At 39.1% G+C, this 144,179-nt stretch overlaps 8 protein-coding genes and 1 pseudogene across 12 annotated transcripts; 2 read left to right on the plus strand and 7 right to left on the minus strand.

Moving 5' to 3' along the window:
• The first annotated feature begins 10,201 nt into the window (after positions 1–10,201).
• On the plus strand, positions 10,202–16,376 carry LOC143886518 (CO(2)-response secreted protease-like). The gene is made up of 9 exons (XM_077390521.1): positions 10,202–10,475; positions 11,260–11,528; positions 11,633–11,744; positions 12,851–13,379; positions 14,235–14,335; positions 14,440–14,682; positions 14,854–14,968; positions 15,063–15,276; positions 15,669–16,376. The coding sequence occupies exons 1-9, from the start codon at positions 10,300–10,302 to the stop codon at positions 16,229–16,231; spliced, it is 2,322 nt and encodes a 773-aa protein (XP_077246636.1). The 5' UTR covers positions 10,202–10,299; the 3' UTR covers positions 16,232–16,376.
• Positions 16,377–27,462: 11,086 nt separating this feature from the next.
• LOC143885948 (CO(2)-response secreted protease-like) lies at positions 27,463–31,328 on the plus strand (annotated as a pseudogene). Its single transcript, XR_013253663.1, has 7 exons — positions 27,463–27,977; positions 28,464–28,950; positions 29,214–29,317; positions 29,422–29,663; positions 30,312–30,419; positions 30,514–30,722; positions 30,813–31,328. The product of XR_013253663.1 is annotated as a CO(2)-response secreted protease-like (transcript).
• A 10,830-nt stretch (positions 31,329–42,158) lies between these two features.
• LOC143885949 (uncharacterized) lies at positions 42,159–42,937 on the minus strand. The gene is made up of 2 exons (XM_077389978.1): positions 42,277–42,937; positions 42,159–42,175 (listed from the first exon to the last, which is right to left on the minus strand). Exons 1-2 carry the CDS (start codon positions 42,935–42,937, stop codon positions 42,159–42,161), a joined length of 678 nt encoding a protein of 225 aa, XP_077246093.1.
• Positions 42,938–47,538: 4,601 nt separating this feature from the next.
• On the minus strand, positions 47,539–51,652 carry LOC143886519 (SKP1-like protein 1B). The gene is made up of 2 exons (XM_077390522.1): positions 51,161–51,652; positions 47,539–47,993 (listed from the first exon to the last, which is right to left on the minus strand). Exons 1-2 carry the CDS (start codon positions 51,449–51,451, stop codon positions 47,820–47,822), a joined length of 465 nt encoding a protein of 154 aa, XP_077246637.1. The 5' UTR covers positions 51,452–51,652; the 3' UTR covers positions 47,539–47,819.
• Positions 51,653–62,806: 11,154 nt separating this feature from the next.
• LOC143886521 (SKP1-like protein 1) lies at positions 62,807–66,007 on the minus strand. Of its 2 annotated transcripts, none has more exons than XM_077390525.1 (3): positions 65,864–66,007; positions 65,503–65,715; positions 62,807–63,293 (listed from the first exon to the last, which is right to left on the minus strand). In XM_077390525.1, exons 1-3 carry the CDS (start codon positions 65,864–65,866, stop codon positions 63,060–63,062), a joined length of 450 nt encoding a protein of 149 aa, XP_077246640.1. In that variant the 5' UTR covers positions 65,867–66,007; the 3' UTR covers positions 62,807–63,059. The 2 variants fall into 2 exon arrangements, with proteins under 2 accessions (XP_077246640.1, XP_077246641.1); XM_077390526.1 differs by lacking the exon at positions 65,864–66,007 and adding an exon at positions 65,839–65,856.
• An 8,072-nt stretch (positions 66,008–74,079) lies between these two features.
• HPR (hydroxypyruvate reductase) lies at positions 74,080–78,695 on the minus strand. The gene is made up of 13 exons (XM_077390524.1): positions 78,490–78,695; positions 78,317–78,400; positions 77,548–77,688; positions 76,516–76,637; positions 76,327–76,408; positions 75,790–75,862; positions 75,595–75,686; positions 75,209–75,283; positions 74,985–75,092; positions 74,817–74,894; positions 74,606–74,650; positions 74,387–74,501; positions 74,080–74,311 (listed from the first exon to the last, which is right to left on the minus strand). The coding sequence occupies exons 1-13, from the start codon at positions 78,610–78,612 to the stop codon at positions 74,289–74,291; spliced, it is 1,161 nt and encodes a 386-aa protein (XP_077246639.1). The 5' UTR covers positions 78,613–78,695; the 3' UTR covers positions 74,080–74,288.
• Positions 78,696–80,272: 1,577 nt separating this feature from the next.
• LOC143886522 (cell number regulator 13-like) lies at positions 80,273–102,159 on the minus strand. 3 transcript variants are annotated; one of them, XM_077390528.1, is made up of 8 exons: positions 101,972–102,159; positions 100,040–101,155; positions 96,868–97,283; positions 93,039–93,148; positions 89,241–89,312; positions 85,039–85,145; positions 80,769–80,862; positions 80,273–80,598 (listed from the first exon to the last, which is right to left on the minus strand). In XM_077390528.1, exons 2-8 carry the CDS (start codon positions 100,445–100,447, stop codon positions 80,546–80,548), a joined length of 1,260 nt encoding a protein of 419 aa, XP_077246643.1. In that variant the 5' UTR covers positions 100,448–101,155; positions 101,972–102,159; the 3' UTR covers positions 80,273–80,545. The 3 variants fall into 3 exon arrangements, with proteins under 3 accessions (XP_077246643.1, XP_077246642.1, XP_077246644.1); XM_077390527.1 differs by having other exon boundaries at positions 101,906–102,159; XM_077390529.1 differs by lacking the exon at positions 101,972–102,159 and adding an exon at positions 101,336–101,835.
• On the minus strand, positions 100,468–108,883 carry LOC143885950 (uncharacterized). The gene is made up of 10 exons (XM_077389979.1): positions 108,623–108,883; positions 108,082–108,487; positions 107,488–107,994; positions 106,331–106,780; positions 105,711–105,865; positions 105,498–105,590; positions 105,206–105,392; positions 101,099–101,155; positions 100,846–100,949; positions 100,468–100,542 (listed from the first exon to the last, which is right to left on the minus strand). The coding sequence occupies exons 1-10, from the start codon at positions 108,881–108,883 to the stop codon at positions 100,468–100,470; spliced, it is 2,295 nt and encodes a 764-aa protein (XP_077246094.1).
• Positions 108,884–143,229: 34,346 nt separating this feature from the next.
• On the minus strand, positions 143,230–144,063 carry LOC143885952 (uncharacterized). Its single transcript, XM_077389980.1, has one exon. It carries the CDS (start codon positions 144,061–144,063, stop codon positions 143,230–143,232), a length of 834 nt encoding a protein of 277 aa, XP_077246095.1.
• Between the last annotated feature and the right edge of the window lie 116 nt (positions 144,064–144,179).

Here is a 144,179-nt window from a genome sequence, read left to right on the forward strand (position 1 = left end):
TGTGAACTTGGGATCACTAAGGCAATCTGAATTCCACACAAAAGAGACTGACAGAGTCGCCACCTAGATGTGGGATCTAGGACCCGTAATTAACCAGAAATCTAGACTCGTTACCTGGTTACAAGAATGGAAGGTATGGGGAGTTATCCACCACATGCACCATTCCTGCCCGATAATTGGTCTTCAATTCTAAAAGTTAACTCTTTTAAATTTATTTTAAATGGCTCATTCAACTCTCTGTTAATGTGCGAACTATGTGACATGCATCCTATGATCTAATTTCAATGTGAATCCTAAATGTGTATCTTGATTTATTAATTTGTCTGGATTCAATTTAAGTGAAAGTTCTCCTAAAATTCTAATTTCATGGAAAGTCCTAAGTGGTTTAATTAAGAATTTACAAGAAAATTAATATACAAAACTCCACAATTTGTTGTGGAGCCGACTCGCGGTTGGTATGCCATCAGACATCCAAGCTGCCTACGTACCCAAGCCTCACTGGGATCAGAGTCGACGTAGTTCGGTGCACTTAAGCTAAGCTACTTATGCCTAACTCGACTAAGACACCGACCTAGACGGGATTGACTTTTTCAACAGTTTTAGGAGAAGTTATTTAATTCAAGTTGAGGATTTTATTATCCTAGAATTTCATCTAAGATGCTATATGATTCTTATCTAAATGCAAGTTATTCCTTAGACTAATGCAGGTTAGCCTACATCCTAGTTTACTACGCTTGTCCTAAGGAAAGATTGGGCGACTAGTGTAACTAGACCTATGGTACGGTTGCTATCCATAGCAAGCGTCCGTGATGAGGCTGGACTCCTAACTCTAGGACTCCCTAAAACCTAAGACACGACCTGACACCAGTGTTCCTAAATTGGGCTCTAATGGTTCTTATATCGGAAACCATAATCCAATGGTTCCGAAAGACTCGAGACAAATCGATTCAAGTTTTTGAAGTTAATGAATTTCAGATTTCAAGGATTTTCAGTTTCTGGACATTTAAGGATTACCAATGGCTCTAGGGTTCACCAATTTCGGCCTAGAATAACATTCAAGGAAGGGAATCGTGCGCTCTTTCCTTGTGCAATTTAATACTTAAGTTATAGCATCTTATTGCCTGGCATATCTCAGGATTTCCGTGGACAATAACCTCGGAGCCAACAACATGCTATAGCTTAACTATTCAAATTGTCAAAGATCGAGTGCAATTAGGATACGATTATGGATGCACTGGCCATTTTTCCAGGGAAATCTAAAGATCCTAAAATTTCTGTTTCAATGAATTAAGGAGTGAACATGCGACAAAAATGTAAGGTTCTTTAGAAATTTTGATAATGATTTTTTATTAATTTCGAATTTTCAATGGAATTTATCAATTTTAAACATGTGAGTGATTTTACAAGTGAAATTAGTGCAAACGAATTCGAAATTAATCAAAATTTCTACAGCAGCAAGATGGGAATGCATGTGGCTTACTGGATGAATTTTGCAGATTTTTAGATTAAGCTCATATTTAATTTTGATTTAACAACAATAAGACCAGATTGCAAAAATAACACGGAACCTACTAGAAATAGAAATGTAAATTCAATGAAATTTCTACAGTAGTAAAATATAAGTAAAAATAGCTTGCTGCGATATTTTCATGAATTTTGGAAACTATTTACTATCAGCTTCGGATTTTTCACTTTTCAGATCAGATTATGAATTAACACTACATCACATATGAAACAAGATCTAAATCACTTGAAAAGTTTACAACAACTAGAGAGATGGAATATAAGACCACTGTAAAAATTTTGGGAATTTTATCTATGATATGATGTCTGTAAAAATTCTCCCAAAATCTAATAATTTTCAAAGAAAGCATAAAATAATATACCAAACCAATTCCAAAAATTCTTACAAATTCATGGTAGAATGTACCCATATCACATTATTTGTCCACGAAATTTCATTAATTTTCGAATCCGTTTGGTATATAATTTATTTTTCTTCGTCGAAAAGATATTTTTAAAGAGTTTTCTATTTTTAAAACACGATTTTCGAGAAAATTACGACTCCGGAAAACGTCCTCCAACCTTGTTCTGATGTGATGAACACAAGAAAAATTTTAAATTCCAAAAAATAGATAATCCTGAGATGGCTATTTTTTCGAATTTCGTAATTTCTCAGCCATTATTTTAAATAAAATTCTACTCTTCACTCAAATTCTAAAAACCGTTGATCCAATGTCCGATCCGATCCGGTAGTTATAATACTCTATTTAGATAGATTATTGTATTAAATTTCAGGACGAATCGGAATTGAAACACTCATGTAGATCATGATTTTGAGCACACACATATAATATTGAATTAAATTCAATTAAATGCTAAAAATCGTGCAAAAATACATAAAAAAATATCAAATAATCCTGGAAAAATCTGAGAATAGTGCACATACCTGTGATGGAGATTTTGGGTATCCTTTGAATATGACAAGATTTAAAGGCTTATGGAGGATTTCTCTAGTAGTTTTCTTTGAGTCTTCTTCCTCTTTTTTTCTCCTTCTTTGAAAGAAGAGAGCATGGGTATTTATAAGTGAGGGATGAGCCAGGTTGCCATCTTTAGAGCCTAGAGGTGTAGGGTGGAGATTGAGTGATGGAAAAAGGAAGGGGAAAGAATGGCGAAGATCGGATTTTTCTAGAATATTCTCCCTCTTCTTTGGCATCTTCCATTTAAGCCATGGCTATGTTAAAAATGGCAGGCACTTATGCGGCCAGGATCAAGTACTAAAGATTTAGGAACAATTCAAGGTCCAAGATGATGCCATTTGTCCTTGGAATCTTTGTAGATTTTGGAAGCAAATTTCAAGGCAAGGAAAATGTCCAAATTGGTTGCCTTTGTAGAGAATGGCAACGATTTGGATGGTTGCGATTAACTGCAATCTCCATGTGATCGAAATAACGGGCGAGATCGGGTCCCCAAATATCCTGAAATCTTTGCAATGATATGGAATAAGATTGGGTGGTTGAGATCAATTTCGGTCGAAAGAATGGACGAGATGATGCCTCCAAATCTCCTAGAATCTTGTAAAAGATTTTTCAAATATTTTGAATGTAAAAATCGAAAAACGCGGTTTTCAGGAGATTTTGAAGTCCGATTTCGATAATTCTTTCGCCATTAAAATCGTTGATTTTTTCTCTTTCATTTAAGCCCAATGTTGCCATAGAAATATTATTTTCAGAATTTTTGACCAATGCGAGCCGTCGGTTTTTAACAGCGAATCGTTTTTCCAACCGTTGATCAAATTGACGATTCGATTGATCCAACCAACTTAATCAATTTTTGATGAATGATCCTAACCTTTGAAATATAAATTTTGACAACAATTAAAGTACTGAAAGCACTGTTGTTGATAATTTGGTTAAATTATTTCGACGGCTCTCGTTCACCCACATTGATCCGTGATTTTTCACTGAGTTTTTGCTCAATTAAGTGACACAATGTTTAATCTGAATTTGAGATTAACCTTGATCGATCATATTTTGACTAAATGATCACAAATTCTTAGTAAGGAAAGACACCCAGGTTAAGATCTGCCCTTGATCTAACGATTTACGGAAATCGGGTCTCGGAATGGAATTAGGTCCCGGGCTGTGAAGTGACCCTAGCTTATTTTGTCCCGATTGATGATCTGTAAAGTCAGATCGAGATATTAATGACCTAAAACATATAAATCCATGATAGATGGGCTCTCACATGGATTTAACACACTAAATTCACCAATCAGGGTATTTTCAATTTTTCGGATCTAATCATCTCACCAGGTACATCTCTTTATCATTTCGGTTTTCAGAAAATTTGAGGATGCATACTTTACCAATGAAATTCCACGGATCAATATATTAGGTCATTGTTGGTTAAAGTGTAGCAAAATGAGGGTGTCTACAGATCCGAGCTATCAATGTGGAATCTCAAGGCTTAATTTCAGATCCTTGCAAAGCTGATGAAAAGAACAATTTGAAGTACAATCCACGCTGTCACAAAGGAATTCTAGTGGAGCTTGCCGGAGAAAAATATGAGATGAAGCATTTATGCTCTTTGCAATGTCACCGGGCCTGCAGCGATGAAGGTGGATGCATTGGCAATGCTAGAACCTAGGTAAAATTTCATACAACCTTCATTGTTTTGGAATTCTAATTTCTCCAATTAATTAACAGAGTTAGGCAATATCTCGAAAGATTCCCCAGCAGAGTCGCCAGCCTGTGGACCCCGATCCGAGAGAGGCGGGGGACGAGCCCCCAGAAAGTCTCTCTCTGGATTCATCCATGTGAATGGAGAGCTCTACCAATGAACTCTCGAAAGAAGTGCCTCTCACAGCATGAGTGGCGATGTAAGGTGAGATACCTCTCGATTCGGGGACTAGCCCGGATTCGAGACGTACCTTAAACAAAGAAGAGTCGTCATCCAAGGAAGTGGGCCCTGGATCCCATTCTATGCTCTGTTGCAATGGATAACCAAAGATATAAAAGAAGGTCCGTGCCTGGTTACGAATTTGGAAGGTCCAAAGAGCACCTCATCTACCCAAGTGCAAACACCTGGTCTCTTATGCCATTTATTTATTGATTTTGAAGAGTTTTGGGCGAAAGTCATATAAAATGAGAACATATATCTCCAAAAAGACGTCTACCTAATCATGCATGTCTCGGAGATGATTAATAAGCACACACAAAATAAATGAGAGAAGTGTCACCTAGGAATAACTAGGTTATGAGTGTCATACCTAATTGGTGTCTAAATTCTGGTGTGCAAACACATGCATGCTACAGCTAAAAGTATAAGATCTGTACATGAAAGTAAGAAAACACAACAAAACACACACACGACTCGACACGACAAATCCTAAAACCCTAATGCAATACTTGACTCGGACCAGGATGGCCATCCATCCCGGCTACTCTACGTATCCCGGCCTCGGGAAGAATCAGAATCAACGTAGTTCGATGACCTATTCTAAACTACGATGCCTAACCATCTAGAACCACTATCCTATACTCGATCAACTAGACTCGACTGGTTTTTAAAGTTTTTTGTACGATTACTTAAGTTCAAGTGAATTGTAATAGGCTAGGGTTTTAAAGGAAAAAAAAAACTAAAAAAAAACTAGGGTTCGAACAAAGCATAGGAAGAAGAAAAAGATGATTTTATTAAAGAAGATGATGAAGAGGATGGAGACATAACCGGAGCCTTGCCGGAGGTAAGCCAAAATTGGCCGGAGAAGAAGGAAGTTTGATAGGAAAAGAGAGAAAAGGAGGTTAGGGTTCTTAGAGTGAGAACATAAAGGAATCAGCAAATCCAAAGGAGAATAAGAAGAAAAATGAATGAAATATCTGGATCGGAACTTGGCCGGAACTAGACCAAAGAATAATCGGAGAGGGTTTTGAAAGAGATCTGTTTTCTCTCTCTAGAAAATCGCAGAGTTTCTCTCTCTTCTCTCTCTGATTTGTAAAAATATATCCTTGATTAATGAAAAAGAATGCTTAAGGTTGGTATTTATAGTAAAATAAGGAAACTGATATTGGCACAACCAATTGATAAGCGCGCGGTTGCGCGAAAATTTGATGGGCGCGCGAACGGATCGTGTCCTATTCGGACCACGATCTGCACCGCTCATGATAAATTCACCCCCCTGTTCTGCATTTGCACTACGACACCTACCTTGGCTCGTTCTCTAGGCAAACGTGCTCGGATTTTGACGAAATTTTATGGGGACCTAGCTGGGACCCTAACCTATCTTGGGGTGAAATTTAGGGCTATAAAACTCTGATTTGGATGCGTTTTACACAAACATGGAAGGCTTAGGGCACGATCAAAATGGAGTGTCTACAACTTGCAGCTGAAAGCCTGCAACCCCTAGAGTCCAACCGGCCAAGAGATATTAGATTCTTTCGTATCTTTGGGACATACGCCACACCACCCAAGTACGAACCACTCCATCGAACATCTTGATCTTCACCGTCCCAACTCCCGTGACGTCACAAGTAGACCCGTCACCCAAGGACACTACACTCGCCCTTGTCTCCTGGAACGTATCAAAATATTCCCTCCTGGAGCATACATGAACAGAGCACCCTGAATCTAAAATTCATTCATCATGAGGAGAAGTGTGATTACCTATGGAGACAGTGAGAACGTTTCCAAACTCTTCGCCCGACATATCCGTTACCGCCACCACGACATTCATAGTACCATTGCCCACCTGGTCAGCTCGCTTCGGACAATCCCGCTTGATGTGGCCATATTCCTTGCAACGGTAATATTGTACGCCCTTTCCGCCTACCATGGATCTTGACCTACCTTTACTAGATCCCCTGTCAGACGACCTTCCTCTTTGATTCCCCCCATGAACAACCAACTCATGCTCTTCATTTCCACCAAGAACAGGTTTCTTTCGCATCTCATTCGATAAGAGCGATGCCGTGACTTTCTCCAACTTTATCGTATCATCGCCATACACTAAAGTCGTCACCAGGTTGTCATACGAATCAGGAAGTGAAGTAAGAAGTAGTAGGGCCTTGTCTTCTTCCTTCAACTTTTCGTCAACCTTGTGGAGTTGATCCACAAGCCCGTTGAACACCGTAATGTGTTCCAGAAGATCTCTGCTGACCGCCTTCGACTCGGTGTCTTCCCTCTCGGCACCCGTCAACCTCTCCGCCTTCCCATCCTTTCCCTTCAACGCCTTAGCCAAGCCCTGTTGAACTAGGATGTCCTTCACCCTCATCTGTCATAAGGTAAAACTCCCATTTTCGTCAAATCTGTCGATGTTGAACTGAGTAGAACTTTGATTTTACCGCCATCTCAGATTACTCCGCACTTCACGGTGTAGTGCTCCACCTCGAACGGGAATCTTTCCTGGACAATCTTTCTACTCCCAAAGATCACTCAAACTGCGATCCAACCACAACTCCCACGATCACTCCACTCGGCCTCGACGATCGCTCCACCTGAGCTTTGATACCACTTGTGGAGAAAATCCGCCGGGCATTCGATCTTATCGTGCACAAATTAAACGGAAAAGATAAAATAAACAAGCCACAAGATGAACACCAAGATTTTACGTGGTTCGGCAAAGCCTACTCGACGGGCGAGAAACACGATCTTCCACTATGAGAAAACAATATACAAGGATTACAATGGATTAAACCCAAAACCCAAAATCCTTTTCTCGCTTCTCAAACCCAAGCTCGTACCCAAGAGGTAACCCGAGAAAAACCCAAGAGAAAGCACAAGAGAAAGTCCCCAAGAGAAAACACTTTCTTCTTCCTCTCTTTCTCTCTCTTCCCTTCTCTCTCTTTTTCTTCTCACTCTAGGGCAGCCTACACACCCTTTTGCTCTCTTGTTTTGCCGCACCCTCTTTTGCAATCCAAAACGAGGTTTAATACCTCTAGGTTTTCCCCAAAACCTAACGAGGCAATTTCTATTTCTGTCTCATGCCTTCCCACCGAAGCAATAGAAGGTGGTGGGAATAAGGCAACTTTCCAACAATATATATATATATATATATATATATATATATATATATATATATATACACACACACACACACACACACACACACACACACACACACACTAGTGGGACATCCCGTGCGTTGCACGGGGAGTGGGAAAACATTATATTTAGCTTCTCATGATAGACAATAGAGAAACTGCAAATTACGGAAACCTTATAGATCGGAGGGTTGCGATCATCCCATCGAAATGATTTTGGGGGCACAACCTATTTGCGTCGTGGCCCATCAAATGGACGGCTTGGATCATCCTATGGCGTTGACCACAAACTTAATTTGAAAAATCTGGCTGGGGCCTACAATTTGGCCTTAATGTTAATGCACGACCCCCACCATAGGATGATCGAAACCATTCATTTGATGGGCCACAATGTAAATAGGTTGTGCCCCAAAAATCATTTCCATTGGATGATCACAACTCTCCAATCTATAGAGGTTTCCGTAATATGCAGTTTTTCTTTAGATCGGAGGGCTATGATTATCAAATGGAGGGTTTGGATCCTGGGGTGGTGTGTACAATTCATTTTGAAAAATACAGGTGGGGCCTACCTTGTTAAAAAATTCGAAGAAAATAATTTTGGGCCCACCAACTGTGGAGGATAGACCAGTGCAAAGATTAGAAGAAATTAATTTTTGGACCCGTGCACCCGTAAGGGTCCGGGTGACACGGGCCAGGTCAAAATGACCCGGGAAAATTTACGGGTCACGAATCTTGGACATGTACCCGGCCCAAGAACTGTACAACATCAACAGGTTGTGCCCCAAAAATTATTTCCATAGGCTGATCCTAGCCGTCCAATCGATAGAGGTTTCCATAATATGTTGTTCCTCTTACATCGGACGGTTAAGATCACCCTATGGATTTTTTATTACAAATGCATAAAGGAGGGGGGTAAGATTGAAATTATGTGGCTTTCATGGGTGCCTTTGTTAAAAAGCATAAAAGAGGGGGTAGGATTGAAATTATGTGGCTTTAACAGGTGCCTTTGTTAGAAAGCATAAAGGAGGGGTATGATTGTAAATATGTGGGTTGAATGGGTGCCTTTGTTAAAAAGAGCCAAAAAAAGTGATGTGTAATTCTCACAGATTTTTGGGAGAAATTTAAATAATTCCCTTAGTTTATTCCTCTATATATATAGATATATATATATGAGAAAATGGTTTCTACACACATGTGTAGAGAAGTTATCTACACACTAGTTTAAAATACAGTGGAGGCCCACATTGTTTGGGTGATCCAAACCATTCATTTGATTGGCCCTCACATAGATAGGGTGTCCATCAAAATCAGCTTCATAGGATCATCCTAACCCTTCGAACCGTGGAGGCAAAAAATGGACAGATTTGTCAAGGTTTATACACGTCCATTTTACCTCCTCAAATCGTAGAGTTGGGATGATCCTATGGAGCTGATTTTTTATGGACACCCTATCTATGTGAGGGCCAATCAAATGAATGGTTTAGATCACCCAAACAATATGCCCTCCACTGTATTTTAAGCTAGTGTGTAGATAACTTATCTACACATGTGTGTAGAAACCGTTCTCTCTCTCTCTCTCTCTCTCTCTCTATATATATATATATATATATATATATATATATATATATATATATATATATATATATATAGAGAGAGAGAGAGAGAGAGATGAATGATGATAACATACATATTTGTCTCTCTCTCTAGAATGATGATAACATAAGAGTGGGATTGGAATCATAGGATATAATTATCAATGAAATCTAATGTCAGATTCCACTAGAATGATGATAACATAAGAGTGGGATTGATTTTATAACACTTACGATCTCTCATAGTATTCAATGAAAATATTTTGCGAAAATACCGATTGAGTGTATACGTTACATAATACTACAGATTTTTGTGAACATATTACATAATATTACGACTTCAGGACACCTTTACAAATATTGATGAATTGCGGGCACCTTCAGAGGAACAACAATTATGGAAACCTCTATAGATTGGAGGGCTAGGATCAGCCTATGGAAATAATTTTACGGGCACAAACTATTTCTGTTGTGTTCCATCACATGGACGGTTTGGATCAACCTATGATGTGGTCCGTACAGTTCTTTGTCGGCCCGTGCATATATACACAGAGAGAGAGAGAGAGAGATGACTGATGATAACATATATATATATATATATATATATATATATATATAAGTCTCTCTCTCTAGAATGATGATAACATAAGAGTGGGATTGGAATCATAGGATATAATTATCAATGAAATCTAATGTCAGATTCCACTATCTTCTCAAAGTGCACATATATTTGATTTTATAACACTTATGATCTCTCATAGTATTCAATGAATATATTATATCATTCCTCTTTCATGAGAACCCCCAAGGCCCCAACCATCCGTCTCTCCATTTTTTTTTTTTTTTTTAATATCCCTCTTTGAAACTAACCCGTATCTCTCTCTTCTTTTCTTACATACCAGATAAACAGACTTACTCTTTTATTAAACCATTTCTCTCAAGACTCATCCACTTCTCATGCTCTTCTGTTACGAGAGCTGTTCCTTTATTTATGGAGGGTGGCAATAAAAAATATACATGAAGATAATGAAAATTTTACAATATCTCTCTATAAATAGCGATTGGGTGACGGTTTTGCCACTGAGCCCAAGGCTAACCCTTAAAAAATTCTAGAAAGGGTCTCTATCTTCTGCAAGTTGAAAGGGTGTTTTTATCAACTATTGAAGGAGATGAAGGGCTTTTTTTCAATCTCTTACATTATTTTTTCTATCTTTTTCCTCCTTTTTCTGCTTCAGATTGAAGGAGGGAATGAGGGGGAGAGAAATGTTTATGTTGTGTACATGGGTGCAGCTTCTTCTACTAGGAGGGTAGACCATGTTCAACTACTAGCTTCAGTGTTACAAAGGTTGGAAAGCTATTTTTTTCTCTAATAGCAGAATTTCAGTTAAGGCTAATCTTGATAGTGGGTCCCACTTATTGTTTTAGAAAGTGGGTCCCACTTCTTGTCACCGAGAGATCATGATCGTTTATCGGATGGTGAATGATTCACCTATATCAAAATTGCAATACAAGTGAACATGATCTTTGTTTTAGGAAGTGGCTCCCACTTCTGGTCACTATTTGATCGTTGATCGGACAGTGATATGATTTGCCTATAGCAAAATTTTACTAGCAAATAAATTTCGCTATAATAGTTTTCATGCTGGTTCAATCATCTTGTGGACAGTAATATGAAATATAGTTAAAAATATTTGTCTCAGGAACTTCTATTTATCAAAAATAGAAACTCTTGAGACAAATATTTTGACTTTTCCCATTTTATCAAAAATTCAGAAAACAAATTGCTATTTATAGAAAAATTTAAGAGAGATTTATGATGAGAAATTATATATTGAATGAGCGGACATGCTCGTATTCAGCGTATGACGGAAGTATCATCCCTGACATTTGATCCAACCGCAATATCTTAAAAAGTGCGCTGCCGTTGGATCAAATATCAAGGGTGGGATGATGAATACGAGCATATCCGCTTGTTCAGCATATAATTTCCCTTTAGATTAAGGCTTGAAACACAATTTTTCTACTCAAAAGTTTTGTTTTTGTATCCTTAAGAAAATTGCAATATTTTCGTATATAATATGAGAAGCACCAAGGCCCCAAGACTTGATTTGCTCTTTGAACTGAGTCAGGGAAGAAGAGCATGCAAAGAAGACTCTGATTCACAGCTACACTCATGGGTTCTCTGGATTTGCAGCGCAATTAACAGACAAAGAGGCGCTCACCATGTCACAGAAACCCGGAGTCGTGTCAGTGTTCATAGACCCTGTCTTACAGCTCCACACGACCCGGTCATGGGACTTCCTACAGTATCAAACTGAGTTAGAGACCAACTCAGAACCAGGTTCCAATTCTGACTCAATGTCTCAAGTGGACCCCATAATTGGACTTTTGGATACAGGTGAGCTTGAAGTGACTGAGACTCTAACCATGGGAATTGATGCTTGTTAATCTTGTTCTTGATTGATGATTTTGTTTCTTTCTTTCATGTGATGATGAATTCAGGCGTGTGGCCAGAATCTGAGAGCTTTAATGATCAGGGAATGGGTGATATTCCAGCTCGGTGGAAGGGTGTGTGCATGGAAGGACAAGATTTTAATGCTTCCAACTGTAATAGGTGAGGAAAATGTGAACCCGACTGATACTTCTTAGTTATTATTTTGGACTAACATCTAGTTTTACAAGGGTGACTGATATTTTACCTATGATTTGTGGACACAAACACCGAGTGTCAGGTCTCGACATGAGTGTCGGGTCTTGACACGAAAACCGAGTGTCAACACGGCAGACCCCAAAAATTTAGGTACAGGGACACGATTAAAATAGAAAGTTTATATAATCATGATTTGTGGATACATATTTGTGTGTCGAGTTTCAACACGGACATGGGTTGTCAGACATGGCGACATCAAAAAATCTAGAAATGGTGATACGTACATACATATAAAACAATCAAAATTTGTATAATATAAATATGTTTCATTTAAGAAACCAATAAATCTTAGAATTAATCAAATATAATCTAAAACAAACATGAGAGAATCAAATAACAGTGCATTCATCAATTTAATCGTGTCCTCTTCAATCTCCAATATACAATGAGAAAGAGAGATCAATATGATACAATGAATATAGTATTGGAATTAAAGTTTGTTAAGGGTTTTAGATTCAAGGGAGCGGGTATACTAACAAATATTAGTTAAAGAAGAGTTTGACATGGCAGGATGCGTGTAAGCAATAAATTCAAAGTGTCAACTATATCATAGATATTTACCCTAGAAGAATCATTTCTCTAGATAGTTGACTGAATTTTCCTGTTTATTTTCTCATTACTTCAAACTTCAACGTCAGATGAAATCATCACTCACTGAGCCAATCAAGTTGAGTACTCACCTGTCCAATTCCCTGAGTTTCTGTGGGTCGCACAAACAAGTTACACTGAGTCTTAATTACCCAACCAGCCAGCTACTGTTTTTACAAACAGAAAGACTTATTAGTTATTACTGTATTGTGTACATTGCAATTAGATTAATCTAAATTGCTGATGAATTCAAAGAACACATCGATGGCAAAATCAATTTTGCACCATATCTCAACCATGAATGATCATAATCAAAACTAGCAAGATTTAATAAGGATTCAAAAATAAAATAAGAATTCAACTATACCCACAAACAACCAACACTACTTCCTCATTAAATTCTGTCTATCTTCTCTTAACAGGAAGCTAATCGGCGCGAGATACTACAATTCCTCGACCAGAGCACCTATAGCGAAGCCTCGAGATCAGACAGCTCGGGACTCCAATGGACACGGCACTCACACTGCCTCCACAGCCGCAGGCAGTTCCGTGCCCGATGTGTCTTACTATGGCCTTGCTGGAGGGACAGCCAAGGGAGGGTCTCCCACATCAAGGCTCGCAATCTACAGAGTTTGTACATCAGAGGGGTGCAGTGGTTCGGCAATTCTGGCCGCATTTGATGATGCAATGGCCGATGGTGTTGACGTGCTTTCACTGTCCCTTGGTGCTTCCGCATACAGGAGACTAGATTATCAGAGTGACCCAATTGCCATTGGAGCATTCCACGCTGTTGAGAAAGGGATCATAGTGGTCTGCTCGGCAGGAAATGACGGGCCGGATACGGAAACGGTTGTGAATGCTGCTCCATGGATTATGACAGTCGGCGCAACAACCATTGATCGAGGTTTTGAATCTGATGTTGTGTTGGGCGAGAACAATACGATGGTCAAGGTAATTTCAATTCTGTTTGTTTTCCATAGATGTGGATATTTCAAATTGTCTCAATTCAAAAGTGTTGGATGTATAAATGATTAAATAACACCAACTCTAAAGGATTAAGGTTTTGGAGTAATTGGTTGCTTCACAGTGGTTAACAATATCCATGGATCCTGTCATGATACATGCAAAAATTCTATTTTTTTTTCATAGATGTTAATATTTTAAGTTGTTTCAATTTAAAGTGTTGAAGTACAAATGATTAAATAACATCAACTCTAATAGCTTAAGCTTTTGGCGTAATTGGTTGTTTCACATGGTATCAAAGCTATTGTCTCATGGCAAGTCTTGGGTTCTAGGGGTTGAGCCTCTAGCTAAGTTGGTAAAGTCTACGTTCTTTCACTTGGAAGAAAGGGGGGGATGGGGGGAAAGCGGGGGTGTCGATCCCAACTTACCTATAAAATAAAAATAAAAAAATACCTGGGTTCTAAACCCAACAACCCCTTGTTATTAAAAATCCACATGTACGACCAACCCAAAAGATGGGCCACATCTGCCACGTGTACGCCCAACCCAAAAAGAGGGGCCACACATGAGGGGGAGTGTTGAAATATAAATGATTAAATAAAACCAACTCTAACAGCTTAAGCTTTTAGAGTAACTGGTTTTTTGTTTCCCCAGAAAAAAGACATGTTTTAAGCTATTAAAAATAAAAAATAAAAATAAAAATAAAGTAGAAGAAAAAAGACATGTTCTAGGTTGGTACAAGATAAAGTCTAGTTGATGCTTTTTTATGATTCTACAGATCTTCGTCACCTTGGTTTTGATAGATCGGAATTTACTCATTTGGGTTTTCTTTTTGAAGTACAGGGTGAAGCTATAAATTTCTCTAATCTGGGAAAATCTCCTGTTTATCCATTGATATACTCTGGATCAGCTAAATCTAATTCAAGTTCCGACGACGATTCCCGGTAACTGGTCATGTAATTTTTCCTCCACAGGGCTTTACTTTACATCCTCTTTGTCTGACATTTCTCATGGTGACATCCTCATTTGTTTCACTTGAATTGCATAGGAACTGCTTCCCTGATACATTGGATGGAGATAAGATCAAGGGGAACATTGTTCTTTGCGAACATTCGGACACTACCTATTCACAGAGGGATAAGATGGAAGAAGTGAAGAGTTTAGGAGGAATTGGGATGGTTTTGGTGGACGATTTAGAACGATTTGTTGCTTTTTCTTATGGTGTTTTTCCCATGACTGTAATCTCTTCAGAGGGAGCCACCAAGATCCGTTCCTACATCAACTCCACCAGGTAAGAAACCAGTACCATTTTTAATGATGGGTCTCTAGCCTATTGGATTAATCTCAAACTAAACTGAAGAAAGGATTCATTTTAGATTAGTTGAATAAGCTGTCTCAGATTTACACAAATTTTAGCTATCCCAACTGATTTCATGCTTATGAACTATGAATGTGTCCAAAGAAATCCAGTTGCAACCGTTTTACCAACAATTTCGGTGACGAAATACAAACCTGCACCGGCGGTGGCCTATTTCTCATCCAGAGGTCCTTCCTTTCAGACAAGAAACATTCTCAAGGCAAATTTCTAATTACTTGTTTGGATTGTAAATACTCCATGTCTATGCAACTTAACATGATGGTTAAAAATGGTTTCAAATTCAAATTTCTCAGCCAGATATTGCTGCACCTGGTGTTAACATTCTAGCAGCATTCATACCAAGAAATGACTCATCAGCAGTCCCTCCAGGCCAAAAGCCCTCTCAGTTCAATTTACTTTCTGGAACTTCGATGGCGTGTCCCCATGTTTCGGGCATTGCTGCCTCTGTCAAATCTACGAACCCTACATTTAGCCCTTCCGCTATCAGATCAGCGATTATGACAACAGGTCAGCATCCATTTGAATGGAAAAATATGTATCAAACAACCAATTGGGTGTCAAGTTTTTCAACAAATTACTCTATAAGTTGGCACGTTTGGCTGCCAGGAATGTTTTTTCATGATAAATCGGGCATCTCCAAGTTGAGATGAGGGTGAAGAGAAGTTGCTAAAGTTCCTGATTTTTGGCGAATTCTCTTCACCCTCATCTCCACTTGGAGACGCCCGATTTATTATGAAAAAAAATTCCTGGAAGCCAAACGTTCCCTTAGTGTGTTAGAAACTCAGAATAAAATTAATCATACTAACACAACTTTGTTACTAAGATTAGTAAATAAATTCTTGCATTATTCAAAATGACTTGGGATTCTTTTAAGTGCTTATAACCCCATCATCAAACAGCAACTCAAACAAACAATGAACGGGGCCCGCTCACAGAAGATTCAGGCTCCACTGCCACACCCTATGATTATGGAGCAGGGGAAGTAAGTCCGTCAGGAGCATTGCAACCAGGTCTAGTCTATGAAACAGAAACAGACGACTACTTACTCTTTCTCTGCAATTATGGCTACACAGTGGAGACTATCAAACTAATCTCATCTGTTCCAAATGCGTTTGATTGTCCCAAGGAATCTAGTACGGATTTGATCTCGGATCTCAATTACCCATCGATTTCCATCTCCAAATTCGATGGAAAGAACAGCAAGGGAGTGAATAGAACAGTTACCAATGTTGGTGCAGAAGATGAAACCACATACATTGCAACGGTAAAATCTCCGCCGGAGTTGGATGTGAAGGTGATACCTGACCAGCTCCAATTCACGAAGAACAGTAAAAAATTGAGCTATCAAGTGATCTTTTCATTGGCTTCATCCTCTTCTGTGAAGGCTGATCTTTTTGGGTCCATCACCTGGGCTAATGGAAAGCATAGAGTTAGGACTCCATTTGTTGTTAGTAGTGACTGATCACAGATTTCACTCTCTAGTATTGTGACGCTCTTCTTCTACTTAAGTACATACACTAATAACTAATAAGACATTAAGGGAGCATTTGGTGAGAATTTCAGGCTATAGATTACAGAAGGAATAGTCCTTCGATTGGTTTTTCTTAGTTGATTAGCATGTTGCACAAATTGTTTATGCCACTTCTCTTATTATGCACTCCACTTCATGTGATATGTGTCAACTGGTTTATTCACAAAACAAGATTTCTTCGAGGTAAGTCAAGCAAATACATGGCGTAGCCGGAAGAGAGAAGAACAAGTCGAGGTTGATCAATGACAACAATGATCGGAATAAACCTTTGAATCCACGAAAAGCTATTCTTCGAATCCACAAAGAATAAGATAAACAACTTTCTTTACCAAGAAAGAAGAAAATTTCTTTATTTCATAAAACAAACATGAACTGTGCATCAACCCTTGCACATAGGTTTTTATAAAAACACTAACTTCTTCTCCAAGTAAATCTTTACTTTCTAAAATTATTTGAAGCCAATTCCTAAATTATACTTAACTTCTATTCCTAAATGACTAAATTTCTAAATCTACATAGACTCAAATTATAAGAAAAGGCAACAAGCCATATTCGTCTAAAACTACCTAATAGCTAGAAGGAAACAAATAAATAAAAGAAATAAACTCATTTATACCCACTTCATGTACTTATTGGATTCTTTGGACACTTTCTAATTTTTAACTTTTTAGCCAAAAGTAGTGGCCACGTCATTCTCCTCCACTTGAAGAGAACTCGACCTTGAGTTCATTGGTGATGTCGTTATAGAATCTCCAACTTCAAAGACTTTACTAAATTGACGCTTGGCCCTTTCGGCATTGTACTTAGATTTGGACTGTCGAGCTTCTTTTTCTTCTTTTTGACACCTTTGTAGATTCGCTTCTTCTTCTTCTCCTTCTTTGATTTGACAAGAGATTCTTTTAGTGTTGAACATAATTGCCGCTCCACTTGAAAGGGTTTGCCTCTCCACTCGGAAGCACAAATGGTAGGAATGAGGTCCTCTTTCTTATTTTGCACCTCTTTTTGCTCCTCTATATCACACTGCTTCTGATCATCGTCTTCAAGCTCGTCACCAATGGCTAGGGGACACTGATCGGATTTGTGACCCAATTGGCCGCACTTGTAGCACATGATCTGTTGCTCGAATGGTGACTCATGCGGATCATACCGTGGAACTTGTGTTGTTGCCAAAGTAGAAGAAACATCTTCACGTCCTCTTCCTTGTGTTGGAAATGCCTGTGGCAGCTTTTTTTGTTCCAACAGGAAGATCCAAAGTCACCTTCACTTTCACAGTTTGTGGTGTCTCTACCACGGTTCGACCCATGCAAAAAGTCATCTGATCATAATCATAATCATAATCAAGGGGTAGAAACCTCTCACAAAGGACTTGATGTATCAGTGCCCATGTCCGGATTGGTCGCTTACCCATCCTTGTACGAGAAAGTTGAAGTTGTTCCCACCATGCTGAAGCACCACCCTTAAGCTTTATAGCCACGAGTTTTGTCTTTATCTCCTCTGGAACCTCCATGTAGTCGAAAATCTCTCGACCGCCACGAGCCAATCAAGAAATTCTTCGATATGGAGTTGGCCATTAAAATTGGGCAAATCCACCTTAATACAATAATCGCGATCACGAATCGCAGATTTCGAAGTGCGGTCACAAATATACTTCGGATGGATGATGTCTTCGAATTCCTCCTCGCTAGAGTAATAATCGTTAGGAAAATATGTAACTCTAAAGCCTGAGCATGGAACTCGACGTAGATCTTGAGCGTACCGCCGCCGATCACCGTCGTCGATTTGGGGGTTGCTCGCACTCAATAGGATTTAACCGTGCCAACTGCTTCGCTATTTGATTAACGGTAACATGGAGAGTGTTAAACATCTCCACCGTCACGGTTTCTTGATTTTCCCGTTCTCTGTGGGAAGCCATGCGTAGAACGTAGCAGGACTCTGATACCACCTGGCATAGGCGGAAGCGCGACGAACGAGTCGAGGTTGATCAATGTCAACACCGATCGGAATAAACCTTTGAATCCACGATGGGTGCTCGTCGAATCCACGAAGAGCTATTCTTTGAATCCATGAAGAATGAGATAAACAACTTTCTTTACCAAGAAAGAAGAAAATTTATTTATTTCATAAAACAAAGATGAATTGTGCAACCCTTGCACATAGGTTTTTATAAAAACACTAACTTCTCCAAGTAAATCCTTACTTTCTAAAATTATTTGAAGCCAATTACTAAATTAGACTTAACTTCTATTCCTAAATGACTAAATTTCTAAATCTACATAGACTCAAATTATAAGAAAGGCAACAAGCCATATTTGTCTAAAACTACCTAATAGCTAGAAGGAAACAAATAAATTAAATAAATAAACTCTATTTATACCCACTGCATGTACTTATTGGATTCTTGGGACACTTTCTAATTTGAGGAAACTGTTGGTGAGCTAGCTTGCCCAATCACATGGGTCCCACATTTTGGGGAGTGATCCAAACCATTCATTTGCAAGGCCTTATCATAGATAGGGGGTGTACCAAAAATCAGCTCCATAGGATCATCCTAACCCCTCCATTTGTGGAGGACAAAAATGGGGCCCATCTATGTAAGGTACTTTCAAATGAATGGTTTGGATCATCCTAACAAAGTGGGCCCCCATGTGATTGGGCAAGCTAGCTCACCATAAGTTTGGTTTCCTCTTCTAATTTTTAACTTTATAGCCAAAAGTAGTCGCCACATCAATACAGGTTGGGCTGACTAATTCTCCAAGGACACTTATTGATTCAATTGGGAAACTTTTCCTTAAGCTTGTGAAATCATTCCAAAGTCGTGTCTTCACGATCAGCTCCCTTCCATTGCACTAACAGCTCTGATCCTGCCTTGTTGACTCTTCCGACAATCCGTTGATCTATGATTGTTGTAGGTTCCGGCTGAACCCATACTTCTTGAGTGGTGGAAGGTGTGATTGAAAGAGAATATGCTGACCCAACTTCTTTTTAAGGCAAGAGACATGGAACATGGGATGTATGTTAGCCTCTTTCGGGAGTTCTTATTTATAAGCAACATTTCCTATTTTCTATAGCATCTCGTAGGGGTCCATAATACCTTGGGGAAACTTTGAGAACCCATCACTATGCAGCTGAATACTGGCGATATGGCTAGACTCGCAGGTAAATGCAGTCTCCTGGAGTAATCTCTCTCTCTCTCTCTCTCTCTCTCTCTCTCTCTCTCTCTCTCTCTCTCTCTCTCTCTCTCTGTTTGTGCGTCTGTGTGTTCGACGTTAACTGCCAACATCATCATTCTATCTGGGCCGCCTACAAAGTTTCTCTTGAGAGCTTTGCAATCTGTTCTCTACACCTCGAGACTTCCTCCACAAATAGCACCTTAGTAGTTCTTTTAACGTAAGTAGGCAACCATGGTGGCGGTGAGCCATAAATGGCTTTATACGGGGTCATGCCTGCAGAGGAATGTGAATTGGTGTTGTAACACTTCTCAGCCAAAGGTAGTTTGCCCAGTCACGAGGTACTCTTTCTCCTACAAAACATCAAAGTTCATTTTCTCCTATTATTTGGATTGAAATGGTTCCAATCATACAATCTCGGTCCTTTGATTGCGGAAGGGGACTCCTCAAATGCCATTGCTTGGGCCGCTAACAAATGCGCTGGGCCTTGGCGTCTCTCTCATATTTTTTATGAGATTACGGACTTAATCCGCTGGCTAAAGCCGCAATTGGAGCATCGAAGGAGATCGGCTAATACAAAAGCGGACGAACTGGCGAAAGAGGGGGCGACTAGTAACGAAATGTCAATTGTTTTTAACGAGGTTGTAAACATACGTACCCACCACTGATTAAAGGTGGTATGGATTTTATTTTGGTCCATGGGGGACATCTTGTTCCCGGCATCTTCGGTTGTATTTGAACTGATTCATTAATAAAATTGTTAACTGTAAAAAAAAAGGCGGAGTACGGTGAGCTAAGCAGATAAAATGAGCATATTTGGAGAGCTACCCAGTACTACCACGAGCACATTATTACCTTGAGAGGTTGGCAACCTGATGCATGTGCATCTGGCACGATCATCAAATCAACGGTCCACGTTGATCACAGAATTTCAAGAATTTTAGATTTTATTAGATTTCATTTATTTAGTTTCCTAGAGTTAGCCGTCCAAGGCTAGGAGAAATTTTAGGAATTTCTTTTAGTTGGATTATGATAGAAGTTTTACTTTTGGTAGGATTTTTTTTGAGAAATTATAGGGAAAGTAGAGTTATCTTTTACGATTTGTTTTAGAGAAGTTTTTGGAAGTGGTACGATTGAATTTTATTGAGTTTTATTGTGGACAAAATTCCCATCTTGGTTGGACGTCCATGTGTAGGAGGAATATTAGGAATTTGAGATTTGGTAGGAGATCCTTTCAAAAGCCTATAAATAGGCATCAATGCAAACGTTTTAATTATCTTTATTGGAATAAAATTTAGTTGCCTATTGTTGCTTATTGGAGAACGTACACTAGAGCCATCTGGTGCTCTTTTGACCCTCTATGAGAGAGCCATCTGCTATTATCTCTACAACAAGCCATCTGCTGCTTGTTTTTGCCGCCTCAATTCAACCACCTGCTGTTGAATATTTCAAATACAAGCTTCCCTTTGCGTTACAACCCTTCAATCAAGTCCATTGAAAATTCTAACCAGATTCATAAAGATATTGGTAGTGGCTGCAGAAGTCTGGCAACAACCACATTTTCCGTTTTACTTGGCAAACATTACATTCCTGGATGGAGGTTCTAAAAAAACATCTCATTCTGTTCCACTTGAAGTCGTTTTGAACTCGATTCTCATGCAAATGTTTAAGAATCTTATATCAAAAGGGAGAGTGAGCTCCAATGCAAAGACATCCTTTGTAGAAAAGAACCCCATCATGATTAGTATACTTGATTAGATCAAGTTGACCATACTAAAACTTCTTCGTCTTGGATTGGAGGTCGGAGTCACTTGCAAACTACCATACTTAAAACTTTTTCATCTTGGATTGGAGGTCGGCGTCATGTGCATACTTAGCCTTTACATCGTTAAGCCAAGTTGACATTGGATGTGAAATGGCCTTTATGGAGTTGAATTCCTCTTGCCGAGAAAAAGTATCTGCAGCTCAGTTCTCATTTCTAGCTCGGTACTTGAATTGAAATCATAACCCAACACCTTAGTAAGCCATTTTTGTTGGGCCAAATTAAAGCTCCAAGTTTCTATTCTAAGAGAAATTTTAGCAGTTGTTGATTAGTCTTGACTGTGAACTTTCTTCCAAAGATATTGGGGCGTCATTTCTATACATACAGCAAGTGCAAGTACCAGATAGCAACTCCTCATACGTTGATTAATGCAGGCTTTTACCTTTAAGAGCTTAGCTGAAATAAGCCAATGGGATCCCTACTTGTGCTAACGCAGCATCTACGTCTCCTCCGGATTCATCACACTCGATGAGAAAGGTGGTAATTCTAAGACAAGTGGAGTTGCCATCACTTTCTTTAACTATTGGAAAGGGGACATGGCTTCTTCCAACCAAGGAAATGAGTCTTTCTGAAGTGTGTTTGTGAGGGGGCCAACTATTTTTTTTGTTATCTTTGATAAATTTCTGATAATAGCCGGCGAGGCCAAGAAATCCACATAACCCCTTAATGGTCGCCGACTCACCGGATTTGGCCATTTGAGCATACACTCAAATTTTAAAGGGTCAGTGGCTACTGAAAATCAGTTGTCTCAAATACACAAATATCCTCCTACCCAAAATGACATTTTTTTTCGTTTGCAAAAAAAATTGTGAGATTGCAAAGGATTGAATAGAACTCATAAATGTTTCAAATGCTCATCCCAGCCCTTACAATAAATTAAAATATTGTCAAAAAATGCCAGAACAAACTTACGAAGATATGATAGAAAGAAATTAGATATACCTAGTTCATAATGCCTTGAAAGGTTGATGTAGCATTAGTGACAATGAAAGGCATCACTAGAGAAATTCAAAATGGCCGTCATGAGTCCTGAAGGCCGTTTTGCTTACATCCTCCGGGTGTATTATGATTTGGTAATAGCTAGATCATAGATTAAGCTTTGAGAAGAGGTTCTCTCTATGAAGTTCATTCAGGAGTTCGTTAATTACAGGTATAGGATAGTTGTCCTTTACTATCACGACATTTAAAGCTCGATAGTTGACACACAATTACTGCCTTATGGTTATAGGATACTTGTCCTTGACTGTCACGACATTTAAAGCTCGATAGTTGACATACAATCGCCAACTTCTGTCATGTTCCTTCACCAGGATACTAATCCCACGTAATTAGGCCAAGGGTGTGAAGCCATTGCGCATCAAGAAATACATTACACCCATTGAGAGGAAGAAGGTAAAAGTTGACTGTAACAGGGAGACCATGTATAGTAAAGGTAACTCCTGCACAACGACCCACACTATATAATTTGCCCTCATTATCTATTGTAGGTCCTTATGCTTAGATCAATGGAATCTCTAGCGTTTCCTTGGTAGATCAAGGACCACCCACCAGAGAACCCTAAGGGGGGTTTAGTCGTAAAGAATTTTGAATGTCATGTGGACTCTTGTAAAATGTCAATGGCTGTTTCGGATATAAATCCTATGGTTACTGTTACTTCTAGATATGACTCTTACACTCTTCATGCTAGGGCTGCACATTTAACCGCCTAAACCGATAAACCGAACCGAACCGGACCGGGCCTTTCGGTTTGGTTCGGTTCGGTTTTTAGTGGCATTGGTTCGGTCACGGTTTCGGTTTTCCATAAACCATTTGGATCGGTTCGGTCACGGTCTAGGAAAAATTTCAACCGGAAAAACCGAACCGAATCGATGGACCAATGATATTTTTGCCATTTTTTTATTTTTTTGTTGTAAATCATATATATATATATCAATTTTCTTTACTTGGCACACCCAAATCTAATGTATTTAACTGGAAAGAGAAGAGACCGACCAAAATGGGTGGTTCCAAGTAAATAAATGGGCGGAAATATAACACCAAAGACCAAAAGAATAACTTATTACACGTTGAAAACTGAAAAGGGATAACCTCATAACCCTAGCTGACGGATTTTTCTCTCAAATCTCTACTCTGTCTCCACTCTCTCTCGACCAAAATAGAAAAACTCTAGCCTAAGAAGGATTTTGTGCTTTTGATTCGCGAAAGAAGGATTTTGTGCATTTGATTCAGTAGCTGCACATTCGATCTGCGAAACGGCATAACACTAGCATTTGATTTCGATTTTTCTCTCAAATCTCTACTCTTTGAGGTATGCTTGAATATGCATCCCTTTTTCTTTGAGGTATGCTTGAATATGCATCCCTTTTTCTGCATTCGATATGCTTGAATATATCATTACCCCCTAAATCGTGTAAACTGAAGTAAAATTTCGTCAAAAATGTTTTTTCTTGTAATCCAAACAGGGCATAAAAGTAGCAGCAATCCAACTCAAGGAAATCGGATAAACCGTGAACCGAACCGAACCGATCCGGTCAAGATCGGTTTGGTTTGGTTCGGTTCGGTTTGACCCCCAAACGGTTAGGTTACGGTTTGGAAATTTTCCAAACCGATGGCATCGGTTCGGTTCAAGAAATCCCCCAAAACCGAACCGGACCGAACCATGTGCAGCCCTACTTCCTGTTTTCAAAAGTATTTCCACCCAAAAATCCATGTTTACTATTACCAGTTAGCGACCAAACTTTGACGCTATATCACTCATATCAAATCCTATATTTACTTAATAGTGTAAAAGTCACAAAATTAAAGAAGGAAATGCAGCTGATTAGTTAAATTGGAGTAACATCTGTTTATACAATTTTCTTTTCATCCACAGTTTAAAATATTTTCATCTCGCCATGAGTATTGCTATTTCTGAAACCAACAACATAAGTTCAATTCTAATTCTGAACTGCAATTCACATTCGAATCAAAAGTAATATCACTTAAATAAACCTGAGTTCTGTTAAAAAGCTGATTCAAATCAGCTTCTGAAGCATATGTGATTACATAGAGAGAGAGAGAGATGTCAGTGATTAATCTAATAAATGAACTATATGTAGAATGGTAGCACAAAAGTAGACAAATAGCAGGGCATGTGCAACTATATGTAGAATGACATAAGGCAAGTTTGATACTGTTAGTATAAAAGATTAAATAACACCTTCTCCAACAGCTTAAGCTTTTGGAGTAACTGGTTGTTTCACATGGTATCAAAGCAAAAGTCCTGGGTTCAAAACTCCTTGATATTATAAATCAACATGTAATGGCCAACACCCAAAGAGGGGGCCGCCCACATGTGCCACATATAGGCTAACCCTAAAAAGAGGGGCCACACTTGAAGGGAATTGAAGTATACTTAAAAGTATAAAAGATTAAAATAACTGGTTGTTTCAAAGACACTGTGTCATGAGAGATGTAAGAAAGTTGACAAATCTTAGAAAAAGAAGATGAGTGGAGTCTCTTCAAAACATCCTAGATGAACATAAGTTTAAAATGAAACTCAAACCATTTCAAGCCAAAATTCTAATTTTACTAGAGGCAACCCTATAGACACATCAAGAAGAGACTTGTAAATGAAAAAAAAAACTAGTGTGTAGATAACTTATCTACACTTGTGTGTAGAAACCGTTTTCTCTTTTATATATATAAGGAAAAGTGAGCGTACTTGGTCTAGTAGATAAGCTTATCTACTCGGTTGGCTAAAAATAGTGGGGCCCACATTTTTTGAGTGATCGAAACCATTCATTTGAAAGGTCCTTACCTAGATAGGGTGTCCACCAAAAATCAGCCCCATAGGATCATCCTAACCCATCCAACAATGGAGGGAAAATGGGCAGATTTGCGGACAAACTGTGTCTGTCCATTTTTCCCTCCACATTTGGATGGGTTAGGATGATCCTATGGATCTGATTTTTTGTGGACACCCTATGTAGGTAAGGGCCTCTCAAATGAATGGTTTGGATCGCCCAAAAATGTGGGCCCCCACTGTTTTTAGCTCGACCGAGTAGGGTCACTTTTCCGATATATATGGGAAATGATATCCCCCCCTCCTCCCTCACCCCCTCTCTTAACGTTATTCGTTAGATTTTAAAGCAAAGAAAAACGTTAAAGGGGGTGAATTTATCCCCAAGCAGTGAACCACTCTCACAGAAATCGTTAAAGGGGGGATTTTATCCGTTTAGGGGGGGGATAACAGCGCCCATGGGCAATGATATTTTCACTCCCCCTACAGTACACATTCGCTCCACTTTTAACGTGATTTGACGTCAAAAAATGTTGATGAGGGGAGCGAATGTGTACTGCAGGGGAGTGAAAATATCATCGCCCTATATATATTATATCTATATACTATATAGCAGAAGAGAAAATGAGAGAATTATTTGAATTTCTCCCAAAATTCTAATAGAATTACACATCACTTTTTTTGATTTTTTTTTACAAAGGCACCCATTCAACCCACATATTTTCAATCCTACGCCTCCTTTATGCTTTTTAACAAAGGCACCCATTAAAGCCACATAATTTCAATCGTAACCCCTTCCTTTATGCTTTTGTAATAACAAAAAGTGGACAAAGTCAACATAGAGACGTTTTTTCTTTGCAAAATTACAGATTGGGTACATATCTTACATAATACTACAGATTTTTGTGAACATATTACATAATACTAAGGATTCAGGATGTCTTTCAAAATATTGACGAATTCCGGGCACCTTAAGAGGTACAACATATTATAGAAACCTCTATAGATTGGAGGGCTAGGATCAGCCTATGGAAATGATTTTACAGGCACATCCTATTTCTGTTGTGTTCCATCACATGAACGATTTGGATCAACCTATGATTTAGTCCGTACAGTTCTTTGTCGGCTCGCACTGGGTTTTTTACTAGTATATATTATTATATTCTATATAGCAGAAGAGAAAATGAGAGAATTATTTGAATTTCTCCCAAAATTCTATAAGAATTACACATCACTTTTTTGACTTTTTTTAACAAAGGCACCCATTCAACCCACATATTTTCCATCCTACCCCCCTATTTATGCTTTTTAACAAAGGCACCCATTAAAGCCACATAATTTCAATCCTACCCCCCTCCTTTATGCTTTTGTAATAAAAAAAATGTACAAAGCCACGTTTTTTCTTTGCAAAAATACCAATTGGGTGTATATGTTACATAATACTACAAATTTTTGTGAACAGATTACATAACATTACGACTTCCGAACACCTTTACAAATATTGATGAATTGTGGGCACCTTCAGAGGAACAACAATTATGGAAACCTCTATAGATTGGAGGGCTAGGATCAGCCTATGGAAATAATTTTACGGGCACAACCTATTTCTGTTGTGTTCCATGACATGGACGGTTTGGATCAACCTATGATGTGGTCCGTACAGTTCTTTGTCGGCCCGTGCATCGCACGGGGTTTTTTACTAGTGTGTGTGTGTGTGTATATATATATATATATATATATATATATATATATATGTCTCTCTCTCTAGAATGATGATAACATAAGAGTGGGATTGGAATCATAGGATATAATTATCAATGAAATCTAATGTCAGTTTCCACTAGCTTCTCAAAGTGCACATATATTTGATTTTATAACACTTGTGATCTCTCATAGTATTCAATGAAAATATTATATCATTCCTCTTTCATGAGAACCCTCAAGGCCCCAACCATCCGTCTCTCCATTTTTTTTTAAAAAAAAAATATCCCTCTTTGAAACTAACCCGTATCTCTCTCTTCTTTTCTTACATACCAGATAAACAGACTTAGTCTTTTATTAAACCATTTCTCTCAAGACTCTTCCACTTCTCATGCTCTTCTGTTACGAGAGCTGTTCCTTTATTTATGGAGGGTGGCAATAAAAAATATACATGAAGATAATTGAAATTTTACAATATCTCTCTATAAATAGCGATTGGGTGACGGTTTAGCCACTGAGCCCAAGGCTAACCCTTAAACAATTCTAGAAAAGGTCTCTATCTTCTGCAAGTTGAAAGGGTGTTTTTATCAACTATTGAAGAAGATGAAGGGCTTTTTTCAATCTCTTACACTCTTTTTTCTATCTTTTTTCTCCTTTTTCTGCTTCAAATTGAAGGAGGGAATGAGGGGGAGAGAAATGTTTGTGTACATGGGTGCAGCTTCTTCTACTAGGAGTGAAGATCATGTTCAACTACTAGCTTCAGTGTTACAAAGGTTGGAAAGCTATTTTTTCCTCTAATAGCAGAATTTCAGTTAAGGCTATTCTTGATAGTGGGTCCCACTTATTGTTTTAGAAAGTGGGTCCCACTTCTTGTCACCGAGAGATCATGATCGTTTATCGGATGGTGAATGATTCACATATATCAAAATTGCAATACAAGTGAACATGATCTTTGTTTTAGGAAGTGGCTCCCACTTCTGGTCACTATTTGACCGTTGATCGGACAGTGATATGATTTGCCTATAGGAAGTTACTCTTTCTTGTTCTTGATTGATGATATTGTTCTGTCATTCTTTATGTAATGATGGATTCACGCGTGTGGCCTGAATCTGAGAGCTTTAATGATTGTGGAATGGGTCCTATTCCAGCTAGGTGGAAGGGTGTGTGCATGGAAGGACAAGATTTCAGTGCTTCCAACTGTAACAGGTGAGGAAAATAGGAACCCATCTAATAGTGTTTTTTTTCTTCTTGAAATAGTAAAAATTTGAATTAATAGAAACCCAACTAATAGTTCTTAGTTCTTATTTTGCACTAACATGTATTTTTGAAAGGGTAACTGATATTTACACTCAGAAGAATCATGTCTCTAGAGAGTTGACTAAATTTTCAAATTTCTTTTCTCATTGCTTAAAACATCAAGTTCAGAGAAAATCATGACTCACTAAGCCAATCAAGATGAGTTCTCACCTGCGGGTCCCATGAGCGAGGTACACTGAGTCTTACCACTATAATGTGAACGTTGAAATTAGATTAATCTAAAATGCGGATGAATTCGAAGAACATATCGATGACAAAATCTGCTAGATTTCAGATGAGAAAATGATCATAGAATCAGCAAAAGATTAACTGATTCAACATTACCCACAAAAATCCAACACTACTCCCTCATAGAATTCTATCTTCTCTCAACAGGAAGCTGATCGGCGTAAGATACTACGATTCCTCAACTTCTGCTCGGGATGCCACACACACTGCCTCCACTGCCGCAGGCAGCTTCATGCCCGGTGCATCTTACTATGGCCTTGCTGGGGGGACAGCCAAGGGTGGGTCTCCAACATCAAGGCTCGCAATCTACAGAGTTTGCACATTATATGGGTGTCATGGTTCTACAGTTCTGGCCGCGTTTGATGATGCAATAGCTGATGGTGTTGATGTGCTTTCGGTGTCTCTTGGTAGTTCCTCATACATGAACCAAGATTATGTCAGTGACCCAATTGCTATTGGAGCATTCCATGCTGTTGAGAGGGGGATCACAGTGGTCTGTTTGGCGGGAAATGAAGGGCCGGAGTTGGCAACGGTTGTGAATACAGCTCCTTGGATTTTAACAGTTGGCGCAACAACCATTGATCGAGATTTTGAATCTGATATTGTGTTGGGCGGGAACAATATCTTGGTCAAGGTAATTTCAATTCTGTTTTCTTTCCACAGATGTGGATATTTCAAGTTGTTTCAACTCAAAAGCGTTGAAATATAAATGATTAAATAGCACCAACTCAAGAGCTTAAGATTTTAGAGTAATTAGTTGTTTTAACAAAAAGACATGTTTTAAGTTGGTTTAAGATATAGAGTCTAGTTGTTGTTTTTTATGACACTACAGACCTTTATCACCTTGTTTTTGATAGATCTGCTTGTTCTCATTTGGGTTTTCCTTTTGATGTACAGGGTGAAGCTATAAATTTCTCTAATCTTGGACAGTACCCCGTTTATCCATTGATAAACTCTGGATCAGCAAAATATAATTCGAGTACCTACGACGGCGAAGCACGGTAATTGGTCATGCAATGTTTCCTCTACTGGGTTTTACTTTACATCTTCTTTATCTGACCTTTCTCATGGTGGTTTCCTCATTTGTTTCACTTGAATTGAACAGAAACTGCTTCCCTGATACATTGGATGGAGATGAGATCAAGGGGAAGATTGTTCTTTGCGAACATTCGGACGACACCCATTCCAAGAAGGAGAAGATGGAAGAAGTGAAGAGCTCATGAGGAATTGGATGGTTTTGGTCGACGATTTACAAAGATTTGTTGCTTCTAATTATGTTGATTTTCCAATGACTGTAATCTCTTCAGAGGCAGCAGATGAGATCCATTCATACATCAACTCCACCAGGCAAGTAACCAGTTTCATTTGTATTGATGGGTCTCCACCTTATTGCATTAATTGTTGGGATAAAATGGTATGGTGGATGAACGAAACTGTATATAGATCAAAGAAAGAGAACATGAGAGAAAGAGAAGTAGGCAAGGCGAGCCAAAGCTTTCTCTTAAAGACTTTAATTTCCCCACTTATGTATGTGGCTACCATGGAAATATGTCCCAAGGATACAATGCCTACACTAAGAACAAGGGTTTCACCCCAAGTTCAAAGCAACCAGTATGCCCTTGAAAAAACAAGAAATAGAGAAGAGTAAAAGAGAAAGACTGTTTAAAATGAGACCCCAACCCTTCGTTTTATAGAAGATGGAAGGATAGGAAGGCACCCCTTCAGATGAAAGTACCCTTTCATTTTAAAAACAGCAACATTTGACTACATGTGTCTTTTGATTGGAAATACCATTTCACATAAAAGAAGCTTCTCTTTGAAAAACCACATATTCTATTTTAAAAATAAAATATTTTAAAAATATCCAACATTAATCTCATAACTAAAATGAAGAAAGGATACATTATAGATTAGTTGTATAAGTAATCTCAGACTTATACAAATTTTAGTTCTCCCAACCGACTTCATGCTTATGAACTATGAACATGTCCAAAGAAATCCAGTTGCAACAGTTCTGCCAACAATCACGGTGACGAAATACGACCCTCACCGGCGGTGGCCTACTTCTCATCCAGAGGTCCCACCTACACAAACCTTCTCAAGGCAAATTTCTAATTACTTTTTTGGGTTGTAAATACTCCATGTCTATGCAAATTAACATGATGGTAATCAATGGTTTCAAATTCAAATTTCTCAGCCAGATGTTGTTGCACCTGGCATCAACATTCTAGCAGAATTTATACTAGAAAAAGATTCATCAAAAGTTCCTTCAGGCCATAAGCCCTCTCAGTTCAATTTACTTTCTGGAACTTCTATGGCGTGTTCCCATGTTTCGGCCGTTGCTGCCTTAGTCAAATCTAGGCACCCTACATGGAGCCCTTCCGCTATCAGTTCAGCGATTATGACAACTCCATTTGAAAAAATTAATCAGAGTAACACAACACAACGTCACAACTTTGTTACTAATATTAGTAAGTGTTTGTTACCCCATGATCAAACAGCAACTCGAACAAACAATGAACGAGACCGGCTTACAGAAGATTCAGGCTCCATGGGCTAGTCTATGAAACAGAACCATTCGACTACTTACTCTTTCTCTGCTATTATGGATTACCAGCGGACGAGATCAGACAAATCTCAGCTATTGTTCGATACTTTGATTGCCCCAAGAACTATGAATCTAGTTTGGATTTGATCTCGGATCTCAATTACCCATCGATTACCATCTCATACTATGATGGAATGAACAGCCAGGTAGTGAATAGGACAGTTACCAATGTTGGTGCAGATGATGAGACAACTTACATTACAACTGTAAAATCTCCACCGGGGTTTGGTGTGAAGGTGATACCTGAGCAGCTTCAATTCACAAAGAACAGTAAGAAGTTGAGCTATTAGGTGATCTTTTCGTTCAATTCTTCATTTTCTTTTGTGAATCATAGTCAATTTGGGTCCATTACTTGGGCTAATGGCAAGCATAGAGTTAGGACTCCATTTCTTGTTGATGTTTAACAAGTGCTGTAATTAAAGTATACGGTTAGGGGCATTCTTGTTATATCACATGTAACTCTAGTTTTTTAAGTATATAATATATTGTGCGTGTGTGTGTGTGTGTGTGTGTGTGTGTGTGTGTGAGAGAGAGAGAGAGAGAGAGAGAGAGAGAGAGAGAGAGAAACTCTCAACTTCTCTATTTCTTCTCCACCTCTTTTCTTGTTCCTCTCTCTCTCTCTCTCTCTCTCTCTCTCTCTCTCTCTGATGCAGTCCAAAAATCTGGACGCTCTTCGTGGAGCAGCAACAGATGCAAGATCGATAAAATAAATGAAAAAAAGGTCACTTCGAACACCGTCGTAGGGAATATATTACTTCGATCACCGTCGAAGGGGATGTGATTTACTTCAATCCCGTCGAAGTCGAGTTTCTCAGAGCGAAACTAGAAAATACTCCTGCAGGTGCTAATCCAAGCAACCAAAAGTTCTCAAAAGAACTCAAAAGCCAAAGGCAAATTTCATTTAATACTTAAAGTCCCATTAAATGTCTCATCCATCTCCTTTTATAGATTAGGAGGAATTCTAAAAATGGAATCTCATACAAGCGAAAAGGAACATCTAAAATTGTCACCTTCATATTAAAGGCAACCTAAATATAAAAAGTAAACTCAATCCTAAATGACCTTATTTAGCTATGCATGAAATGGACAAATTCCTTATTTGGTCATGCATGAAAATAGAAACAAATCTATCCTAATTGGCATGAAAGAAAATGGAAATAAATCTAGCCTAAATGATATGCAGGAAAATAGAAACAAATCAGCCCGTAGGATTTGGGTTGCATCAGTCTCCCCGGGTTGGAGAAAATCCGTCCTCGGATTTGAATCTTTCAAACAACAGTGGTCTTCGCCTCCATCATTCTTCCATAGTTTAAAAATACTCGTCATCTAGTTTTGAAGTAACGAAGAAAGATCATTAACTGAAATTTACCCAACCACATTATATAATTCCCAAGATAAAACTATATTCTTTCTTGATCTTCAATGAGCTTGAAGCCATGAGTAACTGTTGTAGGCTTCAATATAAGATCTAATAAAAATGGGTCAAGATAAACTGATAAAGAAATCAATGCACAATCTTTCCATTCACATATCTCTTCAATCTTCATAGGTTCACCAAATGAGATATCCAATCTAATCTTTTTTGTTGCTTCTTTTTGGATACCATAAGACTCATCGATTACCTTTTCCAGTGAATTGTTGGTCACTTTGTCACCATCAAACATCAATAAATCACCATTAGAACTTTTAGGAAAGATTAAATATCCATCCTCTGAATATTCATCATAAATTGGTGGTGACTCCCAATTTATGATTGGTAGTGACTCCCAATTTATGATTTCTTCCTCTAAATAATAATAAAATGATCTCAAATGTGATGTTACCTTTCAATCTTGGCATTCGGCAACTCTTCCTTGAAGTGATCGAAGATAATTAGCCATCACGAATCCACGCAAACTTCGCTACCAAACTTTTTCTTCAACCCAAGGAAGGAGTCAGCTTTGATACCAACTGATGTAGTCCAAAAATCTGGACACTCTTCGTGGCGCAGCAGCGGATGCAAGATTGATAAAATAAATGAAAAAGGTCCCTTCGAACACCGTCATAGGGAATATATTACTTCGATCACCGTCGAAGGGGATGTGATTTACTTCAATCCCGTCGAAGTCGAGTTTCTCAGAGCGAAACTAAAAAATACTCCTGCAGGTGCTAATCCAAGCAACCAAAAGCTCTCAAAAGCCAAAGGCAAATTTCATTCAATAATCAAAGTCCCATTACATGTCTCATCCATCTCCTTCTATAGATTAGGAGGAATTCTAAAAATGGAATCCCATACAAGCAAAAAGGAACATCTAAAATTGCCACCTTCATATTAAAGGCAACCTAAATATAAAAAGTAAACTCAATCCTAAATGACCTTATTTAGCTATGCATGGAATGGACAAATTCCTTATTTGGTCATGCATGGAAATAGAAATAAATCTATCATAATTGGCATGAAAGAAAATGGAAATAAATTTAGCATAAATGATATGCAGGAAAATAGAAACAAATCAGCTCATAGGATTTGGGTTGCATCACTCTCTCTTTTCTCCATTGGACCTCCGAATATGTGAAAATGGCATCAGCTCTCTCTGATTCGTAGCAGCAACAAAACAACAACAAAAGAGAGGGAAACACTAGCCACTGCCCGTTCCGCCTCCTCTATTGCTGCTGTCCACTGCCCCTAACGGTGAGTAGTGTTTAGTTGCATGGCAGTTCTATCGAAGAGTAGTGGAAAAAGTAGGGGTGTCATTACCAAAAAAGAGAGTGAAGAGATAGGGAAGAGAGAGAAGGAGAGAAAAGACAAATCTTTTTCCCATTCTTCAACCAAAAACTTGTCTTTTTGGTAGAATTTGGTTGGGAGATGAGGAGAGGGGACATTAGTGCCACATGATGTCGAGAACCTGTCTAGGAGTCAAATGGAACTTGAATGCAATATTGGCAACCAAACATGAAATGGCGTTTGTCCATTCCACCAATCTCCTATATTTCTTCTACAATTTTGGCAACCAAACCGAAATCGAATTGTTACCGTATCACTAAAGAGGTCCTCCAATTTAAATAAGTCATTATGCTTAGATCAGTGAAATCTCTAGTTTTTCCTTGGTAGATCAAGGACCACCAAGAGAACCCTAAGACTCATAATGTGTGTTGCTCTTATTAAGCAACCGCTTAATATAAGAATAGAAATTAGGGTTTGTTCCCCATGGAGACTTACGGGTGCAACTCGGGTTAGGCTCAACCCGAACCCGACGGGTTCAACCCGATTTTGGCACGGGTTGGGTTGGCATTTCTTCGTATTGAGTTGGGTTAGGATTGGGAAAATCCAACTTGATTTAATTTCGGGTTGGGGTAGGGTTGAGGCCTTGGCAATCCAACCCTACTCTACTCGGACCCGACCTCCATCCTCTAATTTTATCTTGATTTTCTTTGGGTTATGTTTTTTCTTGTATTTTCCTATATGGCCGTAGGTGAACCCAAACCCAACCCAACCCTACCCGATTTTGGCTTATATGGATTGGGTTAGTGTTTATAGATAGAAACGGGTGGGTTAGGGTTGACCATCCTCAACCCGAGGCTTGGGTTGGGCAGGTTAGGGTTGGAGGAATTCTATCTCGGGTTGAGGGTTGGCCTCAACCCGATACAACACGAACCAAATTGCACCACTACGGAGACTAAGACCCTTGTCAATCTTGGACTCTTAATTGAGAGTTATCTTTAGTTAGCCCAAAAGCCCGAAAACGCCCAAGTATCCTGAATCACTCGGGGGGGGGGGGGGGGGGGGAGACAGATATTGAAAACTGCAAACAAAAAAGAGACTTAAAAACTACAAGTAAAAAAAAGGGAAATGATATCAACGCTGCTATGTTTTTATAAGATTTTATAAGATGCGTGACACTTCTTGTCTTGCAGTATTTAAAGAGCTGCCAGAACAATATTACAGTTCTCAAAAAGCTTTTACAAGCCCTCTTAATACTAAACAATAAGATGCTTTGGCGCATCTTATAGAAAGAGTGACGTGCTGAAATCATTTCCCAAAAAAAACTGCAAATAAAAAGAGAGACTTAAAAACTACAAATTAAATTGCCTACATTGCAGGTACCAAACTAGCTAGATGGAGTTTACAGTATAAGACTAAACCTGGGCAGCCTTTATTTTTTATGCAATGAAGAAAGGCATCAATTCCCTCAAGAGGAAGCAATTGCACTGAAAACACTAGCAGGCACACAGTAGCCCTTGCAACATTTCTCTTTGTGCTTCTTACACTTGTTCTTGCACTTCCCACAATTACGAGAGTCCGTCATAACATCCACACAATGCTTCTTGCAACAATATGGCCCTGGGCTTCCTGGTTCAAGGCAAATGCTCGGGTCCTTCTTGCACGAGAAGGAATTTGGGTCCTTTTTAGGTAAGCCAAGGGTATTGGTTAAAGGGGTTATTTCTTCCTCCTCCTCCTCCTCAATAGTTGCATTGGTGCAAACAATCAGTAGAGCCATGGTTAGTGTCATAACAAACAAGGTCTTCCCTATTGGTTTCATGGCAATAACAGAGAGAGAGAGAGAGAGAGAGAGAGAGAGGATGGATGGTGGGTTTGAGGAGAAGGGGGAAGGGGTTCTATAGAGATGGAAATTGGAGAGAGGGGGTGGAAATATTGTTTTGGAGGACCCTAATAAGCGTGGTAGCTAGAGTGAGCTACCAAACCTAGGGCTGGCAACGGGGCGGGTCGGGGCCGGATGTTGGGGTCCCCTACCCCTTCCCCTCTGCGGGGAATTTGCCCCTTCCCCTTCCCCTCCCCTCTGCGGGGATGGTGGGGAATCCCCCTCCCCTCCCCTCCCCGCGGGGAATATCTAATCCCCTTCCCCTCCCCGCATCCTTCGGGGACAAAATCCCCGCCCCGCCCCAACATCACCTCCTCTTTAGTCATTGATACACTAATGCTGGGTATCCCTAATCAACTTGATGCAATTTCAATATATAAAAATGTTATAAACTAACAATCGATAGGCTAGCTGTTAATTAAATTAGCAAGAGATTGGTATAAGGAGTTTGTCTTCTCTTCTTTTTATATTGATTGAAATGCTGGGCAGCAACGAACGTCCAGATTTCACTTGTTTGCAGTGTTTTTTTACTTGAAGATTTAATAAGAGAGGGCAGATCCATATTCGGTATTTGTGTGTGGACGATGGATGGATGGACCCATTGGACCGACAGTAGCTGTTGTTGGATGATGGGATTTCCGCACATTGCTAATTGGATTCGATCCAACTTCAATTTTAGATCAAGTGGTATCATAGCCTGCCACTTAGAGTACCCAACATCCAAACCCCATTTTGGATCATTAATTTTGGGAAATGTTATGAGCACTACTGTATTCTGATGATCGCACTCCTGACTTTATTAAAAGTAAGGTATGGCCCGCACCATAGGATGATCCAAACCGTCCATTAGATGGTGCACACCCTAAATAGGTTGCGCCCAAAAAATCATTTCCTTAGGTTGATCCTAACCCTCCGATCTGTAGAGGTACTGAATGATCCTATTCCTCTATAGATCAGAGGGTTAAGATCAACCTATGGAAATGATTTTGGGGCACAACCTATTTAGGGTGTGCCCCATCTAATGGATGGTTTGGATCATCGTATGGTGCGGGCCATACCATACTTTTAATAATAAAATGCAATTTATTTTGGCTACCGATGTTGGCACTACGATTTTTTGATAATTGCATACACTCACTCACTCAGCTGTCTTTATTATTTCAACATCTGTCAAAAGGTTATTATAGTTCCCAAAATGCTCTCAGAAGCTAATTAAAAGGAAAAGACAAGCTAAGTCTATGTTTGGGGGAATCTGGTAGCCGATCCACAGAGTTTCTAGTAGTTTTCCTAAAAAAAAAACACTTAAAAATATACAAAAAATGGCATTGATTAACGGGGCGAGGCGGGGCGGGGCGGGTCGGGGAGGGGACAACTCCATCCCCTTCCCCTTCCCCTTCCCCTCCCCGCACCGGGAAATTTTTAAAATCCCCTTACCCTTCCCCTCTCAAATCGGGGAATCCCCTCCCCAAACGGGGCGGGGCGGGGCGGATCCCCGCTTTTCGGGTGAAATTGCCAGCCCTAACCAAACCAGCTGGCCTCTTAAAGAATGTAGCTTTGATGTAGTTAGGCTGCGTGGCTTAGTACAAGGACTGTGAGATAGCCCATTTTACTTCAAGAAGAGCCAAGAATAATGTGTTTTAGGAAAATGTTACGAAGCTTCGTGCCCTTGATCGTCTCTTAGCCTCACCAGCTTTGACATGTTCTGAGTACAGGGTACTTGTATCTGGGTCATTAATTTGAGCTGCAAAAGCATATGTTCGTGTAGAATTGCCTTCATGGATGCTAAACATGATTTGTTAACTTTCCAACTTCTCTAAAAGCTTAAGCTGTTGGAGAAGGCGTTATTTATCTTTTATACTTTAACACTCGCCCGAACGTGATGTGGATTTTTGCTATCTGTGAGGTTTGAACTCGAGACCTTTTGCTCTGATACCATGTTAACTACCAGTTTACTCTAAAAGCTTAAGCTGTTGGAGAAGGTTTTATTTAATCTTTTATACTTTAACCCTCCCCCTCACGTGTGGCCCTTCTTCTAGGTTTGGCCATTGCATGAGGATTTTGCTATCAAGGTGGTTTTAACTCACGCATTTGCTCTGATACCATGTGAAACTACCAGTTACTCCGAAAGCTTAAACGATTTGATTAAGAAGAATCACTTTCAGGTGTTTTCCTTCAAAATGTTAAAGACTGTTGTCATTTGGAAGTCATGATCCAATGTTTAGGATCATCTGATTGCTTGCATATCTGAGTCCATATGCACATTTTATGTGCCAGGTGGGGCCCATGAAATTCGAAATACTCAACATTAGAACTGTTGATACTTTTGACTGGAAATGAACCCCGCTCTCCATCACCCAAAAAAATAGACATTGACATATGCTAGATTAGAACTGTTAATGAAGGCTACTTTTGACTGGAAACGAAACCCCCCTCTCCATCGCCCAAAAAAATTGACATATGCTTAGCAAGAGAATTTCAAGCTAAGATAGCTTCTGTAATTTTCAATGGGGAATGATATCAGCTCTCCAATGTTTGGATCTTTCGCTCAAGTTTCTTCTCTTTTAGTATATAAAGGGCTTGTGATAGCTTTTTGGGAACTGTAATAACCCTTTTACAGCCCTTTAAATACTAAAAGACAAGAAATTTGAGCGTAAATATCAAAACATTGGTGTGCTGATATCATTTCCCTTTTCAATTGTTTACCTTTTCATCCTAATATGTTCGTTGTAATGTTGTTTCTTAATCAAAATGGATCTATGGTAATGCTGTTAATCGTTGCATGCGGAAAGATACTTTGTTGTATTGGTGGCATCATAAAACCTAAATCTCATGTGCGGCGGTATTGATATATTAGGTGATATGCCTCATTGTGTTGCTTCCACTAATGACATTATTAATGATAATCCTTCAAGTAATTGGGCGAACTTTTGCTTAAGTATACTTAAAATGCTTTTGAATCACGTAGGTAGTTTGAAGCTGAACAGCTACTATACCCACACTTAAACTCTTTGCTTGGTTATAGATAAAACACATGTGGAGAAATTAATCCAAGGTTGTGATTTGTGAATGATAACGAGGGAAATGATATTGTACCCCCATCTGACTTATAAAATCAACCCCCCCCCCCCCCCCCCCCACCTCTCTTAACGTTATCCTATAAGTTTTAAAGGCAAAGAAAAACATTAAAGGGGGTGAATTTATCCTCAAGCAGTGTGTTTGGTTGGGCCTCAAACCATGTGGAAAATGTAGGGGTGTGATTACCAAAATAAATAGTAGATGAGAGAGAAAGAGAGAAAAATGTAATAATTACACAAGACAAGACATATTCTACTCTTCTCCCTTCTAAAATCCACCAAAATGGAGTTTTTCCATTGGAAGATTAGTAGAGAGGACAAGTCCGCCTCGTAGGCGCCACCTAGGGAAAAAAGCTAATAATGATGTCCCCTCCATGTCTTGGAGTCAAATGGAATTTGAGCTCAAATTTGGCAACCAAACAACATCTCTCATTTCATATTCTGAGACATGCCGAGCCGTCTTCCACTTTTTTGGTAACCAAACAGGGCCCTTGCTATACAATGCGAGGAAGTGGTGCATCGATTTTAGAACCGTTGATTTTTGTAGTCCTTTATTTGTATACATAGGATGTCCGTCCAGGTTAGGGACTCAGACAATGTGGGTCCCCTCATGATGTTCTACAACATCAACCGTCGACTGATCTTACTCACATGGCCCTTTTCGAAAATTGCCTTTTACCATTGATCGCAAAAGAGACTTTCTGCGTATAAGTTTTTCTTTTGATAGGTAAGCTGGGTTGGGCAGGACCCCTATCGGTGTATTAAAAAAGAAAAGGACATTACAATCAAGATATAATGCGGGTGCTTAAGAGGGAAGAAGAAGAAAATTACAACTCAAGAACACAACAAGAGAAGAAGAAGAAAATGGGAGCAAAGCTCAACCTAATTGATATTCCATCAATTACATAAGTTTATCAACATCCAAAATCCCCTCTAAAGATGGTTTCTAACTCTTTAAATAAAAGAAAACCAAAGCAAATTCGTTCAAGATCCTCCACTAGCTAGCTTAGGGACTAACATAACATTAATTGCATTGGAACTCATCAACTTTGACTGTTTTGGGAACCCACCGACACAATCCACCAAAACTGTCATAACTTTCTACCCTCTTATCCAATTTTCAAGCACAAATGCTTGTTGGAAAGATGTCAAAGAGACCTACAACTTTGTAGTTTATCACTTTCCATAATTCTTCCATTTAGAAGCTAAAAAAATCAGGTTCAAAACGGGCCAGCAACATTAATGAGGGACTACACCTTGGAACTCCACCAAAACCACCTAGGCATGACATGGCTGCCATGTTGGCATTGCATCATTATCTCCGGGTGAGAAAGAACTCGCCCACGAGTTCTCATCAAGCTCTCCATGATAAGTTGTCAAGTCTTTGACATTGAAAGTTGGATGAGTATTGATATTTAGAGGGAGCTCAATCTTGTATGCGTTGTCGTTGATTTTCTTGAGAATTTGACATGGACCAATCTTCTTCTCCTTGAACTTGTTATAGGATCTGGCTGGAAATCGTTCCTTCTTCAAATAAACCCACACAAGATCACCTTCATTGAAGATTTTGATTCGGCGATGAGTATTGGCCGCTTGCTTGTACCTCTCGGTATTTTCTTCAAGATTCTTCTTCACTTCTTCATGAATCTTTGTCATGGTAGTAGCAAAATCTTCCGCCTTCTTGTTAGACAATGATGGATCGGGAATGGGTGCAAGATCAAGATAGTGTTTTGGAGTTTTTCCATAAATCACTTCAAATGGGCTCTTACCAGTAGAACGATTCACAACATAATTATACGAAAACTCCGCTTGAGGGAGCACCATATCCCATTGCTTGGGCCTCTCTGCCGCCAAACTCCTAAGCAAGTTTCCCAAAGTTCGATTCACCACCTTGGTTTGTCCATCGGTTTGAGGGTGATAGGCGCTACTATAGAGCAAAAGAGTACCAATTCTTTTCCATAAGCATCTCCAAAAATGACTAAGGAACTTAGTATCCCTATCCGAAACGATTGGACTTCGGAACACCATGATGCTTAACTACCTCATTGAAATAAAGATTAGCAACATAAGAAGCATCCATAGTCTTCTTGCAAGGAATGAAATGGACCATTTTAGAGAAGCGATCAACAACTACGAAGATGGAATCATTACCTTTTTGAGTTCTCGGCAAGCCAACCACAAAATCCATACTAACATCTTCACATGGAGCATTAGGAAGTGAAAGTGGGGTGTAGGTACCGGTGTTTTGAGTTTGTCCCTTGCATGTTTGGCATATTCGGCATCTCTTCACATAACGCATCGCATCTCGGTAAATGGTAGGCCAAAAATACTTTTCTTTCACTAGCAAAATAGTTTTGTCTCTTCCAAAATGTCCTCCCAAACCTCCCGAATGTAGTTCTTTTATAACATACTCTCTAAGGGAGCATTTTGGAATGCATAAGCGATTCCCCTTAAAGAGAAAATCATCTTGAAGAAGATAACTGCATGCTTCCCTTCTTTGCAAAGCTTCTAAATTTGCAAAGCTTCTAAATTTCACCAAAGTCTTCATCATTTGCATACATGTCTCTAATGGTATCAACCCTTTCAAGTTGCACACTCACGGAATTAAGAAGAGCCACTCTTCTACTAAGAGCATCCGCCGCTTGATTGCACTTTCCGCTCTTATGCTTTAACACAAAAGTATATTCTTGTAAGAAAGAAACCCACTTTGCATGTCTTCGATTTAGGCTTCCTTGATTGTTGATGTGCTTGAGAGCTTCATGATAGGAATTCAAAACAAACTCCCTTTGAACAAGATATGATTGCCAATGCCGAAGTGCTTGAACAATGGCATAAAATTCCCAATCATAGGAAGAGTACTTCTTCTTTGCTTCATTGAGTTTTTCACTAAAGAAGGCAATGGGATGACCTTCTTGGCTAAGTACTCCGCCAATGCCCACATGAGAGGCATCACAATCAACCTCGAACATCTTCTCAAAGTCCAGCAAAGCAAGCACAGGAGCACTAGACAACTTGCCCTTTATAAGTTGAAAACTCTTTTTGGCCTCCATAGTCCACCTGAACCCATCTTTCTTCATGCAATCCGTCAAAGGGGCTGATATGGTGCTGAAATTTCTTATGAATCGGCGATAAAATGAGGCCAATCCATGGAAACTCCTCACTTCTTACAAGCTCTTTGGAGTAGACTATTCTTGGACAACTTTGATCTTCTCATCATCCACTCTAATCCCTGTTGAAGTCAAAAACAAAGCTTAGGAAAGCTAGGCTAGTTGTCATGAAAGAACACTTTTTGAGGTTTACATAGAGTTTTTCACCTCTCAAAGTGGTTAGAATAACCTTCAAATGTTCTACATACTCACTTTTATCATGACTATAAATAAGAATGTCATCAAAATAAACAACAACAAATTTTCCAATGAAAGGGCAAAGGACTTGATTCATTACCCGCATGAAGGTACTTGGAGCATTGGAGAGACCAAATGGCATAACAAGCCACTCATACAAGCCTTCACATGTCTTGAAAGCGGTCATCCACTCATCACCCGGCTTGATTCGAATTTGATGGTAGCCGCTTCTAAGATCAATCTTGGAAAATACCTTTACACCGGCAAGCATGTCAAACATATCATCAATTTTTGGAATGGGAAACCGGTATTTGATAGTGATCCGGTTTATGGCACGACTATCCACACACATACGCCATGTTCCATCTTTCTTTGGAGTAAGTAATGCCGGTACCGCACAAAGACTCATGCTTTCTTTGATGTAACCTTTCTTCAACAACTCCATGACTTGCTTATTCAACTCTTCATGCTCTTTAGGACTTATACGGTAGTGAGCCTTGTTGGGAAGATTATAACCGGGAATCAAATCAATTTGATGTTGAATGTCTCTTAAAGGAGGGAGTGCATTGGGCAACTCATCGGGTGTGACATCCTTAAATTCCTCCAAGAGAGGTTCTAACTCCCTAGGCACATTAAAGGATATTCCCAAATCTTTCGCTACTAGCATGTAAATGACACAACTACTCTCACTTTCTCTTGCAAACATTGATGAAGTGAGAAAATTACTACCCTCCTCTTGTAAAGATTTGGGTGTCTTTTCCTCCTTACTAGGCAAAAGAACAATCTCCACTTTTTCCATTCGAAAGGTATATGTATTTTTACAACCATCATGGGTAACATTTTTATCATATTGCCATGGCCTTCCTAAGAGTATGTGAGACACATCCATAGGGACAACATCACGCCAAACTTGATCATGGTAATTCTTACCCATAGAAAATGAAACTAAACATATAGTAACTTTTACCTCATTACCCTTCTTAAACCATGCAATCCGATAGAGCTTGTTCACCATGTCATGAGATACGATGTTCTCACAACTCCCACCATCGATCACAATGGTGCAAACCTTGTCATGAGATTTGCATCGAGTCTTGAAAATATTGGATCGGAGCCAATCATCATCAGATTCAACCTTTGGTGTAGCAAGTGCTCTTTGGATCACCAAGCTTTCTCCTTCTTCGGGTTCGCTTTCTTCATGTTGTATGTCATCTTCCTCATCATATATGGGCTGATTTGAATCATCAACAAAATTATCATCATTTTCTTCATCACCGAAGGCCACTACTTGCCGCTTTGGACAATCTTTGAGACGATGGCCAACTTGACCACACTTGAAGCAAGCATTTGAATTGTTGGGACGATTGGGCTAATTTCCAACTTGATGTGTAAGGGCTGATTTTGTAGAATTTTTGTTGGAATATTCGGACCTTGACTTTGTTCCTCCACCATGTGAAGATTCACCTTTAGAAGAAGGATAGAGACTACGAACATCCACATACTTTTTAGCACCACGACGAGAAAGCTTAGCCTTCACCTTCAAGGCTAGTTGATAAGCATCATTGAAGCTCAATGATCGGTGCATTTCCGCCTCATCACGAATGAAAAACTTCAAACCATCAACATACCTTGCCACAAGTTGATCTTCACCCTCTTGAATATCATTACGAGCCATGAGTTTGTAGAATTCTTCGGTGTAGTCCAACACACTCTTGGATTCTTGGCGTAGGTTGTTGAATTGAGAAAAGATAATTTGGGAAAAATCCAACGGAAGAAATTTCTCCTTAAGCCTTGACTTCATTTTCTCCGAAGAAGAGATCTTACGCTTTCCTTTGCGGATTCTCATCTCTTGAACATTATCCCACCATGTTGAAGCGTAGCCACGAAGCCTTGTAGCCACAAGCTTCACACGTTGGGTTTCAGGTGTCTCCTTGTAATCAAAGAACATCTCAATGGCACTAAGCCATTCAAGAAACTCTTCGGGTTGTAGACGACCATGGAACTCCGGCAAGTCAATCTTTTCGGTGTCGAAATCACGATAGAACCTTCCCAACCTAGCCTCTTCACGAGTATTGGTAAAGGGACTCACATCGGATTCATCACTAGAACCTCCACGGTTTGATCTACCATACTCACTACGAGCCTCTTGGGGTTCAAGTCGCATGGTTAGTTGCTCAACTTGTCTTCGAAGTGTTTGAAGTTCATCATCTCTTTCATCTCTCAAATCTTCCATCATTTGGTTACCACGCCTTCCTCTACCTCTTTGTGCCGCCATGAAAATCAAATCGAAGCTAGCCCAAGAGAGTAACGTTGGCTCTGATACCAGATAATGCGGGTGCTTAAGAGGGAAGAAGAAGAAAATTACAACTCAAGAACACAACAAGAGAAGAAGAAGAAAATGGGAGCAAAGCTCAACCCAATTGATATTCCATCAATTACATAAGTTTATCAACATCCAAAATCCCCTCTAAAGATGGTTTCTAACTCTTTAAATAAAAGAAAACCAAAGCAAATTCGTTCAAGATCCTCCACTAGCTAGCTTAGGGACTAACATAACATTAATTGCATTGGAACTCACTAACTTTGACTGTTTTGGGAACCCACAGACATAGTCCACCAAAACTGTCATAACTTTCTACCCTCTTATCCAATTTTCAAGCACAAATGCTTGTTGGAAAGATGTCAAAGAGACCTACAACTTTTTAGTTTACCACTTTCCATAATTCTTCCATTTAGAAGCTAAAAAATCAGGTTCAAAACAGGCCACCAACATTAATGAGGGACTGCACCTTGGAACTCCACCAAAACCACCTAGGCATGACATGGCTGCCATGTTGGCACTGCATCAAGATAGCTAGGCAAAACCTGAAAACCATATCACTGGATACAATATCTAAGATAGGGCCGGGGAAAAGAAAAGATCTTTGAAGAATTCACATTCTACGCATGAGCCTTTTTTTTTTTTTTGAATGGTGGCAATTAATTTCATTAAAACAGGCTGAGATGGTCCAACAAAAGTACAAAAGACATGTAAAATTGCACTAGTAGTCAAGGGGGGAGGAAATTGAAAAAATCGACCCCAACCCTTCCAACACAGGCCCGTGCCGTGCCAATCTATCTGCAATAGATTAGCCGATCTTCTGACATGATTAAATGTCAAGGAGGATCCACCAATCCGGTCTTGAATTTTAATAAAAAACCTTGTGAAGCGCAGGACGGGACAAACGACTGACAACCACCGTATCACGTTCATAGGATCACCTTTGTTCTATCAAACATATCTAGATCAGGTATTTTACGTTGCATGAGCTATTATTTCTTAGCATGATGCAAGGCATTACACCATATGCTTCATGATTCTTTTTTATTTTATATATAAACGAAATAAGCAACACGTTAGGAAAAAAAAAGTATGGAACAACGAAACACCAACACCAATGCAAACGATCCTGTTGCAGGAGGAACCCGTTCTCATCTTCTCAAGTGCAATGTTGAATAAAACTTCATTAGACAAGGCCGTGACAAATCCGACCTGAGCAGAGCTCAGTAAAAGATGAAACCAGCAATGGCCATAACGGCGGTGAAGCCAGAGATCTCGGTGGCATAGGCGCTGCTCTTGGTGCTATTAAGGCTGGGAGCCTGAGTTGTATCGTCGGCTGATGGAGCCTGGCTGGGTTCCCCAACCAAAGTCCCCATCGAGGGCGTGACATCATCAACGGGAGAAGTAGTGGGTGCACCGGCGGGAGAAGTGGCTTCGGCAGGAACGGCGGCGTAGGGTGTGTCGTTGGTTTCGGCCAAGTCACCGTAGTCGTGGTGATAGTCGTCGTTGCTGACGTCGGAGGCCGGAGGTGTTGCACTGTAATCGGTAACATCGACGGAGGGAGATGGTGCGGTTTGGGAGGAGGCGGCGAGACCGACGGTGAAGATTGAAGCAGAGATGGCAAGGAAGAGGAGAGCAAGGGTGATGAATTGGTGTGCCATTGTTGGGTTCTTTTTTGGAATCCATAGAGAGGGGTAGATATATAAGAGGAAAGGGGAGTGAGGGGAATTTGTGGTTAAAGTGGGGAGAGGGGTTTACGGGGATGAAGAGGAGAAGAGATGTGGGTTTGTTTTTGTTTTCCTTATATTTGCTGGAGATGGATCAATGGAGCTTAAATTAGCTGTTTTTGTTTTCCTTAATGCTGGTGTTGGATTGAGGGAGCTTAAATTAGGTGTTGACTTGATCAATGGAGCTTGGTCAGATTGAATCTTTGGAATGCAAGAAAAAAAAAGAATTTTCTTGGGAAAGTTTTTACTTTCCAAGATTTAGAGGGAAATAATGTGATTATGATTAATTTAGAGGGATGTTATCATAAATTGAAGGTCCCTCGAAGTAATAATTGATTGGGCCTGGCTATAAGTTATCTGTCTTCATGTGTTAAACAAGAATTTCTAGAAATACTTCTCGTTCCCAAACTTTTCCGAAAAATTCACTATCTGTGAACCAATCCAATTTAGGGGTGTTTTTTAATTTGTTTTTCTTTTTCTTTTTTTTCCATGAGAAAAGGGTATTTTTGTCATTTGCCAAGTAATAAGGGCATTTTGTTTCTTTCCCATGATATATGGGTATTTTACGATATTTTTTTTCAATTTTTAGAGGTTTTCTCATTTTCAATGAGATAAGGGAATTTTATTTAATTTCCATGATATGGAGGTAATTTGATAATTTTACATGACAATAATAGTTTAGGACTGCTTCCAGTTTTACGAATTTTTTTTTTCTACTTTTTCCACATTTTATCAATTTTCCATAAGATAACTGTATTTTGGCCATTTTCCATGATTGGTATTTTATGATTTTTTTCCTCTATGGAAAATTTTACATATTTCTGATTTTCTTCAAGATTAGAACTTCGAATCTGCAAGAGTGGAAGCTAAAAGTCTAAACCGATGCCGATGAAAACACCTTAATCCCTATGGATGCTGATTTTAGATCCTTGATCGATGTCTTGCCCAGTTCGTTTTAGATTATGAGAAATGAATTTGAGTACAAAACTAATTATTAGACACAAAATTGAACACAATCTTGATTTTAATAAATCAGTATTGAACTCAAAATCGATTCTCAAAACAATCAGGGCCTATGGCCAGTGTTCAACCAAAAACAAATATCCCTTGATCTGTCTTAAAACATAAAGACTCCCCATGGGGCTAAGACCATGTGGGGTGGTCTCAAGATATTCTACAAGATCAATGGTCTCTACTGCACATATATATGGGTTGCCCTGTCGAACCGAAAAGTACATTATTAGCATAGATCGGATGATCTGTCTTGTCCATTCTCTTCTTATTTTATGCTGAAGAACGAATGCTCTACTGAAATTTTCAATAAGAAAATCAAAATTGGCCTCATATCATATGTAAAAATGAAAAGAACTTCTCTTGCAAACTACAGCAGAGGCAACATCAAGAGAATTTGGAACACAATCTTAACCAAAACTCAATTAATTATTCACAAAAAAGGTTAAGAACATCAAAACTCTTCCTAGGAGGCACACCCCCATATCTACCACGAAGACTAAATATGAAAAGCATCTGTAATTCCATATACATAAAATCAAGTACAGAAAAAACCAATACGATCAAACAAGAACTTAAATAAAGCAAACAAAGTGAACAGCATTACTAACAAGTGTGTTAAAAAAACATAGTAGTTAAATAAAGAAACGAACAGAGTCAACAAAATGCCAAACCCTCCTAATATATATACTTCAGAACTACTTCAATATAAAAAGAGCGAAATATGTTTAGACCATTGTCTGCAGACTACAAACAACTACCAGATCATGTAGCTCCCCCCCTCATTCACAAAAAAATCAGTTATCCCATATTCTGTCGGGGGTTCAAGGACGATCCAATCACTCGAAGGCCCACTGGTTCTCCCTACGAACTTCCTCTTCTTCCTCGGGAGTGAAATCATTCTTGATATTGAACGTCTTCCGGATTTCTTCCGGGGTCTTGCCCTTTATCATATCCGCCACTGTTTGGCAAGTCAGATCCAACAGGCTCCTGATGTTCAGAAAGTTTGCAGCCTGAAAACAACAGAACACCAAAACAATCAAAATGTAAGTCCTCCAACACAACTTTCATTATGGATAAATAAAAACTTATAACGCAAGTCACAATGGAATGAATGTTACAAAAAAATTTGTTACAAAGAGAAATGCATGCCAAGGAATGCCTCAATCAGATTTGTTAAAACTACAATGTTAACTAGATGTGACACGAAAAGTGTACGCGCATGCCCCGATAACCCAAGTTAATGCCATGTGCATTTGGAGGATTGGGGAGAAGGGACTGGGTCACAGCACCTCTCTTTAATTATTGAGAAGAACCTAACTATAATAATAGAAAATATTAGCAAACAAACTACAAACCCAACCCCACACTATAGTGCATATGTCCCAAGGCCAAGAAACACAGCAGGGGTGCAAATTGGAAGAACCATTCTAAAATAATTCAGTGTCGTGGTCCTTTCTAGGCAACACTCAAACAATGAAACTACGAAGCCTGCTCTCATCTCCATGCTCGCAGGCCTAGACGGTTTGCTTCAATTAAATATAAGAACTCGGTGAAACTTCAATTTGCTCACTATATCTCAGTCTCTGGTTGGAACTGTAATTAGCTGTGTGTGTGTGTGTGTGTGTGTGTGCGTGTGTGTCGTGCGTTTTTTTTTTTTTTTGGGTGGGGGGGGGGGGGGGGGGGGTAAGGGTTCAGTAAGCATGTATCTGGAAAAACCAAACATCTAATTTCAAGTAGGTCATGACTAATCAATAAAGGCAAAGCAAGGTGATTGCAATGAACAAAATAACCATTTGAAACAACAACAGTGTATGAATAAGAATAGCATAGGAAACAACAAAATGCCTCTGCTTAATTATGAATCAAATTGCTTATAATTAAATCACTAAAATATTTAAAAAAAAGTAGCAATTAGCATGTTGGGAAGAGGTGGCAAACTAAGTCAAGAAGGGGGGCTTGGATTTTAGAAGTTTAAGAATACGACTCTTCTTACTAAATGTCTGTGGAAATTTGGAGGGGAAAGAGACAGGCTTTGGAGAATGGTGATCGGCGATCGAGTATAAATATGGTTCAAGCTTTGGGAGCTGCATGTCAAAGGACAATTACAGAGGGCCAAGAATTTTCAGATTGGCGTGAAATCAGATACTTCAGAGCTTTGTTCCATGAGGTAATAAGGTTTAGAGCTGTCATTAGCGAGAAAAACTTATTCTGGATGGACGAATGGTTTGGTAGTAGACCCTTGGGGTTAGACGTTCTTCGGATTTTCAGGATGACCACTGAAACGGACATAAGTGTTGATGATTCCTTTTACAGAATTATGAAGTGGTTTTAACCCTCTCGTTCATTTGGGGGGGTTAAAGACATCAAATGGCCTCAAACGACTATAAAACTAACATTAAAAGATGGCAAGTGTTCGATCGGCTACGACAACAATATATTATCAGATCTATATAATCAAGACTTTGTTTAATACCAAACACACAAAATGAACATTAAAAACCCCTTTATCTACTAATAAACATAGGTATGGCTCTGTAATAAAATTCTATAAGCAAACTTTTACAATCCCTTTTCTAAGTAACCAGCCCTACATCAACTACGTTAAGAGATAAAAAAAAACATCAAGATCACTAGATTTATTCATCTATGCACAACCATGACAAAAGAACAGTTGACTTGCGCAAGAAACTAAAATTTGGATCATCATCCAAGGAACAGCACAAAAGAAACAAAAATCATGATTCCAACAAGACCCTGCGGTCAATCAATTCCTAGAAGAGACAGAGTGAAGAAATAGAAGTCAACGAATGGAACCCTAATCAAGAAAACCCTAAAAACTCAATTCAATCAAGATGACGGAAAAACTACAAAGATCATCATCCAAGAAAAAATATTAAACAAGCTTAAATTATGATTCTATCAAGACCCACCAATCAATCAATACCCAGAAGAGGCACAAAGAGAAATAGCGGTGATCGAATCGAACCCTAATCAAGAAAATCCTGAAAACAAAGGAAAAGTAGCCACGAATCAATCAATCTCCAGAAGAGACACAAGGAAAAATAGCAGTCAAAGAATGGTACCCTAATTAAAAAAAAAACCCTAAAAACTCAATTCGAACAAGATAAAAGAGAAACAACAAAGATCATCATCCAAGAAAGGAAAATCATGATTCTAACAAGACCCACCAATCAATTAATAGCAGTCAACGAATAGAACCCTAATCAAGAAAATCCTAAAAACTCAATTCAAAAAAGATAAAAGAGAAACAACAAAGAGAGATCTCATAGTGTATTTTCTTACAATGATGAGATCGAACCCTGAAAACCCTAATCAAGAAAACCCTAAAAACCCTAATCAAGAATACACTAAAACCCCTAATCGAGAAAACCCTAATCAAGAGAACCCTAATCAAGAAAACCCTGAAAACCCTAATCAAGAGAACCCTGAAAACCCTAATCAAGAAAACCCGAATCAAGAGAACCCTAATCAAGAAAACCCTGAAAACCCTAATCAAGAGAACCCTGAAAACCCTAATCAAGAAAACCCTAAAAACCCTAATCAAGAATACACTAAAACCCCTAATCGAGAAAACCCTAATCAAGAGAACCCTAATCAAGAAAACCCTGAAAACCCTAATCAAGAGAACCCTGAAAACCCTAATCAAGAAAACCCGAATCAAGAGAACCCTAATCAAGAAAACCCGAATCAAGAGAACCCTGAAAACCCTAATCAAGAAAACCCTGAAAACCCTAATCAAGAAAACCCGAATCAAGAAAACCCTAATCGAGAAAACCCTGAGAATCCTAATCAAGAGAACCCCGAAAACCCTAATCAAGAAAACCCGAATCAAGAGAACCCGAATCAAGAGAACTCAAGAAAACCCGAAACAAGAGAACCCTAATCAAGAGAACCCTGAAAACCCTAATCAGGAAAATCCTAATCAAGAAAACCCTGAAAACCCTAATCAAGAAAACCCTGAAAACCCTAATCCCTGAAAACCCTAATCAGAAAAACCCGAAAACCCTGAAAACCCTAATCCCTGAAAACCCTAACCAGGAAAACCCTGAAAACCCGAAAACCCTGAAACCCTAATCAAGAAAACCCTAAAAAATCAATTGAAACAAGACAAAAGAGAAAAATAAAACCAAACAGATCTCAAACTATATTTTCTTACCAAGATGAGATCGAACAGCGTAGCCTGATCGACCTTAACAAAATCAGCATCATAAGTCTTGAGCTCATCGCTGAGGGATTTATCCTCGCTATCCTTTTGCACAGGACCATGTTTATTACAGTAAGCAACAACCAAAGACAAGATCTTTCCAGTCACGTTTGGAAGAGGAATCCCATTATCAGCACAATCATCCTCGATCATGTGTTTAATCGTCTGAGATTGTTCTGCAACCGCCACATCAACATCAAAACACTCACCATCGGAGCTCTTCAGAGTCACCTTCTTAGACATAGTTTCAGAACCAAAGAAGAGAATCGAAAAAGAATCGATCTCTGTTGAAACCCTAGGAGATAGAATATAGAATGAAGAGAGAGAATAAAGCTCTAAGCACTATTTATAGGAGTTTTTCCACCTGGGTTTCCTAATCTCATGAGGATTGTATGTGTAGTGATCAACTGATCATCACCGTTTGATCCGATTGATTTTGATTCCAATACGGATTTTATGGAGAATTTTTCGGCCATAGATGGCATTGCCGTATATAAATAGGTTTCTTTTGGCAACCCATCTAACTAAGTAAAGAGTCTAAAGACTACCCCACATGAAAGTCATTTTACATATAGAAGCCTTAAGAAATAGAAAGTTTGATATGTACAGTACACGTTTCTCCGGTCTTGAGGGTAGGGTTTTCCAAAACCTTACCCTACGCAAAACCATACCCTACTAGACAAATTATCTCGGGTCAGGTTAGGTGGGGTCTAATTTTTTTACAGGGAAATCCGAGATTCTTAGACCTGACCTTACCCAAGATAGTTTCTCGAGTCGGGTTTTCATTTTTTAAAGATTGTAGGAAAAAAAAAACAAATCTTTAGAGCAGAAGTCTCTAAAGTTACACGTTTCTCCGGTCGTGAGGGTAGGGTTTTCCAAAACCTTACCCTACGCAAAACCATACCCTACTAGACAAATTATCTCGGGTCAGGTTAGGTGGGGTCTAATTTTTTACAGGGAAACCCGAGATTCTTAGACCTGACCTTACCCAAGATAGTTTCTCGAGTCGGGTTTTCATTTTTTAAAGATTGTAGGAAAAAAAAAAAAAAATCTTTAGAGCAGAAGTCTCTAAAGTTATGTCATCAAGTATATAAATTTAAGAAGGAAACTACATTTTCACATCGCAAACATGATTACCATACTGAAAACAATTATATTAAAATATTCAAGAGATATTTAAACAAGTCAAAGTATGAGTCGGTTCTAGTTTAGGGTTTTTTTCTTTAAACCCGACCGTACCTAAGTTTGAGTCTGGTTTTTCAATCTAAAACCCAACCCTAGCTAAGACACATGGTTTCTAAACCCGACCCATGTTATTTTCAGGTCGGGTCTACATGGGTCGGGTTAAGTTGCAACCTTACTTTCTAGGGACTATGTTATAATATATGGGATATTATGAGATCTGATTTGATTAGGTGGTAGATTAAGTATTAGGGCTAGATTAGGTAACTGTATTAGATTAGGATTAGCTATTTCCTTTCTTATTCAAATCTCCTACCATGTTTATCTTTATGTGCTCTATATAATCTACAATGATTAATGGAAAATCGAAGGTTATTTTAGATTAAAAAAAAAAAAAAAAAAAAACAAGCGGTAGAAACCCTCGTATGCTATTATAAATGCACTTTGATGAAGTTGATCCAATGGGGACCCTTGCCATTGTTATTTTCAAGGGACTTGTTGAAGAAGCATGCATGTAATTAAACAAGTTGCAAGCTGGAGATGAAGTACAGCCAAGACTACATGTCAAAAAGCTAATATTAAAACGATAAACTTTATAATGTGAGAGGAATGGGTAGGGCCCACCATTTCACCCCTCATGTATTGATGGCCTGGAGCCCACCATATCCACCAAATCCATGCATTGGATGAGGTCTTCCATCTATTTTACACCTCGTGTCACCATCATTTCCACCAAACCCCATGCACAGAGTCGGCCCACCACTTTACACCTCATATTTTGATGGGGTAGGCCCACAATTTTACACCATTTTACACCATACAAAACATGAGTTGTCATTCATTTATTTTTCATTGAAATTTTTTATTGAATCTTTATTTCATGGATTTATTTCTCTTTTTTTTTGCAAATTTTACTTAATTTTTCCATTAAAAAAGGGGAGTGATAAATCTAGAGAGAGAAAGACTCATGGGGAGTCGATTTAAGATATTTGGGAGTCGATTTATCACACTGCCCTAAAAAAATCTGCATTTTATAGACTCATTTTAAGAATTATTTTCCAAAATCAAAAAAATTTCATATTTCCATGGAAAATTGCAATCAATCATACCTCATATTTTTTCCATGAAATTTTTGTATACCTCATGTATAGCATGGGGCTAGTTGCCAATATATCGAGTTAGTATAAGCGCCCTGTTTTTACTACCTTTGACCCCGAAGTATTCTATAAAAACACTCATTAAGGTTTTTTATAATCAAACTGAGCATTAGTAAATTATTCTCTTTCGTGGTATGAAAGCAAGATGATTGGACCTAGCCTTGGTCAGAATACTAAATTTTTGGTTTCCCACATATAGTCAATCTAGTCATGTGTTCTGACCTATTACTTACATTTTTTCATTACAAATTATGCCATCACCATCCCCAACCACTTGTCCCGGGTCATCCTACTTTATTTGCATTCTACTTGCTTTCTTACTTTCTTTCTATTTTTTCTTTGGTCTATTTTAGTTGAGGGCGGTGTTTAAAAACACGGGTGTGACACGACACGCAGCCAAGAAAATTCGACATTAACATGGTAGACGCGGTGTTAAAATTTTTGAACAAAAATAATAATAAAAGATTTGAAAAGTCAAAGATGCTTTTTCTTTTTGTTTAAAAATTTGGAGGGAAGATTCAAATTATGTTTCCCTCTCTTGTTTTAAAGCAAAAGACTTTTGCATGTGTGGGGACTTGAACCCAAGATCTTGGTGAGTGTGCTTGTGGTGTGTTTGAAAATCAAAGGCAAATTAATAGTCCCACATCGCTTTGGAAGAAAATTCTTCTCATCCATATAAGATGGAGAGTTGGAGAAAGGCTTGAGCCTTCAAGGGGCTTTAGAATTTGTTGGGTCTTGGGCTTTTAGAAGAGCACAAGCCCATATGTAAATCACACACACACGCGCGCGCGCCTCGCCGGGCCGTGGTCCGGGTCCGGGTTTGGGTATTAAATAAAAAAAGGTTATTTTTATTGCCCAAAAACGGTTTTTCTTTTTACCCCATGTTTTTTATAAAGATACACCCCTTAATTGCAAAACCGTTTCAAATCTCAACAGTCACAAGTATGACTGTTGGAGAGAAACGTTTTTGTCTTTTAATGGTGATTAATTATCCTCCAACAGTCATATTCTCATCTATAAAAAGAAGAGAACAGCACCATTGGAGAATATAGTTTTTACAGAAAACATCAAAGTTTCTGCTTGTCTTCTTCCTTTCCTCCGTTCTGATCTGAGCACAGTTCTACGGTGATTCTGGGTGGACCAGTCAGCGAGTGCACGTGGACTGGAGCCAACTTTGGGTGTTTTATCTTGGAGCATCGGTTCGCGGATCCCGGTTTGCACCGGTAGGGGGCGGATACGATTCTTAAGGAGAGTGACCAGTGGCACGACTCAGCCTTCTTCTTCTCGATCTGTTTTACATAAACGTTTTCTACAAAAGCTAAGTACTGATTTATTTACATTTCTAATTTCTGGATTCAATCAAGCCATATATCAGACCCTACTGGACAAAATCTAATTTGTCCAACAATCTTAAGAATCGTAATTTTCAAATCTGATCATATGGCTTCTGATAATCCGAACCCAACTTCTGTTGATACCATCTCTGTTGAGAATTCCAATCCAACGGTTGTTCGCACCTCTATTGTGAACAGAATTCTCAACACCATTCCAGATTTTTCCAAGATCGAACGCCTTACTGGATTGAACTATAAAAGATGGAAATAACAGATCTTGTTTGCTCTACAACAAATTGGTGCCGCTTTTGTTCTTACACAATCAAAACCATCTGAAGATTCTGCTGATTTTGAAAACTGGAATAATGCTGATTATATTTGCAAGAACCATCTCTTGAATGGTTTGTCAAATGACCTTTATAACGTATACTATTCATTTGAACATGCTGTTGATCTTTGGAATGCATTGGTAACTAAATATGATTTAGAGGATGCTGGAAATAGGAAATATGTGATAGGGAATTTTTTAGACTTTGCTATGGAAGATGGGAAACCTATATCTGCTCAAATAGATGAGTATCAGTTCCTAATTGGAGAATTGGCTAAGGAAGGTATGAAGTTACCTGACACATTCGTGGCTGGTTCTCTTATTGAGAAACTGCCTTTGTCTTGGAAAGATTTTAAAATCGGAATGAAGCACAAGACAAAAGAATGGACCTTAGACCAAGTAGTTGTTCGGATTAAAATCGAAGAGAAAAACAGACTAAAAGATAAGCAACAAAATGCCAAAGAGTATACCTCTAAGGCAAACATTGTTGAGACTAAGAATGATGGGTCTAAGAATCTGAAACCGAAGAAGGAAAAGAACTTCAAGAAATTTGGACCCAAAAAGAAAGGAGTCTGTTTTGAATGTGGAAAACCCGAACACTATAAGAAGGACTGCCGACACCGAAAGACTGGTTCGTCCAGTGCCAAGGTTAATTTAACCGAGGCAGATGTGATTGCAGCGGTTGTGACTGAGGTAAATCTGGTGGAAAATCCAAAGGAGTGGGTTCTGGATACTGGTGCTACCAAGCACATTTGTGAAAACCGAAACTCCTTCTACAACTACACCTTAGTTAAGGAAGGGGATCAAGTTTTCATGGGGAACTCACAGACCTCAAAAGTCGTTGGTAAGGGCAAGGTCTTGCTGAAGTTAACTTCAGGGAAAGTACTTGCACTTCAGGAGGTGCTGCATGTGCCGGATATACGGCGTAACTTGGTGTCTGATGCGCTCTTGAACAAGAATGGACTAAAGCTCACTTTTGAAGCAGACAAGGCAATCATTAGCAAAAATAATGTGTTTGTAGGGAAGGGCTACAATGCAAATGGTTTATTTGTTCTTAATGTACTTGAAATCCTGAATGAAAAAATATCATCTTCTTCTGCTTACATTGTTGAGTCCTTTGATATTTGGCATGGTAGATTAGGACATAGAAGTGCACCTTACATTAAAAGACTTTGTAATTTAGGTTTAATAAATGAAAAAATTGAACCTAGTAAAGAAAAATGTGAAATATGTGTTGAAGCAAAATTCACAAAGAAACCTCACTTTAGTGTTGAAAGAAAATCTGACTTATTAGAGTTAATTCATAGTGATCTAGCTAATTTTAGAAATCTTGAATCTAGAGGAGGTAAAAGGTACTATGTGATCTTTATAGATGATTACTCTAGATACACTAAAGTATATCTTCTTAGAACTAAAGATGAGGCTGAACAAGCCTTTATCAAATATAAAAATGAAGTGGAAAATCAGTTAGATAGAAGAATTAAAAGACTTAGAACAGATAGAGGTACTGAATACTCTATAACTAAGTTCTGTGATGATAATGGTATTATCCATGAAACCACAGCCCCGTACCAACCTGAATCAAATGGTATAGCAGAACGAATGAACAGAACATTAAAGGACATATTTAATGCTATGTTGATAAGTTCTGGTTTACCCTTGAACTTGTGGGGGGGAGCACTTCTTTCAGCTTGTTATATATATAACAGGATACCTCCAAAGAAAAAGGGTCAAATACCATATGATCTGTGGCATAACAAAATGCCTAGTTTATCTCATTTGAGAGTTTGGGGTTATTTGGCTAAGGTTGGAATACCATAACCTAAGAAAAGAAAACTATGACCTAAAACATGTGATTGTGTATTCATAGGATATGCTCAAAATAGTACAGCCTACAGATTTCTAGTTTTGAAATCAGTTGAAAATATCCTTGAATATAACACTATAATTGAATCTAGGGATGTTGAGTTCTTTGAACATCACTTCCCTATGAAGAAAGAAATTCCTAAAGAACCTAGTAATGATTCAAGAAATCAACCTGAAACTGAAAAGAAATTGGATTCTGAGTTTCAAGAACTCAGAAGAAGTAAAAGACAAAGAAAATAAACAAATCTAGGAGATGGGATGTTCACCTATCTAATAGATAAAGATCCTGTAACTTACTCTGAAGCTGTAACATCTCCAGATGCTGTATTTTGGAAAGAAGCTATTAAAAGTGAATTAGATTCCATAATAGAAAATCACACTTGGGAACTAGTGGACCTTCCACTTGGAACAAAAGCACTAGATAGCAAGTGGATATTTAAAAAGAAGCTAAGACCTGATGGGACAATTGACAAGTTTAAAGCAAGACTAGTAGCTAAAGGCTTTAGACAGAAAAATGAGATAGATTATTTTGATACCTATTCTCCTGTTGCTAGGTTGTCCACCATTAGGATATTATTAGCTATAGCTTCTATTCATAAATTGGTAATACATCAAATGGATGTAAAAACAGCTTTCTTAAATGGAGATTTAGAAAAAGAAATTTACATTAAACAACCTGAAGGATTCATTGTGTCTGGTCATGAAAACAAAGTTTGTAAACTAATTAAGTCACTGTATGGTTTGAAACAAGCACTTAAACAGTAGAATGACAAATTTGATAGTGTCTTAATTACAAATGGGTATAAGATAAATGAATCCGACAAATGTGTTTATAGTAAGTTTAATGGGGATAGAGGTGTAATACTTTGTGTATATGTAGATGACATACTAATTATTGGTACTAATTTGGACATAGTAAAATCTACTAAGAGATTTTTAATGTCAAACTTTGAAACCAAAGATATGGGTGAAGCTGATGTAATCTTAGGGATGAAGATCATCAGAAAAGAAAATGAAATAATATTGTCTCAGTCTCATTATGTAGAGAGCATTCTAAGGAAATTTGGACAATATGATAGTTCACCTGCAAAGACACCTTTAGATTGTCAGGTACACCTAAAGAAAAACAAAGGTGAGATGGTATCCCAAAAGGAATACTCAAGGATTATAGGTTCAGTGTCATATTTGATGAACTGTACTAGACCTGACATTGCTCTAGCAGTTGGAAAACTTAGTCAACACACTCATAGACCATGACATGAACACTGTCAGGCTTTGACTAGGTTGTTAAGGTACCTAAAGGGTACAATAAACTTTGGACTGCATTTTAAGGGGTATCCTGCTGTCTTAGAAGGCTATAGTGATGCGAATTGGATCTCTGATTCAAGAGATTCAGTGTCTACCAGTGGATATGTATTCACCCTTGGTGGTGGTGCGATTTCTTGGAAATCGGTTAAACAAACTTGTAGTACAAGTTCCATTATGGAAGCGGAATTTATAGCCTTAGCCCTAGCAGGAGCTGAAGCCGAATGGATCAGGAATTTTATGGCAGATGTGCCTTTATGGCCAAGGCCGGTTCCCTCAGTGTCTTTACACTGTGATAGTCAAGCTACTTTAGCCAAGGCCAAAAGTAAGACCTATAATGGCAAAAGAAGGCATATACGCCTGAGGCATAATTTGGTAAAGCAATACTTGAATGAGGGAACAATAGCACTCGACTTTGTAAGGTCGGAGAGGAATCTGGCAGATCCTCTGACAAAGCCACAAATAAACAAAGTGGTTTATGAGACATCGCAAGGAATGAGGTTAAAGCTCGTGGCATGAACCATTAGTGATGGACACCCAACCAATGTGAAAGGAGATCCCTGGAATTTGGTTCAATGGGTACTAACAAGTCACCGGATGGTTTGTTAACACTATCACCCCCTACTCCTAGATGCAAAATGATGAAAGATAGTGTTCACTGCAAATGAGAGAGGATGAGTTATAGACTCTTAATCACATCATAACCTGTATTGGGTGGTATGTTACTTGCAGTACATACTTGATGACTGACCTAAGTGAATGTGGAGGTAAGGCCGCTTCCTATAAGAATTTAACGAGTAATTCTCTAGAACATTCATGAGAACCAAGAGGGGAACAAGGGAAAAATGTTCCAAAACTGTGAATGAATCACCAAGGAATCGAATGTAGAGTGTGGGTAACAGGTTAGTCAGTTACACCCACGAGGAAAGGTTGAAGGAGTCTAACTCTACCCGTACTCGGTAACGTAATCTGTTTATCCTAAATATCGGTTGAAGTCTAAAAGACACCGGTATGAATCCACTCTATTTTCTAATGTGCTCAGATACTTCCGTTTTCAATTTTCAACTGTATTTTGAATCTTGTGGGGGATTGTTAAAATTTTTGAACAAAAATAATAATAAAAGATTTGAAAAGTCAAAGATGCTTTTTCTTTTTGTTTAAAAATTTGGAGGGAAGATTCAAATTATGTTTCCCTCTCTTGTTTTAAAGCAAAAGACTTTTGCATGTGTGGGGACTTGAACCCAAGATCTTGGTGAGTGTGCTTGTGGTGTGTTTTGAAAACCAAAGGCAAATTAATAGTCCCACATCGCTTTGGAAGAAAATTCTTCTCATCCATATAAGATGGAGAGTTGGAGAAAGGCTTGAGCCTTCAAGGGGCTTTAGAATTTGTTGGGTCTTGGGCTTTTAGAAGAGCACAAGCCCATATGTAAATCACACACACACGCGCGCGCGCCTCGCCGGGCCGTGGTCGTGGCCGTGGTCCGGGTCCGGGTTTGGGTATTAAATAAAAAAGGTTATTTTTATTGCCCAAAAACGATTTTTCTTTTTACCCCATGTTTTTTATAAAGATACACCCCTTAATTGCAAAACCGTTTCAAATCTCAACAGTCACAAATATGACTGTTGGAGAGAAACGTTTTTGTCTTTTAATGGTGATTAATTATCCTCCAACAATCATATTCTCATCTATAAAAAGAAGAGAACAGCACCATTGGAGAATATAGTTTTTACAGAAAACATCAAAGTTTCTGCTTGTCTTCTTCATTTCCTCCGTTCTGATCTGAGCATAGTTCTACGGTGATTCTGGGTAGACCAGTCAGCGAGTGCACGTGGACTGGAGCCAACTTTGGTTGTTTTATCTTGGAGCATTGGTTCGCGGATCCCGGTTTGCACCGGTAGGGGGCGGATACGATTCTTAAGGAGAGTGACCAGTGGCACGACTCAGCCTTCTTCTTCTCGATCTGTTTTACAGAAACGTTTTCTACAAAAGCTAAGTACTGATTTATTTACATTTCTAATTTCTGGATTCAATCAAGCCATATATCAGACCCTACTGGACAAAATCTAATTTGTCCAACACGCGGACATAACTCGGGAGAGTCAAAGGAGTTTTATTGACTTTGTAGGGCAAAACGCGATTACGGATGCGGTGAAATGTGGAACGCTGCTAAGGTAAAAGGGAGTCGACTCAGGCGAGTTTCGAGTCTATTCAACGAGTTTTTAAACACTGGTAGAGGTGCCGATTCTCTCTTAGTTCATGCCTGAAAAAGGTAAATTTAGCTTCCTTGAGGATCATTAATTCAGTACGCAAGCCAGCCTATGAGGACTGGCTCACCCAATCTTGCTCATTGAAGTAAAGGTCACTATTGGCCCATTCATTTGAGGATCAATAAACAAAACCAGCCTCGTCCATCGAGGCTTATCTTGCCCATTGAGGCAACGGTCCAAAGTGATTCATTAGCATTTTTATAGGCTCACTTCATTGCTCCTCTAGCAAGCAATACCTCCTTCAGCATCAATGACACCATGTATCATTTACAATCACCAGTAGACACTCATCAACAGAGAAACTTTACATAGTGTGCATCAATCGACATTTTCTACTGATTTGCAATCCTCATTCGTTTGAATGGGCATGTTAGTATGTGGATAGTCTAGGCGCCTGATTAGGATACTAGGCTAGATTAGAATAATTTATGTTTATCTCTTTCCATACTTATATTAATCACTTTGATGTTTATCTCTTAAGTACTCTATATAAGCACTTAATAGTGTTATTTATAATCAGCCTATGCATTAGTAAATTGATCTCTTTCATAGTCAAAGTTCCCTTCAGGCTTCAGTTATTGCTTCAAAATATTTTTGAGAGGCTTCATTGTTTTTGTTTAGACTTTCTAGTCAATATGCTTATAAATCAGTACTGATATCCGACTTAACATATTTCTTATAATGGCACTACTCTCCACGTGTACGTCTACAGGCAAAGAGCTTCAATTATGCAAAGGTTATAAAGTTACCTGTAAGGCATTATAATCAAGTTTTGTTCAAATATGAAAATTTATGATTTTTTTAGTATGAAAGTACCCCTATTTTTTGCTCCGAGGGCATTGCTCTGGATCCCCCTTCCCACAGGGATACTTTTGACCATGGTTTCAAATTTCGGTTTCGGAATACCTTTCCTTTTTTTTTAGTATGAAATCATGTAACATATCAAGTATACCCGATTTCGGTTTCGGGCTTCACTTAGAAAGAAAACCCCCAAAAAAATGATATTGACATATACTAAGCTAAAAAATGTGGAAGATAAATTGTCATTTGTTTACCTTTAGGATTGTCAGTTTTGGCTCGGGCTCAGAGGCTCGCTCGGCTCGAATCCTTAACTAGCCGAGCCCGAGCTAGGCCAGGCTTGGCTCGTTAAGGCTCGGTTGGTGAAATTGCTTTAGGCCTTTAGCCTTTAGTGCAGGGGTGTTGATAGCAAACCAGCCCATTTCAACATAGATTGATGAGTTGGTTTTGCCATCCCCATAATTCCTTGATAATTAAGAACAAGTTTGGGCCCACCCTATGCGAAATTTAGCGTTTCGAAATTTCAGTCGAATTTTTTTTTTCCTATTTTTTCCACATTTTATCAGTTTTCCATAAGAAAACTGTATTTTGGGCCATTGGCTATTTTCCATGATTGGTATTTTATGATTTTTTTCCTCCAGGGAAAATTTAACATATTTCTCATTTTCTTCAAGATTAGAACTTCCAATCTGCAAGAGTGGAAGCTAAAAGTCTAAACCGATGCCGATAAAAACACCTTGATCCCTATGGATGCTGATTTTAGATCCTTGATCGATGTCTTGCCCTGTTCGTTTTAGATTATGAGAAATGAATTCGAGTACAAAACTAATTATTAGACACAAAATTGAACACAATCTTGATTTTGATAAATCAGTATTGAACTCAAAATCGATTCTCAAAATCCAAAACAATCAGGGCCTATGGCCAGTGTTCAACCAAAAACAAATATCCCTTGATTTGTCTTAAAACATAAAGACTCCCCATGGGGCCAAGACCATGTGGCGTGGTCTCAAGATATTCTACAAGATCAATGGTCTCTACTGCACATATATATGGGTTGCCCTGTGGAACCGAAAAGTACATTATTAGCATAGATCGGATGATCTGTCTTGTCCATTCTCTTCTTATTTTATGCTGAAGAACGAATGCTCTACTGAAATTTTCAATAAGAAAATCAAAATTGGCCTCATATCATATGTAAAAATGAAAAGAACTTCTCTTGCAAACTACAGCAGAGGCAACATCAAGAGAATTTGGAACACAATCTTAACCAAAACTCTACTAATTATTCACAAAAAAGGTTAAGAACATCAAAACTCTTCCTAGGAGGCACACCCCCATATCTACCACGAAGACTAAATATGAAAAGCATCTGTAATTCCATATACATAAAATCAAGTACAGAAAAAACCAATACGATCAAACAAGAACTTAAATAAAGCAAACAAAGTTAACAGCATTACTAACAAGTGTGTTAAAAAAACATAGTAGTTAAATAAAGAAACGAACAGAGTCAACAAAATGCCAAACCCTCCTAATATATATACTTCAGAACTACTTCAATATAAAAAGAGCAAAATATGTTTAGACCATTGTCTGCAGATTACTAACAACTACCAGATCTCGTAGCTCCACTGGTTCTCCCCACGAAATTCCTCTTCTCCCTCGGGAGTGGAGGCCACCACCAGGTTCTTCCAAATCAAACCTTCCTCTTCTTCCTCGGGAGTTAAATCATTCTTGATATTGAACATCTTCCGGATTTCTTCCGTGGTCTTGCCCTTCATCATATCCCCCACTGTTTGGCAAGTCAGATCCAATAGGCTCTTGATGTTCAGAAAGTTTGCAGCCTGAAAACAACAGAACACCAAAACAATCAAAATGTAAGTCCTCCAACACAACTTTCATCATGGATAAATAAAAACTTATAACGCAAGTCACAATGGAATGAATGTTACAAAAAAAGTTGTTACAAAGAGAAATGCATGCCAAGGAATGCCTCAATCAGATTTGTTAAAAATATAATGTTAACTAGATGTGACACGAAAAGTGTACGCGCATGACCCGATAACCCAAGTTAATGCCAGTGCCATGTGCATTTGGAGGATTGGGGAGAAGGGAGTGGGTCACAGCACCTCTCTTTAATTATTGAGAAGAACCTAACTATAATAATAGAAAATATTAGCTAACAAACTACAAACCCAACCCCACGCTATAGTGCATATGTCCCAAGGCCAAGAAACACAGCAGGGGTGCAAGTTGGAAGAACCATTCTAAAATAATTCAGTGTCGTGGTCCTTTCTAGGCAACACTCAAACAATGAAACTACGAAGACTGCTCTCATCTCCATGCCCGCAGGCCTAGACGGTTTGCTTCAATTAAATATAAGAACTCGGTGAAACTTCAATTTGCTCACTATATCTCAGTCTCTGGTTGGAACTGTAATTAGCTGTGTGTGTGTGTGTGTGTGGTGGGTTTTTTTTTTTTTGGGTGGGGGGGTAAGGGTTCAGTTAGCATGTATCTGGAAAAACCAAACATCTAATTTCAAGTAGGTCATGACTAATCAATAAAGGCAAAGCAAGGTGATTGCAATGACCAAAATAACCATTTGAAACAACAACAGTGTATGAATAAGAATAGCATAGGAAACACACAAAATGAACAAAAAAGGAACATTAAAAACCCCTTTATCTACTAATAAACATAGGTATGGCTCTGTAATAAAATTCTATAAGGAAACTTTTACAATCCCTTTTCTAAGTAACCAGCCCTACATCAACTACGTTAAGAGATAAAAAAACATCAAGATCACTAGATTTATTCATCTATGCACAACCATGACAAAAGAACAGTTGACTTGCGCAAGAAACTAAAATTTGGATCATCATCCAAGGAACAGCACAAAAGAAACAAAAATCATGATTCCAACAAGACCCTGCGGTCAATCAATTCCTAGAAGAGACAGAGTGAAGAAATGGATGGCAACGAATGGAACCCTAATCAAGAAAACCCTAAAACTCAATTCAATCAAGATGACAGAAAAACTACAAAGATCATCATCCAAGAAACAATATTAAACAAGCTTAAATTATGATTCTATCAAGACCCAACAATCAATCAATACCCAGAAGAGGCACAAAGAGAAATAGCGGTGATCGAATCAAACCCTAATCAAGAAAATCCTGAAAACAAAGGAAAAATAGCCACGAATCAATCAATCCAAGAAGGGAAAATCATGATTCTAACAAGACCCACCAATCAATTAATAGCAGTCAACGAATAGAACCCTAATCAAGAAAATCCTAAAAACTCAATTCAAAAAAGATAAAAGAGAAACAACAAAGAGAGATCTCATAGTGTATTTTCTTACAATGATGAGATCGAACCCTGAAAACCCTAATCAAGAAAACCCTAAAAACCCTAATCAAGAAAACACTAAAACCCCTAATCGAGAAAACCCTAATCAAGAAAACCCTAATCAAGAAAACCCTGAAAAACCTAATCAAGAGAACCCTGAAAACCTTAATCAAGAAAACCCGAATCAAGAGAACCCTAATCAAGAGAACCCTGAAAACCCTAATCAAGAAAACCCGAATCAAGAGAACCCTAATCAAGAAAACCCTAATCAAGAAAACCCGAATCAAGAAAACCCTAATCGAGAAAACCCTGAGAACCCTAATCAAGAGAACCCCGAAACCCCTAATCAAGAAAACCCGAATCAAGAGAACCCTAATCAAGAGAACCCTGAAAACCCTAATCAAGAAAACCCGAAACAAGAGAACCCTAATCAAGAGAACACTGAAAACCCGAAACAAGAGAACCCTAATCAAGAGAACCCTGAAAACCCTAATCAGGAAAATCCTAATCAAGAAAACCCTGAAAACCCTAATCAAGAAAACCCTGAAAACTCTAATCCCTGGAAACCCTAAGCAGGAAAACCCGAAAACCCTGAAAACCCGAAAACCCTGAAACCCTAGTCAAGAAAACCCTAAAAAATCAATTGAAACAAGACAAAGGAGAAAAAAAAACCCAAAGAGATCTCAAACTATATTTTCTTACCAAGATGAGATGGAACAGCGTAGCCTGATCGACCTTAACAAAATCAGCATCATAAGTCTTGAGCTCATCGCTTCTGGAATTATCCTCGCTATCGTTTTGCACAGGACCATGTTTATTGCAGTAAGCAACAACCAAAGACAAGATCTCTCCCCTCACGTTTGGAACACGAATCCCATTATCAGCACAATCATCCTCGATCATGTGTTTAATCACCTGAGATTGTTTTGCAACCGTCACATCATTTTGTAAAGATTGTAGGAAAAAAAAAAACAAATCTTTAGAGCAGAAGTCTCTAAATTTATGTCATCAAGTATATAAATTTAAGAAGGAAATTACATTTTCACATCGCAAACATGATTACCATAATGAAAACAATTATATTAAAATATTCAAGAGATATTTAAACAAGTCAAAGTATGAGTCGGTTCTGGTTTAGGGTTTTTTTCTTTAAACCCGACCGTATCCAAGTTTGAGTCGGGTTTTTCAATCTAAAACCTGACCCTAACCAAGACACATGGTTTCTAAACCCGACCCATGTTATTTTTAGGTCGGGTCTATATGGGTCATATATGGGATATTATGAGATCTGATTTGATTAGGTGGTAGATTAAGTATTAGGTGGTAGTTAAGCCGGATATATGGGATATCCGGCTTAACATATTTCTTATAATGGCACTACTCACCCTGTTTTTCTTTTTTCTTTTTAATTAAATTTTCATTAATCTTACTATACTAAAGATGCTATAAGCACCCAATCAGAAAGTGTCAATCCCTTAAATCTATGGTCTCTCTTTATAATTGGACCATGCATCCACGTGTACGTCTACAGGCAAAAAACGATTAAAGAGCTTCAATTATGCGAAGGTTATAAAGTTACCTGTAAGGCATATAATCAAGTTTTGCTCAAATATGAAAATTTATGATTTTTTTAGTTGGAAAGTACCCCTATTTTTTGCTCCGAGGGCATTGCTTTGGATCCCCCTTCCCAAAGGGATACTTTTGACCATGGTTTCAAATTTCGGTTTCGGAATGCGTTTCCTTTTTTTAGTATGAAATCGTGTAACATATCAAGTATAGCCGATTTCGGTTTCGGGCTTCACTTAGAAAGAAAACCCCCAAAAAAATGATATTGACATATACTAAGCTAAAAAATGTGGAAGATAAATTCTCATTTGTTTACCTTTAGGATTGTCAGTTTTGGCTCAGGCTCAGAGGCTCGCTCGGCTCGAATCCTTAACTAGCCGAGCCTGAGCTGGGCCAGGCTTGGCTCGTTAAGGCTCGGTTGATGAAATTGCTTTAGGCCTTTAGCCTTTAGTGCAGGGGTGTTGATATCAAACCAGCCCCTTTAAGATGAAAGGTGGGGTGTTGATTTCAAACCAGCCCATAATTCCTTGAAAGGTGGGGTGTTGATAGCAAACCAGCCCATTTCAACATAGATTGATGAGTTGGTTTTGCCATCCCCATAATTCCTTGATAAACTTGTACTGGACAAGTAAAAAAAGGCCCAATTCGCCCCCGTTAACGACCTCGCGAGCCGAGCTCGAGCCTAGTTCGAGCCCCAAGCCGAGCCCGAGCTCAGTTTTAACATTAACGAGCCGAGCCGAGCTTGGCCAAGCTCGGCTCGGCTCTGCTCATTTACACGCCTAACCTAGTATGCATATTGTTTTAAGGGCCTGTTTGGCTACCATGAATTTTTTTTCATTATAAACCAGTATCTCCAAGTGGTGAGACAGGGGTAGAGTAGGTGAAGTGGCTAAAAATACGGAAACAAAAAAGTGTTGAGTTGGGTGTCTTGACTTAAACCTGGTTGGGTCTGAAATATTGTGTGCGACCCGGATAAAGCCTTGGCCCGACCCATTTTTAAGTGATTTCGGCCCGTTACGAACAAGTTTGGGCCCACCTTATAAAAGGGGTTTTAGGGCTTATTTTCGTATGCTTGTCTTTGTAAAGAGGGTTGAGAGCTAAAAAGGGCGAAAAATGATGTGCTACGGTTTCATGTGGGTTTGGTGAGAGATTCTGTTCTTCTCTTGTAATCTTCTGTTGATATAGACGTAGGCTTTGCTGAACCACATAAATCTTTGTGTCTTTGTGATTGCTTGTGTTTATTCTTTCATTTTGCTTTGCCATTGAAATCGCAAATTGTTATTTAGAGAGGTTTTTCATTAAAAAAAAAACTCTACTCAAAAGTCATTCCTGTAGAGTTTTTTGTTACCTGATTTTTAGACACTTTTCAGTCTCATCTCAATCGTGCCCCTCAAACCTCTCTCCTTCCCTCTCTTAGCATTTGGGAGACACAAATTTATGATGAAAAAAAAATTCTTGGCTGCAAGACATGGCCTAAGTGTGTCCCCTAAAATAAACCCATTCACTTTTCTATGAATATCTAGGATTAAAAACCCTGTTTTTTTATTAGACTAATGTCAGCCATTCAGGGGAAAGTGAATAGGCTGATTTCGTGCACTTTCTCATAAGGGAGGTGAAACAGCCTCATTGTTTCTTGATGAATTTACCCATTTTAAGCATCTTCGCAATGCTTTGTATAAGCTGTAGAAGGATAAGTTCTGTATGAGTGTGTGTGAAACAACCAATTGCTCCTCTTTTAGAATTTAGTGGCCCTTCTTTTAGAGTAATTAGTTGTTTTTACATAGTATCAGGGCTATTGCCTCACAACATAATCCGGGTTCAAAACCCAACGACTCTTTGATATTAAAAATCCACATGTACGGCCAACCCAAAGAGGGGTCAAGTGTGAGACGTGAACAACTAACCTAAAAAAAAGGGGCCACACATGAGGGGAAGTGTTGAAGTATAAATGATTAGGTAACACAAACACCAGTTCTAGCAGCTTAAGCATTTGGAGTAATTGGATATGTTGAAGTATAGATGAATAACACCAACTCTAAAAACTTGAGCTCTTGGAGTAATTGGTTGTTTTTCAGACTGGTCCATGCCTAAGCTTGGGTGAAAGCACAATTTCCATGGTATGGCTACTTCCCATTGTAGTTCTGTCAAGAATATCAGTTTAATGATCCCTTCAATTCTTGCGGTCTCAAACCATAGAAGGTGTTTAAGGCTAAAAATGATCAGTTGCTATAATTAGCCTATCTTAACCTATCATAACTGTCTAATTACACTACTTGTCCTCCCCTGATATAAAGTGACTAAAAGCCTTAAATAGGTGTGAAAAAACTGAGAGTTTCCACTTCGAATTCCGACGTGGAACTAAAAATAAGGTAATTTGCTACCCCAAAAGGGTTGGGAATTGCAAATTTGCAACCCATGCGTTGCATGTTCTGGGACTTCTGTGACCCCTTAGGTTGGGACCTCTTCTTGACTTGGTGCTGGAGTTTGTTGTGATTTGGGGGTTTTCTGGGGCTTTGAAGGGTATGAATGGGTATGATTTGGTGGGTACTGGGTCAAGGTGGCAATTGGGCCGTGCCAGCCAGCGGCATGCCCGGCACGGGACGATTGCTACAGTGATATGGGCAGTGCCGGCACGGCATGAAGGCGTGGGCTGTGCCTGGCTAGGCTTGCCGGCTCGCCGGCACGAACCAGCACGGCACAGCCCACTAGCAATTTTGCCTTTATTTTTCTGTGTTTTTTTGAAATTTTTTGTGTTTTCTCAAAAATACCCCTTAAAGTTAGAAAAAACGGCTAGTGGGGGAGGTAGTGTTCCAAAAATACCCTTCCCAACAACTATATTTGGGGGGTACTTTAGGGATTACACATGTTTTTACTAAAATAACCCCCCAACAACTATATTTAGGAGTACTTTAGGGATTACACATGTTTTTACCAAAATAACCCCCCCAACAACTATATTTGGGGGGGTACATTAGTGATTTTACTTGTTTTTACCCAAATAACCCCCCAACAATTATATTTGGAGGTACTTTAGGGATTACACATGTTTTTACCAAAATAACTCCCCAACAACTATATTTTGGGGGTATTTTGGTAACTCATTATATTACAAGTCTTATAAATATCCCTCCCCCTCCCTTCATTTCTCACCTTCAATTGCTCTCTTATTACTTTCTTATTACTCTCAGTCTTATTGCTCTCTCTTTCATATTACTCTCTAATCTTCTCTCTAATTACATCAAATTCTCTTATTACATCCAATTGTCTAATCCTTCTCTCTTATTACTCTCTCTAATCCTTCTCTCCGTTACGCACTTCAATTAGGGATTAAGAAGAAGGGATTAAGGAGGTGCTAACAACTTACGGTAATTAGTATTCAAGAAGGCGCTTAACAACTCCGTGGGCAATTCAAGCAAAGTTGAGGTATTTAGAATTTATTTTTTAAAATTTACTTATAGCCCATCATAGACAATGATGAATTACTGGAGGCTTGTGTAGAACCTTGGAATGATGATACATATACTCCAGAATCTGAATATCCAATTGCTCCTGAACCTACCGAATGACCTTGTAGTACTAGTGGGAGTCAAGCACCTAGTACTAAAACGTCTAGATGTAGGATTTCACAAATATGGAAGTTCTTTACCATTGAAGAAAAAAATGATTCTACGGGAGTTTTAGAACAAATGGCTATTTGTAAATTATGTAAAAAAGATTTTAGTTGTAAGAGTAAAGGTGGAATAGGGCACTTGGCAAGGCATTCCACTGTTTGTAGTGCAAAGCATGGGTCATTAGACCCTAAACAAACCCAATTAAGCCTCACTTCTAGTTCATTAGGAACTTTTTCTTATTCTCAAGATAGGAATAGGAGAGAACTAGCATCATACATCATACGAGATGATCAACCATTTATTATGGCCGAAAGTAAAAGATTTGAAAAATATATTCAAAAAACTCTAAATCCTCCTTTTTAAAAAGTGACTAGAAATACTATAAAATCATATTCCTTTAAATTATTTATTGAAAGCAAAGAACAATTGATTTCAAGTTTTAAAAATTTTAATGGAAAAATTGCACTTACTTCTGATATTTGGACTAGTAAACAAAATGAAGGCTATATTTGTGTAACAGGACATTATATTAATTCGAACTGGATGTTAGAAAAAAAATACTTAGTTTTACTCAATTAGAATTCATGCATAATGGTCATTCTATATCAAAATCTATATTATCTACTGTTCACGATTTTAAAATTCAAAATAAATTTTTTTCTATTAGCTTCGATAATGCTAGTAATAATACTGCATCAATAGGGTTATTAAAATCTCAATTGAAACCTATTTTAGATGGACAACTATTTCATATTAGATGTGCATGCCATATTTTAAATTTAACTGTACAAGATGGTTTATCGAAAATTGCACCACAGATAGAGATTATTAAGAATTGTCTTCGATTTATTCAGTCTTCAGGGCATTGAAGACAAGAATTTAAAGCTTTATGTAAAAATTTTGGAAAAAATTACAAAAAATCCCCTTAGATATTAAAACTAAGTGGAATTCAACTTATAAAATGTTAAAAGCATCATTTGAGTTCAAAACTATAATTACAACATTTTGCTAAGAACATATGCCTCCACCTTGCAATCATACTATATCTCTAGAATATTGGAACAGTTGTGAAATTATTGCAGATTTATTAGAAGTATTTTTAAATGCAACTAATCTTCTTTCCGGTGTTTACTATCCAGCTTCACAATTTATTTTGGGTCAAATATATAAAATTACTATTTGTTTTAAAAACAATAGATCGAGATTGGAAAATGGAAGTCTACTTCATAGAATGGAGGAAAAATTTAGAAAATATTTTCAAGAAATTCCTCCTCTATATTTTTTAAGTACAATAATAGACCCAATGATCAAGTTACAAGGTTTAGAGGTCATTTTAGATGCATGCAATGAAAACACAGGTATTGGATCTGGGCATAGTATAGATGAGATTACAAATTTATTACATTTTATGTATGCATTGTATGAGACAGAACATGGACATAGAAGACCTAGTTCTTCACAAAACTACCAACCTAGAAATAACCCACTTTGGTCACTAATAAATCAAAAAAGACCTAGAAATAGTGCTAATACATCTTCTGATGAGCTATCATTATATCTGGGAAATGATTATTCAAGCTACCTTAATCCTGATGAATGGGAGAGTTTTGATATTTTGAAATGGTGGAAAGAACATGAAAAAAGTTATCCAGTACTATCCGCTATGGCACGTGATCTAATAACCCCCCCGGTGTCCACAGTAGCATCGGAGTCTGCTTTTAGTTCAGATAACAGGGTCTTAGATGACACACAGAGTAGAATGTCACCAAAAACAGTAGAGGTATGCGTGTGCCTCAAGGACTGGTTGGATGCAGATGATAAAGCACAAGACAGAAGAGAAGATGACTCAACCGACTCACCTGAAGAAATATGAAGATTCAAAATTTTAAGTCGTTAATTTCTACTTGTACTTCACAATGTATTTGTACTTCATTTTTTTTTTCTTTTTTTCGTGTATGTTGGTGGGTTAGAGGCAAGGTTCTATGTCCTCCTCTAATAATTTTTTATATTAACAAAATTTTAAGGTGCCGCCCGGGTTCCTGGATAAATATTTCGGGCACAATCGATCTTTGTTTTTAAATTACTTGCAATTTGACTTGTAAATTTTTCATAAATGACTTGCAAAATTTTACAATTTTTTCCAACAAGTGCATTATCGAAATTCCGAGAATTCTGAGAATATGTTTTTTTCTACTGGAATTAATTCCGAGAATTTTCTCAGAATTCCGAGAAAAATTCCAGTAGAAAAAAAAACATATTCTCGGAATTCTGAGAATGCACTTGTTTGAAAAAAAATAACCGTTATGTGCCGAAACGTGCCGGCACGGCACTGCACGCCACGAGGGGGCCGCGGGCCGTGCCGTGTGGAAATAATGTCGTGCCGGCACGGCACGGCCCGTGACCAAATAATGTCGTACCGGCACGGCCCACGTTGTGCCGACAATTTTCTTGTCGTGCCGGCACGGCCCATTTGCCACCTTGAGTACTGGGTAGGCTAGAGTAATATGGAATTCCTCCACCTTTCACGCCCACAAAGGATTCCCATCGGTCTACATGAGGCTTCAATCACACTGGAATGTTCATCATTGGAGTCTTCATTGCAGCAACCTACCATCCATCTGGGTTTGGCAAAAGGAGGTCCATCCGGGTTTGGCAAAAGGAGGTGTCAACACAACCAGAGAGAGAGAGAGAGAGAGAGAGAGAGAATTTGGTTGAGAGATTGAGAGCAAAACTTCGTGTGTGGAAAATCATGAGAGATAAGAGGTTCTTGTAGGGGAAACAATAGACAAACCTCCGTTAGAAATTTAATGGAATGTAAGGGGAAATTGATCTTTACTTCTGGCCATGATGGTCAAATTGAAGCATCTGAAGATGTGCGTGAACAAACCATTGAAGCTTTCTGAAGAACTCGGTTCTAATGTAGTCTTCAGATCTATCCAAGCCTTATGCTTAGATTGTTACGATCCTAAGTGGGGGCCCGCCTAGGTATGGGACTGGGTGAGACCCAGCCTGGTATGGGACAGGTTTAAAGGGCTTTGCCTAACGCGTTCCATCAGCTCTGAAGCTTTTGGTGTATCGGTAAGGTACCTAACATTGATACGTGCCTAGATGGGTCCCATTTAGAATGGAATAAATTACTTTCTTATTTTAGAGAATAAGATTAGATCTAGTAAGATCTGATATATTTAGTAGCTTGATATATTAGAATATTAATTTAGATTAGTATAATATTTATTTAGTTATTTTTATATTTATCATAAGATCTTTCTAGATCTTTCTATGTTATCTTGAAGTGCTTTATATAAGCACATGCTACTGTAATAGAAATCAAGGAATGAAGAAATTATCTTAGAATTGTGTCTTTTTAGCACAAAAGAGGATTGATCCTTCCCTCGAAGTGGATCAAGAGGCCGATCTTTCTTCTAAGAAGATCAATAACGTTATGAACCGATTCGGGTTCGTAACATAGATCAACAGAATCACCGGCTCATTCTTGGTAGAACAGGGATCACTCATTGAGAAGGCCTTAAACCCTTTGTTTCTTAATCAAATGTTGCTCACATTAAGCAACTCTTTAATTTAAAGATTTAGTTTCCCATTTGTGCTAAAACTCTTGCTATTTAGGACTCTTAATGAGAGTTATCATTAGTTAGACAAAAACTCAATATTTAGAAACATCTAAGACTTTCCTAATTAACTAAGCAAAGTGAGTGGGCCACCCAAAAGGAAACATGTTTCCAACAACCTCGTCGGAAAGCAAGGGGACTGTAAGGGAAAACAAGGATACACAAGAAGGGTTTTTGGTATCGATTTAGTTTAGATTGATATAAAGAAAAACCATTGTGTTTTCTGTTCTTGCTTATAGTGGAAACTTTTTATGATTCACCCTTGAGTGTAACCCTTTCAGCCGAACCACTTAAATCTTGTGTTCTCTTTGTGTGTGGCCTATTTTCTTATTCTTTTGCATGCTAATGGATGGTAGTTGGCACATCAATTTTCCACCCTAGAGAATCTAGGGAGTAAAATGAAATTGAGTGGTAACAATTTTGGTATGTAACTAAAGAAAGGATTTTGAAGCAGATAGTTTTGCTAATTCAAGAGATTCAGACCAAAGAAGATGTAATGCCATCACATCTTAATGCCAGGTGGATGATGAAAAGCTTGAAAGCTTTTACATTTGACCAATATATAGATCAATATGTAATCAAAGATGAAGCAGATACATGTTAGCAACTATTATTCCAAGAACTCAAAGACCCACTATAGTCCATATTTTTCCAGAAGATGCATACGATTGAGTTGAGTTCCGGATTAAAGCTTCGAAGCAGTTAGACCTACAACAAAAAATTGCCGATCAGCAAACCATAAAAATAAGAAAAACTGTGGAGAATGAAAGATATTATCCATACCAAGTTGCTTCGCGTTGACAATGCTTGGACAAGCAGCTGGAGGTGCAGAGTTCTCATTCAAGAAAGGTTCTACTAGATTAGGATTGGACCACATTGGGTACCCTTTAATCTTCCCCTATAAGTAAATGGACAAGAAGAGGTGTTTAATTGCCAGAATCAAATCAATTTTAATATATTAAACTTCAGTAGAGTGCCAGCAGGTTATATTTTGTAACATACCAATACATTTAGGGCAGCCAGTGTTGCCATTCCTTCGCGAGTCCACTAAATATAGACAAAAAAAATAAGAAAAAAAGATTACATGCATAAAAATAGTTGCAAAGAGTGTACAAATGATTAAGGACTTGAACATTTGTTCCCTCGATATCTATGATGTTTTCAGATTGTTCTAAATTTAAGCTCTATATGCGAATCCATCAACTCCTTTTACCTTGGAAGCAGATGCAATATGAGGTACAATAACGGCATTTTTCTGGTCAGCAAGACCAGGTTTCATGTAAGGCTCATCCTGTTTAAAAGCCATGAATAGATTAGTAAACTTGGAACTCAATTTGCCCATCCAGATTATGAACGGGAAAAATGCAAAGTCCACAATTACCTCAAATACATCTAGTCCAACACGAAACATGGGGTTCGCTTTGAGATGTTCTACCAGGGCCACTTCATCAATTACAGGACCCCTACTTGCGTTGACAAGGACAGCTTCCTGTAATGGAAAATTTCTGAGACTTTAACCCGTCCGGATTATTTTCTTTCTTGAATCATGTAGGAGAACCATATAAAATTTCTGAAGAACATAGGTTAGTGGAGCTAAAGTTTCACCTTTTTCATTATGGCAAGCCTCTCTTTGTTAATCAGATGATAAGTAGTTTTATCCAAGATTGGATGAAGACTTATCTGAAAAGATCAATCACCACACGCCATTTCATTCCAAAGAAAAAATCCAACTTAAGATCAATGAAGGCCCCACTAAAGTTATAATATATGACCACCATTATCATTGTTACATGCGACTATGAATACATACAAAATACCTAATGTGATTCTTTTTATGCATATATAAATATGAAAGCACCAGAACTTGTTTTGAGATTAATGACTAATCATCTAGCCAATACAGCCTTGACAGTCATAAAAAATTGTAAAATATTGGTGTTCAAGAAAATTATCAGTACAATAAACATAGACTTCAAAGCATAAGGTCTAACCACATCAGCCTCTCTGAGAACATCTTCCATTGTTGCAGCCCTTTTCCAAGTAACAGGTTCTTCCCCATTTGATTTCAGAAACTGCCCATAAGCTGCCATGAACATATAATAACCAACAAAGAAGTTCCAAGTTCAGCAGATGCCTAAAGAAATATTGGGAAAGAATCACAATGGAGAAAGACAAATGAGACATGCCTGTAACAAACTTTTCCAATCGAGTCGCTTGATACAGATCATAGTATATGAGGTTCATTTTGAATCCCTCAATCTGTTAAAGAAAACGAAAAATGGTCAAGCATATCATCTCCAATTTGTGAGTAGCACTTTGATTTCTTGGTGTTATTTCTGTATGTATAATTCCTGAAAACTAAATGCTCTTTACTTCTAATTAAGGTCTTATAAGCGGAAATAGGACTGCTTGGCCTTTGGATGTTAAACATCTCAAACTATGTCGCAATCTCTTTCTATTAAAGTACCAGATTATAGCAGTCTTCTATAATACAAAATTCAGATAGGATACGCATTAATCGATATTAGCTAGTGCTTCTGATCATCCAAATAAAGGGAATTTCTCTCTTTAAGGGTTCCCACCACCACCTACATTTTTCTCTTGTTTAAACCCTTGTGAGGTCTGAAGTTTGTATATCTCATCGTGATGATCTTCAAAATGTAATTTTAAACTATTAAGCTATGTAGATAAACTTGATATATTCGAGGAAAAGAAAGTATTACCATCATCCTAGCATAAGCAGACCCAATACGACCGGCTCCGATCACTCCTATTGTCTGTCCCTTGAGCAAATTCCCTACAAACCTATAGAAAAAAAAATGAAAAAATTCATGATTTTCTCTAGTACTTGATCTCTCTGTCTATGGCAGAGAAACTATGATAGTAATTTGAACTATAGTTGGGGGTCATACAGATGAGGAAGCCATCCATCATATAAACCTGCCCTCATGAATTCATCTGCTTCAACTATTCTTCTGGCAGCTGCTAGTGAAAGTGAGGCTGCTAACTCTGCTGTTGTCTCTGTAAGAACACCCTACGAAATAGCGCATATCAATTTCAGTTCATATATTTTAGAAACCAAAAGAAATAAAACATTTCAGAAATGGGTATCCTGGAACAAAATCAAGGAAGTAATTTAACATTTTCAAACAACTAGCATTTGTTTTTACACGCACGCACACCCTCTGTAGGATAATTCACATCCCTTTAACGTGAATTGGCGTTAAAAAGCGTTTAAGTCTGCCGCATAACCTCCTTTAAAGGGGTGCAAATTATCCTAGAGGGGGTGCGAATTTATCATCACCCTACATATATTTGAATGGCATGAGAAGATGCATATATCTACATGGGAGTTCCAAAGTTTCAATGACTTTCTGTTCCTTCAGAGTTTCATAGTCTCTCATTGAATGATGCAAAAATCATTAGATATACATGGAGGTTTCAAACTTCCCCCACGCCCACCCTAGAGGGTAGAGGAAGTACTGAAGAGGTAGTATAATATTCAAACACATTCAAAGGTTGTTACTACCATAATATCCTGTTTAGCTTTTCAACTGAACTCTAGTTTACGAAACTACCCACCCACCATTGATGGGAGGTTGGGGACAGTGTTCAGTTGAGGTCCCACACAACAGATATGTAGAACCCATCATTTGAAAAGTGGGTCCCACATTGGAGGACCCATTCTTAATGATTGGAGAAGGCTACCTCATTTTACCCATTGTAGTTAAAGGTTCAGGTAAAAATGTTTAGTGGTCTTGTTCTCATTGATGGAAGTAATGGAGCCCAGTGAATTAGCATGAGTCCCACAGCTCATGCCAATGCGAAGATGCAAGTTACAGTTTGGATAAATCCCACTGACTACCAAATTGGTCTCCTTTCTAGCCCTATTCCCTCTAATCAATGAAGTTCAAAATATTCAGAAAATTCGCGTCTTTACTTACAGGAGTGTTTCCAACAGCGACTCCATTCTTAGTAGCTGCATTAACATCCACATTGTTGTATCCAACCGCCATGTTACTGAAAGCTCTTCCTCCCGCTCGGCTGAGAGCAGAGAACAGAACCTCACCCCAATCTTCAGTCAACTGAAACAAAACACAAAATCAAACAAAACCCAGATCCAAAAACTAGTAATTCAGATTAAAAAAAAAGGCTCCTGATACCATGTTTTTATAATTGCACTAACTTATATTGTTTTTTATTCTTTAAACAAGTGTCAAAGGTTATTACAGTTCCCAAAACGCTCTCCGAAACAGATTAAAAAAGAAAAGACAAGCTGAGTTTCTGCAATTATTAAAACATGGCAGTGCCAACATGAGTAAACAGCAAAAGATATTGTGAAACAACCAATTACTCCAAAAGCTCAATAGGGTTAGAGTTGGTGTTTTTTAATCTTTTATACTCTGGATTTTTAATATCATGTAGTTGTTGGGTTTTGTTGCGCAAGGCAATAGCTCTGACAAACAAGCAAGAGTTTTTCAAGGGTACTCGTTAGAAAGTTAATTTTGCAATCATTTTACACATGTCTTGAGACTTTACACAAGTTTTAATAAAAAAAGAAAGTCGTATAACATGTGTAAAATTAAGCTTCCAATGCACCTTAACAATTAATAAAACCCAACAACCAATTACTCCAAAAGCTTAAGCTGTTAGAGTTGGTGTTATTTAATCATTTATACTTTTAACACATATTATTTAGCTCATTCCACTTGCCTGTCCGATCACTCCATCGCACTTATCGCCGATAAGAGCAAGAATATCCTCCACAGACAAGATTGTTTTCTTCTCGGTGCATATCTGAATGGAAAAAGAAGGCAAATAGATTGAATTTTACGTCAAAAACTGGACGAGAATCAGATAATTCAATTGAAGGATGAAGAGATTACCTCTACTCGGCAATCTTGGTCAGTCAAAAGACGAATCCACCTAGTTCCAGGCATGGATTTGGTGCTAATGACTCTAAATTTTCCTTTGGGATTCCATACTTCAATGGAAACTGGTTTCTCCATTGAATTGAATTGTCTGTGAGAAGGGATGAAGGTTCAAAGGCAAAGGGGTTTTTTATCTTTTTAAAACTTTTTGCATGGTTGTACTAAATTAATGAATTTATAAAAGGATATTTCAATATCTGGTGAGAGATAATTGCAAAATGCAAAAGCCATTTGGACCTCTCGTCCTCAAATATAACGAAGATAAGGGGAGAATTGTCGATTATGCCATGACTTTCTGAGGAATGACAGAAGAGTTCTGTCTTTCTCTACTTCATGAATTAGTTGATTTTCAGATGATGATAAGGGCACTCATTTCATAAAACCCACCCATTGTTTTTTATAAGAAGAACCCCCTTTTACAAAATCACATTTATGTGAGTGGGGCCCACCAAATTGATGATCCAAACCATATTCTCCTATGTTGTGGATGTGTGATGCCCAAAAATTTCTCTCCTCTATATTATCTAAAGCTTCTGATTTTTGCACATATCTAGATTATCCATATAGTGATTTGTGGAGAGTTTTCCTGATGAATAAATTAGAGAGCCATTGTTTGATGGTCGAGATTTATAATGCATCGATAGTGGGGCCCAGCAATTGAATGGTTTGGATCATCGTACAAGCACTTCGCCTCTATTTTCTTCTTCTTATGTTTTCCAGTCTCGTTTTTATAGGTAAAGCCAAAATACAAGCGTCTCCACAAAGAACTATCAACTCCCAATCGCAATACTCTTTGTCCTTAAAACTTAGGCCCTGCCCTGTTCGTCTAACAATTTGAGAAATGCTCAAAAGTCTAAAATTGATTATTGGCCTCAAAATTAAGAGCAGATTTGAGTCCAATTGTCAGTTTTGGACTCAAAATCAATTCTCAAAATTTTTTAAAAAAAAACCCACCAGCCAGGGAGGATGCATTGGTGGCAAGTGCCATTTTAGCAGAAGTTCGAAAATTTCATGACTAAATCGTGTTTTAAATGTGAATAGGGCCATTATGTTATAATAATCTGGAAGAATGGTTCAGATACATTTGCAGAAATTAAGCTCCGAACCGCGACCAAAAGCAACCAAACAAAATGGCCAAAATTCAGGCAAAATGCCGTTGAGAAAACCTTGATCGGATGATCCTGGGAGCTTTGCTACATCAATCCTCAAGTCTCGCATACAGTTCCACCAAGAAAAGCTAAACCGTTGATTTTTGTAGTCGTTTATCTTATCCATGGGATGTCTATTTTGGATGGGAGTCATACCATGTGGATCCCCTGATGCTGTTAAACAAGTCAAGTTCAATGGTCTTGATTTCATAAACATATCTTCCTGTCTGACCCAAAAGCTGAATGTTACCATTGATCCCAATAGTGAATTTCCAGTATTGCCTAGAAATGCAGACATCTTTTGGTGACCCGAAAAATCATGCCAATCATCCAATCCTTACATCCGATATTGGATTTTTTGTGTTTGAATATGTACACTAGAAAACTACATATATGCAATGGTTCACATTCAAAAACACACAATATTGGATGGCAGGATTGCATGGTGGGGTGATTTTGGACTATAAAGGATCCCAAGAAAAGACTACCAAATTGATGGTGAGGATCATTTGAAGGTTGGACCAACTACACCATCGTGGGTGCGCCTCATTATATTACAACGAGGTCACGTCCTGCTGAAACAGTCAACGAAAACTAAGCTTGCTTTGCTCTCATTAATCAAGTTGAGCAATCCTATTCAATTTATGTACTGTCTATGTTACATGACATGACACAAACACAAGTATACAACAACTGTACTTTTTTTTATCTGAACAACTAGCACAAGAAAATCCCAAGTATAAATTCAAATAACTAAACCAACTAGTTGTTACCTTTGCCTGTATACGTTCAGTCAACCTGGTGGTCTTTATCATACAGTAAGATTGCCAACTGAAATATTCTGGTGCTCGGAATTGCCACTTTTAAGACTCCATGTATTGGGACGGTGGTGGGCTTGTTTTTGTCTTCTCGGGGCCTGTAAGTTCGATCAAAATGACTCAATGTTATATAATAGTTTTGGTGAAGTACATTTCTAGGCTTTTTGAATGAGATGGATTAGAACTCAATACCCTCCTTCCTAATATCAGGTCATAACACTCGACCCGAATATTTCTATTCAATTTTAATATGAGCTGGACAACGTACCGTAAACCCCACGGATCTCCACTTCTCGCCATTCTTGGACAAGGGCGCAGCAACAACACAGTAGATGTGAGAGGAAATCATCGCACAGGCCTCCCTGAAAACATGAAGCAGGACAAAGCAGCAATCAACAGTAAGTGAACAAAAATGTTTAGATTAGTAGCTCAACATAAATACCGCATGAAAGTGACAGACGGTTAGTTTACATTCAAAATTACACAAGTACGGCATGAAAATGACAAAACTGTTTTGATATATTCAAAATTATATCAATGGCACTTTACTGCTAAATATTGGATTCAGTGGATGGGAGAATAACGAGCTTCCATGAGTATTTGCAGTGGATCGCAATTGAAAGATTTGTCATGAAGTTTCATTAGAATCACAAGGGGCAATATTAAATGTTATAGGACAATTTACTCATCTAGGAAGTTGCAAGGGCATGGGCATTGCATTATTTTACAAATCTTTTTCTTAACCAATGTTTAGGAACCCGCTAAGATAAATACTGACTTGCCCACCAAATCAACCTGTTTTGGCCCTAGTCAATAAAAACCTCATTTAACTCACACAAGTCAGTCCAAACTTGCAGGGTCAATGATTAGGTTGCTGAATTCAACCATGGTTTTCCACATGGTTTTAAATTTCGCCGAAATCCGAAGTTACCGAAACCGAAATTTGGCGAGATTTCAAATTTCGGCCTTTAAGAAATTTCAGCCGAAATTTCGAGAAAATGCCATTTTTATTTTTATTTTAAAAAAGTGTAACAAAATTTCGGCTGAAATTTTGGAATTTCAGTGCAAAATTTCGGAAATTCTGTCCGGAATTTCGAACTGAAATACGCAATTTCGGATTTCGGTGGGGTCTGAAATCGGTACCAAAACCGAAATTTAAACCCTTGGTTTTCCATGGGTATGTTCTTACTGAGTACATGTTTTTAAACATTGTTTTTAGCATTTTTAAAACTTGCCAGGTCCAGCACTTAACCAACTCTTTTTTTTTGCCAGGTCAAGCAATTAATCAAGTTGCTCAGTTTTTTTGGTAGGTATGCTGGGATTGAACCTCCGACCTCAGAGTTGAAGAACAAAGCCTTGACCGATTGAGCTAGAGGCTCAACCCCTGCTCAGTTTTACCTTATCGAGTTCTTGATGAGCACAAGTTTTTAAACATTGCCTTTTTCATGTGCTCATCTGACCAGCCTGAAATTGAATCAAGTCTAGTTTTGCCAAGGGAATTTCACTCAAGAGGTATTCTTACATTTTTAATTCATGATTAGAGCCATTATACACACACACACAGAGAACGGTTTCTACACACAAGTGTAGATAAGTTATCTACACACTAGCTTAAAATACAGTGGAGGGCATATTATTTGGGTGATCCAAACCATTCATTTCATTGGCCCTCACATAGATAGGGTGTCCACAAAAAATCAGCTCCATAGGATCATCCCAACCCTACGATTTGTAGAGGTAAAATGGACGTGTATAAACCTTCACAAATCTGTCCATTTTTTGCCTCCACGGTTCGAAGGGTTAGGATGATCATATGAAGCTGATTTTTTGGGAAAACCCTATCTATGTGAGGGCCCATCAAATGAATGCTTTGGATCACCCAAACAATGTGGCCCCCACTGTATTTTAAGCTAGTGTGTAGATAACTTATCTACAATTGTGTGTAGAAACCGTTTTCTAATATATATATATATATATATATATATATATATATATATATATATGAGGAAAGGGTTGCAGCTAACGTTAGCATAAACAAGGTCGGGCCCACATTGTTGGGAGGATCCAAAGCATTCATTTGGAAGGCCCTTTCATGGATAGTGTGTCCACCAAAAATCAGCTCCATTGGATCATCCTAGGGTGTCTATTTGTGGGGTGAAAAAATGGGCAGATTAGGGGGCAGCAGTACCTGTCCATTTTCACGCCCACAAATGAACATCCTATGCTGATTTTTGGCACACACTCAATCCATGATGGGGCCTTTAAAATGAATGCTTAGGATCACCCCAACAATGTGGCCCCACCCTTGTTTTAAGCTAACGTTAGCAGCTAAGCTAGCTGCTAATGTTAGCAGCAACCCTTCTCTCTCTCTCTCTCTCTCTCTCTCTCTCTCTCTCTCTCTATATATATATATATATATATATATATATATATAGAGAGAGAGAGAGAGAGAGAGAAAAGTGTTTCTAGTCTGCCGACTAGAGATCCTTCTCTAGTCCGGCGACCAAAAAACATGGGTCCCACCTTATTTGAGTGATGCAAAGCATTCATTTGATGGGCCCTGACATAGAGAGGGTGTCCACAAAAAATCAGCTCCATAGGATCATCCCAACCCTGTGATTTGTAGAGCTTAAAATGGACGGCTATAAATCAGCACAAATCTGTCCATTTTTTAGCTCCACAAATGGAAGGGTTAAGATGATCCTATGAAGCGGATTTTTTGTGGACACCCTATCTATGATGGGGCCTATCAAATGAATGCTTTAGATCACCACAAAAAATGTGGGACCCAAGTGTTTTTGGTCGCCGGACTAGAGAATGATCTCTAGTCGGCAGACTAGAAACACTTTTCTCATATATATATATATATATATATATATATATATATATATATATATATATATATATAGAGAGAGAGAGAGAGAGAGAGGAAAAGGATTGTACGCTCGAGTGTACCGAGCTTATGGTACGCTCGAGTGCCCAATCACATGGGTCCCACATTTTTTGTGGTGATCCAAAGCATTCATTTGCATGGCCCTATCATAGATAGGGTGTGTACCAAAAATCAGCTCCATTGAATCATCCTAACCTCTCCAAAAGTGGAGGGCAAAGATGGGCAGATTTGTGGACAAACAGTGTCTGTCCATTTTGACCTCCACAAATGGATGGGTTAGGATGATCCTATGGAGCTGATTTTTGGTACACATCCCATCTATGTAAGGGCCTTTCAAATGAATGCTTTGGATCATCCTAACAAAGTGGACCCACATGTGATTGGGCACTCGAACGTACCATAAGCTTGGTACACTCGAGCGAACAATCCTTTTCCTCATATATATATATATATATATATATATATATATATATATATATATATATATATATATAAACAGTTCCTGAGGTGGCGCTAGCGCTAGCTTAGATGAGGTGGCGGTCACAAAACATAGGGGGCCCACTTTGTTTGGATGATCCAAAGCATTCATTTGATAGACCCTCACATAGATAGGGTGCCCACAAAAAAACAGGTCCATAGGATCATCCTAACCCTTCCATTTGTGGAGGTTTAGATTTATGGAGGTTTATACCCATCCATTTTAACCTCCACAAATGGAAGGGTTGGGATGATCCTATGAAGTTGATTTTTTGTAGGCACCCTATCTGAGGGCCTATCAAATGAATAATTTGGATCATCCAAACAAAGTGGGCCCCCTATGTTTTGTGAGTGTCACCTCATATAAGGTAGCGCTAGCGACACCTCAGGAACCGTTCTCTCTCTCTCTCTCTCTCTCTCTCTCTCTCTCTCTCTCTCTCTCTCTCTCTCTCTCTATATATATATATATATATATATATATATATATATATATATATATATATATATATATATATAAGAGTAAGGGGTTTCTGCACTCGAGGGCAGATAAGCTTATCTGCGCTCGAGTGCAAAAACAAGGGTGGGCCCACATTGTTGAGGGAGCCAAAGCATTCTTTCGGAAGGCCCTTTCATGGATAGGGTGTCCACCAAAAATCAGCTCCATTGGATCATCTTAGGGTGTCCATTTGTGGGGTGAAAAAATGGGCAGATTAGTGGACAAACAGTATATGTCCATTATCACCCCCACAAATGGACACCCTATGATGATCCAATGAAGTTGATTTTTGGTACACACCCCATCCATGATGGAGCCTTTGAAATGAATTCTTAGGATCACCCCAACAATGTGGCCCCACCATTGTTTCCTGCGCTCAAGCGCAAATTAGCTTATCTGTGCTCGAGCGCAGGAATCCCCCCTCTCTCTCTCTCTCTCTCTCTCTCTCTCTCTCTCTCTCTCTCTCTCTCCATTATCACCCCCACAAATGGACACCCTATAAATCACATGAACCTGAAGGTGGGCAGTATGATGAATAGGTGCAACTTCTCTTCATGAACTTCCGCAAAATTGAATAATTGTAAACCGTGATGTAAACTTTAACAGTTAGAACCATTCAAAAAAAAAAAAAACTACTATAACAATTAGATCGGGAGCTGGAGAAAGAGTTACCGTGATGTTCAACATCTTGCGGAGCTTCCTCCTGATGCAGCAAGTGTAGCAACAGCATGACAATATTAAAGAATAGGCCATCAGCTCATTGCACGCCTCTCCTGAAGCTGATAGAAAAGCATCCGATGATAAAATCAGGATGGTTCCAATGACAACCTATTTCTTCAAAGATGCCTACCAAAAATATTCATGCCCACTAGTCTATTTCTTTATTTATTTATTTTGAGAGATAACTAGAATTTCTTTAAAAGTCATACAATGAGGCAGAGATTAACCCGCACAAGGTCAGGCCCTATTTACATCCTCTATAGCCAACAAACCAAGCTATATCATTAGCCTTTTACTCAATGCAAAAATGAGATATCAGATCCTCTACATAAGTCACAGATTTCACTGATAATACGCACAAATCTAGACAGACCTGGAATTTACCAACAGCCGAAGAAGTCATGTTCGATGAGACACAACCCACCCATAACCTATTGTAAACTTCTCTCTATCTCTTTCAGTTACAATCATGATAATTCTTGAGTTGAGTTCAAGGAAGCAATATGAACTCTTGTTCGAGTATCTCTCTGCCCTGAGTTCTAATGAGCGGTCCCAGCAACTTTTTTTATAGCACTTTCAGATAAAATCCTCCATTGAATTTGTGTTTTCATTTGAAGGAAGGAAACCTTCAACTCTGAAAATTTTCTCCATTCGGTTTGTGTTCTTGATAGCTTAGTCAAGAACTAGAGATCAGTATTTTCTACAGCAATTGTGGAAGGTGGAATTAGACCCAAGATGGTGTCGGAGAATGGATGACATTCATGAGAATGAATTATGGCTTGGAGGAAATCAATTGTTGAGTGCTTAAACAGGGCATAGCTGGTGTCTGAGAATGGAATTGCTGTCATGTAGAATGCAGATCCTGTGAAAGAAATTAAGCATAACTTTGCTGATGGGATGTAATTTCAAAACATTTTCAATCTCCATCCCAATTAAACTACATGGTTAGACAAACTGCTATCAAACAGAATAGATTGTTACTACAACAAGCTTCTCGTTTTTCAGCATTAAGTGTTGACACACGTCGTTCATCCGCACCACCACAGATGGCTCCACCATTTGGTCCATATTTTGATGGCGGTGAGTACTATACCAACTGTGAGGCCACATGCTTACGATGCCCCGACGTTCCCGAGGCATATCACCACTATTACAGTCGAGATCACCAAGAGACCATTTGGCGTATAATAAAAACTGTTGGATGGAGTGCTAAGTTCACATGGGGAAATTTGGTGAAGCAGCGTCGTGTATTGGGCAAACCTCCTATTCCCCCATTGGAGGAGGTACGTGGACAGTTCATGAGCATCTATGCCCTGGGGCTTACTGTCAGTATCGGATGTGGATAGCCCATATGGCAGAGAATATGAGGACTTACAGTGGAAATGGAAACATGAGGATGAAGCCCGTCGTGAACGGGAAGCCAAACATGATTAAGTGTAGGATAGGATCTGGTCTCAGTTAAGTGACAGACTTCAGTGCATGCATCATCCTGTCCAACACTTGAGGCCGATCCTACGAATGACGAGGATGGAAGCAGAGAAGAGACTGAGATTTCTCCTATTATTGAGACTCATGTCATTGTTGAGAAGCCAACACGACAGATTGAGGATAGCCTTGAGACCATTTCCACTCGTGAGGAGATAGGAGATTGGATTGATTGCATTAGGGAGATGATGAGCAGCTAGATGAACTTTGCATAGAGACAGAGCAGACAGAGCAGTGCATTGAATCAGAGTTTGATGAGCTAGAGCATAATGATGAGGATTTATCATCTATGACCAGACAGAATGATGGTAGCCAAAGTGTGACAAAGTTTACTCCTGAAACATTAGATAGCAAGGATGATTCTAGTGGGCAAATAGCTGAGAATTACACTGAGGCAGTTTGTAGACATGAAGCAGAGCACATGTTTGAACATGAGCCAGATACAGAGGGTCACTCCATAGACGATTCTTCTTCTTCTATGTTACGTCATAGTGAGCAAGAGCCTATAGCATCTGCAGAGGCAGACCATATTGGGCCAGATGAGTGGAAAACAGATGGCTTAGATCTTAAGTTACAGCGGGATATGTTGATGTAGCGGAGACTTTCTATCAGGACTCATTTCTAGAGCTGACCTTATCATGGCAGAGACCTGCAATTTACACGGAGAGCGATAGTTCAGATATGCATAAAGCATGTATAGATAGGGACAGACATGATACACCACCACCTAGGCTTAGTTGGTTGTGGATGAGACCGAGGTGACACCACGGATGGACCCCGGGTGAAGGCTCTTGCTACGGAAAGCTACGTCTTCGACCGGGCATTGGCACCACACTTTTCTTTGTCAGAGTAGAGAGGGACGACATCCCAGCTTGCCCAATGACTTGGGTCTATACCTCTTCTACCATAAAGGAGCCGGGCGTGTGACCAAGCTCTATTTTAAGTGGGGAGGATGATGAGGACTGGGTCCTGGCTAAAGTATAAAAAGGCCTATGCTAGTAGGAATAGTGTTGATGGCATAATTGTAGTAATTAATAAAGCCTCAATGGCATTAGTTGTAATTTTCATGCTTTTGTAGGCTTTAATTGTAGGGAGGTATACTTGTAATAAATGTATAATTGAGGGCCTGTGTAGTTTGATTTGAAGTGTAATTAGGAGGGAAATTCTGTTGGGACCCGGGTAGAACTCGCCCTCAAAAGCTAGCCGTTAAGGGGAGGGTGCCCGAATCCTTATAATGCCCATTCACATCTCTCACTCTTCCGATGTGGGATCTTTGCTTTCACATGGAAACCCCAATAATCTTCCCCTCCACGTGGGAAGCAACGTGGACAATCTCGCCCATCCACGCGGGTGCAACGTGGGAACTACGAGATCTTCCCCTAGACATTTTTCCGTACCCAGAAGCATACCGGGGTTACTGAGATCTTCCCCGAGGGATATTTCCATCCTCGGAGGCTAAACCAGGGTTACCACGTGCCCAGCTCTGATACCACTTGTTGGGACCCGGGCAGAACTCACCCTCAAAAGCTAGCCGTTAAGGGGAGGGTGCCCGAATCCTTATAATGCCCATCCACATATCTCACTCTTCCGATGTGGGATGTTTGCTTTCACGTGGAACCCCCAACAAATTCAAATTTGAGAATGCAAGGAAAAATAGAGCTAGTCATCCGCTATAAATAGGAGGCGGCTGCTCTCATTTATGAGCTTTTGATTTGTAGGAATTTGAAGTGGAGAAAAATGTGTGGAAAAGGAGAAACTCCCCGGTTATCTTGTAAGATAAGAACTTTGATGGAAGTTAGAGAAAGAATTCCGGATTTCCAAGGTATTTCTTCCCTTCTTCTCAGCTGTGATTGCAGCTGAGCTAAATTAGAGCTAAATTTCTTATATAGTTGTATTTCATTTTCAGATTCAATATAGTTGCAATTTCTATCATTCTTCTCATCTTCTCTTTCAGTTTCCTGCACTTTTTCATGAGTTCCGGCACATTTTCTTAAATTCCTGGACAATTTCTTGAAATTTCTGTACATTTTCTGCTCATTTTCAAGAAAAGTCCAGGCCTGATCATAAAATTCCAGATCCAGAACAGATCTGCAAGAATTTCAAGAATTCTTTCCTTCAAGTCTACATCAAAAAATGATTAGCAAAGTTACAAAAGAAGCATAATGCTAATTTCAATGTGGCACTAACAAAAATGCAAGACCGCTCGGAAAAAAAAAACTCTCGGCCAGCTATGTCAAAGTAAACCAGGGCAATCAACATGATTCCATTTCATAAATCATCATGCAATTAAAAAGCGGGAAATGATATTTATGCCCCTTTTGATCACCAGGGACACCCATTGCCAGTGTACTTTGCAATCAAAGCCACTGGTTTTTTCTGACATCAAGTACATTAGCCCCCTTTTTGTCATTGATCCACTGACGCTGGGTGTCCCTGGTGATCAAAAGGGGCGTAAATATCACTTCCCTAAAAAGCTAAACACGCACATATTAATTCAATCAGCCTTACAAGAAGTCTGCAAGGCCACTTGTCTTGGTTCTGTCAAGAGCAAGACATCCTAAAGTGGCTAAGATTTCAAATATTTTAGAATCAATCAGTTAATAACTTCCAGCAGTGGCTATAAAAAAAGTCAAGATAAATTTTCTGTAACAATATTTATGTATACTTACACATGTGTCTGTTAGAGGCCACTGTAGATATTTTTGAAAATGTCCCACAGGGATAGAAGAAAGTTTTAATGCCTGCAAAAAAGTAATAAAATGAGTATCAAATCTCTCACCATATAAATTCTAACAAAGTAACATGACGATGAAATTAACAGCTAAATTCCAAATAAAGACCAATTTTCCTCCAGGAAAAAGTGTCTCGCTCACTAGATATACGACTCATCATTCAGAAATAATTATTCACCACACTGAACACAGATTCATCAACCATCAGTAAACATACAAAACGAGAACTCGTAATGGTCTAGAAATTATATAGCTACTAGCCTACTACCATGGCCACACAAATATGTCAAAAAGGTGAATGGAGTAATTAAAAATGGTATTTAGAAGACAAGGGAAACTTTGTAGGAATTAAGCTTTATGGATAAAAGAACGAGTTAAAGGTTTCTAGATAAATGAAGGCTCTTGATATGGGCACTACCATGTTTTGATAGCTGCTCGTCTTGTCTTTTATTATTTAAGCAGCAGTTAAAGGTTAATACCGTTCTGAAAAAGCTCTCAGAAGCTAATTACAACAGAAAAGACAAGCTGAGTTTGTGCAATTATTGAAACATGGTTCTGTCAGTATCTGACCACCTCGCTCTTTCTTTATCCATTAATGAAATATTCCACATTCTAAAAAAATTATTAAAACATCGTAGTGGTGATATCGTTTCCCTAAATAAATTGTAGCAAACCTAACAAAAATATCTAGTTTGAGTATGAATAATAAAATAATGCAAGAGGTATTGATAGGGACCATCCTAGAGCCCGTATTCCAATTTTTATGTATCATGAGGTGTTTTTTAAGCCTCTTATGTTATAGGAGGGTATCACGGTTTTTTCCCACCAATATCGCTTGGTTTCTTTAAGTTGTATGTCTTTAAAATGGAGACTACAAGTATATTACGAAAATCTTAAGTGACAAGGGCACTTAAGTCATTTATCTTGTCAATTCACTTAAGTTTTAAGTGACCACACGACCCCACATAACATAAGGTGACATCATGTCACCTACTTGATTATTATGACCCACATTGCAATATAAGGGAGTCCTTGTATTTGTGGGACTGGAAGTGAGTTGGTTTATTTGTTTATGTAGAAGTTTCAGATGGCTTGTGACTCTTAGTAGGTTTAGGAGGTCTATTTTATGAAGGAAAGTCCATGGAAAGAGTCTTTAGTTCATAGGAGTCTTAGGTAGGATAGAAATTGAGAGTCACAACTTGATTTGGGTGAGTTTTAGGAGTCCTAATTCTACTCTAATCTTAAATTTCGTGGCAAGCACTTTGTCTATATATGTATGGCCTATGAGCTTATTTCTCATGAAGATAAATAAAATTGGATTTTTGCTTTGAGTTGGGGTGATGCCTCCTTGCCTTAGGGTGAGATGCCTTAGATCCTATGGTGTGATGCCTAGGCCACACCCCTAACATTTTCCTTTCTTTTTTCTTTCCACAATTATTCTTTATTTTTCTGTATTTCCTAAGCCACCACCAATCACAATCCTTAGAAGCAGGAACCTTCTCTCGGGGTGCCGCTCCCACCTCGGAACCTCGATTCGGCGCTCCTTATGAAGGAGCTTCCAGGGAGCGCGACCCCAGAGAGACGGGAACCGCTCTAATGACGCTCCCAGCCTGCTTCTATTACTCTATAAGTTGCACCATCACTAACTTCCTTACATCAAACTCCTCCAACCCTTCAAAGTACTTCATTGGAGCGAGCACAAAGGCTTGTGCGTCTTTAGAAGGCACAAGGAACGAGTGCACACAAATGAAGATGTTGAAGATTGTTAGAAATTAGCTTTTAGATGTAATTAAAATTTGAAAGATACATATGAAAATGGTTAGAAACTATTATTTTTTAATGTACTTGAATTTTGAAAGATATATAAAGAAAATATTACATACATGCGCCCATGGCGCTCCCAAACTTAGACTCTTCTAGACCCCATGCTTCCCCGCTCCTGCCTCTGCCCCCGCCCCCTCCCCCGCACCGGCTTTGTGCTTCTAAGTCACAATCACCTTAATCCATTGACCCAAATCCAGCCTTAAACTCTTTGCCCACACCCTTTTATCCACTATCCCCTTTCTCCTTTTCCACATTCTATTTCACCTTCCCTTTTCTCCTCTTCACATCCCCTTTCCACCTTCTGGTTTTCCCTTTCCCACATTCTCTTCCACCTTCCTTTTCTCCTTTTTACATCTCCTTTCCGCCTTCCATGACCTTTACAATCCAAACCAACCCATGATCTCTTCCCTTAGATAACCTATAAACCACCCAACCGCTCAAGAAGCAATCTTTATCAATCTTTCCCCCTCATATAATCAATCTTTATTGATATGTACCCTTTATTTACATTATTTACCTATTCTTTATAAAATCTTAAAGTTTCTTGAACCTTTCTTTAAACTTTTTCAAGAATTCAAGAAACTTTTCAAGAATTTGAGAAACATTTCACTAATTCAAGAAACTCTTGTCAGTTGGCCGGCCACATCAATTGGTATCAAAGCTACACATCCAGACCCTTTCATAGATTCGCCCTATATCAAGTATATAAATTCATTAGAAAAGGCGAAGGCGGTGCATAAACTCATCCTTTATTTGGGAAAACAATAACTTGGTTGTAAATTATTGTTCCAAAAGGAGGGTTGGTCTTTTTAAAGCCTTTCAGTTCGGCAAAACATGACTGCATCTAAAATGATTTGTGCAGATCATAGTGGCCAGAAACAGGAAGCAAAGACATTTATGGGAAGCAGGGGACAAGTATGGATAAACAGGCATTTCCCACACTTCAATTTTTAAGTCATTTTTTTTTTTTTTGCGGGAGAAGCAACAGTAACGCATAAATCCTACATGATCATAAAACACATGCATAATAAGCATCTCTGCTCCTAGGGTTTCAGTCTACTGGTGGTAATCTTAACCTACTAATTTATTAACATTTAAAACTAACATTACGAAGCCCAAAACCCCAAATCAAATATTCATATGTAAATTGCAATTTCTAGTAAGAAAAACAAGATACCAAGGCACAAGCAGATACACAGACCCGAAATGCATCAGGTGGCAACGATGATAAAACTACAAGTTCAGACATGAGAGAATATATATTTTGTAACAGGCAGATAAAACATGAAGGGCTATGTATAGTAACCATACTTTTTGTTGTCACTGTGTGTCTCAGAGTGCATATGCTGTAAATTCAATCATTAAAACTTTTTTTAACAAGTGACAAGGTTTTAGTCCTAGAAAGCAAAAGCATAAGTAAAATGGAAGCCTAAGATGCATAGCCTACAAAAAAACAATCCATATAGACGAATCATCATACAATCAACTCCAAAACAGGTAAAGACAATCAGTATCAGGCATAATGTTGCTTTCTCTATGAATTTACTATCCCTAAATCCATGAAAATATTTATATTTCAAATTTCAACAATGTAAGAAATAAAGTGAAAATCCTCCCCAACATGAACAATTAACATGGTAAAGTATACCATTAACTTATCCCAACTGGAAACACAGAGGCAACTGAAAATAAATCATGACATACAAACAAAACCAGATTAATAACAGGATCTCATTGTAGTGCACACAAAAAAGGTTGCAGTCAATGCAGGACACAAGAGAAATGTGCATGAATAAAAAAATATGCATTTAAGTAGTCACTCTCAACTTGCCAATTAAAGACCACTGGATTGTGATTTTACTAAAATGCTACAATATAATCGAACTTATTGGGCGGTAAGTGAGAATTTACATAAGTATGGTTCTGAACAGCAACCAAGTAAATCCGAATGCCATTCTTCATGTCGATGTGATCCTCTCGTTGATACCAGATCGCGTCCCGATGAAATTGGAGAGGCATTCCTGGACAAAGTTATTATGGTTTCAGAGACCTGCTATAACATCCAGCACTCAAAATTTAATGTAGCTTGCGTGCTATGATTTCAGAAAAGTGTGAGAAATGACAGGAAATCAATGGGATGGAGATTCTTGAGAAATGATAGAGGAACTGCTAACACTTAAAAATCCTCACCTTGGACATGGATATGTGTGAAAGTGATCACAAAATAACCCTATACACTGAACATCTTTCCAGTTATATAATAGTACCAAATGCCGTATTATTACACATGAGTTCATTTAATTTAATTGTTCATAATCATATCTAGATAGTAGAATGTATTTATAGAACTAATATGAAGCATAAAAAAATAAACGAGAACTTTTCCCAATACAGTGTGTGAATGAGCCTCCTATTTTGATGCACTTTACATTAATATTCTGAGGGTAATTTACTCATTTATCAGAGTGGGGCTAACTAGCAGTTTAAAACCATAACAAGGGCAATTTTAAATATATTTTTATGGAAAGGCTTATTGGAAAATCTCTCCAGGGAAGATGAATTAGTTGCCTCTTTTTATATTGAATTATTCAACATTGTATTAAAGTGCCACAAGTCATGAAGCCAGATCCACAATCATTGGGAGCAAAATATAGTGCAAATCAGAGAAGAAGAAGAAGAAGATCAATGATAAGTATACCTAGATCAACCAAGAACTACAAGATTCAGCCACACAATACATGATTTGAAGTATGAATCGATGGATCGAAACCGGCTTCAAAAAAAGTTGAAGATATATTAGGTTATCCCTAATTCTTTTCATTTTTCGATGGATTACTTCTTCATTTTTTAATGGTTAGGAGTTTCATTGAATAAAAGACCAAGATGATCCAATACAACAAAACCAAAAGGAAGACCTAAAAGAACAGAAGATAAGCAAATCAAGGAAAGAAAGAGAACAAAACAAAATCCAGAGCTTCCAAACTGACACCGCGCCTAGCTAAATTATCCGCAACCCCGTTGGCGGATCTTCTAACGTGATGATAAGAGATCGAGAGGAACCATCAATGTCTTGAATTTCATCAAAGAGAGAGGCAAAACACCAAGGTAAACTCTGAAAAGCGTGGTATTGCATTAGTTAAATGGAAAGAGGTATGCAAACCCTTAAAAGCCGGTGGTTTGAACACCAAGGGAAACTCTGATAAGCGTGGTATTGCATTAGTTCAATGGAAAGAGGTATGCAAAACCTTAAAAGCTGGTGGTTTGGGGATTAGAAAGCTTAAGTGAACCAGTCGCTCCTGCGTAAATGGTTGTGAAGGTTTGGGGAGGAGGAATCTCGGCTGTGGGCTAAGGTAATAGCTAGTAAATGTGGGGTGAAAGCAGGGCACTGGGACTCAGAGGACAGATTCAGTAAGTCTGGAATCACAGTGTGCATAGATATTTTGGATTACTTCTAATAAATCAAAAAACAAAGATAATTCATTGAATATGCATTTTTTTACATGACTTAAGGAGACATGGGTACTATTTATGTGCTTATTCTGCTCTTTTTAATTGGTTCTAATTTTTCATAATATCACATATTTTAATTATAGATTTGCCTGTTTAATGCACTGCTTGTTTTTTTTTTTGTACATCTCTCAGTCTGGATCTACCAAGTTAAGCATGATTATGTTTTCTTTTCTCCATTTTATCTACTATTTTTATTTTCTAGTTTTACTTTAACATATTCTAATTTTTAGGTAAACAAAGATTAGTTTTTAGTTCATTCTTTCTAAAAACTATCTGATGGCGTCAACTTCCCCTTCTCTGAGAGCTCCTGCACCTCGAGTTAGTGCATTCTTCTGGATTGCCTATTTGGATAAGATCATGATGGTCGGCCACACTCGGATCCCTAATCAGATTACCATTAACAATTGTGCCGTGTGTCCCTCGCTGCAGAGGAGACGGTGGATCATATCTTTATTTTGAACCTGTTTGGGGTAATCTAGATTTTTCGAGATCATATTGCAGACCATTTAAGCGATAGGCTTATGCTCCTAGGTTGGGCCTACTTTGTAAATCGCTACTTTAAAGCCCTACTTTGTCATCCCTTAAGTTTGGGGTTGGGCATGTAGCTCAATTGGTTAAGGCTTTGTTTATCAATCTTGAGGTTGTATGTTCAACCCCAGCTTACCTAGCAAAAAAATCCTCCAATATCGTGCATTGGGTGATTGCTCTTCCGGACTTCCGTGGAATTTTGCAGTCTTCTATGCAGCGATCGAAGGCTGCATTTTCATAAAGACCGTGGCGGATAAACCTTCGAATAGGTGGTCTCCTACTGATTCTTTAAGCGGAACTTTGACGGCTGCAGGTACTGGGGGCCTTCTCCGCAATGATGAGTAAGGTTCGATTGGCATTCACTGGCCAATTGGTGAGACTGGTACTAACAAGGCAGAAGTTTAGGCTTTGTTGTCTGGAATTTGGCTCATTAACCAGGCCAACCTTAATTTCTTAGTGGAAGGTGACTCGCTCAATGTGATTCGCTGGAGAAGAGAGGGACTAGCTTGGACGTTTGCCGACACAATTGAGGAAATGTTGGATAGGGTTGAGAGTCACTCCATTACGTTTCAGGATGTTTGGCATCCAGTTAATAGTGACGCCAATCATTTAGCCAGGTCGGGGGTGGAACAACTAGCATTTGAGACCTTTGATCATTTCCCTCCTTGATGTAGCCTTTTGTTTGGCCTGTTTCTAACCATCTCAGTCTTTAGGCATGGCCGCCTCCTGATAAATTGTTTCCATTCACCAAAAAAAACCCTTCTCTCACACATAAAAACATTTGCAAAACCCACAAAGAATCCACTTAAGCTTGACGCAATCACTGCCAAATGCCACTAGAAAAGCACTAACTCAACCACAAAGAATGAAATATTATTTTCTTGGTTTGATGCGGAGCCACCAAAAAACCATGGAAAGCCGACAGCAAGAAACCACTCTACGAGCCTAAAACCAGTTGAAAGAAATTGTGAACCTTGAGGACTCTTACTTATTACCACTCTTTGAAAAAAAAATCTAGAAAAAAGAACTCATGGGTGGTATATCATTCACTCAGCCATGTCGGCCTGATTTGAGATTAGTAAGCCAGCATAGGCTCCTAAGTAGAGAGGATAACGGTGGAAGAACATGGCCCTAGAGAATGTGCTATTAAAATATCTCAGCATTTGAGGAACCATTATAAGATGAAATGGCTGAGTAGCCACAAACTATCTAATCAGCTGGGTACTGGCCAAACCAACCAGCTTGCTCTCTTGTTCACCAAACATAATATTTGCTTCCAACCTTTCTTTCTTGATAAATTCTGATTTTCATGATACAATGTAATATGATCTTTATTTGACATCCTTTTTTCTTCCAAGAACACTTCTGTTCTGCAGTTTATTGTTGTGTTTTATACCATTACTTTCATCCAGGGCAGTATTCCGTATTTATAGAGAATTTTTATGTTGTGAACACTTGGAGTGGTAGGCCTAAAAATTCATGATGTGAGAATCAAAGAGATTTGTGCTGGAGTGCCTCCATCTTACAGTGGAAACAGAAAACCAAAGGGTAAGCAAATTAATGATCCCTTGCTTACTGAGCCAAATTTTGCAGGTGTGAAAATGACTACAAGCACATGAGTAAAACATTCTAAATGAAAAAACAAGTAATTAACAAGCATGCTTCATATTTGTCACCATCATACAAATAAATAGAAACCAACCTCGAAGCTGTATGAGTATCACTGTGTTGTCTAACATAGGTTTCCTCGACAAGATGACTTTTATACTTTCCATCTGAATAATTGGGCTCTACTTTCGTTGAATCTGTGACATTTGAACTCTTCTCTGGTAGGGAATTCGCTACAGTTTGTGTGACTCCAATCAAATGCTGAATCATTTCACATTGACCAACATCCATATTAGCTTGAGATATTTGTAGTTCTAATTGGAGCTTCTCATTCTCTTTTTGAAGGGCTTCATCAAAAGCCAAGGTTGGATAAGAACAAGACAGAGTCTTTTTCAGCACCATTGTGTCATTTTTTGAGGGATCAGGCTTTAAAATTACATCTTGAACCTTTCTGTCATCATCATCAAAAGTGTATTCAAATTGATCCCTTTCAATATCTTCCAACCTTTCCTGAAAAGATGGGAAAAGGAAGAAATATAGCAAAAGAAGAAAAGAAAAGAATTAAAAACATCATATAAAGTTATTGCCAAGACAACCAGAGAACGAAGTCATAGACCAAATAAAAAGAATTTATGTTTGACAGCAAAAAAATTATAGTATTCATTTCATAGCAAAAAAATTATAGTTAGGAACATAACAGAGAACATGACCTTGGATAGGATAGAATGGAAGAAAATGATCCACGTAGAAGAACCCAACTAGAACCAGGATTAGAGACGGGCAGATTCCTTTTATCTTCTTCATGAATTTTTTTCTAAAGGATTCATTTAGCCGACCCCAACTCGTTTGGGACAAAGGCTTTGTTGAGTTGAGTTGAGCAAAAAATTATGTTGCTCTTTTTTTCTTTACTATGATACTTTTTTTTTTTTTTGAAATGGTTCTACTATGATACTACCCCTCCAAAAAAGGGAAAAGGGATATTAAGCAAATCTGAAAAGTTGCTAGATAAGTGAAAGAAACTCTTTCCATCATTTATATGTTCTCGACCGACATACCTTGTGGGTAGAGCTGATCTAGAGACATAATGTTTTTATTCAACATGCAAAATTACCATAATTAAATTCAGTCACGATAACCAATTTTCTAGTCACAATCAAAGCTCTGGAAAACAACGGCTGTCAGTTCCATGTTTGCAAACTGGGACAACGGATCTCCTTTCTCTATCTTGAAAGATAGTAATGTATCCAGTGTCAAATGTTTGCCACAAACTTAAATGTTTCCTCGAGGCCATTTTTGGACGGAATCAAGGATGAATTCCAAGTATCAAAACTCGGGTTGATTTTTGGGAATTCGGGTTGAGCCTTTACCATAAAATCAGGTCGGGGTCGGGTTGATTCCTGATGCAGTGCCAACATGGCAGCCATGTCACTCATGCCGAGGTGGTTTTGGTGGAGTTCCAAGGTGCATACCCGCAATAATGTTGCTGGCCTGTTTTGAACCTGATTTTTGGGCTTCTAAATGCCAGAATCATGGAAAGTGGTAAACTACAAAGTTGTAGGTCTTTTTGAGATCTTTCCAACAAGTATTTATGCTCGAAAATTGGACAAGTGGTTAGAAAGTATGACAGTTTTAGTGGACAGTGTCTGCGGGTTCCCAAACCAGTCAAAGTTAGTGAGTTCCAATGTAATGAATGTTATCTTAGTCCCTAAGTAAGCTTGTGGAAAATGTTGGACGAATTTTCTTTGCTTGTCTTCTATTTAAAAGGTTAGAAACCATCTTTAGAGGGGATTTTGGATCTTGATAAACTCGTGTAATTGATGGAATATCAATTGGGTTGAGCATTGCTCCCATTTTGGTTCTTCTTCTCTTGTTGTGTCCTTGACTTCTAATTTTCTTCTTCTTCCCTCTTAAGCACCCGCATTAATTCCATTTCATTTTTTAGCAAAAGCTCTATGCATCCCCACCAAAATGGAACCCCTAATCAAAACCATAGGATTGCATGGAGTAACGTGGCATTGTTCCATGAAAATAATGTACTGCAACGACCTAAAATGCTTATTAGAATGGATATCCAAGAATATAATGTCAACGAAGCTATCATAGTAGCCAGAGAATGGTTGCTTTTTGAACACATTGTGAGAAACACAAGCTCTGGTCCTAAACGCCATTCCACCATGCTCATGTAAGATAAAAAACTCTAAAAGAAAAGCTTCTGTACTATATTCTGGATAAACTCTACCTTAGTTTCAATCTTTAGTTTCATGCCACACGCTAAAGTTCCAGGTAAAATGTCTGGGCGAGAAACGAGGTCGAATTTTCATTTAGGCTAGATGCACCAACTATAAAGCAAAGTCGCTCCAAATTAAATTTTTGTTCATTTTTCCCTTTTGGTAGTGAGATACTGTCAATACCAACCAACCGATTCTTCTGGGTCTCATACTACATACCATTGACAATGGCCTTTTCACCTAATGGTGACTCAGTACTCACTAAGTTTAAAGGTGGAGAGGGGATGGAATCAAGGGTTTTGCTCCAGTAGTTAGGAAGTCAAAGCTGAGGTCATGGGTCTGATCATGGCTAGAAGACCCAAAAAAAAAAAAAACAAGATTACAGAAAAACAAAAGAACAATAAAGAAAAAATAAAAAGAAAATAAACAAATGAGTGAATAGTTCTCAGGCATCATTAGCAGATATTGGAACTAAACAGGTAGAAAACAAAACATGGTCACCTACGAGATATCCCATCAACAACGACAACACTAAGGCCCTCTTCATTTAAAATTATGTTAACAGATTATGAGTGTCAGACCTACTATTGGACTCAATATTACTTTTAAATTTTAGTCCAATAATCGGTTTAGCACTCACAAATTAGTTTTCATAATCTCAAGGCAATGTTCGTTTCAGATTGTGACACCCGATGGATCAGTTGGGGCCCTCTCCATCGGTTGTCACAATCTGAAGCGAACAGGGTCTAAGAAGTTAAAAAAGAATCACCAAAACTAAATGAACAAGACCATGGGTCAGATCCAACCATTCAAAACAAAAAAAAAGACCATGGGTCAGATCCAGCTCGAAGGTAGCAAATGCCCCAGATTATGACCCATCACCAAGAAAACAAGAAATTATTTACCATAATTTCTGCTGTTCAGATCTAACAATAAACACAAACCACAGCCAGGAAGGATACAGTAACTTTGCAGAATCAATAAAAACAGAACATAAGCCCCCACAAAATTCAAATTTGAAATCCTGAAGAAACTTACCTTGAACCTGGCATTATCTACAAGAGTGATGAGCGGGACAATCTTCAAGTACCGATCGATCTCTCCCTGCGCCTTCCTGAACTGGTACACAATGTTCCACCCCATTGCCAGCAGATACAGATAGCTCCTGTCTTTGCAACTATTAACCAAGATGAAAGATCTTCTTAACGCATCTTCGAGTTGCTCCAATGGCTCCCGGGTTTCAGGATACCTCTTCAGCTCTGAAATTTTGAGTTGCTGAAGCAAGTTTCCAATCAGCTTCAAATGCAGTGCAAATTGCCTGCAGTTCTTCTTGTGCATACGAGCCATATTCGCTGCCTTTACAATCATTCCAATCAGCCGGACCGCGTCCAATCCTGTGAGCTGCGCGACATTCGCGAGATCACCCATGTTTTCCCATGTAGCCATTATTGCCACCAATCTTTCCCTCAAAACCTCGCAATCTCAGAGAAATCTGAATCAAATATCGCTTGAACAGAGGCGAATTCCAGATGCCTTTCTTCCTGTATCAGATTTTCACTGAAATCTCAACAGAACTCAGAATTCGCAATCCAGTGATCTTTCTCTCAAAAACCTAAATCTTGAAATCTCAGAGAAATCTGAATCAAATATCCCTTGAACAGAGGCCTATTCCAGAAGCCTTTCTTCCTATATTAGATTTTTCACTGAAATCTTCAACAAAACAACTCAGAATTCGCAATCTAGTGCGGCTGATCACAAAGACAGACGCAATTTTTCCAATCTAATTCTGCAACATTTTCTAGCGAAATTCTACCTTCAACGAAGTAAAAAATGCTTGATTTTACCAACTCTTTCACCTCTCCTGACCTAGTTTCGCAACATTCTAACCACTTCAACATTCCACTAAATCGCTTCACATGCATTTTGCTAACAGGAACATTGACTTCATCTAACAAAAACCAAACTTCACGGAAAACTTAAGATTTCGCTAATAAATAAGGAAAAATCACTCGCATCGAACGTTTTTTCACTGAAATCTCAGAATTCCAGAGAGATCAGAGATCAACCGCTCCTTTTCAAAGATCAGTAACAAAACACATGCTCCTAGCAGATCTTCAACAACAGAAGCAGAACGCAATGCAGAATTCAGACCTCCTACAGCAAAAGACAGATAAATTTTCAAAAGGAAATTCCACTGCTCTCCTTCCCATGCATTTCATGATTTTCATCCAACAAAACAAAAATAAAACACGTTCTTTAACAAAATAAGAAAAAATCAGCAAAATACCACATCGCTCGCTGAAAAATAGAAGAAACTCGCAAAGAAAAACTCACATATGCTGAATCTCCACATTCCAGAGAGATCAGCCACTCCTTTCTCCAAAAATCATTCCACAACCGTCTTTTTCCTAAAGAAACTTCAATAAAAGGAAAACGCCCGAGCATTCAACTCTTACGAGAAAAAATGCAGGAATCTGAAATCCGCGGCCGAAATCTGAGAAAATGCGTAGATATGCTCTCGTTCTTTCCGTATATTTCCTCGTTTTTGTAGACACCAAAAATCATTCTATAACCGTCTTTTTTCCTGAAGAAACTTCAATAAAAGGATCTGAAAAACTGAAAACGCTCGAGCGTTAAAATCTTAGGAAACGAAAGTAAGGAATCTGAAATCCGATGCGGAAATCTGAAATCCGATGCAGAAATCTGAGAAAATGCGTGGACTTGCTCTCGCTCTTTTCAATTGAATGCAGTTCTCATTTTCCTTTGTATTTTTCCTGAAAAAAACTTCAATAAAAGGATTCAAAAAACTGAAAAACGCTAGAGCCTTCAAATCTTAGGGGGGGGGGGGGAAAAGAAGAAGCAGGAATCTGAAATCCGTAGGGAATCTGAGAAAGATTTGCTCACGTTCTTTCTGTATTTTTCCTCATTCTTTTTCAGATGAATGCAGTTCTCAATGTCTCATTTTCATACCATCTTTTGTATTTTTCTAAGCGGAGAGTCAGTCCAAATGTATCCTTCTGCTTTGATTTCAGCAATTAGAAAGCATTGCTTTGCGTGAAAGCTTTCTCGAGATTTTTTTTAGGGTTTTGAGAGAGGGAGAACAGAGAACCGCTCAACTGCTGTTTTTTTTTTTGGCTCCTCTGTACTTTGGCTGTAGCTAGAAGACGAACAAGGTAAATGGAGAGTGGACTTGGAAAGGACCTTATATTTTCGTATATTAACGTAATTGCCACTACTCGTTACATACTGATTTACGGCGAGAATTGAAGGCGGGGTGAATGTTTCTAGAAGGGCGTTGAAGTTGGTTGTCACGTGAGCAGACAAAATAAGGATAGTGGATAGACTGGTGCTGGGGTGCACCTGTTTTTAGATGCATAATAATGTTTGTGCCAGGTTATATGATATGAGTTGTCAAAAGATATTTGTGGGGACCACCTTTTCGATAATCCAAAGGTTAATGATAAATATACCCCGTATTTTAACCATGGCCACCCATCAATTTTAATATTCACACCTCTTTAAAATAGGATATTTATACAGTGCATGGTCGGGCAAGTACAAGGGCGGGGGCATCCACCCTTGATATTTGATCCAACAGCAGCCCCTTAAAATGTTGAAAAAGTGGGCTGCTGTTCGATGCCCTACAACTGTACATGCCCCATTGGGCACCGTATAATTTCTCTTAAAATAGCACTTACATTTCATGGTGTCTTTAGGTGCACAAAAGCTGGGATGGCTCGGGGATTTTGTTTGACATTTGGGTGCCACATTAGCAAAACCCCTTGTTTGGTTGCTAATATAGAATGACTCCCAAGGACGTCTCTGGCTACTAATTGCATGTTTGTGATGTTGTTGGAAAAAATAGGTAGGATATAACGGAACAGGGTACTATTGTGAATAAAGAAATCAAAAGATAGAAGAGAAAGAGAAGTAGGCAAGGCAAGCCAAAGCTTTCTCTTATAGACTTTATTTTCCTACTTCTGCATGTGGCTACAAGGAAATAAGTCCCGAGGATACAATGCCTACGCCAAGAACAATGGGCTGCACCCCTAGTTCAAGGCAACCAGTATGCCCGTACTTAGTGAAAAAACAGAAGAAGAGTGTAAAAGAACAGTAAAACACAAGAGTGGAAATATCAAATCTTAAATTCAGAAATTGCTATGGGTGAAGTGTCTAAAACCTGGGTCATTAAGCGTCTTTTATAGAACTCTAAAAGACACTAAATGCAACCCCCCAAGTGTCCCTTGAGACACCCCTTGGACGGTTGGTGCAACGTCATCGACCGTTGGGTTATGACCGTTGGCACCCCTTTGTTTTAAACAAGTTCTGACCATTGGGAACCAACGGTAAAACCCATTGCAAAAAAACCCGTAAAGTTGAAGTTTAATTTGAAGAGACACGACCACAACGGTCATCTCGTCTCCTCCCTTAATCTTTTGATTGATTGATTTATTTATTTATTTCTTTCTTATATATATATATATATATATATATATATATATATATATATATATATATATGAGTTAAGTGAAGCTACACAACGTGTAGCTAACTTAGCTACACCGACGGCTTAAAATACAGTGGGCCCACATTATTTGGGTGATCCAAACCATTCATTTGATAGGCCCTCACATTGATAGGGTGTGCCCAAAAAATTAGCTCCATAGGATCATCCCAACCCTTCAAACTGTGAAGGCAAAAATTGATAGATTTGTGAAGGTTTTTACACGTCCAATTTTGCCTCCACAAATCGTAGGGTTGGGATGATCCTATGGAGCTAATTTTTTGGGCACACCCTATCTATGTGAGGGCCCATCAAATGAATGGTTTGCATCACCAAAACAATGTGGGGCTCACTGTATTTTAAGCCGTTGGTGTAGCTAAGTTAGCTACACGTATGTGTAGCTACACTTTTCTCTCTCTCTCTCTCTCTCTCTCTCTCTCTCTCTCTCTCTCTCTATATATATATATATATATATATATATATATATATATATATATATATATATAAACTATTCCCTAGGCTAGCCTTACAGGCCTAGCCATGGGGCCTCTCATGTGAGGACTTGTGTGAAGGGAAGAGAGGTAATGGCCATATTTATAACCCTCATTCTCTCTCAAAACTCTCACCAAGTCGATGTGGGACTAAAAAGTTCCAAGTGCTTTTTTTTTTTACTTTTCTCCATACTCTTTGGTCTTTTATAATTTTTTATTATTTGGTTTTAGCAATAGTCAAAGTTACTTTTTCTTCACTCTAAAAAGTACTCCTTGTAATTATTTTAAAAATATACCAACAATCCCCCACTATTTTTTTAAAAGAAAATAAAATAATAATAATAAATTATAAGTCAATATATCAAGTAGAACTGAACTTGCCACTGCAACTAAAAAGAGAACATCTTCTCAGTTGGAGTTTTGTAGGACAGTTACGATATTCAATATACTGTGGGCACTGGTTCACGCGGCGGTCGCACTTTCTATTTACTTAGGTCATGCGCTTACCTCGTTTCGCAAGTGCTCTAGGACTATACCAGATTAGTCCATAGGAAACGACCCTGACTTCCTCACTTAAATAGGCGGACTTATCAAGGGTGCTTTCGCAACAACTTATTCACCCCCACTAGATCTATAAGCCTGTTAAGAACTTTAAAAATTCAGCCTCACCAAACGTTGCGAAAGTAATCAGTGCATTTACCTCAGGAATGAGACTTTTAATAAGAGTCATCTCTAATACTCTTATAGAGTTTAATGCACCGGAAATATAGCCTCTTGCTAAATTTCTCAAGAGACACCACTTAGTTGAAATCCTTTGAACTCCTAATGTGAAGAGTGGTCGCATACCATTCTGTATTTGAAAAAACTTTCACCATTAGAGAGTAGGCTCTCACTCAGATGTCCCACTTACTGGTAATAACCCCATTCCCCTCGATGTTTGACATATTCGATCTCTATGTAATGCTTTAGTAAGAGGGTCTGCGATCATTTGATTTATTGGAAGATATTCCAACAACACCTTTCCCTTCTTTACTAATTTTCGAATATAATGATATCTCATTGAGATATGTCTTGATTCGCTTGTAAAGCGTTTATTAGTCGCAAAATATATTGCTGACTTATTATCACAATAAAATGTAACTGGTTGTATTGATTTTTCAAGGAATGGTATATTCCTTAACAATCGTCTCATCCATATAACATCTTTACCTGCTAGGGACATAGAAATGTACTCTGATTCCATGGAAGACATAGCAATACACTTTTGTTTCTTTAATGACCAAGAAACAACTCTACCACCCAAAGTAAAGAACCATCCACTAGTAGATTTATAATCCTTACCAGATATCCAATTTGCATCACTATAACATTCAAGAATAGAAGGAGTACCACAATACTGTAATCCATAATTTATTGTACCCTTCAGATATCTTAATACTCTAAATATTTCATTCCAATGCTCAGAGTTAGGATTACTAGTAAATCTACTTAAATTACTTACAGCATATGCTATATCGGGTCTAGTACATGCCATTGCATACATTAGACTTCCAATAACTTTAGTATATTCAGGTTTACCATTATTCTTCTCTAACTTTTTATTAAAGTCAAAAGGTATACCACTTGGTTCACAATCAAAACAATTAAATTTTCTTAACACTTTCTCTATGTAATGAGATTGTGTTAAAATAATTTTTCTACTTTCTCTCATTACCTTAATTCCTAAGATCACATTTATAGGACCCAAGTCCTTAATCTCAAATACTTGGGAAAGGTACTGTTTGGTTTCATTTATTAATTCAATATTTGAAGCAAAGATTAATAAATCATCAACATAAAGAGTTATAACAATACATGAACTACCAATACCTTTAGTAAACATGCAACTTTCTACTTTATTGCTCTTAAAACCAAACTTCTTAATTTCTTGTTTGAATTTCTTATTCCATTGTCTAGGTGCTTGTTTTAGACCGTATAATGATTTGTTCAATTTACAAACCTTATTCTCTTGTCCAATTTCAACATAACCATCAGGTTGATCAAGATAGATTTCTTTTTCTAGTTCTCCATTTTAAAAAGCTGTTTTTACATCCATTTGATGTATTTCTATATTGTATATAGAGGCTAAAGCTAACATAGTTCTTATAGTTGTCATTTTTGTAACGGGTGAAAACGTTTCAAAGTAATCAAAGCCTTCTTTTTGTTTAAATCCTTTAGCAACCAATCTAGCCATATTTTTATCTATACTACCATCAGGATCGAGTTTCTTTTTTAAAACACATTTACTTCCTAAGGTTTTTGTATTGGGTGGTAAATCTTTTAGTGTCCAAGTACCTTTTTCTTTTATAGATTTGATTTCATCATCCATTGCAATTTTCCACAATTTTGAGTCGGGAAAAGACATGGCTTCTTGGAAGCTTTTAGGTTCTTCTAAAATATATGTAAACATACCCAGTCCCAAGTCTTTTTCAACTCTTTGTCTCTTACTTCTTCTAAGTTCTACTACTTCTTGTGGATTATTTTGTTCTATATTGTCTTGTGGTAGAGGATTTTCAATTTGTTGTTCAACATTATAATCTTGTAATGAATTCCTCAAATCTGATTCAATCTCTAAAGTATTAACATCTTTAGTTGTTAAATGTTCTAAGAACTCGGCATTTATAGCTTCTAGCATAGAATTAGATTCTAAGTTTAGGAATCTATAGGCCTTGCTATTTTGAGCATAGCCTAAGAATACTGATTTTATTCCTTTAGAACCAACTTTAGATCTTTTTTGAGAAGGATCTAAAACATAAGCAATACACCCCCACACTTTCAAATAATTTAAATTTGGTTTTCTATTTTTCCATAATTCATATGGTGTTTCTTTAAAACCTTTGTGCAAAACTCTGTTACCAATATGACAAGCGGTAAGCATTGCCTCACCCCATAAATTAGATGGTAACTTTGAACTTATTAACATGGCACTAACCATCTCAAGTAAAGTTCTATTTTCCGCTCAGCCACTCCATTTTGATGAGGGCTATAAGGCGCGGTTACTTGATGTATTATTCCATGAATTTCACAAAAGGTTTTAAATTCATTTGATAAATATTCTCCTCCCTTGTCACTTCTAAGAATCTTAATTTTTCTTCCTAGTTGGTTTTCTACTTCTGATTTATATATCTTAAATTTTTCAAAGGCTTCATCTTTATTTCTAATTAAATATACATAGGTATATCTACTATAATCATCTATAAAAGTAAGAAAATATCTTTTACCACCTCTTGTTTCAATAGATTTATTGTCACAAATATCTGTGTGTACTAATTCTAATAAATTAGTATTCATTTTTACCCTTTTAACAGGTTTCTTACTTAATTTTGCTTGTATGCAACATTCACATTTGTATGTTGGCATTGTATGGTTAACTTTATGAAGTAGTTCTAACTTAACCATATCATTTAATGTATTAACATTAATATGTCCAAGTCTATAATGCCAAACATTACTTAAGTCACACAAGTAAAAGGAATCATCAGTAACTTTATTAATAGTGCTTAACAGATACATCTTGTTCTTAGCATATCCCTTTCCGATAAATGATCCATTTTTAGTAATGATCATTTTATCGGCTTCAAATACAACACGACATCCATGATGACTAAGTAAGAATACAGAAATAAGACTCTTTCGAAGAGTTGGAACATGAAGAACATTATTGAGAGAAAGCGTCTCTCCAGAAGTAAGTGCAAGGTCCACCGTTCCCATGCCGATCACATTGCTTGAAGCGGAGTTCCCCATGTAAAGTTTTACATCATCTTCAACGGTCTTGTAGGATTTAAAAGCACTCCTATTAGATGTCACATGGCAAGTGCAACTGGAGTCGACCCACCATCCATCATCTACATCAACAGTGAAGGCTTCTTCTGAAATCACCGCAGCCACATGATTGTCTTCAACAATATTTGTTTCATTGTTTTGGCCTTTACGGTGTCGGCACACTCTTGCATAGTATCCTGGTTTGCCACAAACATAGCAAGGACCTTTCCCATTCTTCTTGTTTTTTTATTTAAAGTTCTTCTTATTGCTCTTAAAGTTCCCACCCTTAAAATTATTTCTCTTATTCTTCTTAGTAGGAACAGATGTATCTACTAAGTTCACTTTATCCACTTTATTTTGTTTTTCTTCTAGCATATCCCTTTCTCTTGCCTGTTCTTCAATTTGTAGATGTTGGAGAAGTTGTTCCAATGTCTGTAAACTTGATTTATGTTTCAACAATTTTCGGTAATCTTTCCAAGGAGGAAGTTTACCAATTATTGTAGAAACTTGAAATGTTTCAGAAATTGGTTCTCCAATAGCTTCAATATCTTGAGCAATTCGAAGTAATTCTTGAACTTGCTGAAGAATCGGTTTTCCATCTACCATTTTGAAGTCGATGAATTTATTGATGAGAAATGATCTATTCCCTGCATCTTCAGTGTCATATCGCCTGAAGTGCATTCCATAATTCTAGAGCAGTTTTATACTTCGTGAATAGATCAAATAACCCATCACTCATTGCATTTAAAATCATACATCGGCATAAGTAGTCATCTTCCAACCACTTGTGTTGTTCTTTAGTGTATCCTCCACTCGTCATATTACTATTTGTTCACTCGTTATTGTTCCATCAGCACCATTTGTTCCATCACCGCCATTTGATCCATCACCGGCAGTTGTTCCTCCATCACTATTCGTTCCTCCATTATTTGTTCCCTCTGGATATGGAGTTTGGAGAACATATGACACTCGTTGTAAAGAAAGATAGAAGTGGATCTTTAATTGCCATCGTTTGAAGCTTGGTTCGTCGAATCGTTGGAGTTTTTCAATTTCAGAAGTATGGATTTTTCCAATTGAGGATGCCATTATTAAGTGAAGGATAAAGTCTATAAATTGTTGGAAAAAATAGGTAAGATATAACGGAACAGGGTACTGTTGTGAACAAAGAAATCAAATGATAGAAGAGAAAGAGAAGTAGGCAAGGCAAGCCGAAGCTTTCTCTTATAGACTTTATTTCCCCACTTATGCAGGTGGCTACAAGGAAATAAGTCCCGAGGATACAATGCCTACGCCAAGAACAATGGGCTGCACCCCTAGTTTATATATAATATAAACTATTCCCTAGGCTAGCCTTATAGGCCTAGCCATGGGGCCTCTTATGTGAGGACTTGTGTGAAGGGAAGAGAGGTAATGGCCATATTTATAACCCTCATTCTCTCTCAAAACTTTCACCAAGTCGATGTGAGACTAAAAAGTCCAAAGTGCTTTTTTTTTTTTTACTTTTCTTCATACTCTTTGGTCTTTTATAATTTTTTATTATTTGGTTTTAGCAATAGTCAAAGTTACTTTTTCTTCACTCTAAAAAGTACTCCTTTTAATTATTTTAAAAATATACCAACAAATGTGTCAAGAGCATCCGCTCCCTACCATATCCAAGCCAAAATTCACAAAAAAGTAGAATTTTGCTTGAATTACTTGGGAATGATGCTTTTCTCTCTTTCTCTCTCTACCTAACTTTCTCTTCTCTCTATATTTGTAATGACACCGACACCCCTACAGCTACTTTATGATGTTGACGACCGAACACTTCTTACCACTATTCTTCGAGGTAAGTTCCAGGCAAATACTAAGCTTGTATCATCCCTATTGATTGCTTATTCCACTGCTCTCCGAGTCTATGCCCCGCAACCAGATGGACATGACCTGCTCCACTAGACTCCACCCCTCTCTTTGCAACCAGACGGTGAATTTCCTATCTTCGATCTTAATCCGAGCTACAGAATTTCTTGTATCATATATTTAGGGAGATGGTATTTTCACCCCCCCTGCAGTACTTACACACACCCCTTATAACGTGGTTTGACATAAAGTTGCCCACTTTTCACGTCAAATCAGGTTATAAGGGAAGGGGGGGTGCAAGTACTACAGGGGGTGAAAATATCATCACCCTATATTTTTCTTTTTCTTTTTTTCTTTTTCCATCACATGAAATAAGAAAACGGCACGCGCTCAAACATTTGTAATAAATATAGAAATACAACAAGAGTGGAAGAAGAAGAAATAACCTTGGAGGAAAAATACTCTTTTATTCAATCTTCTGTGAGATACAACTCACGTTTTTACTACCACACAGTAAAAAACTAATAAGAACTGACAAAGTAGCTAAATCAAGATTAGCTAAAACAAGATAACCAATGTCTCCTATAATATCTCAACTACTAACACTAGATAAAATCAAACTCCAACTTTCCTATCTTTCCTCAACTAATAATAAGAGATAAACACAAATCTGCTACTGAGCATCGTAAGACCAGCTAACAAATAGATATTCCATACGCAATGAATTCAACACTCCCCCTCATTGCTTAGTTGTGCCAGCATCCTTCATTCCTAAGTTTGTCTTGAAGCTTTTAAACTTTTCCGAACTCAAGGCTTTGGTGAAGATATATGCTACTTCATCATCTGTTGACATATATATCAGATCAATCTCATTGTTCAGGACCTTCTCACAGACAAAGTGATAATGAATTTCTATATGTTTCGTGCGTGCATGAAACACAGGATTTGATGCTAGGATTATAGAATTGATGTTGTCACTTTTGATGGGAATGCTATAATTCATCTTTTCTCCAAGGTCTTGTAGTAATTGAGTTAACCACACACTTTCACAAGTGGCTAGCATGGCAGCCCTATATTCAACTTCCGTAGAAGATAATGCCACAGTGGGTTGCTTCTTACTTGCCCAAGACACACTTCCTGATCCCAAATTAAAACAAAATTCCGACGTTGAACGACATGTGGATAGATCTTCGGCCCAATCCGCATCACAATATCCTGATAGCTTGATTGGAATTCCACATTTGTACAAAACCCCTTCATTAATTGTTCCTTTGATGTATCTTAAGATGCGCTTCACTGCGTCCATATGCCGTTTCCGTGGATTCTGCATAAACTGGCTCACAATACCTACGAGATAAGCCAAATCTGGATGAGAAATTGTTAGATAAATAAGACTACATACAATCTCACGATAAGAACGGGGATCATCTATGAGAATTCCTTCATCTTTTGACAACCTATGGTTCACTTCTAATGGAGTTGTCATTGGCTTTGAATCTAACATACCAAATTTCACAAGTAGATCTAAAGCAAACTTCTTCTGGATAATTAGTATACCATGATCACCTCTTATAACTTCAATCCCAAGGAAGAAATGTAATTCCCCCAAGTCCTTCATCTCAAATTTTAGTGAGAGAGCATTTTTAATTCTTTCAATATTTTCATGATTACTCCCCATAATAATAAGATCATCAACATATATTGCGCATATAGTAATTCCTTGATTGGATTGATGGATAAATATGCATGGGTCAGCATGAGATTGAACAAAATCATTTGAGTGAAAGAATTCTCTGACCTTATCAAACCAAGCTCTTGGTGCTTGTTTAAGTCCATACAAGGCCTTCTTAAGTTTACAAATGTAGCCAAGCTTGATAGGGTCTTCAAAGCCTTCTACTTGATCCATATAAACTTCTTTATCTATTTCACCATTCAAAAAAGCATTTTTCACGTCCATTTCATGAAGATTCCATTTCTTTGCCGCTGTAATTGATATGATGATACGAACACTTGTGATCTTTGCAACAGGACTGAACGTTTCATCATAATCCTCTCCATAGGTTTGAGAGAATCCTCTAGCCACTAATCGGGCCTTATAACGTTCGATCTCACCGTCAGATTTACGCTTTATTTTGTAAATCCATTTGCAACTGATGGTTTTCTTTCCTTCTAGGAGAGGTACAAGATCCCATGTAGCATTTTTTGTCAATGCTTGCATTTGCTCTTTCATTGCATGTCGCCATTTTGGATCCTTTGATGCTTCGCCATAGCTTTTTGGTTCATGTGAATTTATGACCTGCATCATGTATGCATAGTGCATGTTTGTAACATAATAATCAGCAAGTCATTTTACAGGATACCTTTCAAGTTCAGGATATCGACGTAATTCAGCAGGAGATTTGCTTGCATTTGCTCTTTCATTGCATGTCGCCATTTTGGATCCTTTGATGCTTCACCATAACTTTTTGGATCCTTTGATGCTTCGCCATAACTTTTTGGTTCATGTGAATTTATGACCTTCATCATGTATGCATAGTGCATGTTTGTAACATAATAATCAGCAAGTCATTTTACAGGATACCTTTCACGTTCAAGATATTGACGTAATTCAGCAGGAGATTTGTGTGAATGGATGGCTTCCTCATTCGATGGATGGGAGATAGGCAAAGGCATTGAGACTTCTAAATCTGACTCACCATCTTCTTCTTGCTGCGGTATGAATGGTGTTGATTCTTTATTAGTACCGTGAGACTCCGGGTACCACTAGGAATCTTCATCAAAGTTGACATCTCGACTTTCATAAATATGACATTTGATTGGATCAAAACATCGATATGCTTTTCTTTCTGATGAGTATCCAAGCATAATGCACTTTATAGCCTTTTTATCAAGTTTATCTTGATCTTCGTCAGTGCGTTTCACATAGGCTATGCTTCCAAACACACGTAAGTGCCTCACATCTGGCTTCCTTTTAAAGAAGTTGGTATGGAACTCTCATTCCAGCTCGCAATGGCATGCGATTGATTAAATACACAGCGGTATTCATAGCTTTTGCCCAATAGACCTTTGGCATCTGCTTCTCGCTCAACATAGCACGAGCAGCTTCAACTATATGACGATTCTTCCTCTCGGCAATGCCCTTTTGCTGTGGATTTCCAATACATGTCAATTGTCTTTTGATCCCATGCTTTGTAAGAAAGTCACAGAATTCATGTGATATAAACTCTCCACCATTATATGTTCGTAGGTTCTTTATCTTCCTGTTAAGCTGATTCTCAACAAGAACTTTAAACCTTTTAAAGTGTTCAAATACTTCATATTTATGCCAAAGAAAATAGATCCAAGTGTAACAAGAATACTCATCAATAAAAGAAACATAGTACCTCAATCGGTTGTGTGATTCAAATGGACATGGCCCCCATACGTCACTGTGAATGACTTCAAGTGGATATTGTCCTGATGTCTCAGATGAAGTGAAACGATGCCGTGATGCTTTTGAGAATGCACATGCTTCACATACGTGTTTAACATGATATTGAATGGCGGGCATTCCTGTGGCTAATTTTTTCCTCGACATATCTTGCACTCGTTGGAGATTACAATGCACTAACCTTCTATGCCATAGGTTAGCAATAGCTTGAATAGAATTCATCCTTGTTGGCGATGATTCCATTGTTAGAGCAAATAATCGACCAACCTTCTTTCCTCCTGCTACCAAGTTGCCACTTTCCTTCTTTAAAATCTCACATCCATCATTATTGAAGATAACATCATAACCTTGATCCACGAGTTGTCCAACGGACATGAGATTTTTACACAGTTTTGGAACATGAAGAACATTAGATAGATGTTTTATACCTCCAATAGGTTCTTGCAATGTGATAGTGCCCCGTCCTTCAATCTCTAGAGCTGTATTATCACCGGTAATCACTACGGTTTTGTTTGTGAATGGATTTTTGGTGGTGAAGAGACCCTCCCTTGGAGTCATATGACTAGAACAAGCTGAATCAATGAACCAATGATCTTTAGTAAAATTTGATTCTTGCATAACACATAGGGCTTCTTCATCAAATTTTTCCTCCACATTCTCTTCGTGCTCCTCTATGGCATTGTAATTACCTTCTTTGTACCAACAATCCCTTGAATAGTGACCTCTCTTACCACAATTGTAGCAAGTAGAGATTTTGAACTTTCCACGATCATTATTGTAGGTGGGTGGCCGTGGCAGATTACTTGGACTTTCTTGATCAATGTTATTGGTGGCGATTGGTCAGGATTGTGAATGATTATATGATCTCCCTGATCCACGAGATCTCCCTCTACCACGAGAGTTTCCACGAATATTGGAGAATAGTGCTTCATTGGATTTTTCTTCTTTTTCGATATTTGATTCCAATTTTCGTCTCTCAAGAACGGCTTGTTCTTGAAGAAGAAGACTGACAGCTTCATCAAATTCTAGTCTTAAATTTTCTACTATGATGGCAAGTCGAGTGTCATTCTCCTTCTTAATGTCTATTCCTTCCATTTTATCGCAAAGATCTTCAGCTTTACGAGTAAATTCGGCAATAGACTCATTACCTCGTTGTTTACATGCTCGTAGTTCTGCTTCCAAAAATGCCTTTCTCGCACCGCTTGCTTGTCTGTGCACAATGGCCAACCGATCCCAGGCTTCTTTTGCCAAATCTACATCCCTCGCATAGGAGAGCATATTCGATCCACATGAGATTTGAATTGCATGTAGCACCTTGCCATTATTTCTCCTCCACGTATTAAGTCCAGGCTGATTTCCTACCGGTTTGATTTCAGACCCGTCAACGATATCCCAAAGCCCTTGGCCAAGCAGATAACTCTTCAGCCACACCTTCCAATTTCCGTAGTTCTTTTCCGTAAGAACTTCTGGCACAATTGCACTTGATGTTGACATATCAAAAAATAAGAATTTGAAGTGTGACAGAGTCTTTCTTTCTAACTTCCCTCTTTATTTCAGAACCTAAGCTCTGATACCATGTAATAAATATAGAGCAAGACTGGAAGAAGAAGAAATAACCTTGGAGGAAAAATCCTCTTTTATTCAATCTTCTGTGATATACAACTCACGTTTTTACAACCACACAGTAAAAAATAATAAGAACTGACGAAGTAGCTAAAACAAGATTAGCTAAAACAAGATAACCAATGTCTCTTATAATATCTCAAGTACTAACACTAGATAAAATCAAACTCCAACTTTCCTATCTTTCCTCAGCTACTGAGAATCGTAAGACCAGCTAACAAATAGATATTCCATAAGCAATGAATTCAACAACATTATCATGCAAAAAGTACGTGCTTTTATAACTAATTTTTTATATGATAAAAGTGGAGCTATGAGCTTAACAGCCAGAAGGAAATTTATATCCATATTGTATTTAATAGTTATAGATAAATTTACAAGTGTTCTGATATTTAATTGCTATAAAAATTTATATTTGTGTGTTATTTAATAGAGAAGAGAACCTTGCATATAGAAAGTTTCAAATAACCCTAGTCAAAGAGAGCATCTAGTTTTATTAAGAGAGGTAATTTGCAAAGGGAAATAATATATTCAACCCCTTCTTTACTTAGGACAGCCCACTCCTAGAGTAAAAAGTAGTCATAAAATCATAAATACGCTAGAGGGATTGTCCTAAGTAAAAAAAGGGGCGAATAATATCACTTCACTTTTGCAAAAAAAAAAGTAAAAAATCCAGCGTTGACTGGAATTGCTTTTGCGGCACTTCAACTTCGGAATGATAATCGCACCCCGCATCGTGGAATACTGTAAAAATGACAAATGTAAAAGTATTTTGGTTATTTATTGATTTATTAAGGGTAATTTTGTAATTATGAGGTTCGTTGGCTGGCACACTGTCTTTTAACCAGAAAGAGGGCAAGCTCCTCGAACTGACGGTTTAGAAAATGAAATAAATACCATCAGGCCTTCCCTCAATTACAAAAATACCTTCCACCTACCATATTATCCACGTATTACACCCATTATCCGTTTGAAGATTTTAATAGGGTGATATTTTTTCGCCCCACAGTAGGATTATGCGCCCCACATTTAACTTGATTTGACGTCAAAAAACGTCAAAATCTGCCCACAATTCACTTTAAACGGGCGGCGCATATCATCCTACAGGGGGCGAAAAAATCGTTTCCCTTTCCGTTAATCTATAATTTGAGGGCTATTTTTGTAATTGGAGGTGCGTTATTTGCTGCGTGTTTCAATTAAAATGACATGAGGGTATTATTGTCATTAAAAAGAAAAGGGGTTTAACAGATGGAGACGAGCCGACCCCGCCCAACTGCTAGGTGGCCCAACCACTAATAATACGACAAAAAGACAGAAAAGCGGTTCGACTTCACTAGCCACGTGTCTGCCACTCTCTGTATCGTACGAAGAGCACCACGTCACTATTGCAATTGCTGTACAATAACATTTGACGCCGTTATTTTCACAAAATTATATGGTGTAAGCCCTTATAGTCCCTTATTTTTAAAGAGAATGGTACGGACCACATCTTAGGATGATCCAAACCGTCCAAGTGATGGAACAGAACGTAAATACGTTGTGCCCCAAAAATCTTTTCCATAGGATGATCCAAGCCCTCTGATCTATAGAAGTTTTTATAATATGCAGTTCCTCTAAAGATCGGAGGACTAGGATCATCCTATGGAAATGATTTTTTGGGCACACCTTATTTACATTGTGACCCATCAGATAGACGGTTTGGATCATCTTGAGATGTGGTCCGTACAGTACTTTTTAAAAAATACAGGACTATAAGGGCTTACAACGTATAAAAACTCATAATTTCTATATTCAAAGAGTACATCGGCATTTGGTAACTAAAAGGCTCCATTTGGATTGCTAAATCAAGAGTGCGAAGGAAATGCAGCAGCAGACATCCTTTCTAAACAGTATTATTTTTGTAAGGGTGATAATCTCCCCCCTAATTTTTTGTCCCCCTCCCTTGTAGAGGTCTTATCCTCGGACTCTTTGGGGTCCCCCTATGAAAGATTGGAATATGTTTTTTTCTCAATATATCTGGTAGGGGTCTGCCTAACCCCAGCTTGCCCATAAAAAATAAAAAAAAAATCAAGAGTGAGAAACGAAATCATATTCCAATTCCTATTCTGGTTTCTTTGAATGAGACGAAATTAAAAAAAAATCTAATAAAAATTCCATTCCAACTGGGGCTGAATCAAAATACCACCTCTTGCCTGAAATCATGGAGTGGCTGAATGTTGCCTATTATATCATATCAGGGACCAAATGGCAATGGGTCAAACCGGTGGTGGCACGTTAAATCTCCAATGTCTTGGATAAACAAGTGTGCCATGATTGTGGGCAACTTGTGTCATGCTTGACAGTAACACAATGGTGGAATTTGCAAATGAGCTTCCTAGACCCAACTACTTTGAGTATTCATTCTGAATCTCCAAATTAACATAAGAACATAAGCTATGGTGGAATAATAGGGAATTGAGTTTAATGTTTGTTTTGGATTTTGAGAACCGACTATTTGACTCAAAAATTAAGGGCCCGTTTGGATACCTCATGCATTTGTATTTTGATTTGGATTTGAGTTTTGGATACAAAACACATGATCATGTTTTAAGAGGGAGGGAGGGAGGGAGGGAGGCTGCCGGAGCAACGTGAGGAGCAGCGATGGTGACGGAAGTTGCCACAAACATTGATTTCCAAATAATGTCTCGCATAAAAGATTTGAAAATCGGAATTTTTTGCACTATTGTAACTGATATGGAAATTCTAAGGATCTGATCTAGTTCAAAATATCAACTAAATCCAAATCTAAATCTTGCTGGTATCCAAACGTGGCCTAAATGTAATTTTGAGCCTAGCAGTCACTTTTTGACTCAATATCCGTTCGAACCAAAACAAAAAGGGCCTAAAAAAGAGAGGTGGACAAGAAGATAAGGAGAGCTATAAGACAAAAGAGTCACACTTCCTGCTGAAATATCCCTTTCGACAAATTGACGGGAAGAATCAAACATTAGAGTTATTTTGGACACAATAACCACCAATACCCTACAAACTGATGTGATGGAAATAAATGGCGTGGTTTAGGGGTGATTGCGAGCATCCCTAGGGAATAGTCCCGCCCTAAAAATTGGGGGGGGGGGGGGGGGGGGGGGGGGGGGGGGGTGTTACCAAAAATATTGGTAAAAAAGAGAGGGCAAGGCAAGCCAATTAAGGCTCAATCTCAAAGACTTAGTTTCCCTTCTATTTTACAGGTGGTCCATTAATCCCTTTAACCGATTCAAGTTGAGTTGAGTTTTCATAAAGACAAATTTCGAGAGTCATCTTGTGATAAATTTTAGAGATTTTACTAAACTTGGATGCATTTACAAGATGATCAATGTGTGCTTATATAGAGCACTTACATGATAAACATGGAATGTAATCAAGATAATTCTAGAAGGAAATAATCCTAATCAAATCTACTTTCCTAATCTCTATTGCTTGCCTCTTCTAATCCACTTACCTAATTTATTTAGTTGCCTCGTTTACCTAACTTACCTAATCTACCTCCAAGATGATCCAACGGTGAGATCTTAACCCAATCTAACTGTTGGATCCCACATATTCTAACATGCTCCCTCAAACGTATATGGATTGAAAATTGATATACGTTTGAGTTTTGACAATAATTTAAAAAAAAATTCCCAATACAATAGAATTCCCCAAATTACAAATGTAATCAAAATCAACCGATTTGATGCACACTTTCAAAAGTCTATGATGAAGATCCTCTGATGAAAACTGATGTTGCCACCAATGATCATTGATGATGGTTGCCGAAGAAGATGCCGCGTGTATATGTGTCACGAAGAGGGCTTAAAAGCCAATAGATCATAGCCTCAATGGGGCTAGATGATACTCTACCCTCGATGCGCAAGTAGAAATGGGTCGCTATGGACCAATGCCCGAATGGGCAAAAAATGGGTCACAATGGACCAATGCCGGAATGGGCAAGAATGAGCCTCGATGGGCAAGATAGCATGGGTCAGCTTTGAATACCAATCCTCGTGGAACTAAAAGTCCTCCTTCAGGCACGCACTTCAAAATGAATGAAGCACCTCAACTGAAATGAGTCAATATTTTAGGCACGCACCTAAAGAAAGGTACCTCAACTGAAATAGGAGAAGATTTGAGAGATAAGGGTTTGAAAGAAAATAAGATGAGCGAAAACGAACGATAGATGATGGCGGCAAAAATTAGTAGCATTCTAGCAAGCCTGGGAATGTTACGGATTTTGAAAGTGCGGGTGTAAGCATCAAATCTGGGGGTCTTAGATAAGGTGAGGTGGTGGTTTCTAAGAGAATAATGGGTTGAAAATATCAAATATGGGAGTGTTTTTTAGGCATGAATGAAAAGATGTGCCGTTATCAAATTCGAGGCATAAGAAAAAACACAGATAAAGGCAAGGAATAAGACTACCCTGCTTTTCTATTCTCAACAACAATTCAGCGAAGAAGACCTTTGCATTAAAGAGGCAAGGAATATGACTAAAATCTCTCATTGGATGTGATGATAACTGGAAGAAAAATGTGTAAGAAAGAAGGGCATAGACAAGCATGGTGAATAGCAAATAGTGATAGACCATCCATCAGTACAGACAGATTTGGCCGGATTCATAGGTAGGCTTGCCGTGGTGATCGTGAGTAAGAACTGGCTCGGGCGTTCCACCCTAAGTTCAATAGAGAACCAGTACGCATATACTTTGATAGGGAAAGATGAAAACAAAAAAAGGTGTCAATATAAAAGGACAAACAAATGAAAAAAATAGTATTGCATAAGTTGATTTCTAAAATCGGATCAAATTGTATTTTATAGTTGGGGGGTTAGTCGTGAATTCTGAAGGTCACATGGACTCCTGATAACCCTTGAAGAATTATGTACTTTGAATGTGCGGACATTGACTGACTCTCTGGAAACCAACACTTTGAAGGCCTGGACACCAGAGAGTCACATGACTCTTGAGGACTTCATTACCATCTGGGGAGGTCCGTTTGATATACAAAAATTGCTTCGCAACAGTCAGACAAGTGGGTAATGTTGGGGTGAACCAGAAAAATTTGGGTAGAGCCGGATCTAAGTGTTGGCTTTGTTATATATTACCCATTTTCCTTATCGGGATCGGGACTCACAAGAATGGTTGGGACAACAAACATCCATCTCGTTCGTACTTTGGATACCCGTATAACCATCGAAGATCGTTGAAGTGACTAATTCCTGGAAATAGGGGGCGTTGAGGGCAAAGAAATTGTTGGAGTTACCATTTCTATCTAGCACCAACCATATGAAATATTCAATAATAGGAGACTAGAATGAAAGTCCCTTTCTCACATTCATTCTCCATTGCATTTGTGGAACAAAACTATTTGGTGTATCAATATGGAAATATTTGGTACATGAAGCCTCTGATATCTATATCTATATCCTATATGGATATAAACTAATCCTTTTCTGGAATCAAAGAAAGGTATTGAAAAATAGATTGTTCTTGTGACTGGGAAGGACTAGCAAAAGTACTTATACCCATGGTTTTAAATTTCGGTTTCGAACCTCACCAAAACTGAAATTTTGACCAAAATCCAGCAAAAAGATAAAAACAATATTTATTCGATGCCAAATTTCGGTAATTTCAGTCGAAATTTCGGTAACATATTAAAGTAATTAATAAAAAACCGGTTTTTGGTGAAATTTCATAATTTCGGAGGAAATTTCTGATGAAATAAAATATTGTTTCGGGTATGTGCCATTTCGGTGTCGGTCCTGACCGAAACCCGAAATTTCATATTTCAGTCGAAATTTAAAACCATGCTTATACTGTTGTGGATTTAGGGAATAATAAGGCTTACCAGATTTCTGTTGAGGAACAGAAATAACAAACAAACGATGTTAGTGAAACCTTTTCCGATGCGACGAGATGAGGCACGGATTATGTCGCTTTCTTTAAGGTGAATTTGTGTCTCTGCGGAAACTAATTCCGATGCAGCAGATTACTGGCCGCAATCACCCCCAGGATACAACAGCCCGATGCACGGTCGATCTCTAAGAACTGCACGATCAAGGAGAAAGAAAAACAAGAAGAAAGACGTTACAGATGCCAAAGGTCGCATCCCAACGTTCAGGAACGGCGCAGTTATTTGGAAAATAACAGCAGCGTTATTTACCTAGTTAATTGACGCTCCAGTAAGCCAGCTTACCCAGGTACGTTGGCTTACCTAATCAATAACGGCAAAGGTAAAGAGAAGTTATACGGACATAAACAAAAAATTAAAATACAGGGGAATGAAAACCTTGAGTCGGCCGGGCCGGGCGGCGCGCGTGTGGTATGGTTAAAAGCCCATCAGGTCCACATGGTGGCTCATGCGTGTAGGCCCCCTTTATTCTCTTCTCATTCACAAAGCTAAAGAAGTGAAAAGCTATATAAACACATGAAGCTTTTCTCCACTTTCCAATACAGGACTATTCGCTTTTGTGAAGGAAGTGAGCAAACCCAATTTCCAAAACCAAAGTGGCTTCTTTTTGTAAACAAAACAACTTTGTAAAATACCAACAGTGCCATTTTTGTAATAAAATACCAACATATACCTTATAATTAAGTCAGCATATCACAAGAGAAAAAGACAAAAATACCCTTCCATAATGAAAAATAACTAAAATAGCCATATCACATGAAAAAATGAGAAAAAAAAACCAATATCTAATGAAAACTTACTAAAGTACCCATTCTCAATAAAATGACAAAGATATATATAGATTCCCTCATAAAATGGAAAAAGTACTCATGCCTCATGAAAAATAATAAAAGTACCTCTATTGCACAGATTATGACCAAAATACCCCTAAAATATAAAAAAATGATAAAAATATCTCTATCTTATTAAAAATGGGATATGTGCATCTTGAACAATTTCCATGAGATATGAGTATTTTATCATTTTCTATGAGGTAAGAGTAATTTGGTTATTTCCCTTGAGACATTAGTATATCGTTTATGCCCATGAAATAGGATTATTTAGTTCATTTACTAATTACTATGAGTTAGGAGTATTTTATTATATTCATCAGATAAGTGTATTTTGATTACTAAGGGCATTTTGTCATTCTCCATGAGAGGTATTTTATCATTTTTAATGAGGTAGGAGTATTTTTTGTTATGTTCTAAGAGATAGTGGTATTTTGATTATATATTTTTCACAAGATGAGAGAAATTAGTCATTATTCATGAGACAGTGATAGTTTATCAGTAACAATAACAGGGGTATTCTGGTCATTTTTCATAATATAAAGGTATTTTATCATTTTTGTGACAACGAGGGTATTAAATTTATCATTTTTTTGTGAATGGTACGTGAGATATGAGTATATTATTATTATTTTTCATTTTAAACGAGTGTTTTTTAGAATTTTCATTGGATAGGATATTTTGGTTATCTTCCATTTGATGAGAGTATTTTGGTCATTTTTCCATGAGATGGGAGGATTATATCATTTTCTATGAGACATGGGTATTTCAATTATTTTTCATTATATAAGGATATTTTTTTTTATCTTTTTCCATTGTAAGGGGCTATTTTGGTCATTTTCATTAGGGCTGCAACTCGAGCCGGGTTTTACCCGACCCGCATCGACCCGACCCGAAAATAGCCTGGGTTGGGTTCAGGTTTCATGGGTTTCGGGTTGAGCATTCAAAAGCCCGCATGAATCTCGGGTCGAACCGGGTTTGAAGGGGCCCGACCCGACCTGACCCGACCCGAGTTACATAAGTTATAGTATGTACATTTTTTTCTATTGTTAGTTAAAAGTTAAAAGTGAAAACCCACACACCCACTGTTATTGTATGTGAGTGTAATTTCTACTTCTATGAGTTGAGTTGATTCAAGTGTTTGATTCAGCATTGTTTGATTGTAATTACAACATTGTTTGATTACAGTATTGTTTGATTCAAGTGTAATGTGAGTGTAAGTACATCAAGTGTAATGTGAGTGTAATTTCTGCTCCTATGAGTTGAGTTGCCTTGCCAAACAAGAATTTTCCTTAAAAAAATTGCATCAACATGAAAAAACCCGACCCGACCCGACCCGACCCGACCCGAGATTTATCATGGGTAAGGCCGGGTTTGGGAATCGTGGGTTTTCCGAAAAAAACCCGACCCGACCCGACCCGAGATATTTCTCGGGTAAGGTTGGGTTCTCCAAAACCCGACCCGCCCGACCCGAGTTGCAGCCCTAATTTTCATCATAGAGGGGCACTTTGTCATTTTTCAGGAGGTACAAGTATTTTATCATTTTAGTGGAATGGCTATTTTGGTCATTTTTCCAATGGATATTTTGATCTGTTTTCAACTTTTCATTATATGGGGCTATTTTGGTCATTTTAAAAATAGAGGGGCATTTTTGTCATTTTTCATCAGATACATTTCTTTTATCATTTTAGAGGAATGGATATTTTGGGTTTTTTTTTTCAGAACTCTCTCTCTCTCTCTCTCTCTCTAAGGAGAAATACCATGGAAATTTTGTTTCATGGTTGCCAAACATACTACAAGGCGCACTCTTCACATACAGTCAAGACATGGGGGCCATGCCGAGCCACGTTGTGGCCATCCCCTTCATATATAACTGCAGTAAAGATCCACTACATAAAAGATATAGAAATAATATAGTAGTTTACAATTTTTGTGATGCATTGCCCATGTGTGGTTTGATGGTTTCACATTATAAAATGGGTGTTTTTGAAGCTTCGCATGGAAACCATAGAGTTTATTTGTTTAAGCACAACAAAACAAGGTTTTGTTGATTAAGAATGAGGTGAGAAACCAATGGATATGTTGGGTTTGATGGTTGGGAAATGAAGGAATAAGCATTCACATGCAAGAATCTTGGAAAATAGAACTTATTTAAGGCTTGGATTGAGATAATGATACACTCACTTGCAATTTTTTAAAGGGAACCGATATATTCACACCCTGTTTTTACTTGGGACAGCCCTCTCTAGTGTAAAAAAGGTAGTCATAAATACACTAGAGGGGACTGTCCCTCTAAATAATACACTAAAAGGTGAATATATCACTTCCCTTTTAAAAGGCTAGAGTGAGTGAGAATCAACAACCCATATGAGAAGTTTAAAAAGTGAGAAGCCTTTAGTGCTTAGGAAATGGTCCCATTTCTTTATGTCTTTGTAAATATAATAAGCAATGCAAGTGCTTAGGAAATGTATTGGTAATATGGTTGTTGCTTAGCTTAGAATTTTAGAGGGAGCTACTTTCCAATGCCCTTGTGTGGCATGTCTTGGCATTAAGGCCATGTTTGGCAACCTTGAAAAATATTCTATCGGGATAAGTTTGAGAGATAGAATAATTTTTCATGATTGATAAGCATGGCCTAAATGGTAGTTCACTTGGGCCCACCATTATTCCATGGAGTAATTTGTCATAGTTGCCAAACATGGCCTGATGGTAGTGAATGCTTTTATAACAGGCAATTGGCTATAGTGTATTCATAGCAAGTTAGAAAATAAACAGCTACAAGGGCACCTCCAATGGACCACCTCACTGAAGTGCATTTCTTATTCCTTTAATTTTATATTTTCTATGCCTCCATTGGACCATCTTACATAGTCCCATGTGCTAAATGGATCGTGAGGGTAGAATTATCCAATCAAGGTGGGATCAATGACAGTGAGGGATTCATCTATTCTCTATTTATATAATCCCAAGTATATAAAAAGGTGAATTTATCCCTTTTTTTACCATTTCACCAAAAAATTTGCTTTTTTATTGCAAAATATCAATGATTTTGTTTTTCATTTTATGGCGACCTATTATCATTTCCATTGATTTTTCACCTTTACCAATTATCAACCATATGAACCTCCACTGCAAGGTAAAAAAAAATAATGAACTATATTCCATTTAATTACAATCCGATTTTGAGAAAAACTTGGCAAGTAGTTGATCTTCTAGGACATCATGGGACTCATATGGTCTTCGTCTCATCCCATGCATGTGTTGGATAAGAGACTGCAAAATCAATGGTTTAGCTTTTATTCTCAAAACTCTAAGGGGCCGTTTGGATACGCGGATTTTAAAATCCAGGTTTTTAGTTTGAAAACAGTGTAAAAGAGGGTTTATGATCAAGCAGTCGTACGCTGTCCTGACAGCATTTCTTGGATTTTAAGTGAGAAATTAGGGTTTTAAAAATCTCTCCTGCATCCTGAGATTTCTAAAACCTGAAAATATGAGAGGATCTGCTACTCTCTTGCTGTAGGAAAGAAAGGCAAGAAGTAAAAAATGAGAAAAAAATGACGGCTGGTCCGCTTATTCTCTTGTCTCTTAGCTACAATTTTGAAGAAATCCCGGATTCTAAATCCGCGTATCCAAACGGCCCCTAAAAGAGGGAGATGGGTCAAGTCTGATCAAGATAATCTCAAATGTATTTGGCCAAAAATGTAGTTGTGGGTCAGATCAACGGATCTGATCACATACACACGGACAAGAGGACCCAAAAACATACGAGAAAAGCGCCAAAATCTCTAGAGCTAACACAAGATGTTGGGATCTGAGTAGAACTCTAAAAGCTAACCCTGGGGATAGTGCCCAAGTCCTTATAAGCCCTTCCACATCCTTTCACTTTTTCGATGTGAGATCTTTGATTTCACATGGAACCCCAACACAAGATGATTTCACATGGGCCCCTTTTTCTGACGTCAAGTACATTAGGCCCTCTTTTGTCATACACTGGCTCTGGGTGTCCCTAGTGATCAAAAAGGGTGTAAATGTCAGTTCCCTAAACTTACAAGCAGTAAGATATTTAATAGCTATAAATTTATATTTATAAAGTATTTAATAGATAAGAAAAGTTTGCATTTATAAAGTTTTAAATGACCTCAGTAGCCACCCAAATTTTTCCCATTTTATAATCAAATATAAAGGGAAATAATATTCCCTTCCCCGGCCACCCTTGCTCTTTAACATTATTCGTTGAGTTTTAAAGGAAAACAAAAACGTTAAAGGAGGTAAATTTATCCTCAAGCAGTGCCCCCGCCGTGGCCAACCCGGCTCTTTAAGGTTATTCGTTGAGTTTTAAAGGAAAACAAAATCGTTAAAGGGGGTGAATTTATCCCCAAGCAGTGAACCATTCTCACTGAAACCATTACAGGGGGGATTTTATCCGTTAAAATGGGACATGTTATTTCGGAGATGCGTAAACGAAGAGCATCTTCTTCTTTTTTTCGCGGTAAATGAGGGGCATCTAGTTTTACTATAAATAATATATTCTTTCCTTTTTTTTTTAATTAGGACAGCCCCCTTCTAGTGTAATAGACTGCAAGGGTAGTCATAAATAGTACACTAGAGGTGGCTATCTCAAGTAATAAAAAAAGGGGCGAATATATCGCTTTTCTTTTGGTAAAAAGCAAGAAATCCAGCGTTGGCTGGAGTTGCTTTTGCGGTACTTCAACATCCAAATGATAATCGCACCCCCGCATGGTGGAATCCTGTTAGGACGACCATGTAAAAGCATTTTGGTTATTTATTGATTTCTTAAGGGTAATTTGGTAAATGAGATGTCCGTTGGCCATTGTCTTTTAACCGGAAAGAGGGCCAGCTCCTCGAACTGATGGATTCGATTACCGTCCGCATTCGAATCCGTTTAAAGCGAATATTATCCGGATCCGTTTCAAGCGGATATTATCCGAATCCGTTTATGAGATATCCGGCTCTTAGCGGATGCAAATCTGGTAAATTGTATATCTGATCCGTTTAACATCCGAATCCGAGAAGTAAATTCTTTTTATTTATTAATAATAATATCATTAATATTTATTTTTAGTAATGACACACTATCTTTTGTTTCTAAAAGAAAAGTAAATTTTCATTTTAGAAAAAAACAAAAACAAAAAGTGTTTTGGGTAGGAAATGAAGTAATCTCTCATTTTAAGGGCATTCTTGGAGTTTGACATGGCTTCTTTATGAAGCAACAAATGTGGGCTGTAGGATGAAAAAGACAAATGGATGATGGTGATTGAAAGAAGATGTCATAGTTTCTAGAGAATTCTAGAGCAAAAAGGCCATAGTCATTGATGGTAAATGGACGGCTCAGATCAATTTTCCAACTTAGAGTTATATAAAAACTCAAAATGCAATTAAAAGAGGGGACTTCTAAGGTTTGCAAGGAGAAGCAAGAGAGAGGAGAAAGGAGGAGATTGAGATACCATCTTCGGCATTCCTTGGTGCCTCCAATCCCACCAAAATCCACCGCCGCCCCTCTCCACCTTCTCACAGCCACCTCCATCACCGCCAGTCACCTCCATCTCTAACCCAATCATCATCTCCATCCCCATTTCTCTTCATCTTCCACAATCAGCACTCCCACTTTCACTGTTCAAAATAGCTCAAACCCATTCCATCATATACATAAAAAAGAACAAATCCAAAGACCACTACCACTACCATCATCCATCCCCACCACCTCTCTCTTAGGGCTGGCAATTTCACCCGAAAAAGAGGGGATCCGCCCCGCCCCGCCCCGCCCCGTTTGGGGAGGGGATTCCCCGATTTGAAAGGGGAAGGGGAAGGGGAAGGGGAATATAAAAATTCCCCGGTGCGGGGAGGGGAAGGGGAAGGGGATGGAGTTGTCCCCGCCCCGCTACGCCCTGCTAATCAATGCCATTTTTTTGTAAATTTTTAAGTGTTTTTTTTAAGGAAAACGACTAGAAACTCTGTGGATCGGCTACAAGATTCCCCTAAACATAAACTTAGCTTGTCTTTTCCTTTTAATTAGCTTCTGAGAGCATTTTGGGAACTATAATAACCTTTTCACAGATGTTGAAATAATAAAGACAAGCTGAGAGCCTGAGACGCTGAGTGTATGCAATTATCAAAAAATCGTAGTGCCAACAGAATTTTAGGGTTGGATTGCAGGTTTTAATTTTCAACAAGAAAAATTTAGCTACTAGAAATTTGTTTCATGTCAGCACTAGACTGAATTGCAATTAAAGAAATAAGTCATTTGTTGATTTTGTTCTCTTCTCCATTCTCATTTCTCATGCTCATCTGGGGGTTAACATGCTATACAGAATGAACTAATGAACATTATTTTGCGTGTGTGAGCGCCCACTTATGGACTTTTAAAGTTCATTGTGACTACTGAAATAGTTACTTTTTGCACATTGGCTGCCTGTTAATGAAGGTAATCCTGGTGCTCATTTCCTATTTATCATTCCATAATTTATGCAGAAAATTGCTGAAAGATGAGGTCCTGTTGTTATTTATGTTTGTTGTCTCATCCATGCATTTCTGATTTTGTCCATCTGTTTGTTGATCACATGAATAGAATCATAGCATTCATCACAATATTGTCTGTAATGGACGTAGAAGAAAGAAGCTCTGTTTGCTGGTTTGGTTGGGTTCCAAAGAGGGGGCGGGGCGGGGATTTTGTCCCCGAAGGATGCGGGGAGGGGAAGGGGATTAGATATTCCCCGCGGGGAGGGGAGGGGGATTCCCCACCATCCCCGCAGAGGGGAAGGGGAAGGGGAGGGGGAAAATTCCCCGCAAAGGGGAAGGGTAAGGGGACCCCAACATCCGGCCCCGACCCGCCCCGTTGCCACCCCTACTCTCTCTCTGCCTTTGTTGTAAAAGGAAGAAGAGAATCTCATATATTTTAGAGTTTGAGAGTTAATTTTGTGAAGAGAAAGTAGAGGTATGGTTTTAGGGTTTGGAAAATTTATTCGAGGAGTAAGAATGAGAAGAAAGATAAAGTGCTGCAATAAAATGTTTGAATTGACCGAATAAACGGATACGGATAATATTCGAATTCGAAAAATATCCGACGGATACGAATTCGGTAATAGATATTAAATATCCGTCAAATTCGAATCTGAATCCGGATTCGGATAGTGTATACTGTAATCAAATTCGGATATAGCCATATATGATTCGAATTCGATCCGTTTATTCGGATAGTGTATACTGTAATCGAATTCGGATATAGCCATATCCGATTCGAATTCGATCCGTTTACACCCCTACATACACTCATTACCCGGTTTTGGGCTGGCAATTAAACCCGCGGAAACGGGATCCGCCTCACCTCCACGGGGCGGGGATTCCCCGATTTAAGCAGGACGGTTACGAGGCGGGGATTGCAAAAAGAATCCTGGAGCGGGATGCCCCGCCCCGCAATCCTCATCTATAAAATTACATAAATATCCCTATAAGTGACTGTCTTTCCATAAATTGTTATAATTTTGTTTAGAAATTTGGATTCTTATTTAATAAGTGTTTAATTAGATCAAAAAACATAGAAATTTTTATTATATAAAAGCGGGAAAGGGGCATGGAATTTTTCCCCTAGTGTGTGGGGCGGGGGTGGTGATTAGATTTTCCCCACGGGGTGGGGACGGGGATTCCCCGCCATCCCCGAATCGGGGATGGGGAATTTTTCTTAAGGCGGTGACGAGGACGGGGAGTGCAACATCAGGCCCCGCCCCGCCCTGTTACCACCCCTACTTGCAATTAAACCCGAGAAAGAGGGGATCCGCAGGGTGGGGATTCCCCGATTCAAACGAGGTGGGGATGGGCATGGGGATTGAAAAATTCCCATAAGCGGGGATGGGGATTACCCCGCCCCACCCCTTTATCCAAATACAAAATTGAATTTTCCACTAATAAATTTGGGTTTGCCGCTTTTAATTTGGGTAGCCGCACTTGCCATCGAAAAAATTTCCTTTGGTATTCTTAAATTTTCCCTAATATCTTTTTCAAATGCATTTTTAGTAGAATTTTTCAATTAAAAAATCCATCAAACAAGTTTCGTGCGGGGGAGGGATGGGGATTAGATTTTCCCCGCGGGGCAGGGAAGGGGAATTTTCCCCGAGGCAAGGACGGGGAATGCAATATCCGGCCTGCCCCACTCCGTTGCCACGCGTAATCCAGTTGAAGATTTTAATAAAGGGAAATGATATCTGCGCCAAGAGTTTTGATAAACATGCGCTCCACTTGTTTGTCGTGTAGTATTTGAAGGGTTTAAAATGCTTTTTGAGAACTGTAATATCCTCTGAAATCCCTTTAAATACTACACGACAAACAAGCGGAGCACTATATCATTTCCCTTAAATTCCAAATACACTGTTTATGTGCAATGACCAAACTAACTCTACTCATTTCTCCGAATGAAGAGAGAAATGTTTTGTAAATGGTGGGACCGGCTCTTAACTACCGTTACTATGAAGATAATGCTATCACAGATCTGGCCCATTGTGCCCACCCCCCGGCCTCTCATCCGATGATTCTAGACCCTTGATCACGATTCACCACCCTTGATCACGATTCACCGTTGAATCTTGCATGTCCCAATCTTACGAATGAGATCTCAGTCTGCTTCTCAAAATGAATGGTCCAGATCGTATTGATTGGAGGTGGGCTTGGGGCTGTGGCACCTAGATGAAGGTTTTCTCAAGGTTGATTTTTCGTTTCAAAACGATATAATTAATCTCAAGATAATCTGAGGGCCAGTGATAAATTGACTCCCCAAATGGATAAATCGACTCCCCATGTGTCTATCTCTCTCCTCTTTCTCTCTCTAACCTAGAGGAGAGAGAAAGACATATGGGAGTCAATTTATCAATTTGGGGAGTCGATTTATCACTCCCCTAATCTGAGGGCTATTTTTTGTAATTACGAAAATAAGGGGGGGTTAAACAGATGGAGACTAGCCGACCCCGCCCAACTGCTAGGTGCCCCCACCACTTAGAATACGACAAAAAGACAGAAAAGCGGTTCGACTTCGCTAGCCACGTGTCTGCCACCTTTCTGTATCGTACGAAGAGCACCACGTCACTATTGCGAATGCTGGTACAATAACTTTTGACGCCGTTATTTTCACAAAATTGTTGGCAATATCATCTCCGAGATAAATTATATGGTGGCCGCTGCTCTGTGCTGCTCCGGTTTTGGTTGCCGGGATTTTTTTGTTCCTGGGAGTTATGTGGGAGAAAAAAATACCCTCGGAGATAGGTGGGAAAAAAAAAGTTCTAGAAGTATCCTGGTAGAATAAAAACCCCATGTTTGGTTGACCGGATTATGGTGGGAAAAAAAAACCTTTGTTTGGTTGCTTGAACTGTTGGGTAGAAAAAAAATTCTTCTCAAGCTTATTTTTAGTTCCTGAGTTTATTTTTGTTCCTGGGGTTATCTTGGGATGGGATGAAAAGGCAATCATTACAAAAGTGGGATTAAAAAATTCACCCCACAAGTAATCATTACAAGAGTGGGATTAAAATAAGCCTAGTGCTAAAAGGCAACCAAACATGGGATGGGACCAAAATTTAACTAACTCTCCCACATAACTCTCAGGAACAAAAAAAACCCGGCAACCAAACAGAGAGTGGGATTTATATCAACCCAGGGGAAGGGAATTAAGGGGAAAGTAAAAATGGAGGTTTGATTTGGATCAAAAATCAAAGGGGAGAGTTTTTTCTCTCTCTGCCCTTGTGGTTTGACGGTTGCCCACCATATAAATTCTCCATTTCCCAAATGCAATGAGAAAGAGAAGTGCATTTTTTAAGGTAATGTTAAAAGGAAGGACTTCAGTTATAATTTCATGAGATTTTATATGGTGTAAGCCCTTATAGTCCTGTATTTTTCAAAAATAATTGTATGGACCACATCTTAGGATGATCCAAACTGTTCAACTGATGGAACACAATGTAAATAGTGTTGGAGTAAAATTTGTGTACTGGTTCAATCTAAGAAAAGATAAGAAGATAGGAAGATGGTTCAAGGCGCATAAACGCTTTCCTTAAGATGATATTTGCCCTCACCAGTAGTGTGCACAGGGGACCACGAACTCGCCTCCAAGATACAGTGAAGCCCGGTTCTAAACCGATTGTTTGATGACGTTCTGCACTGAACGGAATCAAGCCTGAATCACCTTTGAATTTTGCAAGTATTTGAGACCCAAGTATTCTGTTTCTGCAGAAAACAGAATACTTGATTGTATTTCTAAATTGTAAAAAACAGGAACTTTATAGGGGTTTAGAGAGAGAGAATTGTGCTGAAAATAGCAATTTTGGGTATGCCAAAGTAGAAATCCGAATTCTGTTTAGAATGAGTATTTTATACTGTTTTTATAGAGCTTCTGGTGGCTTTTCCCGTTGAAAAACACCATTTTTGGACATCCTTTCAGCGGGTTTGAATTCAGACCATTAGATCGTGTCTAATCGCGACTCTACGGCTCAGATCAATCCTGGAGTGACCGTTGGCTTGTGTAAAAACGCTTCCAACTCCGAACCGTTAGATTGCCCATCCATGGTGCAAATAGCACCCTTTGGGCCTTTAACCATTGAGTAGATGGGACACCACCCAACGGACATCTTCCACTAGCCGTTACATTACGATCCGACGCTTCGGATCGCACCCGCTCACGCACTATCCATTGGAGCCCCTAGGCTTGCTGGGCGAAGTGCAAAGTGCGCCCAATAAAGCGCCATTATGCGCTCTATAGCCCATTGCCCATTGCCCACGCCGTGCGTGTGCGAACGGTGCAAGCGGTTCAACCCATGGCTAAGACCCATTGTGCACCATAACAAAGAAAAGAAAAAGAGTAAAGCTTTATAAGCCCAACTCTTTCTTTCTTATGAGTCGGTATGGGACTATCTTTTCGCACTACTTTTGCACTCTTCTCTTTCTTTTGCAAAAAACAACTCTTTCCAAATAAGAGTTTTTCCTTTTCCAAAACACACTTAGAAAACAAATAGGTTGTGCCCCAAAAATCTTTTCCATAGGTTGATCCTAGCCCGACTTTGAAAGCACCTGCCTCTCCCATGGGAACTGATTAGACAACGCATTCGCAATGTTAAATTGACTAAAAAAAGCATTCTTTCGGTTTTCTCTCTGGTTGGGTACCTTCCTTCTATGTAGTGAATTCTCTCTTTCGGCCTTGAATCGATTCTTCAATGCCATATGGAGGTTGCATGGCGGGACTCCCAACTAATTGAATATGTGATGTCCGAACTAAAATGGTCGAGGAGTAGGCCTTGGAACCGCAACCTTTTCTCCTGTCTTTTTTTTCTGTTTTTGTCTTCCACATGCCTACTCGATCTATAGAAGTTTCTATAATATGCAGTTCCTCTATAGACCGGAGGGCTAGGATCATCCTATCGAAATGATTTTTGGGGCACAACTTATTTACATTGTGACCCATCATATGGATGGTTTGCGTCATCCTAAGATGTGGTATGTACAGTACTTTTTGAAAAATACTGACCATAAGGTCTTACACCATATAAAAACTCATAATTTCTATATTCAAAGAGTACATTGGTATTTGGTAACTAGAAGGCTGCATTTGGATTGCCAAATCAAGAGTGAGATTAGAAATCATATTCCAATTCCTATTCCGATTTTGCCTGAATAAGACAAAATTAAAATAAAATTTTAATAAAAAAAATCTATTCCAAAATCTCATGATGTTACTACCACGGGGACCAAATGGCAATGGGTCAAACCAGTGGTGGCACGTTAAATCTCCAAAGTCTTGGATAAACAAGTGTGCCATGATTGTGGCCAACTTGGGTCTTTGAATCACTCTTCTTTTTACCTTTTGGAATGATGGAATATGCAAATGAGCTTCCAAAACCCAACTACTTTGAGTATTCATTCCGAATCTACAATTAACATAGAAAATATGCTATAATGGAATAATAAGAAATTAAGTTTAATGTTTGTTTTGGATTTTGAGAACCCATTTTGAGCCCAAAACTGATTATTGGAATCAAAATTAATCGTAATTTTGAGTCTCGTAATCAGTTTTGGACTCAATATCGGTTCTCAAAAAGAGAGGTGAGCAAGAACATAAGGAGAGCTAGAAGACAAAACGAGTCACGCATCCTGCTGAAATATCCCTTTCAACAAAATGACTGGAAGAATCAAACGTTAGAGTTAAATTTTGGACACCAATACGCGACAACCTGATGTGATGGAAATAAATGGCGTGGTTTACGGATGATTGTGCTAATCCGAAAGGAATATTCCCACCCTAAAAATTGGGGTGGGGATACCCTATGTCTAGGGGTGTAAATGGATATTCGGAAATTCGATTACCGTCCGCATCCGAATCCGTTTAAAGCGAATATTATCCGAATCCGTTTCAAGCGGATATTATCCGAATCCGTTTATGAGATAGCCGGCTCTTAGCGGATGCGAATCTGGTAAATGGTATATCCGATCCGTTTAACATCCGAATCCGAGAAGTAAATCCTTTTTATTTATTATTAATAATATCATTAATATTTATTTTTAGTAATGACACACTATCTTTTGTTTCTATAAGAAAAGTGAATATTCTTTTTAGAAAAAATAAAATAAAAACAAAAAATAGCCCAAACCCATTCCATCAAAATAACCCAAACCCATTCCATCATATACAAAAAAAAAAGAAAAAACCCAAAGACCACTACCAACACTATCATCCATCCCTCTCTCTCTCTCTCTCTCTCTCTCTCTCTCTCTCTCTGCCTTTGTTTTAAAAGGAAGAAGATGATCTCATATATTTTAGGGTTTGAGAGTTAATTTTGTGAAGAGAATGTAGAGGTCTAGTTTTAGGGTTTGGGAAATTCATTCGAGTAAGTAGGAGAAAAAAGATAAAGTGCTGCAATAAAATGTTCGAATTTACCGGATAAACGGATACGGATAATATCCGAATTCGAACAATATCCGACGGATACGAATTTGGTAATAGATATTAAATATCCGTCGAATCCGAATCCAAATTCGGATAGTGTATACTGTAATCGAATTCGGATATAGCCATATCTGCTCCGAATTCGACCCGTTTACACCCCTACCTATGTCATAGAAAAATGAATGGTAAAAAAATGGGCAAGGCAAGCCAATTAAGGCTCCATCTCAAAGACTCTTAGTTTACCTTTTATTTTAAAGATGGTCCATTAATCCCTATAACAGATTCAAGTTGAGTAGAGTTTTCAGGAAAACCCATTTCAAGAGTCAATCTTGTGAATAGGAACTGGCTCGGGCTCGATCCTAAGTTCAATACAGAACCGGTCGGTACACATAGTTTGATAAGGAAAGAAGAAAACAAAAAAAAAATGGTGTCAATATAAAGGGACAGACAAATGAAAAACTGTATTTTATAGTTGTGGGGTGGGAGGTTAGTCGCGCAGAATTATGGAGATCACATGGATTCATGATAACCCTTCGGCTCTGTTCACCTGCCTTCTTGAGAAAGGAAAGGAGAAGAAAGTAAGCCAAATTTTCCCGTGATTGGACATGATTTGACATTTTCCGCCGTTCACTTGTTTTCTCCGGAAAGAGGAATTTCACAGGTGGAAAAAATAAATAATGACGTGGAAAACCATTTTCTTGCACTTTCCCTCTAGATTTTCTCACCAAAAGGATGAGATAATCACTTTCCTAAGAAAACCACTTTGCCTGCATACTTTCTTTTCCTTTATCGACCAAGTGAACAACGGAATTTTCTCACAAAAGGAATTTTTTCATAGTTTCTTTTTCATTCTTTTCCAGTTTTTCACGTCAGATTCTTTTCCTTTCTTTTCTTTTTCTGCAGCTAGAAAACAAGTGAACAGAGCCTTGGAGAATATGTACTTTGAATGTGCGGACATTGATTGACTCTATGGAAACCAACACTTTGAAGGCGTGGATACATGAGACTCACATGACTCTTGAGGACTTCATAGTGGGACTAACAAAAGCACTTATACCTGATAATTAAGTATGCATGTCACAAGAAAAAAAGACAAAAATCACATACATAATGAAAAATGACTAAAATATCCATATCTCATGGAAAATGAGAGAAAGAACCAATATCTAATAAAAAATTATAGATTCCTCATAAAATGAAAAAAGTACTCATGCCTCATGAAAATAACAGAAGTACCTCTATCGCACAGATTATGACCTAAATACCCCTAAAATAAAAAAAAATGATAAAAATTCCTCTATCTTACTAAAAATGGGATATGTGCATCTTGATCAGTTTCCATGAGATACTGTGCATCTTGATCAGTATTTCATCATTTTCTATGAGGTAAGACTTGAGAGTAATTTGGTTATTTCCCTTGAGACATGAGTACATCGTTTATGTCCATGAAATAGGATTATTTAGGTCATTTACTCATTACTATAAGATTGGAGTATTTACTCATTGTACAAGGATATTTTGATCCTTTTTCATGATATGGGGCTATTTTGGTCATTTTCATAAAAGAGAGGCACTTTGACATTTTTCATGAGATACATGTATTTTATCATTTTAGTGGAATGGATATTTTGGTTTTTTTTTCAGGACTCTCTCTCTCTCTCTCTCTCTCTCTCTAAGGAGCAATTCCATGGAAATTTTTTTTCATGGTTGCCAAACATACTACAAGGTGGACTCTTCACATACAGTCACGACACGGGTGCCATGCCGAGCCACGTTGTAGCCATCCCCTCCATATATAACTGCAGTAAAGATCCACTGCATAAAAGATATAGAAATAATATAGTAGTTTACAATTTTTGTGATGCATTGCCCATGTGTGGTTTGATGGTTTCACATTATAAAATGGGTGTTTTTGAAGCTTCGCATGGAAACCATAGAGTTTATTTGTTTAAGCACAACAAAACAAGGTTTTGTTGATTAAGAATGAGGTGAGAAGCCAATGGATATGTTGGGTTTGATAGTTGGGAAATGAAGGAATAAGCATTCACATGCAAGAATCTTGGAAAATAGAACTTATTTAAGGCTTGGATTGAGATAATGATACACTCACTTGCAATATTTTAAAGGGAACTGATATATTCACACCCTGTTTTTACTTGGTACAGCCCTCTCTAGTGTAAAAAAGTAGTCATAAATACACTAGAGGGGACTGTCACTCTAATTAATACACTACTAAAAGGTGAATATATCACTTCCCTTTTAAAAGGCAAGAGTGAGTGAGAATCAACAACCCATATGAGAAGTTTAAAAAGTGAGAAGCCTTTAGTGCTTAGGAAATGGTACCATTTCTTTATGTCTTTGTAAATATAATAAGCAATCCAAGTGCTTAGGAAATGTATTGGTAATATGGTTGTTGCTTAGCTTAGAATTTTAGAGGGAGCTACTTTCCAATGCCCTTGTGTGGCATGTCTTGGCATTAAAGCCATGTTTGGCAACCTTGAAAAATATTCTATCGGGACAGTTTTGAGAGATAGAATAATTTTTCATGGTTGATAAGCATGGCCTAAATGGTAGTTCACTTGGGCCCACCATTATTCCATGGAGTAATTTGTCATAGTTGCCAAACATGGCCTGATGGTAGTGAATGCTTTTATAACAGGCAATTGGCTATAGTGTATTCATAGTAAGTTAGAAAATAGAGGAATGCTAAAGTGTTGGGTACTGTTATGCCCAAAATCGGTTAACAGATATGGCAGTGACGTAAGAGCCGAGCTGGGGGGAAGTAGAGTCCGGATGAGCTGTGTGCTGCACAGGAGCAAACGAGGTCAGAATGACCGACCCGGAGTGTACTCCGGACAGGCCCTTCGACACTCAAGTCAGTATGAGCCGGAGTGAAGAGGGTGTTTTTAAGAGTGGTGGGTGAGAATTTTCAATACCCGATTTATGAGCTTTGGAAGCCTTTTTATAAGGAAGGTTTGGGGTAGGTAGGGAGTTAATGCCTCCAACGCAGGTGTCGACCAGCTATAGGTTCGGGTTCACCTACCCCGAGGGAATTACCAAACTACCCCTGCTGGCGAGGGTCCTGCGGTGGGCCCTCCTCTAGCCACGTGTTGGAAGCTAACAGGCTGCTGCGTTGTTGCACCCCATCAGTTGCCCCCCAGTTCTCCAAGTTATTGTGGTGACTTGGGGAAATATGGTGGGGTACGCTTCCGATTGAGAGTGGTCGAGGCTTGTCCTGTGGCAGTCCTGAATCTGGAGCAGTCCGGATTTTGGAGCAGCCCGGAATCTGGGGACAGTCCGGATTCAGGAGCAGTCCGGAAGTTGGGGCAGTCCGGGTTTCGGAGCAGTCCGGAAATCTGGAGGCAGTCCGGAATCTGAAGCAGTTCGGAAATCGGAGGCAGTCCGGATTTTGGAGGCAGTCCGGAATCTGGTGGCAGTCCGGAATCTGGAGGCAGTCCGGAAAATGGAGGCAGTCCGGAGTTTGAATCAGTCCGGAAATTAGGGCAGTCCGGAAATTGGGGCAGTCCGGAAATCGGAGGCAGTCCGGAATCTGGAGGCAGTCCGGAAATTGGGGCAGTCCGGAATCTGGAGGCAGTCCGGAATCTGAAGCAGTCCTGAAATCGGAGGCAGTCCGGATTTTGGAGGCAGTCCGGAATCTGGTGGCAGTCCGGAATCTGGAGGCAGTCCGGAAAATGGAGGCAGTCCGGAGTCTGGAGGCAGTCCGAAAATTGGGGCAGTCCGGAATCTGGAGGCAGTCCGGAATCTGGAGGCAGTCCGGAATCTGAAGCAGTCCGGAAATCGGAGGCAGTCCGGATTTTGGAGGCAGTCCGGAATCTGGTGGCAGTCCGGAATCCGGAGGCAGTCCAGAAAATGGAGGCAGTCCGGAGTCTGAATCAGTCCGGAAATTGGGGCAGCCCGGACTAATCTTTGTCATTTAGCGACCCAGTCCGGCTTGGGCCGGACTGATTTTTGTCGTTTTGCGAAACGCGTCGTATCCAGTCCGGCTCGGGCCGGACTGCCTTTTGTCGTTTAGCGACCCAGTCCGGCTTGGGCCGGACTGATTTTTGTCGTTTTGCGAAACACGTCATATCCAGTCCGGCTTGGGCCGGACTGCCTTTTGTCGTTTAGCGACCCAGTCCGGCTTGGGCCGGACTGATTTTTGTCCTTTTGCGAAACGCGTCATATCCAGTCCGGCTTGGGCCGGACTGCCTTTTGTCGTTTAGCGAAACGCGTCATATCCAGTCCGGCTTGGGCCGGACTGCCTTTTGTCGTTTAGCGAAACGCGTCATATCCAGTCCGGCTTGGGCCGGACTGCCTTTTGTCGTTTAGCGACCCAGTCCGGCTTGGGCCGGACTGCTTTTTGTCATTTTGCGAAAAGCGTCATATCCAGTCCGGCTTGGGCCGGACTGCCTTTTGTCGTTTAGCGAAACGCGTCATATCCAGTCCGGCTTGGGCCGGACTGCCTTTTGTCGTTTAGCAAAATGTGTCATATCCAGTCCGGCTTGGGCCGGACTGCTTGGAACTTGTCTCGAAGTTTGTGCCCGCCATTAATACAAGACACGTGGCACCCCTCGGGCGTCCTCGAGACGTGCGCCCTTCATTTAATGCACACCGCCTCAGAGAAATCTATATAAGAGTGGGTTTTGCCTTCTCACTTTCACTTTTTACTTCTCCTCCTTCTCCCCTCTTTTTCCTCTGTCGGTTCGGCGAAGCCCAGTTCGGCGAAGGTCAGTTCGGGCCGTGTAGTTTTTGTGAACGGCGGTGGATTCGGGAGCATTCAGTGTGATCCGGTAATTTTTCTTGAGCGCGTCTCATTCATTTCTTTTCCTGCTTTCATGTCTAGTAGCTCTAGTTCTGAGTCCGGTTCGGGGGAGTCGTCTTCTAGTAGTTCAGGGTCTAGATCGTTGATTAGGATCGAGGATAGGCCTACTTGGTCACCGGCCCCGAAAACGGCGAGTGTGACTGTTATAGGTAGTGATGAGGAGGGGGAGGACGAGGCGATATTAGACCTGAACACCGCTCCGCTTCTAACGGATAGTTACGTCCCACAAGGGGGGAGTGTTGGTAGTGACGCCGGCGAGGCGTCCACAACGTTTCACCCAGGCCGGGCCGTTGAGGTCGTAGCACGGGCCCGTATGGATGCCAACCCTACCTACAACATACAGGCTCTCAATGAGGAGAACTACCTGGATGAGTCCGCCATGGCAGTGATTAGGGATAAGTACTGCATCCCATCCAGGTTTGGACTGAGGGAGGCGACGGAGGGAGATAGAGCCTGTAACGAAAGCTCCGATATTTGCATATATGACGAGTCACTGAGGGCCGGACTCCGATTTCCTCTACACCCCTTCTTCGCTTCGGTGCTTCAGCATTATGGGCTAGCTCCGGCCCAAGTGGCACCGAACTCGTGGAGGCTGCTCACGGGGTTTGTATACCTCATTCGGGGCCGGCTTCGGAGGGACTTGTCAGTACCGTTGTTCCGCTTGTGTGCGCAATTGAAGAAGCACAAGGGTGGGGGTTGGATTTACATTAGCCAGCGTCCGGAGATAAAAATGATCACTGGCATTCCCACCTCCATACACCTGTGGAGGAACAGGTTCTTTTATGTCGAGGACACGGAGTCCAGCGAGCCTTGGCCGGTCCCTTTGAGATGGGGAACCCCGGATACAGTCGCGATGAGTCGCAAACCGTTTCTCGAGGGTGAAGATGCGAGAACCCTCGCTCTACTTCGGGAGGTGCTGGACCGGGAGGGGCCTGTTGATTGTTCAGACTTCCAAGGGGAAGAGGTTTTGGTTGGGTTGGGCCTTAGTACTGCGACCCGGGCACGTACGTAGATAGCCTCCTTTAAAATTCGTCTCTCCACCTTTTTTTTCTTTTTATATTTTTTGTCTCTGACTGGTTTCGTTTTCGTCTATCTTTCAGAGATGCAGCAGCAGTCGTTAGTGGATAAGATGAGGAAGGGGGCCTTCGGGACGGTCCGTCAGGGCCAGAAAAGGAAGGCCCCAGAGACGGCGAGTCCGGCTCCGACTCAGGACGCACCGCCCCAGCCCAAGCCCAAGAGTTCGGTGAAACTGGTGAGTTCATCCGGCCGGGGCGCAGGGTCCTCGAGGACCGTGGCGACGTCTGCTGGCACCCTTCCGCCCCCGACGAGGCACGGTGATAACGTTTTTCGGCCGAACTGGGCCGTCCAAAAGACTGATTCCGGACTTGGAGAGAGCCGGGTGGCTGTAGAGATTCAAACTAAATGTATTCTTGACAAAGACAAGCAACAGGTTCTCCACGAGCCGCCAGCTACGGCCGAAGAGGCCGTATTCTCTTCTCTTTATGAGGTAAGATGGCTGACGAGTACGCTTACTCTTTGCTCGCCTTCTGCTTTGTTTGCTTGTGTTAACACTTGGTCCTCTGTATTTTTACAGATCGGAGTGTACTTCAATGATCTGCGGGGGAAGAGTAAGAAATTCTCTGATGCTATAACTAAGTCTGAGGAGGAGAATGGGAAGTTGAAAAAGGAGGCGAAGGAGCTGAAGAAGTCCGTAGAAAAATCTGCCGAAGAGATCAAGCGGCTGAGAGAAGAGTTTGCCGCTCAGCTGGCCGCGCAGAAGGAGGAGGCGACGGAAGCCCTCAACGCTCAGAGGGAGAGAGCCCTATCGAGGCAGGCGACTGCCGTTCAGGAGAAGGAGGACGAACTCCTTCTTCTATCTAGTGAGGCCTACAAGATAGGGTTCTTTGACTGCCTTGGGCAGGTCAAGGATTCCAATCCGGGCGTTGACCTGTCGAGGATGGTTATACCTGATCCACCGACGCTCACTGGCGAGGAGCCGGCCGCAGCTGACGCACTCTTGCCCCCGGGGGCAGATCCAGAGCGGGATGGGGGCGATGAGGCGCCCTGAGTTCTTTTCCTCCCCTTTTTTGGCGATTTCTTGATTCCTTTTTGTAATGGCCCCTTGGAGGCCCAACTCCCTTTTGTAATGGTCCTCTGAGGCCCCAACATATGAATGGAAAGAACTTTTGTTTGTCTAACTCTTCAATGCTTGTCCGTCTCTAGTTTATACTGCTTTTTTGTATGATGCGTAACTATCGCTCCAGGTAGGAGTCATGGGCTTAGGAATGGACTCCCGATTCTTTGCGGAGACGAACCGTGGCGAACCAAACGTCGAGTACCCTAGTTTTAGTGAACTGGGTTTCGAAGGAGCTTTGGTTTTTTGCATCCGGGCTGGTTCCGGACCAGGAGTGGGCTCCCGGTCTTTGCGGAGACGAGCCGTGGCGAACCAAACGTTGAGTACCCTAGTTTTAGTGAACTGGGTTTCGAAGGAGCTTTGGTTTTTGCATCCGGGCTGGTTCCGGACCAGGAGTGGGCTCCCGGTCTTTGCGGAGACGAGCCGTGGCGAACCAAACGTTGAGTACCCTAGTTTTAGTGAACTGCGTTTCGAAGGAGCTTTGGTTTTTGCATCCGGGCTGGTTCCGGACCAGGAGTGGGCTCCCGGTCTTTGCGGAGACGAGCCGTGGCGAACCAAACGTTGAGTACCCTAGTTTTAGTGAACTGGGTTTCGAAGGAGCTTTGGTTTTTGCATCCGGGCTGGTTCCGGACCAGGAGTGGGCTCCCGGTCTTTGCGGAGACGAGCCGTGGCGAACCAAACGTTGAGTACCCTAGTTTTAGTGAACTGGGTTTCGAAATCTGACGAACACGAAGGCATTTGCAAAAAGAAAAGGTTCTTTCATTCACATTCAGGAGATATTTACAAAGTTTTTTTTTTTTGTGTGTGTCGGCTACTTTGCTACTGATGATATTTGCGAAGGTTCTTCGAGTTCCAGGCATGTGGTAATAGTTGTTCCTCGAGTGTTTCCAGTCTATAACTTCCCGGGCGAATCACCTCTTTTACTCGGTAAGGCCCTTCCCAGGTTGGGGAAAGCTTTCCGGCCTTCTTGGGTTGGGAGATAGCAGCTTTCCTTAAGACAAGATCTCTAACTCGAAACTCTCTAGGGCGTATCTTCGAGTCATGGTAGCGAGATACTTTCCGCTTGTAGGCGGCGACTCTTATTCGGGATTCTTCTCTGGCCTCCTCTAATAAGTCAAGATTCGCGCGGAGCCCGTCACCGTTGAGCTGTTCGTTGAAGTTGGAAATTCTAGCGGACGGGGTGCCTACATCGACAGGTATTACCGCCTCTGTTCCGAAGGACAGGTTGAATGGGGACTCACCCGTTGGTGTGCGCGGGGTGGTGCGATAGGCCCATAGGACGTGATACAGGTCATCTGCCCATCGACCAACTTTTTCGTCCAGTCTTTTCTTGATCCCTTGCAGCAGGATTCGGTTTGTGACTTCTGTCTGCCCGTTGGTCTGTGGGTGTGCTACGGAGGTGAACCTCTGCTCAATTTTCAGGTCGGAGCAAAACTTCCGAAAGTTTCGGCAGTCGAACTGTTTGCCGTTGTCTGTTATCAGGGCACGAGGAATCCCGAATCTACAGACTACTGATTTCCAGAAGAAGTTCTGCACATTCTGTTCGGTGATCTGGGCTAGAGGTTCAGCCTCCACCCATTTGGTAAAGTAATCAATAGCCACCACTACGAAGGTGCGCCTTCCGGAGGCCGGTGGGAAGGGGCCCAAGATATCCATTCCCCAAATAGCGAAGGGTAGCGGGCTGACAATTGGGGCCATAGATACGGCAGGCTGATGAATGGTGGGGGAGAACTTTTGGCATTTCTCGCATCTCTTTACCAGGGTCAGCGCGTCTTGTCTCAATGTTGGCCAGTACAGACCTCTAAGGAGGACTTTGATCGCCAGGGCTTTGCCCCCCAAGTGCTCCCCGCAAATACCTTCGTGTGTCTCCTGCAGGGCATACGTGGCGTCGCTGGGCCGGAGTCACTTTAAGTATGGGAGAGTATAGGATCTTTTGAACAAGTTCTCGCCATCAAGTGAAAAACGGGCTGCTCTTTGGATCACCTTGCGCGCTTCTCTCTTGGCCTCAGGCAGTTTCCCACTACGCAGGTAGTCGACGATCTCATCCATCCAGCAGGGCTCGTGTTCCACCTGCATTATCTCAGCAGCCTTTCTTTCGATACTGGAGGCCTGTAGGAACTCCATGCATATATTCCCGAGAGTCGTGTATCCGGATGCGGCCAGCTTGGACAGTACATCTGCCTTTGTGTTGTCCGTTCTGGGGATTCTGACAACCTCGAAACTTCTGAACTTGGAGGATAGTTGCCGGACCTGGGAGAGGTATTTAATCATTCGCTCGTCGCGGGCTTCGTATATACCTTGGATTTGGTTGGCGACCAACTGGGAGTCACAGTAAGCTTTCAATCTCTGGGCTCCGGTCTGGACTGCAAGATTCATTCCGGCGAGGAGTGCTTCATACTCAGCCTCATTGTTGGAAGCGCGAAAGCCGAACCTCAAGGCATAGTCTAGTGTGAAACCGTCCTGCCCGGTTAAAACCAGACCGGCTCCGCAACCAGCCTTGTTTGAGGATCCGTCCACGTGCACTTCCCAAAGTGCTTCGGCGATTGAAGGATCATGCTCAACTGGTGGCATGGGGATGGTTCCTGCTCTGGCTCCATCTTCTGCTGGTTCTCCGGCTGTAGTAGCACCTTTCGCTGCTGGGGCTTGGGCGATTTCAGGTTCGGCGATCTGCTGGGGGATGGAGCACTCAGCTACGAAATCTGCCAATACTTGAGCCTTGATCGCGGGCCTGGGCATGTACCGGATGTCAAATTCACTCAATTCCACGGCCCATTTAACCAATCGTCCTGAAGTATCTGGCTTGTGGAGGACTTGTCTAAGCGGCTGATCAGTTAGGACCTTTATCGTGTGAG

This window comes from Tasmannia lanceolata, unplaced genomic scaffold (genome assembly GCF_043159265.1).
Source record: "Tasmannia lanceolata isolate RefF3 unplaced genomic scaffold, GAP_Taslan_0.1 ptg000011l, whole genome shotgun sequence".
NCBI lineage: Eukaryota > Viridiplantae > Streptophyta > Magnoliopsida > Canellales > Winteraceae > Tasmannia > Tasmannia lanceolata.

What these genes read in the sequence shown, in the direction of transcription:
- LOC143886518 (XM_077390521.1), top strand. Translation starts at nt 10,300, where the DNA reads ATGAAGGGCTTTTTTTCAATCTCTTACATTATTTTTTCTATCTTTTTC. An exon ending in TCCTACATCAACTCCACCAG is followed by an intron (nt 14,683 to 14,853) that starts GTAAGAAACCAG and finishes ATGTGTCCAAAG; the next exon opens with AAATCCAGTTGCAACCGTTT. An exon ending in AGACAAGAAACATTCTCAAG is followed by an intron (nt 14,969 to 15,062) that starts GCAAATTTCTAA and finishes CAAATTTCTCAG; the next exon opens with CCAGATATTGCTGCACCTGG.
- LOC143885949 (XM_077389978.1), bottom strand. Translation starts at nt 42,937, where the DNA reads ATGGTGAACAAGCTCTATCGGATTGCATGGTTTAAGAAGGGTAATGAG.
- LOC143886519 (XM_077390522.1), bottom strand. Translation starts at nt 51,451, where the DNA reads ATGTCTAAGAAGGTGACTCTGAAGAGCTCCGATGGTGAGTGTTTTGAT. An exon ending in CGCTGTTCGATCTCATCTTG is followed by an intron (nt 47,994 to 51,160) that starts GTAAGAAAATAT and finishes TGTTGTTTTCAG; the next exon opens with GCTGCAAACTTTCTGAACAT.
- LOC143886521 (XM_077390525.1), bottom strand. An exon ending in CGCTGTTCCATCTCATCTTG is followed by an intron (nt 63,294 to 65,502) that starts GTAAGAAAATAT and finishes TGTTGTTTTCAG; the next exon opens with GCTGCAAACTTTCTGAACAT.
- HPR (XM_077390524.1), bottom strand. Translation starts at nt 78,612, where the DNA reads ATGGAGAAACCAGTTTCCATTGAAGTATGGAATCCCAAAGGAAAATTT. An exon ending in GCGATGGAGTGATCGGACAG is followed by an intron (nt 77,689 to 78,316) that starts GCAAGTGGAATG and finishes GTTTTGTTTCAG; the next exon opens with TTGACTGAAGATTGGGGTGA. An exon ending in TCGCTGTTGGAAACACTCCT is followed by an intron (nt 76,638 to 77,547) that starts GTAAGTAAAGAC and finishes GCTATTTCGTAG; the next exon opens with GGTGTTCTTACAGAGACAAC.
- LOC143886522 (XM_077390528.1), bottom strand. Translation starts at nt 100,447, where the DNA reads ATGGCTACATGGGAAAACATGGGTGATCTCGCGAATGTCGCGCAGCTC. An exon ending in CTGTTCAGAACCATACTTAT is followed by an intron (nt 89,313 to 93,038) that starts GTAAATTCTCAC and finishes ACTTTTTTGCAG; the next exon opens with GCATTAAAACTTTCTTCTAT. An exon ending in GCAAGATGTTGAACATCACG is followed by an intron (nt 80,863 to 85,038) that starts GTAACTCTTTCT and finishes TCATGTTTTCAG; the next exon opens with GGAGGCCTGTGCGATGATTT.
- LOC143885950 (XM_077389979.1), bottom strand. Translation starts at nt 108,883, where the DNA reads ATGGCATCCTCAATTGGAAAAATCCATACTTCTGAAATTGAAAAACTC. An exon ending in CTTTTACTTGTGTGACTTAA is followed by an intron (nt 106,781 to 107,487) that starts GTAATGTTTGGC and finishes CTTATGTTTTAG; the next exon opens with ATCCTTCTCAAAAAAGATCT. An exon ending in CAGGAGAGGTGAAAGAGTTG is followed by an intron (nt 100,543 to 100,845) that starts GTAAAATCAAGC and finishes AATCTGATACAG; the next exon opens with GAAGAAAGGCATCTGGAATT.
- LOC143885952 (XM_077389980.1), bottom strand. Translation starts at nt 144,063, where the DNA reads ATGCCCAGGCCCGCGATCAAGGCTCAAGTATTGGCAGATTTCGTAGCT.